At 41.6% G+C, this 144,179-nt stretch overlaps 2 protein-coding genes and 1 pseudogene across 6 annotated transcripts; all 3 read right to left on the bottom strand.

Moving 5' to 3' along the window:
• Positions 1 to 9,572: 9,572 nt before the first annotated feature.
• FAM181B (family with sequence similarity 181 member B) lies at positions 9,573 to 11,362 on the bottom strand. The gene has a single exon (XM_084772166.1). It carries the CDS (start codon positions 11,232 to 11,234, stop codon positions 9,966 to 9,968), a length of 1,269 nt encoding a protein of 422 aa, XP_084628292.1. The 5' UTR covers positions 11,235 to 11,362; the 3' UTR covers positions 9,573 to 9,965.
• Positions 11,363 to 26,257: 14,895 nt separating this feature from the next.
• LOC311589550 (lysosomal Pro-X carboxypeptidase-like) lies at positions 26,258 to 139,732 on the bottom strand. 4 transcript variants are annotated; one of them, XM_084768078.1, is made up of 11 exons: positions 138,114 to 139,732; positions 118,276 to 118,467; positions 111,900 to 112,030; positions 108,887 to 109,027; positions 106,805 to 106,906; positions 105,424 to 105,605; positions 104,650 to 104,807; positions 103,489 to 103,658; positions 93,790 to 93,954; positions 92,726 to 92,913; positions 83,437 to 84,137 (listed from the first exon to the last, which is right to left on the bottom strand). In XM_084768078.1, the coding sequence occupies exons 5-11, from the start codon at positions 106,898 to 106,900 to the stop codon at positions 83,921 to 83,923; spliced, it is 1,176 nt and encodes a 391-aa protein (XP_084624204.1). In that variant the 5' UTR covers positions 106,901 to 106,906; positions 108,887 to 109,027; positions 111,900 to 112,030; positions 118,276 to 118,467; positions 138,114 to 139,732; the 3' UTR covers positions 83,437 to 83,920. The 4 variants fall into 4 exon arrangements, with proteins under 4 accessions (XP_084624202.1, XP_084624204.1, XP_084624201.1 ...); XM_084768076.1 differs by lacking the exons at positions 83,437 to 84,137; positions 111,900 to 112,030; positions 118,276 to 118,467; positions 138,114 to 139,732 and adding exons at positions 26,258 to 26,343; positions 137,506 to 137,660; XM_084768075.1 differs by lacking the exons at positions 111,900 to 112,030; positions 118,276 to 118,467; positions 138,114 to 139,732 and adding an exon at positions 137,506 to 137,660.
• Positions 35,557 to 42,101, bottom strand: LOC311591872 (large ribosomal subunit protein uL16-like; annotated as a pseudogene). Its single transcript has 3 exons — positions 41,553 to 42,101; positions 36,781 to 36,863; positions 35,557 to 35,692 (listed from the first exon to the last, which is right to left on the bottom strand). The product of its transcript is annotated as a large ribosomal subunit protein uL16-like (transcript).
• Positions 139,733 to 144,179: the final 4,447 nt, after the last annotated feature.

The following is a 144,179-nucleotide window of genomic DNA, read 5'->3' as shown; positions in this document are numbered from 1 at the left end:
AGAGAAACTAAGAGACACTAAAAGGACAGTTTGCCAAGCGCTGAGTAAATCAATGGCCTGTGATGAATTTTATCAAACCTGCTAGTGTTCTGTCTCCTATGTCTCTCGCTAAACACATGCAACCAAGATCTTCACTGAGTATCCACAATGTAGGTGGGGAGAACGGATTCAGAGAGGGATAAGTGGCCTTTGCATTTAGGGAACAGTAAGGGCATATAATCTACATTTCTAATCTAAAGCTCCTCTTAAAATTAGCCTTTTAATATGAACATTATGACTGTCATTCATTAAACTTTTCCCCACTTACTGTCAGATACACTGATTATTTAAATTATTTTTAAGTGGTTTTGAAAAGATTCTTTCCTTTTAAATACGATCCTATACTTTGGCCAATCTTAAAATTAACCCCAACTTTAAAAAAAAAAAAGATAGAGGTGGAGGATCCAGTGTGTAAGAAAGTAAGCAGGCACTCCATTGTGCTTCTTGAAGAAACATCCAGGGCAAACCATTGTTAGAGCTGTGCTCTCCAAGTGGTCCAGCTATAGGAAATGGGCTGGGTCAAGGGTTGTTCATCCAGTGGTCTCACATCATATGAATAAAACACAGAGAGGATTAATGGCCATTCTCCTCCTCAAAAAATGATCTAGCTCTACTCTTTCACTTCTGCCAGTGGAAGTCAAAAATGTCACTTGTGTGGAGCTGAAGAGAAGGCTCAACTGTTAGAGCCCCAGCTGCTCTTCCAGAGGCCCTGGATTAGAGTCTCAGCACCACATGTTAGCTCTCAACTACCTGTACTCCAGTTCCGGGGCATCCAACACCACCTTTTGACCTCAGCAGGTCCTTCTGTGGTGAACAGACACTGGAGCAAATCACTCACACACATAAAATAAAATAAACCGAGAGCTGGTTTTTAAAATCACGCAGAAGAAATACACAGGCAATTTGAAAGTCAGTTGTGAGTATTGGCATAGAGTCCGGGTATGGCTAATAGCATGCAAATCTTTGCCTTCAGATGAAGCAGAAATAAATTCACAGTTAAAATGTAGCTTTAGGATTGGACATATAACCTGATGGTAGAGTGCTTGCTTAGCACATATAGGGCTGTAAGTTCAGTTAGCAGCCCTGAAAGCTGGGGGTGGGGGTGGGGGTGTTATTTTGTCCCCTATATGATTTCCAGGTTCTGTATATTTACCAATTCCTTTGCACAGAACATTAATAAACAGTGTTAGTAGGTAGTTGCATTTCAGGTCACCCTTATGACAAGAACACTGATCTTGAGTGTCAATTGGCTGACACAGATCATCCCTGAGTGAGTTACATCTAGATGTTACTTAGGTCTTGGAAAGAATACCAGATCCTGGAAACCTAGCCCGTGCCTGAGTCTTGGCAATGGCTACATACATGATTTTTTTTTTCACCCTTACACTCATTCCAAGATCAGGGAATGGTTTTAGCACCACTTTCCAGGCGGTACTTGACAACGTTAGAAACTCTACAAAGTGGCATCAGTAGGAAAAGAGCAGAAATGGAGCCTGGCCGTGGTCCACTGCCATGTGGCCACACAGGACTCAGTGGCTGCTGCTGCTGCTACACTTCCCACTACTGTCTAACGCAGAGCACTTGGTGTGTGGTAACCTACAGGCGGGTAGGGGAACCCTCTCTGCTCACACTCTCAGAGAGGATAATAATTGAAGCCGTGCTGCCGCACTTCCTGTTTCCTCTCCACCATTGTACAGACAAGAATGGCTTTTTTTTTTTTTACAATGTTCTGGCAGCAACCTCATGACCGGGGCCTGTGCCAATACGATTCAGATTCCATCTGAGTTCTGGGCTAGTGTTCAAATGTGTCCTGAGTCTCTCTGGGCTACTTTATCCCCCCACCCCGCCCCCGGCACTGCTTTCAAATCCTGTCTTTAAAGATGGAATTAAGAGATCGAATTCTGAGCAGCATCGCTCAGCACCCAGAACTTGGAAGCCAGGGGAGTCCAAGCACAAAGCTGACCACCCAGCATTGTGCCCTCGGGGTGGGGGGGGGGGGGTTGGGGGGGAGAGGACTGCTCTGCTTCAGGACCAGACAGAGTCTCCTAGTTTGCTGGGAGGATGTCCCACTCCTGCCCAGCAGCAGCAGCCCTTTGTGTGGAGTTTGTTTTGTCTTCTAGGGCAAAAGCACATTCCACCATCACTCCTTTACAAGCCAGCTCATCTGAAGGGACCAGTTAGTCACGGATTCCAAGTCATTGAGGAGAGACAGCATGTTTTTAGTAGCAGAGTTTCCTCGCCTCCCCTCACCCCCTTGCCCCCGCCCCTGCCTCAAGACCTTTAAATCCTGAGAGGAATACCCGGTGGCCTCTCGGTCTTCCTGTCTGAATGCAGTGGGGAGGGACTGGGAAGTTCAAGGCTCTTTTTCAGCTTTCTAATAGAGCCTCATGGGACACCAGTGGCAGTAATAAGACTCACTATTCAAAGCTGATCGTTATAGAACGCCGGGCATTTGTTCTGTGGATCTAAGGCAGTTACAATCCCTGTGGTGTCACTGTTGCCATTTGACAGAAGAACATGGAGTTCTAGTTTAATGATACCTGCCTAAGGAGGTGTGTCCTCCCGTGGTTACAAATATACCTTTGTATATTTTTTTATATCCTTTATCAACGGAAACCAGGTCCCCACACATGCGACAGTAGAGCGCTCTCAGTAAGAAAACTTGACGCACTCAGCTTGGCAGAAACAGGAAGTAAACTGCCATGACCTAGGACCAAGGAACCCAATAACCAGGGACAGGGTTTAAAACAAAGTTTGAATGACTCAATTAGGCCCCAGAAATAAAGAGGAATAAATAGTACTGGTTCTGAGTCCCAGGGGTGTCAGCTTTCAGAATCTGCCCCGGCCAAGTATATCTCAAGTCCGGCCCCAAAGGAGAGTGTTTTCCCACAATGCATGTGGGGCCTCTGAGACAAGTGAGCCTTGCGGGTCTGCTTTTCTGACTATGACAAGTTTGCCAGGGTGAGTCACTAGCTATCATCAGTTGTGAAGTGACTTTTCACAATGTCTATTTACAGAATCCTTTTTAAAGACTCCCTGTTTCTTGGATGCATAGCTAGTTGTAACTGGGGCAGGGTAGCTAGTTAGGAAACAACATGAGAATGTTTTTAGAGCCCCCCCCCCACCTCATCTCTAGAGCTTTAGTTCCATTCCCTGCTGGCCAGACATCTGCAAGAACTGCTTTCCCCACTCTGAGAAACTTCACAGACAGCATTGCTACAAAGAGCTACTGAACTGTGCACAAGTTCAAACTCCCTGAGACCTGTGGGTTAGCAAGACTCCCTTTAGTGAGCCATTAACGTCTTCTTGCTGCCCGCCTGCAAAGTGTATCAAAAGAGTCTTTTCAAGCACAGGATTCTGCGGCTAGGGAAAGGGAATTTACCAGCACATACATACTTCCCCTCACATCTCAACTTGCTTGCATATTAAGTAGCTTGAAAGCACACAGATCACATATACGGCTACTACTGGGCATGTGGGTGCCCTCCTCCCCTTCTACCTACACTTGACTCAAGAGCATCAGTAAACAACTTCGCTTCACTCTGAGTCATTCTGAAACTCTTTCCTATGGCAGATAATCAAGGACCTGGATGCATCTTCAGGGCAAGGGGTTCCCTGAAGCCCTGACGGGGACTATGCAGCCTATACCTCTGGCAATGCTGCATTGTAGTTCTGTCACAGTAACTAGAGAAATCAGGGCCGACTCTCACCTTCCACTCATCTTATTGACTTCTGTCTTAGCTACAGTTTGATTGCTGTAGAAAGACACCATGGCTTGGCAACTCTTATAGTGAACGTTTCGTTAGTGGTAGCTTACAGTTTCAGAGGCTCAGTCTATTATCATCATGACAGGAAAATGTGGTGGTATGCAGGCAGACATAGTTCTGGAGACGGAGATGAGAGTTCTACATCTCGATCCAGAGGCAGCAGAAGGAAACGGCCACACTGGGCCTAGCTTGAACATAAGAGACCTCAAAGCCTGTCTCCCCAGTGACACACTTCCTCCAACAAGGCCACATCTAACAGTGCCACTTCCTGTGGACCTCTAGAGGCCATTTTTATTCAAGCCACCACAACTATGCATGCACATGATGTATGACTTATGCAGTCCACTGTGTCATGACAAAGAATGATGCCAGCACATGTACCAGACTAGCCACCCAAATTCTGGGCTCTCTTGAATGGAACTCCCTGAATCTCTCCTTTGGCTTATGCATGTTTGAGTGGTATATACGCCTACGGGGATCCGACATGCTACTGAGAGAAGAAAAGACATTAAGGGACAGATGTTAAGGTAGATTTGTTAAAACTTAAATAGTTAATTGAACATAAAAGAAACTTAGCCTTTGATGTCCCGACTTCAGGAATTGTTCTTACAGATATATTATATCTCTGGCTCCAAATGCCTGCTCTCTAGCTTCTGGTTTATATTTTTACATTTCTTTCTTTCTTCTTTCTTCTTCTTCTTCTTCTTCTTCTTCTTCTTCTTCTTCTTCTTCTTCTTTTTTTTTTTTAGACAGAGTCTCTCTGTGTTAGTCATGACTGTCCTGGACTCACTTTGTAGACCAGGCTGGCCTCAAACTCACAGTGCCCCACCTGCCTCTGCCTCTGCCTCCTGAGTGCTGGGATTAAAGCCAGGTGCCACATTTCTTCTATGTAGGTAGGGCCTAGGAATTTTACCTGGCAATGTGAGCTGATTCACATCTCTTTATTCCTGAATATTAGAAAAATTCCTTATGTCTTCAAAGTTGGACTTTTTTGTGATTTGGGATAGCACAAATTAATCTTCCAGCATGGAATAAATTGTTAATACATTAAAAAATTGCAGATGGGAGAGAGGTTTTAACTTGGTAGTGGATGAAGGTAAAGTTATGCAGAGATGGCAAGGAATAAGGAATACTGGCCTGGTTACACAAGCAAGAAGTGATTACTTCTTCACAGTGGCCAGTTTGGACCACCTGCATCAAATCTCCGCAAATGTCTGCTATACCCATCCCCTCTTCTCTGGATGTATGGCTCTTCTTGTACTTTGATGACACATGAGATACATTCCTCTGTCCATCTTTCCTATTATCTCACTGTAAGCACTTAGCACTACTTACTCTCAGCAGGTGTCTTAATAAAAATGAAAGAAAGACTTACGGCTCGTTGGAGGTTTTCATAACACATTTCATCAGACTGATGATGCTACGGTCTCATTTCAAACCCTATTATTTGGTGCTTGAATGATCTATTATAGGCTCATTTGTCCCTCTAAGTTATAAGCTTAACTTATAGTTAGGAGCTTAAGTTAGGAGCTGCATCACTCTCATCTGCTCAGCTTCATGCCTGGAACACAATGGAAGGCACACAGACACTGTCTAAATGTCCTTTGAATGAGCAACTAAATTACATGGATGACTCTCCTCACCTCATCAGAAAGTACACTCTATCTGCAAGTAATCCTTAAACATGCACAAGAAAGTGTGCCCAGATTTTATGTCATAAGCAGCCATTGGCCACAAAGATGTGAAGAAAGTGGTCACTTTCCATAAGATAACCTGACAATTCCTTATTACTATTTTCTTTCCTGAGAATAAGTCACTTTCACATCATGGCAAAAAAGAAATAGAACCATATGTTCTTAACTCCACTGATCTTGAATTTAATCAAAATATATTTATAATAAATGGATGTTCTTGCTTGATAGGACTAATAGAAACAATCCATTTGGATTCCTCCAATGCTTAGAATTTAATCATACCTAGTATGAAGTAAAATAAAAGTTACATAGTTACATAAGTCTGTTGTAAGCACAAGAACTTATGCGGTTCAATAAATAAGATTAATTTTTACTTGTCACTGTCATCATGGGCTGCATTGCTTGGTTTTTCTAAATCTTTTATATTAACACACGTAATACCGGGTGGCTCAAAATCATAGAAATGGATTGTCTTCTGGTTCTGGAGGCTGCAAGTCCGAACTTACAGCTTGGGCAGGATCATGCTTTCTAACTGCTCTGTGATTTCCAGTGTCTGGTGTTAACTAGTCACCCTTGGTGTTTCTTGACTAGGGAATGGATCACTCCGCATGTATGGTTGGTTTTTTTCCTGTGTCTCTTCAAAGTACCTTGTGTGTGTGTGTGTGTGTGTGTGTGTGTGTGTGTGTGTGTCCCCAAATTTCCCTTTCATAGATACACAAGTCAGAGTGATTAGCTTCTCCCCTCATGGCTTCATTTTACCTTATAATCTATGTAAATACTCTACATCCAATTAGTGGGCGGTAACGAATACGTGTCCCACACATGCCATTACCAACTAGCTAGGGTCCCAAGCTTGTCCAGTCAGACAATTACAAGTACACTGTACTACTGTTCTTAAGAAATATCTATCATCGTACTAAAAAGAATTCCTTATGGATAATAATGTGGCTATACAGGAGATAAAATTCAGATTTTAAAATGACTGAAAGGACACACGTTCAGTTTTACCAGGGATACTATGAGTAACTCACAGTGCTACAGTGGGTGACACAGTGAGGTGCAGATAGACTCAGGTTGGAAGGTATAATGGGAAAAAGAGGACTCAGAAGTAGGGAAATGGAGAAGAATTGCTAAGTCATACGCAGCTTGGATAACAAGATGGTTTCATAAAACGCCAAGCCTAGACTATAAAATGCTGCCCCTCCTTCTTGGTGGGCTTTTATAAACACTTTCCGACAAATTCTTACAATAATCCTCTGAGATAGACTGCTCTCCAGATTGCCAACTGAATTGTGGCTGGTAAATAAACAATAATAAAATGTAGCTAAGTTAACTGATTTAGCCCTTCTCATAGCCTTTTTTCATTATTTACCAATAATAATAGGAAGAAATAGCAACGCCTAAATTCAAATCACTATCAAAATTAAATAGGCTGTATGTAAAATAAATAAGATAATATAAATAAGATAAATAAGGTTTGTGAGAAAGTGCTGGTTACCCCACTGGCACTGAGTTTATATTTATCTAACATAATAAATCTCAACTAGGAGTAATTTTACTTCTGAAGGCACATGTGGCAATAAGGATAGATTTTATTATCTCAACCAGTTGACTACCACTGGAAACTAATGGACAAGCCTGGGCAGGCTACAGAAATATGGCCATGCACAGGACAGAGCCATGAACAGGACGGTCGGCAAAGTAAGGAAGTGTGGCACCCAAAATTTCAAGTGTCTGGAACCCATGAAAAACATGGGAAAACCTCACAAATGTCAGGCAGGTCTTAGTGTCCTGATACTCACAGATCTGGACCCACCACTTGCTTTCAGTGAGTTGGAGTTGTTTTGCCTTTCTGAACCTCAGCTTTCAAAGGAGCAACTGGCAACTGCCCCACCCCACCCCACCCCCACCCCACCCCCACCCCCCACCCCCCCACCCCGCCACCAACCCCTGGAAGATCAGTAAACTGATGCTTTGCTCAGCCCCTGGTTGGTATTCTTCTCATGAACAGAAGGCATAACAAACAAGGCACTGGCCAAAGAGATCCTTTTTGTTCCTAAACTGGGTAAAAAAGAAGAAGAAAATCAAGAAATACTACAGTGACAGTAAAGCTTATGAAGTCACAGCGTTCATAATGTCTGACTGCAAAATTCTACCTTAGATTTTTCTCACCATAAAACAACTCTAGATAAATTAAATGCCTGTTGAGTAATGTGCTGTTAGCACAACGAAATTAATCACTTTTCACTACTGTGAAGAAACTCAGCTAGCTGCCAGGTTTCTAGAGTTGCAAAGTTTTTTTTCACGGTTACTGCTCCAGTTCTGCTCAGAAGAAAGTGATTCCATAACAGCATTTGAAGCCATGCCTACCAATGCTTTGTACACTTTTTTAAAAAATATAGATATTTAGAATACCTGTCTTGGCTGCACACACACACGCGCGCACGCACACACACACACACACTCAGTTTCTGAATGTTGGTCTATCATGCATTCTCACCTGTGGGTCTGTATTCAGCAGCCCCCCCCCCTTCAGCTGCTAGCTTCCCACAGGGGCTTTCTTCCTCTGACCCTCAATCATCCCAATGATGCTGTGAATCCTCTTAGCCACATTCATGACTGGTTAAACTGTTTCTCTTACTTTTCCCCTCCAAGTCTCCACCCAATCCTCCTTCAGACAGGTTATAAGGAGAGTGGAAAAATCTCCTTTGGAAACATTGTACCCTCCATCATTGCTTTTCATGGTGAGGTACTTGAAGTGAGGAAGATCAGGGAGGTGTGGACTGGGGAGCAAGGATTTGGGAAACAGAGATGTGGCTACGAAAAAAGATGATAAAATTGTACAGCTATTGTAAGGCCCAAAAACAAAGCAAACAACATGTGAGAACCGCATGTTGTTTCCAGTGCAGAAGCCACACATAAGCTTATAAAGAGACTTAAACACCTGCAGGTGCAAGCAATGCAACAGTCTCAAGACATTTTGTGTATTTCATTTCTGAGATACCCAAATAGCTGCAGAGTGAGAAGCGTTCTCTGTTATAATAAAGAAACTCAGAATCAAAGAGGTTACAGCCTGTCTCCTTTCCCCCATCCCAAAATGGCTGGTAAAGGGGGAAAGGAAGAGAGAAATGGCTCCCTAGAGCCCTCTCTCCTGCTCTCTCTCTCTCTCTCTCTCTCTCTCTCTCTCTCTCTCTCTCTCTCCTTTCTCCCTCTCTCCCTCTCTCCCTCTCTCCCTCTCTCCCTCTCTCCCTCCTTCTCCTAACTCAGAGATTTGGAAAAAAGCAAACCGAAAGAACGAAATGTATTTAATGATATTCAGATAAAATTAAAAACAAGAAGAAGCAATAAAAGATAAGAAAACTTAATAAATATGAAGTATGACTATGCTCGACTAACACTTTAAAAAGTGCAGACATAGTACCTAATTAATTGGGTGAAAGCTGGCTTTGGAGTGAGAATCAGAAATTTATTCCTTTGAAGTAAATATGTGTGTAGGCTGTAAATCCTCATTGCTTGATAAGTTAGTGGAAAAGACTTTGTATGTCAATGAGAAATTGTCTACACTAATTTGGAAGCACTAAAAAGCCATAAAAAGACCAAATAAAGTTCTCCATGTGGCTGAAAAAAAAAAGAAGAAGAAGAAGCAGCTAGAGCAAGTGGGAAAGGTAAGCGATATACAGGTAATAGCAGAAAGGCAGGGGGGCGGGGATAGGGGAGAATCTTAAGAATGAAGGTCACACTCAGAGCTGGATGGAGATAAACCTCAGTGGTAGAGCACTTTTTCTAGTGTGTTTGAAACCTTGGATTTAATATCCAACACTGAAATAAATAGCCATAATGGCACTGTCAGCGCGCGCGCGCACACACACACACACACACACACACACACACACACACACACACACACACACACACGGAAAGGGGGGTGGAGAAGAAGAAAGACCAGCACTGGGATCCCGCCTTGCCAGCACACAACCCCCACCCACCCACAGCATCCACCTACCAAAGCTGAGAAATCTGTGAAAACACTAAGACTAAGAAAACACTCAACTCAATGACCACATACCTCTGCTCCAGTTCTTTCGATATAGGCTTTAATTCAAAATGTACTCAGGGGAGGACGCCAGGGCACTGTTTAAAAGGGGGAATGCTCCTGGCCCTTCCATCATCCCTCCCGATTATTCCCCAGACCCAGTCTCAGCCTGTTGTGTCCCTTCTGGTCCAAGTAAGAATCTATGGGACACTTACAAAGAAAGGAAAGGAAAAGAATAAAATCTGAGGCTGTGGTTAAACCAACTCCCAACTCCTCCATCTCTTTTCCCAAAGTTTCTTCTATTAAATGAATGCGGGATTTTGTTGTTTTATCCCATTTCGTCTTCACGAGTTTTCCCATAGTTCTCTCCCCTCAGGAGAGACCCACAGTAGCACGCAACCACAGCAGTCATAAGGGAAGTGTACCTCGCAGTCAGTCTGGGTGCGCCCCCTCTTCCCCAGAAACCCCTTCCCAGACACCGTCGGGTCTCCAGAGGCTGGGGTAAACTGCGCGACTGTAGCCCGCGCTGTAATCATAGGACACCTGATGGGGCGGCGGCAGAGCACAATCTGGGAAGAAAGGAGTGAAAGATGGCAGGGCTGGTGCGTCCTCCCCACCTGGCGAGTCCAAAGCAGTGGGGTACAGGAGGCGCACAGGCTCGTTCAAGGTCACACCATTGCGAACGCCAGCCAAAGGAGGCTTCTTGGTCTGAGTACAGCTCGGGGCGTTCCAGGGTTCAGGGTATAGTAGGTTTCCCACCATCGCCGGCGGATCAAAGGGACCAGACTCCTGCTCCAAGGGCCCCCGTAGGACAGCAGCTCCGGTGGGGAACGCGTCGAGAGGGTCGGCGGCTAGCAATACGCCCGCATCGTTGCCCGCGCCGAAGTCCGGTGCCAGCAATTCAAAGAACTCAACAGCCTCCGCCCCTTTCTCCAGGTCACCCAGACTCACGCCCTGACCCGAGGGGCCGCAGCCGCCGCCGCCGGCGCTGCCGCCTACCCGGGACGGCTCAGTGAAGAAGGACGGGGGCAGGTTTCGGGCGCGCAGCGGTACTTTTTTGGGGCCGGGAGCCGCTAAGCTCCCCGCGTTGCCCGCCCCGTCACCCGCAGAGCTCACTGGCCCGAGGCCGGGGACCGACACGGCCACCGCACCACCTGTCGTCTCTGCGCCCCCGGGGACATGGCGCAAAGAGTCGAAAAGGGCAGCTAGGCTCCGGCTCTGCAGGCTGGCGGCAGCCGCGGCCTGGGTCGCCTCCCTCCGCGGGGCGGCCTTACATTGCGCCGGGGCCGCAACAGTCGCGGCTCCCGGGGCTCCCGACTGCCGCTTGGCTGGAGTGTCTGCAGCGCTCGGGGACGGCGGTCCCGGAGGCGCGGTGCCCATGAGGCCGCTGCAGCGCTTGATCTGTTTCTGCAAGTACTTGCGGTGGTTGACTTTCCGCTTGGACTTGCCGGGCTTGTCCAGCGCCAGCTTGATGTTGCTGGACGCAGAGTCTATAAAGCTGAGCAGGTCGCGGGTGGCTTCGCGTCCATCCCCGCCCTCAGTTCCCGACAGAAGCGCTCCCGCGGACGCCCCGCTCTCATCATCCTCGAAACAGCAGCCTTTATCCAAATTTCCGAAGGCGCTCACTAGCCCATCCGCTGAGCCACCAAAGCCAAAGGATATGAAGGGGTGTGAGCTGAGCAGTGCAGCCTGCACCGCCATCGCTGCGGCTACTGGGCCGTCCGCTGCGCGGCCCGTGCGCACCCGGCCCGCTTCAGCCCTGGCGCGGCGACGTCTGCTTGCTCCCGCCGGGGCTCGAGGCTTAGCCACCCGGGGGAGCTCATTAGATCTTGTAAACTAGAGGCGGAGGGAGGGAACTAGGAGACCGCCCCGGTAGCGGAGGGGAGGGGCTTACTTAGCCAAGCTTAAGGGGCGGAAGGGGGCGGGGGAGGGAGGGGGAGTTCGGACTTTTTTGAGCTTTCTCAAGCCTTAACCCTTTCCCTTCCCTGTGCCCCAAGGGCCTTTGTTTTGACTAGCCTCCACCGCCAGGGGTGAGGAGAATGCCGGTGTTAAAGCCTCAGCTTGGGTCACCTATAAAAACCACACCCTGGCCCTGGATAGTGACCCTAAGGCAACATAGACCTGAGTCCACAATCTGTTATCAGTCTCAGCTCTGGAATCAATGAGGTCCATCAGCATCCAGCTTCTGGATGCTTGCCTAGCGTGGTGGCACACGCCTTTAATCCCAGCACTCGGGAGGCAGAGGCAGGTGGATTGCTGTGAGTTCGAGGCCAGCCTGGTCTACAAAGTGAGTTCAGGATAGCCAAGGCTACACAGAGAAACCTTGTCTTGAAAAACCAAAAAAACAAACAAACAAACAAACAAACAAAAACCAGCTTCCGGATGCTTGCCCTGAGCCAGTCAGTCATTGGCCATACTTTTTCTCATTTAATCCTGTCCAACAGCCTAGTGATCTGCTGTGTCTTTTTGTCACATTTCAACAGAAGAAACTTGACCTCTAAGAAGTTCAGAGACTTGGCCATGGCCACATCTAGCCCACACTAATCAATCTGTGTTCTTTATTGGCCTTGTCTTTTTGAAGATGAGAGGAAAGTTCTATGTCTTCAAACTCTACTTCTGATCCTAAGATTCTGAGCAGTTCTCCAGGGACCCTCGAATCCAGTGTTATTTCTTCTTACTGCTTGATTGATAGAGCATGCTACTAGCTTAAAGAAAGTTGGACCAAAAGCAAGTAAGAGAGAAGTCAGTCTCCCTAAGCCAATCCTTGATGGAGAGAGAGCCCCAGATGTGCGGACAGCTCTCAGCCCCTTCAGTTTTCCTCTGCCTTACTTTTCAAGCCAGGTAGATTGTCTTTCATACACTTCCATTGTATTTGAATGATTGCTTTGAAGTTCCCTAGGATGCACTTTTAACCAGATGTTCATTCCTCTTGGGATGGAGAACATGAACAGCACAGCACGGTCCAACATGAAAGATAATTAAGAAAAGACTTGGTTCTGGTTTAATGGAAGCCTTGACATTCCAATAACCTTGAGACTGAGGACTAAAAACCTTGTTCTACTCGGTACATGGTTTTGGACAACCCTACCATGCTTTGCTTTGTTTAGCTTACTCATGTAAAACACTGGTGAGACTGACCACCTCACTGAGTACATAGAGCATTCACTATTAAGACTCGATCTGTGGAGATGGCTGCACTCCTTGACATGTCTTCTTGATCACAGGAACTCATGAGGAATAACTGATGCCACAATGGGAAAGCCCTGTGCTCATGATAGGGTTCTCTTACTTATCACGGTATAGGTCTAACAATCATAAATGGACTATGAAGAATCACCTATAAAAATCCTTGTTCATTTATAGACAGCTGGACTTCTACACATCAAGAATAATTACCCTTAGATGAGGCCAGTTCCAATTCTGGCTGTGCCTACTGCTACTAGTGTCCTTGAGCAAGTCAGCTCACTTTCTGTATCATTTCCAGTTCTCGGCTGAGAAAGGAGACTGGCCATAACTATTCTCATGGGTTTTAAAAGGGTTATATGTTGAAAAAAAAAAGTTATACGACATCGTAGGCAAATGTTACTGGCAAGTCTTGTTCTTCTCCCAGTACAGTAAAGACTATCTGGCATAAAATAGTGGCTCAATGAACTCCATTTCTTAACTTATATCCAATTCGCTTTATTCCAATATAACAAACTATAAAATCAGGGTCATTTGTTCATTGCCCCCAACCAAGTGGCTATTTGCAAGTGCAAGAGAGCAGTTGTGACTGTGGGTTATGTGAACTTTGAACAGTGGACTATAGTGAAGGAAGTGCTGAAATTATAGCCAAGGGCTAAAACTGGAGTCCAATTTTGCCTTTATTATCTGATAGTACAAAACTTCTCCTGTGGACTCTGACCTATAAAATAGAAATAACATGAAAACTGTTAGGTTTTAAAAAAACAACAACAACACAGTAATAAAAGTGAAAGTCGCTTGACAACTATATGTATAGAAAAGTAAAATATTTATAATGTTTCATGCTTCATAAAGCTGACCCCTACATGCACATCTATGCCCAGCCAGTGACTCATTCAGTCAGCAGAAAAAATACTGATACTCACCCAATTTCTTCTAATTGGAAAGGCAGACATACACAAAAGTCATTGTAATCTATGACCTTGGTAAATTACAGGCACCAGAGTTGATGCAATAAAAGGACCCTCAAGGCTGCCCAAAGAAGGCAAGGTATTTACAACAACAGGATAGTATTAGAGCAAAGACTTAAATGTTAATATGCGCTCTCTCTCTCTCTCTCTCTCTCTCTCTCTCTCTCTCTCTCTCTCTCTCTCTCTCTCTCTCCCTCTCCTTCTCCCTCTCCCTTTCCCTCTCCATCCCAGACAAAGGCATGAGTAAGTAAAAGCAATGATGTTTATGGGAAAATGTGGAATAACCCACAAATAATTTTTGTAGCTTGAAATTACTTAGCTTTTGCTTGAAATTATTCTATTTCTGAAAACAGAGGAAGTTCTTAGGGCTTCACCTATCCAGCTACATTACTAGCTGCACCTAGTCTGACTCACAGCCTCGGCTGCTTTTCCTCTTCCTCTGCTTTCTTTTTCTGGAAGAGTCCTATCTGGGATGAAATTGGTTTTAGTTGAGCCAGTGGCTCACTCTAGCGAGGCCCTTCAGCCCCTCCTCCTACCCCCTAAGTGAGAGCATTCACTTGAGTGGCTTTGACATCAATACATTTCACTTCCTATAGAGCAAAGGGACTCAGATCCCTCTTGCACCAGGAGCTCTGCAGATCTCCAGACTGGAGAGCTCTTTCCTCCTGGTAGTGCCTCAGGCTGAGCAAGTGGGATTAGTCTCCTTGGGAACCAAGCCCCCCCAGGGGCTCAAGAGCTGAACTCGCCCCAAACCGTTTGGGAGAATTGAGATTTCATATTGTTCTTCCACACAAGGATTTCAGGACATTACTCAAACAAAAGCCCACCTGAGAGCTGCCTCTTTTTTGTGGGTAAATATAGCAGCAGGATCAAAAGCTGACTTACTTATTCTGTTTTCCTTCTTTTTAACTTTAATCATATTCCCTGCAGGACAATCTCAGTCCTCAGAGACGTCAGGAATGCACATTCATAATGAAAGAAATAATTATGCGTCTTTTTTTTCTCTTCCCAAACTACCGTTCGCTGGTTAGTTGGGAAATTTCAAATAAGGCAACTTAATTTCTCACACAATTTATAATGTATCATTATCATCATGATACAATGTTACCTTAGAAATATTACACACACACACACACACACACAATGTGTCTTTCACCTTGTTTCTCAACCACCCACCACACCACGCCTGCAAACCTTCTATCGCCTGCAAACCTTCTATCAACACTACATCTCAATTTCTTGTTTAAAATATGAAACGCTGGTCAAGGGAGATGCCTCAGGGAGTAAAAAGGTTCTGGACACCAAACCTGGCTTGAGTTCTATCTCTAAGATCCACATCGTGAAAGGAAAGCGCCAGCTCTTGCAGGTTTTCCTGTGACCTCTGCACAGATGCCCTGGCTCATGTACATGTGTACGCGCGCGCACACACACACACACACACACACACACACACACACACACACACACACACATACGCACACACCCAAATTGTAAAATACAGGTTGCAGGTGAGTAATTTGACTAGGAGAAACATCTGGTATATGAGACCCTGAAAACAGCTGACACAGAGGATCCAAATTGACATCATTCGTAGGCGCACACACACTGGTGTCTCCAGCATTCTGATCCAAGAGGACCGCAGCTTCTTTGGAGGAAACGTAGGACGTCCCAGGGAAGATGCTCGATGCTCGGAGAGGCTCTTGGGGCACCTGCCAAGTTTCTAGTCCTGGAATCCTCAGGATGGCACTCTCACTATTTTTGATTGGTTAAGCAAATGATGAAGGCCAGCACTAATTTAACCGCCGGTGACCACCCTCCCCCTCCGGTAAGGAACTACCAAAGAATTTGTATATATCTCTTACGTCTTTTTAATCATTAGCAACCATCATCCCCAATTTGTTTGTTTTGTTGAAGAGACTGAGTTGTGACCTTGTCAACTGTCTTACAGTCTACACGTGTCATTGAGAATATCTATCTCTGTGATGTCATTAGCATGTGCTTTTGGTCTCTGTGCTTACACAGAAAGGAAATGTCAAGATCTGATGAGATTTGTGGTCCTTTCTTCTTTCCCCCAGTGTGCCACATCATGTATAATAGTTTTAGAATAGCATTCTTACTTACAACTACTACAACTAGACTTCTCTCTCTTAATTTTTGCCATACTTTTGTTCTCAAAATATTTTCCAAAATTTGTTCTCTATTTTAACTCTTTCCTGTTTGCTATGCCACGAAGTCAAAGCAAACATTCATTTGTTTATTTTGCTTTTTAAAAACAAAATCTTTACTTTTATTGGAAATGTTATATATTCATTTAGTGTGTTTTGGTAAAATCCACCCATTTCCTCTCCCAACCCCTCCCCCTTACACACCTCCAATTTTCCCTTCCAACACCTTGTACTCATGGTTTTTTGTTTTGTTTTGTTTTGTTTTGTTATTAAGACCCACTTAGTGCTGCTGTTGTGTGTGGGGCTGTGGATGACTGTGGGTAGCCTTTGATTAAACCATTAACAATAAACAATAAAGAGAGTATATTAAAAGCTGCGAGAGAGAAAGACCAAGTCACTTTTTAAAATCAATTTGTTTATTTACTCACTTTACATCCCAATCTTAGGCCCTTCTCTCCTCTTCTCCTGGTCCCACCTTCCTCTTTCCCATATCTCCCCTTCCCCTCAGAAGACGGGAGCCTCCCTCACCTGCCCATTCCAACAGGTCAAGTTGTATCAGGCCTGAGTGTATCCTGTACCACAGACCAAGTCCCTTTTAAAAGCAGGCCCAACATCAACACTTGGTTATTTAACAGAAACATTCAAAGCCTGAAGAACCCTGAAAAGCTGTTCCCAGGTTCTGAAAGAGGTTTCTTGTCAAGCCACGCCATCACATCCATAAAAGATCTCTATTAAACTGAAGGAAAAATAAAAATGAATTTTTCAAGTGCAGATGGCTGTTGTTTTCAGTAGTGTGGCCCTCAACCTTGGAGAAGGTAAGGGCATATGAAAAGTAGAAGTAGGGTGCTCTGGCTGACAACCAGCACTGTCTGCCAGGCACGCAAGGGAGACTACACTGTACCATGCACAGCTAGTCAAACCAATAGATAGTGGGAAAAAAAAGAACAGTCCCAAACAAGCCAAACCACAGAATCCTATAAAGTAATGCATCTTTTCTTTAAGTGAGAAAGCTTTTCTTGTTATGCAACAAGTTTCATAGGACTATTTTATCTTAACCCCATAGCATTTTCCATAGAAGACTGGTCCCCTTCCCCACTCTGGTATGTCCATCAAAAGCAAGTGAAGAGGACCTATTTATTCTAGCTGAATACCTTGGAACCAACTGTTCATCAAGATAACATCTGCCCTACCCTCTTGTTATGCTTGTAAAACTGACATATCACGAAACATTGAGTTAGAAATGTTTCTAGAATTGTTGGGTCTATGTTGTGTCTGGTAACTATAGAAAGCCAGATTGACTAGGAGAGGGGTAGGGGATTTAGAGGACCTAATGTGAATATATTCTACACTGCTTCAGCCACTCATTAAAACTACCACAAACTCATGTTGTATTTTTCTGTTACATCTTCATTAATGTGATAGTTTTCGCCTTTATGTGAGTATCATATGGCCAGAAGACTTTCTTAGAAGAATTTGTGATCTTGGTCTGCAAAGGAGACCCTCCACTGAAAATCACCCCTTTAGCCAAACCATAAATTTACTGTTTGCCTGCACACCAACTCAATGTATAATCTCATTTCTTGTTTCATTGGTTTGGTTTTACAAAGCTGAGAGTTAAAACCTGGAGCTTGTCATAAATTAGACAAACACTTACCACTGATGTATATCACAAAGTTCCAGTTTTGTGGATTACAAGCTTGTGATCATAAGCATATACCACCATAGCCAGCTTGTTCTCACTTGTGTGCATTCCTACAAGAAAGAAAGAAAAAAATCACACACTCAGGGAGACAGAGGCAGGCAGATCTCTCTGAGTTCCCAGACAACCTGGTCTACAAAGCAAATCCAGGACAACCAAGGCTATAGAGAGAAACTCTGTCTCAAGACAAAAACTAAAATCAAACTTTAAATTTAAAGATTATAATTATCGTTACATCATTTCTTCATTTGCTTTCCTCCCTCCAAATGTGCTAATATGCCCCTCATTGATCTCTTTTAAATTCATAGTCTTTACATTAATTGCTGTTTATATATAGACATATAATACAGATGTCTATATACATATATTTACAAATATATAAATACACCTGTTCACTCTGTGCAGTGTTACTTGTGTGATGTTTTCAGGGATGACTATTGGGTGTTGGATAAGCAATTGGAGTGTTTTAAAGGACTTTGGGCTAGAAAATTGAGAATTCAATTGTATTAACATTTGAGGTGATAAGTATTTGCCAAACAGCTTGAGCCGCACATGGATTAGGGTTTTGTGACAACCAATAAAACCGGCTCGGAAATGTGAGCAGTGAAGGGACGTTTCTCAATTGCTGAGTCTATGTTTCGAGATCTTGTCTCCATCTCTGATCATGCAGGGAATCTTTCTCTGAGTTTTCAAACTCGTTACTCACTGAGTTCAGCACTGTTCTGACACCAGTCTGGCTTCAAGTGTCCCCTTAGATGCCTTCCCAGTCTCAGATAACAGAGACAAAAGACAAAAGAAGTAACTAGATAGCCAAGCAGGGATCCTTCCTACAGATCTAGAGGCTGAGAAAAGCCTGCCTGGGTTGGAGTAGGGGTGGGCGTGGGGACAAAGACAGTCTGCAGGCATAATTTTAAAATCTATTTTTATTTTGGCTTCTTATATCTCTTTCTCCCTTCTCCACCCCAATCTCTTCCAATACCCCAACACCAGGTAAGAGAGAAAAATTAGTGGCTTAGTTCTCTTCGGCTACCTCCTGCTGTATAAGTTCCTTTGGGGCAACGCCAATCTCCATCATCAGGATATTCAGCCAGCAACAGCAAATGCAGCAGCAGCCTTCTCTTCCTCTTCTGACCGTCACCTCCAAGTGTTCCTCTCACGGCCCTCCTTTCTCTCTCACTCGCTGGGCTCTAGTATTTTTTCCAACTGGCAAAGACCATGCTCCCCACACAAGACAGTTTTCCTGTTGACAAAGATCACGTGCCCTCTTACGAGGCTGTTACCAGCTGTGGACAAACTGGAGCAGCCCCCATATCCTACACCTGCGATTAAGACGAAGACATGTTTGCATAACATAACTGAGTTTTTTAAAGAAACCAAAACTTCCACCACACTGGTCAGAATACACTACACAGAGGAAAGAAACAAGTGTGTCTGAAGGGCAATTAGAGGCTTGTGTGAACATTTGTTTACACAGGTAAGAGTGACAAGAAAGGAGGTCATATCTGGATTGTAGAATTTGAGTGTCATAATACAAATCCATGGCCATACTATGTAAATAATAGGGAGACAATGGGGGAGTTTATAAACAGAGGATGGTTCTTGAGTTATTTTAGACATTGCTTTGTATAGTGGGATGGAATATGATTATTATTTAAAAGTGCAACACACAGAGGCAATAATATAAATTAATCTCAAAAACATTAAATGGGACAAGTACAGTGCATGGAACCAGAATAGGAGCTGCCTACAGGATTGACTGACAGGGATCACAGAAGAACCTTCATGTCAGGAGAAGTGTTTTTGTATTCCCATTGGGTTTGCCTGTGCCTATCAGTCTATTTTTGTTACTAAGCTACTTTATAAAAAGACTTATTTTAGCTCACAATTTTGGAGGTTCAAGGTCTTGGGAACTCTTCTGATCATGATGGTTAAAAAAGTATTTTATTGTGTTGTATGTGTCTGTATGAGATGTGTGTGTGTATGTGTGTATGTGTGCATGCACATGTGTCCATGTGTGTTGTTATTTGTTTTTCTGCATACATGTAGGCAAGAAGAAGGCATCAGATCCCTCAGGGCTAAAGTGCTTGCCAGATGCCCATCTCGATGGTCCTTACCTCACGGCTGCACAGTAAGTGCTCTTAACTGATGAGCCATCTCTCTAGCCCTGATGATAGCCTTCTCGCTGTCAAAGTCCCAAAGTGGTACATGGCTAGAGATAAGAAACATACATACATACATACATACATACATACATACATACTACTCCTATGTTAAAGCTACCAGGATTCAATCATAAGGTTCTACCCTAATGACTGTCTCTAATCCTAATCACTTCCTGTGCCCCCATCCCTGCCTCTAAGCAGTCAGACCATTTCCAGCTTCTCAACATGTGAAGCCATGGAGGGCTCTCAAGCCACAGCCAAAAGTCACATCTTTGACTTAAAATCCATCTTGCTGGTCTTTATAAATGAGACATTGAGAAAACAGAAAATCCCGCCTCTCCTCAGTATAAATTGGATTGACAGAACAAAAGGGAGCTGAAAATCAACCTGCCCGTCATCTATTCATCCTCTTCTGTTCTAAGTCTTTGGGTTTTGCTCTGCAGAGTGAGAGACTCTACTGCTGCAGACTCAGAACAGATGAGGCCAAGGTGGAGCTGAAGGCTTTGATTTCTAAATGATGATCCTGCTTCTTCCTGGAAACGAGGGACGTTATTCAAGTGCTTCGGCGTGGAATCCTCTTTTGCTCAGACTTTATTCAAATTCTTAGGGACATTAGACTCCAGTTGAATTGACGTGGAGTGACATCTGTCAGAACAAAGCTTAAGTCGGCTGTGAGATCACAGAGCGTTTGCAGCAAAATGTAAGAGTGTGAGATAGAAGCACCCAGCGCTGAGGTAAGGCCTGGCCACTGGAGCAGCCCAACAGCTCAATATCCGGCGCACCAGACGGAAATGCTTAAAGACCTAGATCCTATTATGTGAGGTTGAATTCATTCAATTAACCAGCTTAAGCAGCCCCGATCAGCCACTGGAACACATCTCTGCAAAGCACTAAAACAATGGCTTGAGAGACATTTGAGGTTTATTTTGTCTTGTGGGAGGCCAGCTGGAGTAGGCCAGCACATAGCCACACTGGGGAGGGCGGGCACTGCATAATTGCATTAAGCTGGCTCCTTCTTTGAGGGGAATGCTTCCTGACTACCTCAAGGGAGGAAATGAGTTCAAAGAGGGGGGACACCTTAAAGTGCCAGGACACCACACTTATGTTTTAAGCCCTCTCCCCTAAACCTTAAAATCACTTATGAGAAAATCTGAACGTAGATTGCCCTGCCAGTGGCTATTTTTGCTCTTCTGTCATTCGTCTTCCTTCATGAATATTAAACCGTCTTTCACGGAGCCAGCATCGCATCTGAAACAGCAAACGTTCACTGGGTTATAGTTCTGTAAAGCTGAACCTAAGAATCACAGTTCCCTTGCACTTTCTAAGACTCCTTTTAAGGCCCACACTACGCCCTGAACTCTTTCAAAGGCATCCCGTATTCTCCTACTTACTACTCTAAAGCTGTGGCGGCTCGCTCCTTCGTGCTTCCTGGATATCTCGCCTTTATCTCTTCTGTAGCCCCTCTTTATTCTTTCCACAAGCATGGGTCGAGTGCTCCCCTGACATTTGAAGCAGTTTGGAACACTTGCGCATATATTCATTTATCTTTTTAAAGGCACTTTCAGGTAGGTAATTTCTCTACTCACTGGAGAAACCTGGCCTCACAGAAGTTGCCTGCTTACCAAGGGTCAGACAGCTGGAAGCAGTCTTGTCTACCTTCAGCCTCAAATCTTCTATTTCCAGACTTTGGCTACCTTCCATTTTGCTTTCTATGCCACTTAACTATTTCTAGCACTTATTTCTGCTGGGACCTGTGATGTGCCAGGCCCCACCCTAAGCGCCCAGATGTACACATCACTCAGTATCCTCCCTAAGGATCTTATGTATTTATCACTTATCTATTTGTAGTGTCACCTACTCATTCCACTGACATTTACTGCTGACCTACTACATTCTAAATATACCATGAACCGAACAGAGACAAAACACATAGATAGGCATCCCATCATCAGAGCAGTGTTCTATAGATGCTCAAGCAGAGAGAGAATAGTGCACCGTGTCTGGGAGATTTCTAGGAGGACTTTTTAAAAAGAAAGAGTAGGAGGAGGGGCAGAAGGGAGAGGAGGGGGAGGAGGAGGAGAAGGAGGGACTTTTAAATGTATTAATTTGTACCTTTAAAGTTAAAAGGCAATGATAGTATTGATAAAGGGTCTTTCCCTCACAGCATCATCATGAACAATGGCATGAAAGTATAAAATTATAGAGTAGTAACACAATCCTGAAGGCCAAGAACAGAGTTGGAGCGTCATTCTCTAATTTCAACAACTTATTTCAGATACAGTCATCGAGGCATTGGCGATCATGATATTGGTGAATGAATAGACATAAAGATCAAGGTAAGGTAGTAGAGTTCATAAATAGGGGTGTGTGTGTGTGTGTGTGTGTGTGTGTGTGTGTGTGTGTGTGTGTGTTTTGAATATGAGATGATGTTTCTTGTAGTCTCAAGTATTTGAACACTTGGTCTCCAGCTGGAGGTGCTGGAGCCCCTGGGAGGTGGAGCCTTACAGAGGAAGTAGATCACCTTCGGGTTTTATTGTTCTTGTTCACTCTTGACTTCTGGTCACTGAAATGTAGACACTGGTCTCCTGTTCCTGCTGCCATGCCTTCCCCCACTATGTTGAACTCTATGCCCCTGAAACTCTAAGCCAAAATGAATACTTCTCCCATAAGTTGCTTTCACCAGAGAGTTTTATAACAGCACCACCAACAACAGAAGTAACCAAGACTTAACTGTCTTTTAGAAAGAAGCTAAGGCAGCACAATGCATCAAAGATGTTTTGTTTAATAAGAAGTGCTAGGGCCCCTGTGTGTGTGTTAATATCAAGAAAAATGAACTGAGACATAAAACTTACACTCTAAAACATTAACTAATGGATATCAAACGCTTTAATGTAAAATGAAAAGACTTGCAGGAAGTAAGACTTAGCTGAGGTTATAGATTCTGTGGTGGTTTCAGTAGGTATGACTCCCCATAGACTCGTGTGTTTGAACGCTTGGCCATAAAGGTTGGCACTATTAGGAGGTGTGGCCTTGTTAGAATGGGTGTGGCCTGGTTGGAGGAAGTACGTCACTGTGGGGGTGGTCTTTGAATTCTCATATGCTCAAGCTACACACAGTGTGGCTCACCAATTCCTTCTGCTGCCTGCAAATCAAGATATAGAGCTCTCAGCTCCTTCTCCAGCACCAGTCTGCCTGAATGCTGCCATGTTTCCTGCCATGAAAATAGTAGAATAAACTTCTGGCACTGTAAGCCAGCTCCAAATTAAATGATTTCTTTTATAAGAATTGCCTTGGTCATGTCATCGCTTCACAGCAATGGAAACCGTAACTAAGACAGATATGAACAAGATGTTTTAGATACAACACCAGAGTTATGATCTATGAAAGAAATAATTGATAATGTGGACTTGACTAAAACAAAACTTCTCTATGCTAGACAATATCAAAATGAGACAATAAGCCACTGCCTAGGAGAAAATGTAAAAATCATTTGACAAAGAGTTGTTATCTGAAATACACAAAGGGTTCCTAAAACTAAAAAGTAATAATAGGAATGGCTGAATTGTTCAAAAAGGAGCAAAGTGCAAAGCATCTGAACACATTCCTCATCAGAGATGCAGGAGATGCAAATAAGCATATCAAAAGATGCACAATACCTTTCTTGGGATCTATCTCAATTTAAAACAGTAATGAGATGCCATTGTATACCTCGTAAAATGCCCACAATCCTCAAAACACAATGCTAAAGAGGATGTGTAGCAACAGGAACTCATTGTTGGAAGTCTTTGGAAAGCAGTTTTAATGTTTCTTATAAAACTAACCACACTGTTACTACAACCCAGAATTGCTGTTTGTTACTTGCATAAAGTGCCAGGGAATTATTTTATTTCCACATGAAACCTTGTTTATGAATTCTTAAAGCACCTTTACTCACAGTTTTACAGAATTGGGAATCAACTAAAATATCATTCACTAGATGAGTAGATAAGAAAACAATCCATAAAGTATGTGTGCTGCTGAGTCAATGAAACTAATCTGAAAATGCTATATATTGTAATATTCCATCTGTATGGACTCTGACAATGGGAAACCTAGGAAAGCAGGTCAAAAGATCAGTAATTGAGAATGGAAGATTTGTCGAGCTGGAAAAATATACTGTTTCACACTGGCATGAGGAACATGTGTCACTGACATTTTCCCAAACCCATAGGAGGTCAACACAATGAGCAAGCCCCAGCGTAAGTTGCAGTCTTTGAGTGACAGGCTATAGCTTCATCACTTGTAACAAGTCTACCACTCTGGTGAGGGGTTGCTATGATTTGTAAAATGTAAAATGTGTCGCCTGCATGATCATGTGTTAGAAAATTGTCTCCAGCTAGTGGTATGATTCTGGAACATTGTGGAACCACCAAACAGCCTGCAGGGAGTGTCTAGACCCTGTTTGCTATCTCTTTTCTGCTTTCTGATTGACCAAGATGTCAATAAGCCATGCCACAGTTCCTACTGCTATGGACAGAGCTGCCCTGAATCGCCACGCCCTCCCCACAGCAGTAGTTAACAATCTCTGATACTGGGAGTCCAAGTAAGCCTCCCCCCCTTACGTAATTACTGTCAGATATGTGGTTATAGTGATAGAAAAGTATCAACCAGCAATGTTGGTATTGAGAGACATTGTTAGTGTATAAGTGTGTGTGTTGGGGAGGGTTCCTCTGTGCCTTCATCTTAAATAGTTATAAATATAAAACTTCACTGAAACATGAAGCCTTTTTTGAAAGCAACACACACACACACACACACACACACACACACACACACACACACCTAGAAAGGGTACCTTGAATGCTTAGACTTGATCCTACAAAAACAAAGAGCCATTGAAGATTTCTGAGCAAAGATCTTATTTCTGTTCCTATACCACACTGTCTTGCTTTAGTAGTACCTGCCTGGAACGACAGAATTTCTAATCTGCTCCCCAACCTGATGCTATGCTCTGTTTATATAGTAAAAAAAAATCTCTCTCTCTCTCTCTCTCTCTCTCTCTCTCTCTCTCTCTCTCTCTCTCTCTCTCTCTCTCCCTCCCTCTCTCCCTCCCTCCCTCCCACCCCTTCCTCCCACCCCACTCCCCCTTCCTCTCCTCCCTCCCTCTCCTTCCCTCCCCCTCTCTCTCAGCAGTTTTCCTTCCAGCGCCTGTGCAAAAGCATCCCAGGTTTATTAGCAGCCCTTCCCTTTGATGAAGGGAATCTCTTCCTCTGTGCTGTGTTATACTGCAAATCTGGCTAGCTCCTCTTGGGAAAACAGAAAACAAACAAATAAGGTCTGGTTCTGTGGAAGATGCACAAGACCAGAAGCCTTACAAAACAGGGTTCTAATTCCCACTCTGAGTGCCTAGAGTGTAAGTCTTTTTTTCTTTCTTTCTTTTTTTTTTTTTTTTTTTTTTTTTTTTTTTTTTTTTTTGGTTTTTGGTTTTTCAGGACATTTGACTACAGTTCCAACTATAAAATGGATAGACACTCTTTCCCGTCTCTTCTAGCCATAAGTCTGTCTAACTTTAAATGCAGGGTCGGCATGCCTTTTACCAAGTCCGAAGTCCTGCCTTATCATACGGATGTTGGATTGTGTTTTGTTCTTACCCCGGCCCCCCACCGCCCCCTCCCCGCTGCCCCGACTGCCTCATGTTATCCCTTCTCCTGGCCTGTTCTAGGAGGTTGGCCAGGATCGTTTGCCCTTCCAACTTTTGAGAGTTTTTGGATTGCTTAGCTCGAAGCAGAGGCCACTAAAACAAACCCTTTCTGCGTTGGGACTCATGACTGGGCTGAGAACACGAGGCTACTTCTCTTACCTGGCATCCAAAGAAAAGGGAGCGAGTACTTTTCAGAAAACAAAAAGAGCCTAGGAAAGACCTTCTTTCTTAGAACTGCAGCGTAATCAATCTTCTGGAAGAGAACAGCTCAAGAATAAATGTAACATTGGTAAAAACTACCCTTGACAAACAGGCTTGACTATGGATGAGTGCTAGCAAACCATGTGGCACACTAAACCGGAAGGAAGTGTATCCCTCTGTCTTTCCTCTATCCCTGCCAGAGACTCCTTACCCATCTTGATAACTCTGCACTGAGCCCAAACGAGCCTTGAACCCTTCCCAACACACTGTTTCTTGCCTTCATTAGTCCTTCAGAGTTAACGCTTGACTTGAAACCTTTTTTTTTTTTCATCACAGTGAGCTTTGTAGCAAAGCCAAGTGACAGTGTCTATGTGGTGCAGTGTCCCTCTGAGCACTGATAAATTGCTCAGCCCATTAGCTGCGGAGAGTTCCCGGTGTGCTTCTCCCTCAACAAGCATTGACCTCAGTGAAAAACAAAATTTCCTTGTTCAAAGTCAGACCTTCCCCCCAGGAACCAGACCCCATTAAAGGCCACGTTTCCTCTCTCGATTTTAGGTTACATTGGAAAAGCAATCTGAGCCCCAGAGCTCGAGTACCTGAGACTGATGGCAGGTCCGATTCTCACAGCCAGTCATGACTTCCTCACTTCCCTGCAAATACAGCCTCCAAATGCTCTTCATTCGGTCTGTACACACATCTATTCCTGGCTCTGTTTCCAGGGAAAACTAAGGAACCAGAGTATGTCTATCCTACAAGCAGGAAGTAAGCGTGCTGTGTTTAGCTTCCTAAGGTCTACCTTAGGAACATGAGTCAGTTCACACCAATTTCTTAATCCTACATTACACTGAAATAAACATAAATGTCAAAGCAAATATATATATATGTATATATATATATATATGATGTTGTTTATAATCAGCAAAATGCAAGAGCTCTCTCTCTCTCTGGTCCTGTAGATGTGCCAGGTTAAGGAATCAGAGTTGCTACATAGCTCCTGAGTTCCTCAGCAGTAAATGGAGCAAACACTGTAGGTAAGAGAGCAAAGCTGAGCTTTTGCTATGCTTTGTCACTGACTCACTTGGATGTACACAAATCATTTCTTTATTCTATGTGTATACAAACATATGTATAGAACATGGGGATTATCAGAGAAATCATCCCAAACCTAGGAAGACAGAAAAATGTACCCCGACGATCTTTCAATATTTACTGAAAATAAGCCATGGAGAGACTGTTTGCAAAAATATGATTTAGTTTGTCTTAGACTTGCTGTTATTGAAAGTCTCCAACTTAGTGAACATATTTCTTACCTGACAGCTTTGTTCATTACATATGTTAAATAATTTCTTCCCATGGAACAATAACCACAAAAATATATAGCCGATTTATATGTAACCCAATAAGCCTAATAACATTTCATATGTATGTATATGGTATATATATATATATATAGTTAGTATATATGTGTGTGTATGTATGTATGTATGTATGTATGTATGCATAAAAACACACATATACTGGCTCCTTTTCATAGATGGTTTTCAGAAAGTCAAAAATAACAAGATTAAGAGCCTCTCACAAGATGGTATACACATCATATATGTATAACATATCAGTCATATGTATGGATTGTTAAACGCATTTTGAACAAACACTAACAGTATAATGGCTCTGTTACTATTTAGCAACTAGAATAAGATCTCTTGCTTATATTTGCCTATGAGTCATTTTTTTGTTTTCTTGAAAATCATACTTCAACAGTTTATGTTCTCTGTGACACTGGAAGAAAAGCAGTCCACACACTCATCTGAAGAATTCAAGAATGAATTCTCTAGGAAGGGGTGTCTTACGAAGGTCCCGAGGGGTCATTTATGTGGAGATCCTTTGACATTTTGACCTTCATCACAGCCAAACACTGTGAGAACTCCCCGGAGCTTTCCCACAGAAGTTATGTCCTCTAGGATCTGTCTACCCATCCTCCATCACCACTCGTCACTTAGCAAGGTGTCCCTTCTGCCTGCATTTCAACACACATCCAATGTGCCCAGCACACGGTGCCCAATATATACTCCAAGAAATTAAAAGTTTTCATTTTTCCCAGTAACTAAAATTTGCATTAGCAAGCCTCACTTCGGAGCCCTGGAAAAGACAGACGTGTCACAGCCGGATAGACCTATATTCCATCTCATCATTGCTATTTAGTGGCTAATTAGCATTGTAACCTTGAACCAGAGAGGAAAGCACACAAACCTTGCTTTCCTCCTCCATCGTATGCAAGTAACCTTCATAGGCCCATTATAAGGATTAAAGTTTTACAAGTGTGTAAAGGCACTTAGCAGAGAGCCTAGTCCAAAGCCACCCCCACTGGCAATGCCTTTCCCCGACCCCCTCCCCGGGCAGGATCTGGAGAGCTTTGAGCCTTGGCTGCACTGCAGCTTCACCCCACCCCCATGGCAGCCACAGTGATCAAGGGATGGGAAAATAACTCTGTTCAAGCAGGTGTCACTGTTCTAAACCTACAGTCTCATTTCCTGATCGTGTCTTAATCTGCTCGTCCGGTGGTGAGAGTTGATTTCTTGCACATTCTTATATCAGTGGGAATTTCTGCCCTTGGCTGACAGGCATTATGGGCTGGCTTTGACATACAGCCCTACAGGGCCTGAACAGCGCCTATTCTTTCCCGGTCCTGAAAGGGAGCTTTGTGCCAAGGATTCATTAAACTGCACCGCACAGCCCCTTCATAAATGGGGCTCAATAAAGAACAGTCGATTTAACTGGAAAAGCTGCTGGAGCTGTTAAATTAAAGGAAAATAAAGTGCACTTTAGGCTCAGTCTGCCAGAAGAAATGGTGACCTAAAAGGGAAAATCTTCATTTTTATTGAATTGCAGATTTAAAAAAAAAGTCTAAAATGTCCAGGAAGCTTCCTTGTGACAAGCAGCAGGGCACAGAAGACCCGAATGCAGCTTAAGGTGGTGCTTGCTTTTGTTTACTCCAGAGTGCGGCTTAGGCTGTGAGAGCATCCAGGGGAATGATCTAATTTCAAGACTGCGAAGGAACTCTCCAATGTGCCACCAAGAAAAATTTCACACATATACAAAAATTTTTCGCATATAATATATAAAAATTTACACTTACACATACGTGTGTGTGTGTGTGTGTGTGTGTGTGTGTGTGTGTGTGTGTGTGTGTGTGTAAGCATCCTAGCTAACTGTTCTAGGGGTAAGAAACTTCCCGCACAGGAGCTCCAGCTGTTTCCTCTTGCCCTGAAGCTCTGAGCACACTTGATTTCGGTCTTTTGCTCTGAAATCTGACTCTGGCCTTGCTTTAGGGATTAGAGATTTTCAGAAACAAAGAATGTTCTCTTCAACTTTCAGCTTACTCTAGACGGTATAACTATAGCAAGGAGAGGTAGAATCCCTACCAATAGATGGCAAACGCATGGTTTCGAACAACAATCTTCTGGAAAACACAGAACTCACTGGGCTTTAGCAGATAAAATAGCCCTGGGTTTTCCTTCAGTTTTCTTTTATAAGGTGCCACAAGCTGGGAGTTCTGCTTAGCACATACCTGTGCCCTTTGTGTGTTTTCAGTCTTCAGATAGGTTTTCATCACAGAGAATTTAAAGAGAAATCTGAGGGATGGTATGAAAAATAAAGGAGGGAAGAGTGGGAGGATACAAGGGATGGGATAACTATTGAGATGTAAAATGAATGAATTAATAAAACACACACACAAAACAAAAAACAAAAAAGAAAAAGAAAGGAAGTCCATTTCCGATCTCATTGTTCAAGGTCACTGAAATCCAAACCCAAATTTTCAGCTGCAAATCTGTGCAGAAAAGTCCAAAACTTCCTTTTTACAAAGTTTTAGGCTTTCTTTGGAGAAACAACCCCATTTTATTTTTACTTTCAGCCACTGATTTAATTTTTAACATCCAGGACCAGGTAAATCAAATTAACCACAACAATATTGTGAAGTTGAGCAAAATAAATAGGTGCAAATCCTTTTTTATTTTTAAGAGTAACTACGGCGACACTCTAGCTGGCATTTTCTCCATTCTCTCCCACTAAGGACTTACAGCTGGCCAATATACATCATGAGCGCCCCCCCCCCCCCGCCTCATACCACGAAATCCTACATTCATAGTAAGTTCAACTTCTGGGAGACCTTGTCCAGTGTCAGCCTTGACGGTTCTCAAGATCCTCAACTACATCAGAGCAATCCATAGTGTTGTGCTCAGCTCCTACTGAAAACTGCCAGCCCAGAACAGCTTCTGCACACCTGATTGCAGTGTGCATTTAGCTTTCGGAGCGAATATCATCTAGGAAACACGTACATGACTGAACCAAGCTCTGCAATATTTACAGCCACCTCGTGACTTATCCCTTCATAAGTCATTATTAACCTGTTCAGGAGGCCTTTAGCTTAATACAATACAACATAAATCTCAAGCTCTGTACTCAGTGGACCATACTCCAGCTAAAGACCGATGGAAAGGTGATGATGATTAAAGTTAAGCCGCACAGTGCTAGAGAGATGGCTCAGCAGGTAAGAGCACTGGCTGCTCTTCCAGAGGACCCACGTTCAATTCCCAGTGCCCACATGTCAGCTCACAGCTGTCACTTCAATTCTAGAAGAGCCAACAGCCCCATACAGACATACATGCAGGCAATATAGCAATGTACTAAAAATAAATGATTTTTTAAAAAGTTGAATAAAACAAAAATTTAAACCGCAGGAGGAAGGATGCTGCCACTAAGTGGGTGGGTGCCTTTTTCCTACCAGTTTGAAATTTTATTGAGGGGGGGAAAAGTTGTAACTTAATTTCTGGCAAAGTATGACAGACAGTTAATAGATATTTGAAGTAATCATAATGGGAGCAGAAAGGAAAACAAAGAGGGGAAAGGGAGAATATGGGGCCATGACGTAATAACTTTAACCCAGGAAGATTCAGGAATGGCGTGATGGTTTTCTTGCAGTAATGAAAAGCTTGGGGAAAGATTAGAGAGAGAGAGATGGGCATATTTATTTAGAATCCAATACTTTGACTGGAAGCCATGAATAAAAAAAATGTAGATGTAAGAAGAGATATCTTACATCAACATCATGAAGAAGTCGCTCAGAGCCATCTAAAGAGGAGAGAGGCCACCTCAAAGACAGTGATCTTTTCTCAAATTGAAGGTTATCTGACATTAGTTAGAAGACCACATTCCAGATATCTTTGTGGAGATGTCATAAGCATTAGAGAACTAATGAATGCTATCTTTTTGTTGCCTGACGTGTGAGACATATTTTTTTCAGGTACACAGTGTTCTCTCTACTCGCTCCTTTTCCTTTGGACCTCACAGTGATGCATGCCTTGACATTTACAAGGCTAAAGGAAGAATAGCCAAGAAGACACCTACAGCTTATGCGGAAGTTCTGTGTGAAGTTCTACATCACACAAACAAGCGTGCGGGGGTTTCAGTTGTAGGAGAGATGCAGTAAACAAACTCCTTCCTATTTCTCCTACTGAGTACACTACTACCCCGTGGGGGGGGAGCCATCAAGCTGAGAAAGAGCACACAGCAGCAGGTGGGTTAGCGAAGACCAAGCAGAATTACCACCAGGTCAGCAGTTAACTTTATGTCTTTCACATGCTCCAGTCATTCCTAAGTTCTCGCGGGTTAGGGTTATTGCTTTGCTGTCCCATTTCTTCCCTTTCTCCCTTTATTTTCCTTTCTGCTTACTTTATTTTTTACTTCTAAAGAGGAAGCAAGTAGTGACATTGACAGAGAGAGCACCAGGAAAGGGCTTCATGCTGCTGTTTGAGGACCATCTCATGTAGAGGGTAGGGAAAGGCCCACTTCCTTTCTTTCTCTCTTACTTTTTAACATATATACTATTTTTTTTTAATTTGTTCACTTTACATCCTGATTATAGCCCCCTCTCTTGTCGCCTCCCAATCCCACTCTCCCTCCCTCATACCTCCTCCCTTCCTCCCCAACATCTGACCGCAGCCTCTCAAGTCTCATCTGGACTTTAGCATGTATATTATTATCGAAACAAGAGGTAACAAGTGAGATGTAGGGGGAAATCGCCTAGATATTGTTGGTGGGAAGATAAATTAGTGCAGCCATAATAGAAAATGAGTTTCCTTTAGAAAGCAGAACCCCATATGCCTGCATTTTCACTGATGGATACATAGTTTAAAGACACACACTATCATTTGAGACAATATGAATCTACTTGGAAGACATTTATTCTAAGAGAAGGTACACACACACACACCAAAACTCAACAAATAATCACCTACACAGATTTATATGAAATCTATGTTGAGTTATTAAAAACAGAGAATGGAATAGTGATTACCAAGGTTTGTGAAAGTATGAGGAGAGGAGCAAAGACATTGATCCAAGGGTAGAAATCTTTATTTACACCAGATAAAGGGTTCTCAAGAGCTATCATACACCGTAGTGACTATAGTTATTTTCCCTTTTTATTAAACATAGATTCTTTTCTCATACAATATAATTTATATACAGTTTCCCTTTCTTCTTCTTCTCCTCCCAGTTCTTCCTGACCTCATCTCCCATCCAGATCTACTCCCTTTCTCTCACGAGAAAAGAGCAAACTTCTAGGAGTCAACAACAAAACGTAATAAAATAAAAGATAACATAAAACGAAAACTGTCATATTGAAGTTGGACAAGACAAGCCAACAGAAAAATAAAAGAGCCCCAAGAGAATCAGGGACCCACTTGTTTGCACATTCACAAGACCCATAAAAGTGTTAGACTGAAAGCTATAGTATACATGCAGAGAACCTGGTGCCAATTCATGCAGGTCCTATGCACCCTGCTTCAGTCTCTGAGTTCATATGAACTTTACTCAGTTCTTTTAAAGGGTCTTGTTCTCCTGATGTCTTCTACTCCTCTGCTCCCCTATTCTTTCTGCCTTCCCATCTTCAGGGTTCCCTGAGCTCTGGCTCTGGAGATCTCTCTCTCTCTCTCTCTCTCTCTCTCTCTCTCTCTCTCTCTCTCTCTCTGTGTGTGTGTGTGTGTGTGTGTGTGTGTGTGTATAATGTCTTGATGTGGGTCTCTGTATTTGCTCCCATTTGCTGCATAAGGTGGCCTCTCTGATGCTGGCTAAATAAGACATTGATCTATGAGTATAGCAGAATAATATTAGGACTATCTAGAAAGCGGTGTTAGGTATGGTTTCCACCTTATGAAGTGAGCCTTAAGTCAAATCAGACCTTGATTGGTTACTCCCACAATGTTTATGCCACTATTGCCCTAGTATTTTTGTAGGCAGGACAGATTATAGTACATCATAGGTTTTGTGGTTGGGTTGGTGTTTGCTTTTCTTTATTGGTAGCATGCAGAGTATCTTTCTGTGTCATAGATATTAGAACATGGAGGGGTTGAAGAAGCTTCCATTTAGGCACATGGTGACTATAGTTGATGTGTTATGTACATGAACTTTTCTTATACGGTAGAACCCATTCTCACCACAGAAATAGTGCAAAGGCAATGCAGATGCTAATTAGTTTGACTTAACACGTTCATGATGCATACATACACAAAATATCAAGTTAGAGTGTTAATTACAAATATAGACTTTAGATGATAGGTAATGTATGTCAGTGTAGACCAATCAGTTGTAAGATGGCGCCACTCCATTGGAGGATACTGATATTGAGAAAAATTTGTGTCTAGGCAGAGGGTCTGAGGTCTTAAGGCAGCTTCAGCTCAATTGTGCAGTGAACCAAAAATATTGCTCTAAAAGTTAAAGTAGCATATGACTTTGTGCCTGGCTTGCTTCTCCTAGAATAAACATCTTTTCAGGCAAGCACACATTGTCTCAAAAGTAAAGCTATCATTTTTTAAAATCTGGAAAGTATTTTAAAAGATTTTTAAAAGCATACAAAAAATTCAGAGAACCATATACATAAAAAGAGTTAGTTTTACATTATAATATAAAATAGATTCCATGTATAAGATAAATATACATGTATATATGTATATACACTATGTGTATGTAATACATATGTATGTGTACATATAGTTCCTTAAAGCTGTGGGTTGCTTACATATATACAATTAAAACTCAGTTTTCTCACCTGATTAGCTACTTAGATGACTGCACTAGATGATCAGCAAACAAAAGGACAAGCATGAAGTAACCTCTGATTGGCTATGTGGCTAAACATTCTGCCTGACCAAGGAAGTATTGTAAGACTCATGTCAGGAGAGTCTTTTCCTGGAAGACCCCAATGAGAGACAGAGTCCAGGATCGATGCAAACGCAAGAGGGTTTTATTGATCAGTCACGATGGGGTCTACCTGCCTTTGAGAAGGAGACTCTGAGCAACAAAAGCAGTGTTTTTTTGTTTGGTTGGTTGGTTGGTTTGGTTTTTTGGTTTTTCGAGACAAGGTCTCTCTGTGTAGCCTTGGCTGTCCTGGACTCACTTTGTAGACCAGGCTGGCCTCAAACTTTGAAGGCCTGGAGAAGCAGACTTCAGCAACAGTGATTAGTACAAACTTGATTGGCTAACCTTTAAGCTGAGTGGCTGACGACCAGGGCTAAGTGAGGGGACCAGGGACAGACCGCAGGAGAGAGCTCTGATTGGTTGGCCCCAGTGCAAGCTCCTAGGAACAGATTGCTATCTGTATGTTTGTGGCTCTCAAACTTACAGTTTGTTCCTAAGCTAGCCTGTACAGGAGGTCCAGGGAAAATGGCGTTAGCAAGGCTAATTTCTTCAGGATCCATCCATCTCAATTTCCTCTTTATCAGCCAACTGCTCTGTATGCCTCCTCTGTCTGTCAAGAGCCCAAACATGGCCTTCCTTTCTTAACCAGAGATAAGGTAGCCAAAGAAACCAGACAAGAGTTTCTAGTGGGGTTTAAAGTAGCTTCTCCAAAACTCGGTCTTTATTTATGTATTTTTATTGATGCATATAGTTCTGTCAACACCTTCCCACACATCATCTCAAACCATAGACCAAATACTGATACATTATTCATACAACATAAGAGGTACACCCTCAAGCCCAGTGATTACTAACATCTAGATCCTCATTGTACGGCCTTTACGCCCCAGGTTTCTGCCAGCATTCTAGCTTTTTAAGACACCACCAGGGTTGATCATTAAGTTATGAAATAGCATTCTAAGTTTTTTCAGACTTTTCCAATCTCTCTGCATGAGATAACTCCAAAAACTCTATCCACTATCTAGGTATACTCACAGAAATGAGCCACTTCTTAGTACCAATATTTCTGTTAGCATTCCACATTGTGACAAAAAATACTCTAGATCAGCAATGTATAAGGAGAAAGATGTATTTTATCTCACAATTTCAGTAGTTTTATGGCAGACTACTATGCTCTGTTGGACACAGTATATTGCAGAAGGGTAATATATGAGAGAAAAGGATGCTTACCTCAAGGTGACCAGAAAGAAAAGAGACAAAAAAGAACCCAGGGCCTCAGCATCCCTTCAAGGTGATGCCCTCGGGAGATTGATTTCCGTCCATCATTTCCTGAAGGCAGCACAGAGCACTGAGCCTTTAAGAAAGGCTCATCTGTATGTTCAAAGTCCCAAACCATGACAAAAGGTTGTAAGAAGCTACCAAGAAAGGCTATGTGAGACAAGAACAGAATTCATGAATCATCCCTGGGTGTAGCTGCTGAATTTGAAGTGTGGGATGGGAAAGAATAATTGGGAGGAGGAGGGGTGTAAAGAGCTAAATGTGTGAGAAATGGTGAGCCTGGACATGTCTAAGAAACCCATAGGTCCTAAATCTTGGAAGAGAAGGAGCAAGGAGCCCGTTCTTCTCCTTGCATCAGGACCAGGTAGAATGTGCCTCCCCTGCCTGGGAGTGATATTTGTGTTCATTTCTGTCATTCCCTTGTCTCCCATTGCTCATCACAACCACTTCTACTGTGTCTGTAGCATACAGCCCTGAGGTCCCCCTGTCTAAATCACCAAAGAAGCAGTGAAGCTCTCCAGCTTCCCAAGGCAGACCCTGTTTGGACCATCTCTGTCTCCAGATACCTTCAATGGTAACCGCCTAGAATCATTATTTCGCTTCTTAATTCTTTCATCTTTGGCTCTATAACATATAACAGGCGTAAAAGGGTAAAACTCTAGACATAAAGATTACAAAGGCACAGGGTACATTATTTGAGAGCCTGGAGAAAGTATATAACTTAACATCTTTGGTTGCTAATTTCCGAAAACACTGTTTTAGGCAATTTTACTTGGGTCTGTTAGCCCAGGAGTATAGGTATGTAGGGGATGTTATGTACACACACATGAGCACAGGAGTACATGTCATGAAGGTTGGAGACTCCCTCATGTGATGATAACAAAACAACATTTAAACTCTCAAGAAAGTATACAATAAGAATGGCAAAAGTAGATTGTGTGCCCCATTTTTACATCTCTTACCAATGAAAGTGTCCCTAATACTATTCCATCACCATTTCCGTTGTACCACCTTGGCATTTCCTCAGAAGACTTGTCTGTTTCTCCAGTTGTCAACCATCTGAGATCCTGTGTGAACCCTTTCTCCTGACAATAAATACAGTGTTTAACCTGAAGAAACTGTCACGTGTTCCCCAAATCCTTCTACACTTTTCAAGTGGTCCCAGCTCCCTATTCCTAATAAGAACTTAGCTACCGAAGTGATATGCCAAAAGCAAGAATTAGATACAGCTCATCCTTTCTCCCTCCCTCCCTCCCTCCCTCCCTCCCTCCCTCCCTCGCTCTCTTTATCCTTCCCTCCCTTTGTCCCTCCCTCTCACTCCACTCCTTTATTTTCACAGCCCTGGGATTGACGCTTCAAGTCTTTTTCCTAAAAGACCCTGTTTGTTACTGGTGCTGTTTGTTCCTAGTTCAGGCCAACCCCTACCCCATTTCAGATATGGCTAACCTTTTTTGTTCTATATGTATGTTCAAGTAAGAGAATACAGATCCATCATTTATTCATTTTTCAGACATTGTCCCATCAACTTTGGAAGGATGGAATAACTAGCCTTTTATCTTCACACACACACTCAGTCCTTCTTGACTTTGCGTCTCTTCTCTTAGTCTCTTTTCAGGAGTGTTTCAAATCATAGGTCCATATGAACCTGTGATGGCTTTGCTAGGTGACAAAACAGATGCACTCTGCTTCCTCTGCCCGGTCATAGTGCTAACAGCACGTGGAGAAGCTGGCCCTTCCACTGTTCTCCTATGTGGTACACCTGTAAAAGCATGGGGGTGGGCAACTTGAAGAAGTCCTACAAGAATATTCAGGGAGAGTAAAGCTTGTAAAAGATGTTGCCTAAAAAGCTATTGTAGTTCTCAAAGCGCTCAATGCCCAGCTACCCTCTGATAATGGCCTGTATCGCTTTGGATTCCAACATGGCTCCTACAGTAATGATACACTGTCTGAGCTGGAAGAGACAAGTAAGGACCCAGCCTTCTGCCTGATGTAGACTGTTAGGTTAGTTACTTTTCTTCTGCTGAGATAAAACACCATGACAAAAGAAACGTATTTAACTGGGTTTTAGTACATTTTGAAAAGCAATGAAGATTTAGGGGAAGACTAAAGATGAGAAAGTAAGGAGACTGGCTGCCAATGTGCAGTGTTATAGTAGGAGGGAAAAGTAAGAGAACAGTTGTTAACTGATAGCTGAAAACAGGCATTTATATATTCAAATTTTATCCTTTTATTGATAAATCTAAAAAATTTTAATACAGAGGGTTTTGGGTAGTGGTAGCTGAGGCTGGCCTCGAACTCAGTATGATGTTAAGGGTGAAATTAAACCTATGATCCCCCTACCTCTACCTCTTGGGTACTAGGACTATAGGCCTGTCCTCTGGTTTGGGGGGGAGGGCGGTGATGAGGATGAAAGCTCACAGAGACACACCTGCCTCTGACTCCTGAGTGCTTAGAATAAAGGTGTGCATACTACACCTAGCTATATTTTTTGGATTTAAATATATGAACTCATAATCAAGAGGGAAGAAGAGAGAGAAAATTTACAGAGAGCCAAAACTCCTTGCATATTAATCCTCAACTGATATTTTAGACACAGTAAGCATTTGTTCCTCTTGTTTTTCTATCAGTTGACACATGAGGTTGGCTTTCTATGGGGTGAGGCTTTTTATCATTACTCATTCATGAAGCACCTTATCTTCAGTCCCATATTTACCCTTTCACTGTCTGTAACAGTCAGGCCTTCAAAACAGAAATGGCATCTCAAAGCCCCTGCCAAGTATGCCAGTTATGTTCTGAATGGAGAATGCTGTGTGATAGCTATGCCTTTGGTTTTGAATGAGTGTGTTTCTATTAAGCAAATAGCATGTAAAAGGCAGAAGGGCAATTAGCAGATGGTAGGCACACAGAAGCAGCAGACAGTAGAGCATCATCAAATCGGTCACTTAAAACAACCAGCAGCAGTGACTGTGGGTGTCCTCCTGTACCTGTCTTGCTAGGGTTCCTGATAGATGCCTGGGCAGACCCTCTCTGTGACTGAACTGCCACCTTCCATTCCCACTGAAGGTATTTTGCTATTGTGGGATAAACAAAGGTCACCTCTGTTGAAGATGGTTTGTTTTCTAGCTGTTCTGGAGGATAGGATGCAGCGTTTTCACCCTTGGGATGTTTTTCTGTTCTCCTTTCTCCCTGACAAAGAATATGAAACCATCTTGTCCCAGTAGGAACAATTTTGGAGGGTACATGAAATAAATATGCTGGTGTCTGGGACAAGAGAGCCCTCTTCACTCCCAGAGTCCACATTCAAACAATTTAAACATCCCAACGCAATTTTCCTATGTAATGTGTGTTGCAGCCACATAGTTGGAATCATACGTAATGTATAAGTTTTCATCAAGGTCTTCATTCAGCAGACCACATTCAGTAGCCTCCATGTCTGTGCATGATTCATTTCTTTTATTAATAGATAACATTCCATTTTATGGATGTACCTCAGTGTGTTTATCCATTCACCTGCTGAGGGAAGACTTTGTGCCTTTCAGTTGTTTATAATTATGAATAAAGCAGCTGTAAAATTTATGGACAAGATTTGAAGAAAGAAATTGTCATTGAGTCAATATCTAGGCACATAGTTGCTGAACAATTTGGTAAGTCTGTGTTTAGCTTTCTAAAAAAAAAAATAGAATCCCTGGCAGACTTGCTAAATGGCAAATGAGAGTTGTTTCCTGTATTTGGTATTGTCTGTGTTTCAGATTTTAATTATTCTCATGATTGCTTTGGTTGGAAATTGCTTAATATGTTAAGCTGAGCATTTTTCTTTTTAAAAATTCATTTGTTATTTGTATGTGTGCTTGAGCTATGTGAGGAGGGAGGTGCACACTAGCCATGGCATGCCTGTGGAGTCTAGAGAACAACTTTGTGGAGTTGATCTGCTCTTTCTGCCTTTACATGGGATCTAGGATTTTAACTCAGGTCACCAGGCCCACGACGCAGATGATTCTACCCACTAAGCTGCTTCCAGCCTCCAGATGCTGAAGTTTCTATAAAATTACTTGCACTTTGTATATTTTTAGTGATTCTTTTGTTCATCTTCTGACTGGGTTGTTTGTTTTCTTATTGTTGAGAATTAAGAGGTTTTGCTACATATTTTAGATATAACTTCTTTATCAGATATGTGTTTTTCAGATGTTTTCTCAGTATGTGACTTGCCTGTTAATTATTTTCTTCTGGTGTATGGATGTATTTGCAAGTGTATATGTGTGTGAGAGTGTGTACATGTGTACACGTGTGCATGAGGAGACCAGAGGTCAACCTCAATTGTCATTCTTAGGAGCCATCCTCTTTGTTCTTTGAGATGGTTTCTCTTGGCGTATAACTTAATAATTTTTTCCATTTAGTTAAATTTATTTATTCATTCATTTTTCCATCTGGACCGCCTCCCCCTCCTTCTTCTCCTCCCAGTCTCACCCTCTCACCCTCTTCTCTTTTCCCCCTCCCTTCTCCTCAGCAAGACATTACAAACCCCATACAAACCCACCCTGGCACATCAAGTCCCATCAGAACTAAATGCAGCCTTTTCCACTGAAACGGATGCTGAGACCCATAACTTAATAATTAGGCTAGACCAGCTGGCAAGCACACCCCAAGGATGCACCTGTGTGTGCCACATCGGCAGTAGGATTGTACAGCCCACCACTACCCAGAATTTTTACACAAGTCTGTCATAAAATTCAGATCCTCATGTTCACATAACAAGTACTTTGTGAACTGAGATACTTTCCCAGTTCTATTCACAGTGTCTTGTGAAGAACAGAACTTGTTGATTATTTTAAATATTTATTTTACTTTATTGGCTTTTCAAGACAGAGTTTTGTTCTGTAGCCCTGGCTGTCCTGGAACTAACTCTGTAAATTAGGCTGGCCTCGAACTCACAGAGATCTTCCTGCCTCTGCCTCCCGAGGGCTTGGATTAAAGTCATGTGCCTCCACACCCAGCCTTTCCCAAACCTTTTTATGCTCATACTTGTGCAAACCCACACATTCAGAACCTGTAACATGAGTGGCCAGTTGTATATGTTTGTTAATGTCAGAATAAATTTCACTACAGAACACAGTTAAAGGTCTTTTATGTCATGAGATTTTTTTGAAAGGGCAGTTTGAAAAGCAGATGGCTTAGGTGAACATTCAGGACCCTAAGCTCCTTAATGACGGCTCCCTCCCAAGTTGAATTGGGACATTCTGTGGATGGCACGCCAAGTCATAATGGAGGAAGGACTTCAACCTTTTTAACGGGAAAGGAGTATTGTCCACTTTGATTTTCATGCAAACTGTTCTATCAGAATAGAAAGAGGGAGCAGTGAAAATGATGGCCCTGATCTAATGATCTGCAGGCCAATGTCACCAAGACCCTGTATGAAGCCTATAGAATAGCCTGACAGAGATTCTGACACAGTCAGGAAACAACCGCGACCTTAGCAACAAGACAAACCCCTGCTCCGTCCCTGCATAAGTAGCTGCTTTAAAAGCATCCCTTGTAATTTTCTATCAGACTCCACCATCTCCTCTAAAGAACATCTTAGCTCAGTTTTAGTCGAGGACCCACCGCCCTACAAGCTGTAGCTTGAACCCTTGTGTCCCAGCTGATCGATCGTTCATGGACACAGCTCAAGCCCTGGTTGTGTGGTAGACAGAGTGCAAGAACAAGACACCAGTAGTCCTAACCTCAGCATCTGATGCAACACTTTACAAACTCTCCTGAAAATCCTCATGACCACTGAGGCAAATGTAAAGCAAGTAATACCCATACACCAGTCGGCACCAATTGAAACATTAAAGTATAAGCAGCTCTTTAATGATATGGAAAATGAAATGTTAGAGAGATGAAGCAACTGTAGTTTAGAAGAGGAGAAAGGGGGATTAAGATTCCTTAGATTCCAAGTCTAAGATTCTTCAGGCTGTACCGCCCTCAGCTATGACAACCTATCACCGAAAGGAAGCCAGGCGTATGGTGGCACACCTGTAATTCCAGTGCTCTAGAGGTGGACACAGGAGCTGAGCCATTTCAGCTACATAAGTGGGTTCAAGCCCAACCTAGGTAACATGAAATCCTGGCTCAAAAAACAAAAGTGTATCAACAAATTGATGAAATTAGAGGTATTTCTAAATGCAACATTCAGGGGTTCAGAGGGAGTGGGAGATAGGAGAGTGTAATGGGGGTGAATGTGATCAAAATACTTTATGAAATAATGTTATACAAAATTGTAAATGAATTCCAATCTCCTGGTAAGTGAAGACTTTCAGGGGACATCTCTGTTGGGCTAGTGTCCAATTATAAGTGAGTATATACCATGTGACTCTTTCTGAGTCTGGGTTAACTCACTCAATATGCTCATTTCTCATTCCATCCATTTGTCCACAAATTTCAGGATTTTCTTATTTTTAGTAGCTGAGTAGTATTCCATAGTGTAAATGTACCACAGTTTCTTTACCCCTTCAAATTCATCTGCATTACACTTGGTGAAGCCCCACTTCTTTGAGATGTGGATCTTCTGGTGGCCAGGGAACTTGATCTTGGCTCTACGCAGAGCTTCAATCACATGCTCTTTATTCTGCAGCTTAGTGCAGATAGGCATGATGACCTGGCCAATGTGAACTCTGGCCACTGTGTCCTGGGGCTTCCCAAAGGCACCACTAATACCCCTCTGGAGCCTGTCAGCCCCAGCACAGGACAACACCTTGTTGATTCAGATGACATGGAAAGGGTGGAGTCTCACTCGAATATGAAAGCCAGCTTCGGCATAACTCTTCACAGTGTATTTGTTAGCACAAATATGGGCTGCTTCTAGTGCTTTAGAAGAGAGTCGTTCATAGTCATCTGATACCATGGGGCCACAAATTGGGAATTCATCAACTTCTGCCTTCTTCCATCCCAAGTGAAAGATGCAGATTTTAGCATCAGGGACATACCAGCAGAAGCAAGACTTTGGATATGGCTTGTTTTTACTATACTGGTAACACCGGACAAGGTGGCGACCCATGACAATAGGATCATCGGTGGCACACCAGAGGAAAAGACATATATATTTTTGAGGGTTTTGTTTGTTTGGGGTTTTGCTGCTGTTTTGTTTTGTTTGTGTTTCTTTTTTCAAGACAGGGTTTCTCTATGTAACAGCTCTGGCTGTCCTGGAGTTTTAGTTTTGTTTTTTTTAACGCAGGTTCTTGTGTAGCAAGGCTAGCCCCAAACTTGCCAAGAATAACCGACAACTTCTACCCTCACTGCCTTCACTACCCAAGTGCTGGAATTATCGGTGTGCAGGCAGCAGCACGCCTAGATTATGAAGTGCTGGGGATTGTGTCTGAGCTTTGTGCACACTAGGCAAGCACTCTACCAACTGAGCTACATCTCCAGCCCAATTAGGTGATCATTCCAAGACATTGGCTATACCTGAAGTAAATAAACCAAATTACACAAACATATGTTACACACATGATGCCAAGGTCTAGATGTACACAACAGTCAATACAATAGGATCTCTGTCGTTATTAAACTTGCTGCCTACTAGCCACTCCTCTTCTTATGGATTTTGATATGCAACATATTAAGAAAAGTGTGTGGTTTTGTTAAAAATAGATATCCTGATGCCAACATGGGCTGCAGGAACAGCACAGACCATGGAGGTCTTCTGAATAGGCCCAATCTAGACAATGAACTGTTCTCCATCTTGGCATCCTGTTGTTGCCCAGAGCCAGAGTGACTGTGCAGCTGCACAGCCAGCATGCTCGGGGCAGATCATGCTCCTGTGGCACCACAGATTGGACACGGCCCTGAGAAGGCTGGGAAATGGGTGTGATTCGGGCGCATTATGTGAATATTCCAAATAAATCAATACAAACATGGTATTGAAAATACAAATAAAATATGAGAGAGAGAGAGAGAGAGAGAGAGAGAGAGAGAGAGAGAGAGGAGCACCCTACCTCATGTGGTGCTCGTTTTGAGGGAGAAGCTGAGAATAAAAATTTAAAAAAAAAGAAAAGTGTGCAGAAAGTTTTAATAAGTTGATAAATTCTTGGAAAAGATGTGGACAGGAGTGGGGAGGCTCAACTAGTTAAAAGAACACAGAATCATAACTATAGCTAACTGGTGAAATGACAAACCTTCCCCCAGAGACAATTTTTTAAAGGCATATGTCCTAAATAAATCCCAGAGAAATCATCCCTGGCTCCACATGAAAATGAGGGTGTCTCCAGGGATTTGCTGTTGATAAAGGGGTACACAACTTACCAGGTGTCAAGCACCTGTACAAACAGGAAGTTCCAGGATGCTTCATCTCTCTCCTGGCATCAGAGTCAGGGCAAAGTCAGACAACAAGCACCAACGTCACTTACACAATGAGACTAGGAACCATGAATCAACTGGCCTCTTGTAGCTGGGAGTGTGAACATCTGACAGCGTGTTTTCCAGCTCTCCCTCGGAGACAGTGGTGTTCAGCAGGTGACGTCACAGAGCAGGTGGAAGCAGAGCTTCCTCTTGACAGTAGGTAAAGGGATGGGATGGCGGCGGCAGGTGGGTAGGCATGGAGACAGAAGAGAAAGGAAGAGGAGGCTGTGGTTCATGAACGGAAGGTGCAACTCAAAGGAGCTGCCATTTTGATATTCTTTCAGGATTTTATATGAGAAAACAATGGTGTGAAAGAATGGACAGGGATGAATAATGACTGTCTGCCAAGATCCTTGCTAACCATGGTGATTATCTCCCAGACAGATTCAGCAGGCAGCAGACTGATAAGACACATCAGTACTCTTTACAATTCACTCGTAGCTCCCCCTCCCCCCCCCCCCGACCTCATTTATATAGAATCCAATTCATTCAAGGCTTCAAGCTAAGAAGTGGGCACTGCCTCTTCTCCCTCCTCAAAACCAGAGAGAAAACGGTGCCAAACCAGATGGTAAGAAAGCTCTGAGCTCATGTGGAATGTCTCTTCAATAACCATGGAAGCAGGGGTCTGCTAGTGCGTTGGCCTGTACCAAAACATGCTCTGGAAGTCCCCTCTCCCGTCACGTCCCAGCCCTGGGCAGCTGGTTCCCAGATGCACTGGTTGCCAACCTTCTGACTGGAAGCAAGGAAATGAAACCACTGCCATTTATCACCTGTCAAAAATCCAGACTCTGCTTGTCCTGAACAACACAGCCAGACACACAAAGACAACCACCGACCTGAAGATAAGTGAGATGCGAAACAAAACTGAGAGACCTGTACCCCAGTTGCATGGGAGAAGGCAGGAATGTGAAATGTGTGGATATCCTTCTATTTTTACCTAAATAGGAAGCCAGAATCTATGGGCATAGCTCTCTACAGAAAATAAAAAGGGTTGGCTGAGGGTTTCTACGCCACACTGATCTGTGCTTTCTGAAAACCTAGCAGACCGTCTCTAGTGAGTAGAGACAGGATAAAAGGAATCTTTCAGGGTTCCTGGGAAGATGAACTGAGAAATGTGGCAAGCTTCCCAAACGTAACATCATGGATACCTGAGTCCAGTCCTGGGTGTCTTGTCGACTTCTGTGTCCATTCCACTCTTTGTAGCTGTGTTTGCCCAATGTAACTGAAAATCAGAAATGACCGTGCTATCTGAGACAGCAGCCTGGCCATCACAGAAGAGGAATGAGCAAGGGGAAAGGATGGGCCTCAAAACAAATAGCTGGAGTTTGAATACTGCCTGTAGACAGCTAAACAACCTGGCAGATATTTTATGACTGTACCTGTGCATCCTTATCTACATGTGGGGTCATAAATAGCATACATCTTCTAACTTCTGGATAGTAACACGTAACATACCTAGAGTTCACTGTTCCTAGGTACAAAGAAACATCAACTTGCTTTTATAGACACTAAGAAATAACTTCTATTAACTTGTACTGCTGTGTTTGGAGGATACAGACTTAATAAATCAACATTCCATATTGTATCTAATTGTTCCAGTCCTCCTCAAAAGTTGAGCATGAGAACTTTTTCAAATACTAACATCTCTATTTTGAATTAAGATAAGGGTTCAGACTTTTGGCTTTTTAAAAAAAAATCCATCCAAGAAAGGCATTTGAGTTGGTAAGGCAAACAACCTTGTGGTTGTTTATTAGTCTGGTTTACTTAGGGCTCTAAGATGGGAGGGGCACACTTTCCCTTATCCGTCAACAAGCAAAAAAAAAAACAAACAAAAAACAACAACAACAACAAAAAAAACGGTGGCAAACCAGATGGTAAGAAAGCTCTAGGTTCATGGAAGCTCTTTGTTCAAAGACTGTGGGTGTTGGAACTATTCAACGAATGATGAACAGATAGTAGTGGTAGTAGTAGAAGAAGAAGAAGAAGAAGAAGAAGAAGAAGAAGAAGAAGGAGGAGGAGGAGGAGGAGGAGGAGGAGGAGGAGGAGGAGGAGAAGAAGAAGGAGGAGGAGGAGAGGAATGAAATGCCATCATTTTCCAAAACATGAATGTAACTGGGGATCATAATGTTAGATAACATTGTTACAGAAAGACAACTATTTCATAATCCCACTCATACATAGATTTTAAAAAAGAAGCTTAGGTGTTATTGAGGCCAGAGAGAATGAGAGAAAAGAAGAATGCTCAAGGCAACAAGATGAATAATGTATTAAAATTTATCTGAGCTGGGGAGATGGCTCAGCAGCTAAGAGCCCTGGCTGCTTTTCCAGAAGACCGATGTCTACATCCATTCCAGATTCGATTTCTAGGTCCCACATCACTTGTAACTCCAGTTATGGAGAATCTGAAGCCCTCTTTGGGCCTCTGAGGGCACTGCACATATGTGATGCACAGACATACACACAGACAAAACACTCATGCACATAAAACAAAATAAGGAAAAAACTTTATCTAGATAGTCCAAAGGCAGGGCTCCTCAGCATTCCCTGTAGAGGAACATACATGCCGTTAGCATGCTTACTGCAAACAGCACATGACTTAATGAGCTGTTACAACCTGGCATTTGCCAGTTAGAAAGATGGCCTGGCTCTTTTCTTTTCCTACCAACACTGCATCACCTTACCTGGGGGCAAAAGTTCCAACAAGTTTCCTCAAAATGGACTATGGAAGGGAAGCTACGATGTTTGCATTTTGCTAGTCTATCTGATAAAGCTTACTTAATAGAGAGTGAGAGAGATGAAGGGGAAGCACCTCCCCTGACGCAGAACACATAGCAGGTGTCAGCTTTGTTGAAGTATTGTTAAAAATCACTGCTAATACTAATAGTAGGTTACTTAACTTGCATCTCCTGTTCATAAGAAGGCATTAAGTGATAGGTAATTTGACTAACTAATTGGCGACCACTAGATTTTTCCTTGTTGTCCTGAATAAAGCCTGTCAAACAGCCAGCAAAGACTCACCTCAGGACAGTGCCAGCTATTCTGGACACTCAATGGATGGCTTGAGAAAACTACAAAATTATCACAGCTCATTGTCTCAGCTCTTGAAGGTACAGCCTCAACTAGGGCTGTTATGGATAGTTTGCCCCAGACAATGTTGCTATCACAAGCAGCCTCAGAGGACTTTAGATGACTCTGAAATCATTTCCTTCTAGGCCAAAGTGGGAGAGCTTTCTCTGTTGGTCTAGCACAAAGATTTCTGTAGCTGATGCTAATGGAACAATTATGTGGTGGTTCAAAATTAAACCTTCATTTACATGCACAGTATGCTGTAATTAGGGCAAACACCACTTCCTTGGCCATGTAAGCAGACTTTTATCTCCCTCTCTCATTCTAAGGAGAAATATAATTTTGTACTACCTCACCCAGTGTTGCAACATTAGGCCCAATAAAACATTTTTGTTGATGATATTTTCTTGCTCACATTAGCAATGCAACCTAAGCTGGTGGCACAAAGAAAGAAGAAATGGAGCCTACAGTGTGGCACCAACGTCAAAAGCAACATTTGAGCAGTTGCCAGTCCAAGCAATGAAAATGGCAAGTCACTGGGCCGAGCTGCAAAATCAGGAAGGTGGCCAGCTGCATGACAGCTGAAGAGGCAGCTGAACAATTTGAGAAAACGGGCCAGGACAGGGGTGACTGGGACAATGGAAGCGACAGAGAGCTAAGGCTGAAGAAGGACAGAAAGTTGAAGATCCTATTTGCTTTGGTATCAAGACTTGCAGACACCCTAGTCTGGGAACTGAAGCAGGCACCGCAGCTTGAAGAATCTAATACCTACATGTGCCCGGGATGTACCATGCTAGCTGCTTCCATAGGCTAAGGAATCTCAAGGTCCCAGGCCTTGACTAAAAGAACAACACTGGTAGAGCTAAGATTCCCGCTCCTCAAGGTCTGCATGAGAGCTGTAACCTGAGGGCCCTGTGGCTCTGCCTACTGCTGCTCCCTCCTACCTGCTACCATCACTTGCTGCAGTTGTATGCTGAGGGCCACAATAACTGCCAAAGAGGAGCTCAAAGAGCTTCTTCTTATCTACCCCGAATTCCTATCTTGGTAAAGCAACAGCATCCCAGCCACCAAGTGACAGCAGAGGGCCTTAAAACACTCCCTAGCATGAGTCATGTTGACGTATCACTTAACAAATTCAAAAGACCCTCTGGCTGAGGACTAAGTCCGGGACCAGTGCCAATATAGGGTGGGCTTTAGGACTCCTTCCCTCTGACTCTGGGCTTTACCACTCATGTGGTGACATCTTGGTAGCATACTTGAAATAAAAGTGGGCAGAACCAAGCGATTACTCCCATCTGAACATGAATTCTCCTAAGAGTTACTAGGGCTTCCCTTTGTGAAGATTTATAAGGAGGTAAGGACTCTTTAAAAGTACAGAAAAAAAAAGACAGCTCTTGTTGACAAGCAGAGAAAAAAAGTAAATTACATGCCCAATAAACTTTTGGTTTACATATTGTTGTATCTCCTCGCCCTGAATTAGTAGTCCTTTCTTCTTCCAAAAAAAGGGAAAAGATTTCCTAACTGATTTATCTCCTGTGGTCTATTTGTAAACCAATAATTATCTTCAGCTAAATTGAGTTATTTGATAATAGTGATAGGACACTTGCCGAGACTCTGATTTTTAAAGAAACTATAGCAAGTCTGGATTGCCGAGTGTCAATTCAAATGAGTTTTTAAAACATGACAGCAGCCCATTTTGACCAGAAAAAAGAAATCACAGTAGGCTAGAGAATGCCACTGTGTACCCTGTTCTGTATGAGAGATGATTTCCTCTGAGTCTGGTCAATTCCTGAAAAGCCACCTCGCTACCTGCTAAACTCTGCCTACGGCTTCCTCTTGTTTTCTGCGTACTGCAAATTGCTGTTTCATGTCATTGTGAAGCACCGAGTTAGTGGAAGAACAGTCCCCTTTGCCGTGTTTCACTGGTCCTGGTCCTTTGTGCACACCCAAAGCTTCCAGAGTTCACTGATCTTAATAAGCCGTTGCCTATCCTACCCCTCTTCAACCTCCCAGTCTCCACAGCCTCACACCGCTCTGTGCCTTGAGGCCAGCAGGGCCATTATCACATTATCACACAGCATTCCTCCTGAGGTCAGACACAAAAAGGTGTCTGAGGCATCCTCAGCCTCTGAGGCCTTGTCCCTATTATCTTGACATCTACTTTCTGATTCCTCCTATCTCAATGGATATCTGAAAAAAAAAATGTCCCGTAGCATCCCCACTTGTGGATATTAGAACCAGTCTTCAGCAAAGCCAGCACACACCCAGGCTTGTAGTTCCCCTGGGCCTCTGGGTTCTAAGAGGCATCTCACTCTCCCAGGAAGATGCCACACTCTGCTGCAGCGCTCTCAAATGACTGCTGGTCTATCTGTAAAACTGCTTATACCATCCAGGCCAGATGAAGAGCAAAGGCTCTTCCTGACTATTTGGGGGCTTCCCTACTGTTTTCAGCCTTCCTCGCTAAAACTCTCAGACTGGAATCATGTCTGACCTGATGCTGTCATCTCCTCTGCGGACCTCTCCCAGACTCCTTCATTTCTCTTCATAGTGTACTTTACTTTTCTTTCGCTCGGTTATAATAACCTTATTGAGCTAATTGAGTGATTGGTAGATGCCTTGCAGTCTATATTCCTTAACCTCCCCTCCTCCAATAATAGCTTCCCACACACGAGCCCACTGGTCATACTGTAACGTCCTTGGGCCAATAATTTAAATTTTTGCCTAACCTCCATTTCAAGCATTCCTCTTTGGGACACCATCACCTCTTGTCTTTCTAGATCTATTACCCACATTCCAGTTTGACCCTACAGAGATCCCCACTTCTTTTCACCACCCCAACACTGCTTGGATAACTAAGAACTTGCCTTAGTTTTTCCTATAGTGGTGTTGGTATCTGTAAAGTAATGACTTATGTTTTCCTGCTGGTTAAAGAATTTGAACATCTTAAATGCTTACTGACTATTTTTATGTCTTTTATTATAGACATATATATCCAAATCACTCCCCTAATTTTTTTTTTTAGTTTTTATAGCTTCAAAAGGTTTAGATAGATAATAGATAGATGGATGGATAGGTAGATAGATAGATAGATAGATAGATAGATAGATAGATAGATAGAAGATACCCACACCTTAGCAACCCAATAACATAGTAAATTATGTGTTTGTTTTCATTTTAATTACGTATTTTCCTTTAATCCTAGTTTTAAAGCTATACTAAACTTAAAAATAACATGATTCCTGCTTTTTCAGCTGTACTGCAAAATGTGCACCACTTTCATTGCTATTCAGTTTCAACTCAATAACTTTCCTAGTACAGAATTTTGATAATACAGATGTGACTCCAGGTATATTTTTTGCAGGAATGAATAAGAAAACAAGGGAACTAAAAGCAATACATCTCAGACTGATTTCCTCCCTGACCAGCCTTCTGTACTTCATTGAGTGAGGGCAAAGCGCTGGCTCCTTTCATCAAGATGGGACTGGCAGAGAGGACCAGCTTGCCTATTTCCTGGGCTCAATTGGCTGGACTCCTAGCTTCATGGCTGCTCCTAGGCCGAGAAAGAGAAGGGCAGCTATAGATCACTGCTTGTGTGAAGGAAGTAACACTTTCTTCTGCAAAGAAATGTCTTCTTTATTCATCTTCACCTCAAACAAGATCTCCAGACCAGTTGGCTTTATGCCCAGACCCTTTCTCCTGGATCTCAGGAGCAGGACTGACTCTCTCTCTCTCTCTCTCTCTCTCTCTCTCTCTCTCTCTCTCTCTCTCTCTCTCTCTCTCTCCCTCTCCCTCTCCCTCTCCCTCTCCCTCTCCCTCTCTCTCTCTCTCCCCCTCTCTCTCTCTCCCTCTCTCTCTCTCTCTCCCTCTCTCTCTCCCTCTCTCTCTCTCTCTCTCCCTCTCTCTCTCTCCCTCTCTCTCTCTCTCCCTCCCTCCTTTCCTCCCTCCTTCCCCCTCTCTCTCCTTCCTTCTCTCTCCCTCTCTCTCTCTCTTTCTCCCTCCTTTCCTCCCTCCTTCCCTCTCTCCTTCCCTCTCTCTCTGTCTCTCTCTCTCTCTGTCTCTCTGTCTCTCTCTCTCTCTCTCTCTCTCTCTCTCTCTCTCTCTCTCTCTCTCCCCCTCTCTCATTCCCCCTCTCTCTCTCCTGGTGTGTGGTCTCTGTCTCAGTTCTGTCTGGCAGACAGTATGGAAGACCCAGGTCAGTGGGGTCATCAGAATGCTAAGGGGAAATCTGATCGATGAGCAAGCGTCAGGAGGAATGAATGGGAGTCTTGATTAATGACTTCTGCCCTCTTTCAAAGAAAGGTTCTCTTACACCCAGCTCTCTTTTCTTTGGGGCAAAAAGGGAGAAAAAGAAAAATTGGGGTGGGGTGTGGAACTGAGGGGAGAAATCAGGAAAAAACATTTCTATAATCCAAATTTTTCTACATGACACAAAGGAGACTTCAAAGACAGACATTCTGGTTGTTTTTCTTTTTCTTTTTCTTTTCTTTTCTTTTTCTTTCTTTCTTTCTTTCTTTCTTTTTTCTTTTTTCTTTTCTTTTCTTTTTTTAATGTGTGAGACTGTTCAGTGACTCTCTCTCCTCTTTGTTTCCATGGACAGCTAGGCTCCATTCCAAAGCTAAAAAATAAAAGGCTACATTGTTCTGAGACAGCTAGCTTTTACAAGAAGTTTCCTCCTCAGGCCTGGGGCATATTAACTGTCGAGGCCCTGGGTTTTCTGGGGGGCATTTCTTCCAGAGCTAGCTGCATAGCCCTGGCAGCTGAGCCCATCCCTCCCCACACACTCCTCCTGAAGAGCATGCATAAGAATCCAGAGTCTACTGCACAGACGCAAACAGACTGGCCTGAGCAAATCAATGTGATCCAGGTGCATAATACAGTGGAGGCCATGCTGGGCGGCATGGGTGGTGTCTGACACAGAGGTTCGCACTAAGCATTTTAAAATGTTAGCTCATCATTGAACATCTGCTGTCTGACGGGCACTAGAACTGGGTGATCCAAGAGAATATAAAGAGAAAAGATCCAAATTGCCGTTCAACAAGCCATTGAGAATCTGCTCTTTTGTGCTTTTTTTTTTTAAGGTAGGTGTGTGTGTGTGTGTGTGTGTGTGTGTGTGTGTGTGTGTGTGTGTGTGTAAAGAGGAAACTAGACCCCTGGAACTGGATTACTTGTGGTTATGAGCTACCTGGCTTGGATTGGGGGCTAGGAACCAAACACAGGTCCTCTGGAAGAGGAGCAAGTGCCCTTAACTGCTGAGCCATCTCTCCAGCCCTCTGCCTCTGCTAATTGACTCCTCACTGGAGGCCATAATACTGCTTGTAGGCCTTGCTAAGGAGTTGGTGAATTAACGTGGACAACACTCTTCTGCAGTATCTAGCATGTAAAAGGGAATCAGCAAATAACAGACTAGAAAGGGAGTAATGGCAGAGGTGGCAGATTGCTGTGAGTTCGAAGCCAGCCTGGTCTACAAAGTGAGTCCAGGACAGGCAAGGCTACACAGAGAGACTCTGTCCCAAAAAAAAACAAAAAAAGAAAAAAAAGAAAGGGATTTATAGATTAGTACTTGCCCTAGAGGCCCTCCATGCATAGTAAGGAAAATACATATAAAAACATAATTTCGTTGTAAAGTCGCAAAGGCAATAAGAAGTCTGAGCAGAGAACAGGGAACAAAATATATTTTAGAAGACTAGTATACAAAGCACAACACAGATTGAGCATCACCAATCGATGCTCAAATCCAAATGTGATCATAATGCGCCAAGTGAAAATTTCCTCGCTGTAACTCACTGTTTCATGCCTAAATATACATATATATGTTTCATGTTTATAATTGGAATCATCTTCAAGATAATTCATTACATATATAGAAATTTCTCCAAATCTCAAAGTTATGAGATCCTAAATGCTTCTGGTTCCAAATGCTTTGGATAAGGAATAATCAACCTGTAATCCTCAAGGGAAAGCTTCAGTGCAGGAATGACAGAGAAGGAACTGTAGTCAGAATGTTGAAAGTTAATCAAATAAGTCCAGCAGGACAGGAAGACAGTCTGAGAGAGGGACCAGGAAGGTACATCAAGTGGCCACTGTGTAAGCTCAGGATCAATAGAAATTCAGTGACAACTGAAAGGCATTAGGATGACCAAGGTGAATGAACTTGGCAATGGATTGAACTAAAGAGAGAAACAGAAGGAGGAGGAAGGAGAGGAGGAGGAGGAGGAGAAGCAGAGGAGGAGGGGAGGGGGAGGAGAAGGAAGAGACAGGGTGAAATTGGTGGTAGGAAACTGGCAATATTCCAAGTTAATCTCACAGAAAATAAAAGAGTTCTCCGCTCAGGACAAAAGTAAAACATCAGGTGGACTAGATGCAGAAATAAACATCCACTAGTTAATTCAGAAGCCCGTAGTCGAGTGAAACCTGGAGGGCAACTTTTCCCTTGTAATTCTATGAATTTGAACTGCTATTGATCCCCTCCTGCATTTGCCCCTAGCAGTCTACTAAAGCAGATAAGAACATTTGCCTTTAATTCAAAGGTGAGAAATCGTGACAAATGAGTAACCTTTAAGTCAATCGATACAGATCTATTCACTGCATAGCTGTCTTAACAGACTGTGCTCAAATAAAAATCTAGATATTGAGTTTCCTGAATTTCACAAAAGTGCCTGAAACAATAAGTCAAATTATTTTTCTTATTACAAATCTTGTCAAATGAAAGTTAAATTAAGTTTTTTAAAGATTTGTTTTATTCTGTGAGTGTGTGTGTGTGTGTGTGTTTGTGTGTGTGTGTGTGTGTGTGTGTGTGTGTGTGTGTGTGTGTGTACATGCATGTACATAAGTAGCTACAGGGGCCAGAAGACCTGGACTTAGAAACAGTTGTGATCCACTTGTAAGGATCAAACTCTGGTCCTCTGAAACAGCAAAAAGTTCTCTTAACTCTTAAACCACCGCTCCAGTTTTTTTTTTAAAGTTGATTTACTTATTCACTTTACATCCAGATTTCATCCCCTCTCTCTCTTCTTCTCCAGATCCCACCATTCCTCTTCTCCATGTCTCTCTTTGCCTTACAGAAGCTTTTCAGGTCCCATTTATTAATTGTTGATCTTAAAATCTGGACTGTTGGTGTTCTACTCAGAAAGTTGTCTCCTCTGTCAATGAGTTCAAGGCTATTTCCCATTCTCTCTTCTATTAGATTTAGTGTATCTGGTTTTATGTTGAGGTCGTTGGTCCTCTTGAACTTGGGTTTTGTGCTGGGTGGTACATGTGCATCTATTTGCATTCTTCTTCATACTGACATCCAGTTATACTAGCACCATTTGCTGAAGACGCTTTCTCTTTTTTTCCACTGTATGATTTTGGCCTCTTTGTCAAAATCAAGTGTCTGTAGGTGTGTGGGTTTGCTTCTGGGTCTTCAATTCCATTGATCAGTCATTCTATTTCTATGCCAAATACTATGCCGTTTGTGTTACTATTGTTTTATAGTACAGCTTGAAATCAGGGATGGTGATAGCTTCAGAAGTTCCTGTATTGTACATGATTGGTTTAGCTATTCTGGTTTTCTTTTTTCTTTTTCTATATGAAGTTGAGAATTGCTCTTTCAAGGTCTGTAAAGAATTGTGCTGTTATTTTGATGAGAATTGCATTGAATCTGTAGATTGCTTTTCAAAGGTGGCCATTTTTACTATGGTAATCCCTAAGCCTGGGAGGTCTTTCAGTCTTTTGATATCTTCTTCAATTTCCTTCTTCAAAGACTTGAAGTTCTTGTCATACGAGTCTTTCTCTTATTTGGTTAGAATTAGCACAAGATATTTTATATTATTTATGGCTATTGTTAAGGGTGTTGTTTCCTAATTTCTTCCTCAGCCTATTTGTCATTTGTATATAGGAGGGCTACTGACTTTCTTTTAAGTTAATTTTGTATCCTACCACTTTGCTGAAGGTGTTTCTCAGTGGTAGGAGTTCTCTGGTAGAATTTTCAGGTTTACTTATGTATACTTTCCTGTCATCTGTGAACAGTGATATTTTGACTTTTTCCTTTCCAATTTGCATCACCTTGATCTCATTTCATAGCCTTCTTGCTGTAGCAAGAACTTCAAATATTATATTAAAGAGATATGAGAGAGTAGGCAGCATTGTCTTGGCCCTGGATTTAGAGGAAATGCTTTAAATCTCTCTCCATTTAATTTGATGTTGGCTATAGGCATGCTGTATATTGCTGTTGTTATCTTTAGGTATGCACCTTGTACCCCTGATCTCTCCAAGATTTTTAACACTAAGGAGTGGCAGATTTTGTCAAAGGCTTTTTCAGCATCTAATGAGATAATCATTTTTCCCCTTCAGTTTGTTTATATGCTGGACTACATTGATGGATTTTCATATACTGAACCACTCCTGCACCAATGCGATGAAGCCTACTTCATCATGGTGGACGATACTTTTGATGTGTTCTCGGATTTGGTTTGCTAGTATTTTTGCATCAATGTTCAGAAGGGAAATTGGTCTGAAATTCTTTCACTGTTGGGTATTTTTGTAGTTTTGATATCAGGGTGACAGTGGCCTCATAGAATGAGTTTGTCAATATTCCTTCTGTTTCTATTTTGTGGAATAACTTGAGTATTGTTATTAGCTCTTCTTTAAAATTCTGGTAGAATTCTGCACTGAAATTATCTGACCCTGGGAGTTTTTTGGGGGAAGGGATGGGAGGCTTTTAATAACTTCTTCTATTTCTTTAGGGGTTATAGGACTACTTAAATTACTTACATGATCTTGATTTAATTTTGGTAAGTGGAATCTATCAAGAAAATCATCCAATTCATTTAGATTTTCCAATTTTGTGAAGTACAGGCTTTTGAAGCAAGACTGAATGGTTCTTTGGATTTCTTCAGTGCCTGTCATAGTGTTCCCCTTTTCATTTCTAATTTTGTTAATTTGAATATTCTTTATCTGACTTTCAGTTAGTTTGGCTAAGGATTTGTCTATCTTGTTGATTTTCTACAAGAGTCAGCTCTTGATTTTGTTTATTCTTTGTATTGTTCTCTTAGTTTCTAATTTATTGATTTCAGCCCTGTGTTTAGTTATTTCCTGCCATCTACTCCTCTTGAGTGTGTTTGCTTCTTTTTGTTCTAGAATGTGCTGCTTTGTTGCTAGTATGCAATCTTTCCAAGTTCTTTATGAAGTCACTTAGTGCTATGAAATTCCTCTTAGCACTGCTTTCATTGTGTCCCATAAGTTTGGTTATGTTGTTCCTTCATTTTCACAGAATTATATGAAGTTTTTAAATTATTTTTTATTTCTTCCCTGGCCAAGTGGTCATTGCATAGAGAGTTGTTCAGTTTCTATGAGTGTGTAGGCTTTCTGTTGTTTCTGTTGTTGTTAAAGTTCAGCTTTAGTCCATGGTAATCTGATAAAAATACAAGAGGTTATATCAGTTTTCTTGTATTGGTTGAGGTTTGCTTTGTGACTGACTACACGCTCAATTTTGGAGAAGGTTACAGGAGGTTCTGAGGAAAAGATATATTCTCTTCTGTTTGGGTGAAAAGTTCTGTAGATACCTGTTAGGTCCATTTGATTTGTGACATCAGTTGGTTTCAATATTTCTCTGTTTAGTTTCTGTCTCAGTGATCTGTCCATTGGTGAAATTAGGGTGTTGAAGTCTCCCATTATTAATGTGTGGGAATTAATGTGATTGATTTAAGCTTCAGTAATGTTTCTACTACAAATGTGGGTGCCCTTGCATTTTTGGCATAGATGTTCAGAATTAAGATGTCATCTTGGTGAGTTTTTTCTTTGATAAGTATGAAGTGTCCTTCCTCATTTCTTTTGATTAGTTTTAGTTGAAAGTATATTTTATTAGATACTAGAATAGCCACTCTAGCTTGTTTCTTGGGTCCATTTTCTTGGAAAACCTTTTTCCTAGCCCCTTACTCTGAGGTGATGTCTCTCTTTGTTACTGAGGTGTGTTTCTTGTTTGCAGCAGAATATTGGGTCCTGTTTACACATCCATTGTGTTAGCCTATGACCTTTTACTGGGAAATTGAGCCCACTGATGTTGAGAGATATTAATGACCAATGATTACTAGTTCGTGTTATTTTTATGTTGGTGGTTGTAGTGTGTGCGTGCTTCTCTTCTTTTGATTCTCATGCAGTGAGTTATTTATTTCCTGTGTTTTCTTGTGTGCAGTTAACCTCCTTGGGTTGAAGTTTTCCTTCTAGTATTTTCTGGATGGCTGTATTTGTGCATGTATACTGTTTGAATTTGGTTTTGTCATGAAAAACCTTGTTTTCTCCATCTATGGTGATTGAAAGTTTTGCTAGGCATGGTAGTCTTGGATGACATCTGTGGTCTCTTAGGGTCTGCAAGATGTCTTCCCAGGCCCTTCTGGCTTTTAGAGTCTGAGAAGAGAAATCAGGTGTAATTTTGATAGGTCTGCCTTTATATGTTACTTGGCCTTTTTTCCTCGAAGATTTTACTATTCTTTCTTTGTTCTGTACATTTACTGTTTTGATTATTATGTGGGAGTTTTCTTTTCTGGTCTAATCAGTTTGGTGTTATAGAGCCTCTTATATGTTTATAGGCATCTCTTTCTTTAGATTGAGGAAAAATTTTGTATGATTTCATTGAAAATATTTTCTGGTCCTTGGACTCAAAAATCTTCTCTTTCTTTTATTCTTATTATTCTTAGGTTTCATCTTTTCATAGTGTCCTTTTTATTTTTATTATTAAATATAGTTCTTACATATACATTTATATTACTATACATATATACAATAAAGTACCTACAGCAAGAAGAACCACAAAACAATCAGGAATTATATGAATGTTATATTCATAGTATTTGGGCTATTTGTATTTAGCAGCCTTGAAGAAAACATCTCTCCTATCTTGGTGCATCTAAAATTCTGAATGTAAATCAATATCTATCATATCTTGTCATTATGAACTTAAAACATCTAGACCTAAAAACATCTTAACCCCTAAACAATTAAACTTAATTGTAAAACTAAACTATCTGGTTTTCAACCCTATCAGAGACTTGAGAAGGATTAAAATTAATTACCTGAATATACAGGGAGTGCAGGTTAGCAGCTTCCCAAATGAAAAGATGACAGAGACAGTTTCCTGCCTGAAAAGTGACCCAAAATTCTCTATAATGTTGGAGCATCATCTTCAGCTTTCTGGCCCAATATATATGAAAAACCTATTTGTGAGATAGGAGCTATTGAGGACTTGCTTATCCTGTCTTGGCAGAGTTTGGCCATTGACTCTGCCTGCATCCAAGCTTGCCAAGTTTTAGGCAGAATTCTGTCTGTGGTAGAAATAAGGACATTTTGCCCAGTGGCTTGTTTGCCATATTTGAGGCCATCTCCATAAGGAGATTCTTTGATGCCCGTCACCTTCTTTGAGATAGGCTAGGTGTTACCAGGAGTTAACCTGTCTCATTGTCAATGAATCTTAAAATAATTTTTAAAAAATCTTTAAATGCCATATTCTGTATATATTTGAGGTTTTTTGAAGACCTTATCTAACCATTTTACCTCATTTTTCTATAGAACAATATCTATGTTATACCTAGGATATATATTCTTGTGATAAAAATATACTAGTAATTGTTATGAGCGTGTTTTGATCAACTAACAATAAACTTGTATAACTTACTTATCCTAAACAGCCTGCAATAGCACTTTCAAAGTATTGGAAGGAAATCGTTTATTATAATTGATTTGTATGGGTACAATACCTCATATTAGAGTAGAAATATATATATATATATATGAAGAATAACCTTAAATTTGAATTCTATACAAATGTATCTAAAATTAAACTTATTTTGCATATATATTATACTTATATACAATTCTATACCAGTAAATTAAAAATAATATTGTAAGTAACAATTAAGGCATTAAGTTGAGGAGTAGATTTACTAATCTACTTTTTGTCCTATCCTCCCTATATATTTCTATATTCCCCCTTCTTTCTTTTCAACCCCTAACTCCAAACCTAAGAATGGAAGATAAAGGAAAAGAGAGATGTCCCTGAGTCCAACCTTGTTTACTTTCTAAATAAGACCAATAATAACATAACCAAATCCCATTGAAACTAAACATCAATTACCCAAGAAAGCAACCAACAATCTACCCAACTCCCCTTAAGGGAAATAGGGCATTGTTCTCTTAAGGTTTCTTCCAGCTGATTTGGGACAATTAATACCTTGCAGGGAGGGAAATTGGGGGAAATGGTTAAATAAGCTAGGAATAGTATTTGTGGTCCAGTTTCTACATGTTGAGAAATTCCAGGCTTAACTAGAGTCCTATGTAAGACAGTCTGAAATGCTGGACCAATTGGGATTGGAAGCTTTCTTTGAAGCTGTCGTGGGAACTGTCCTGTTCTGGTGAGGAACAGCAACTGAAGCACTTGGTGCTGGAACATGAAGCATGCAGGATGTCAGGGTCCAGCATGCTGAGAGGAATGAATCCTGTCAGGTCCGATCCAGCATCAGTGTCCAATTATTTTGTTCTGAAAACATACAATTTCTCACAAGCATTATACAATCCTAAAATTATAAATGTATAAGGAGTGCCTGATACACATAACAATTAAGGCTCGTTCTCTGCTCTTTATATGAGCAGAAAAAAAAAGACATCTGTAAACCTTCATTCATGCCATACGAAGAATGGCATCTAATAATAATTCACAGGGATTCTGTAGCCAACAAGAAGCATTGTCTAGGGCTGGAAAGATGGTTCAGAGGTTAAGAGCATTGTCTCCTCTTCCGAATATCCTGAGTTCAATTCCCCAACTACATGGTGGCTCACAACCATCTAGAATAAGATCTGGTGCCTTCTTCAGGCCTGCTGGTTCACACACAGGCAAAATACTATATAAATAATAAATCTTTTTTTTTAAGAAGCATTGTCTATGCCTAGACATTAATTTCTCAGCCAGTCTCAGCTAATCCCATGTAGTGGAATTAGCAATATAAGTTACCTGCTTGTTCTGCAGTTTGAATTCTTCACATTTAGATTGTAGCCCCCTCCGTCATCTCCTCTCCCTCTCTCCCCTTGTCCTCAGAAAGGGGAGCCCTCTTCATAGTGTCCTCAATTTCTTGAATGTCCCACCAGTTTTCTAAACTAAGCAGCATAGGACATTTTTACCAGATGTATTTTTCTCTAGAAAATGCATACACATAGTAAACCATTTTAGAGACAGGAAAGATAAGAATGGGAAAGAAATCTGTCTATTTTACCTTTGTCTTATCTAAAGGTTAACTCCAGCTTCCTGAGCATTTCTTTTTAATTTTTAAAACTTTTATTATTTTTTTATTTTAATTTATTATAATTTATTCAGATTGCATCCTGATTGTTATCCCCTCACTTTTTCTGTCAGGGAACGGGAAGATAAAACTCTTATTATTAAGGGGTATGGCTCTGTGTGTACTCATGCACACACACACATGACTGAAACCCGAAGTCAACTCTCAGTAGTCAGGATTTTTTATTCTGCCTTGCTAAGATGGTCTGTCTTATTCTTTCTGCTCTGGTACTCATGCTAGCTGGCCTGGAAGCTCCTAGATGATTCTCATCTCTCTACCTGTTTCCCCCCTCCCCCATTTCTCTGTGGAGGTACTAGGATTACAGACAAACACCCAGCTGTTTTACATGGAGTCCAGGGATCAAACTCAGGTCATCAAACTTGCATAGCAAGAAGTTTCATCCAATGAGACATCTCTCTGATGAGTATATATATATTATACTTACAAAATTATAGCAATTTAGAGCTATTTAACTTTCATCACTTTCTTTTTTAGCGTTTTTCATTAGAAAAAAAACTACTTTAGTGGATAGTCTGGTATAGTGATAGCTTCTGGGGTAAAATTCAAGAACCATAATTGCAAAGAAAAAAGATATATGCACTTTATTTTATTTTACAATTGTTGCCAAATTGCTCTCTGGTTAACAATGCCAACAGCAATTTAGAAATGTCTAATTTCCTTTGTTCTCAGCAACCCTCTGTGCTGTCAAATGCTTTCTTCTCCTCTCTGATAAGTAAAAGTGATTTTGTATTACAAATGAGACTTATCATTTTCTATGAGTGATAGAAGCATGCATGTTTTAGGTTCTTTCAAGTCATTTATGAGAGAGAGAGAGAGAGAGAGTTTAGACTATGGCTTGTATATGGAGGTCAGATGACATTTTGCTAGAATAATTTCTCTCCTTCCACAACATGGATTCTGGACATCAATGACAGGTCATCATATTTGGAAACAAGTACCTTCATCCTTTATCCACTGAGAGCCATCTTGTCATCCTAAAATGTAGACTTTTAATAATTTGCTTTTATTTCCTGTGGAGAGAGGAAGATACCAACTCACCCACAAAACCTTTGACCCAAAATTTACCCTGCCTATAGGAAGGTCAGGGATCAAGATGGAGCAGAGAATGAGGGAATGGTCAACCAATGACTGCTCCAGCCTGAAACTCACCCCATAGGAGAAAGCCAATCCCTGGCACTATTGATGATGCTCTGCTTTATTTGCAGATAAGAACTTAGCATGACTATCCTCTAAGAGGGTCCACCCAGCAGTGGACTGAAACAGATGCTGAGACCCATAGCCAAACATTAGGCAGAACTCTGTGAGTCTTGTGGAAGAGTAGGGGAAAAGATGGAAAGTCCCAGAAAGCACAAGAGCTCCTTAAGTAGACCAATAGTGTCAATTAACCTAGGCCCATAGGGGCTTACAGAGACTGAAGCACCAACCAAAGAGCATGCAAGGACTGGACCTAGGCACATATGTAGCTTATGGACAGCTTAGTCTTCACCTAGGCCCCCCAACAAGAAGTATCTGGAATGAACTTGGTTGCATTTTTTTTATCACTTTCCCCCAGATGGGCTACTTTGTCTGGCCTCAGTGAAGGAGAATTGTTTAGTCCTGATGCAACTTGATGTGCCAGGATAAGCTTGTAGTGGGGGGGGGCTCCCCTTTTCTGAAGAGAAGGGGGAGAAAGGGGGAAGAGGGTGAGAGGGTGGGACCAGAAGGAGAAGATGGAGGGGGATGTGATCAGGACGTAAAGTGAATAAATGAATGAACTTAATTTTAAAAATGAAAAAATGTGCATATATTCTAGACACTGTACCAAGTTATATTACATAAATTATTTTTGTTCCCATAATATTTTGAACATGGTGTGGATTTAGAAACCAATGGTTGTCTAACCACTATGCTATATAACTTTTTAGCATTATATTTTCTGTTCATTGTTGCATTTTCTCCATGTATTTTGAGGTACTAGAAGAAGGAAAGCATAAATTAATATTTGATGCAGTGGAGAGACCAATAAAGATATAATGGGGCTACTAAATATGAGAAAGATGTTTCTTTTTGCTATTTTTCTTGCTGAGAAAAAAATATCAGATAAGAACAACTTAAAAGAGGAAGTATTCTTCTTAGTTTGTAGTTTCAGTGATGTAAGATCATAGACCTCAGCTCTATCTGAGCCAGTGGTGAGGTAGAACAGATAACAATAGGAACATGTTGCAGAGTAAGCTATTCACTGTACAGTGGACAGGAAGCAAGGTGAAGAGTGAGAGATCAGGAACAAAACAGAGCAGACACACACACACACACACACACACACACACACACACACACACACTTGTATACCTACAGTTAACTACTTCTGCATGATAGGCTCCTTCTCCTAAACTTTTCAGAATTTCCAAAAACAATGCCACAAGCTGGGAAGCACATGCTAAGTTTATGTGCCTACAGGGAACATTTCATACTCAAAGCATAACATTCTGCTCCTGGACCACAAAGGCTCTTGGGCATCCCAAAATACAAGATGCATTTAGTACATCTTCAAAAGTTCTCAAGGCCATAATGGTTCTAACATTGTCAAACTAAGTTCAAGGTCTACTGAGACTTAAAACCATCTCTTAGCTGTGAGTCTCCTTAAAATGAAAGGCAAAGTTATATTGATAATATTACATAGATTAAATATCCCCATTATGAAACACTGGAATGAGAAAAGAGAAGGGGAAATCTAGAACCCAGCAGGGGAAACATTAAACCTGATGGTTCCATGTTGGATATCTAAGGTGTGTGGTAGCTAGACGTGAACACCAATGGGCTTGGACAACCCTGACCCTGCAGTCTTGGGCTAGTTCGTCTTATTGCCTGTAGTTTTCGTTGTCAGATATTCTACATTCGTAGCATCTTGAGCACCCTGGAACCTCCACTGTATCTCTGACTTCATCATAACACCTTCTACATTGTCTTCTCAAGAACAACCTGCAAAGAACTCTATACCTGCTTTGTATTCATTGCCTAGCCTCCCCAACGCTCATTTGAAATCTGGGTGAAAGGCTGAAAGATCTTACAACTCCTACATTGTACATGCCTATAGTACCAGCATCACATGCATGAAGCCAAGATCTGCCATCATCTTAAAAAGTAACAGGATCAACTTGGAGCAGGCCTTTGCATCCTATAAGGGCAAGGAGGGCTGAACAAGATTAATATAATCTTGGAAAGTGCTCTCTAGGTAGTTTTTTCTCATGGTAAAATCTTTCATGTCTTTACTCTTTTATGTACTTGAGCCTACAATGGGTAAAGTCTGACGAAAATTTTAAATATACTGAAAGCATCTTTTCTATTACCCCATGGGAAAATAGCTGATTTGTTTTTTTAATAATACTAATCTCTTTAACAATTCTGCCCTTAAACTGGGCTCTTAGAAGGCACGTGCAGGAGCATCTCTGTGAGTTCAAAGCCAGCCTGGTTTACGTAATGAGTTCCATGACAGCTGGAAGTACACAAAAATGTCTTGTCTTAAAAATAAATAAGTAAAGACAAAAAGTTGACTGTAGGGCTCGAGAGATGACTCAGCAATTAAGAACACTGGATGCTCTTCCAGAGGAGCTGGGTTTATCTCCCAGTATCCACATCATGTCTCACAATCATCTGTGACTCCAGGGCCAGGGGACTCCAAAACCTTCTTCTGACATGTGCAGGCTCCTGCATGAAGATAACATACACACTCAGGTGCACACATAAAATAAGTTTAAGATTGTGTGTGTGTGTGTGTGTGTGTGTGTGTGTGTGTGTGTGCTCTGTCAACAACCTTGATGCATTCTTTTTCTGGTCAAACTACTCATAATCCAAGTTTTTCCACTCTGCTTTTCACACCTAATTTTCACCATAACCCTAACTAAATGCAGCAAGCAACAGCCATGCCACAGGGTGAATGCTGTACTCTACTGAAGTTTCCTCCACCAAATTATTTACTTTTAAATTCAGTCTCACTCAGAGTCTCAGGAGATGGGCAAAGTGTAGCAAATTATTTATAAGAACAGCCTCTAGTCCAAGTACCAAGATGAAATCATTGTCCATTATTTTATTTATTCACTTTACCTCCTGATCATAGGCCCCTCCTTCCTCTCCTTCTGATCACACCTTCCCTCTTTCTTTCCACACCCACCTCATTTCTCAGAAAAGGGGAGCCCCCACTCACCCACCAACCCCAGCTCATCAAGTTGCATCAGGATTGAGCATGTGTCATGTGTCCTCTTCCCCTGTGGCCTAGTGAGGCAGCCATGCTAGGGTGTGGGGGTGATCAAAAAGAAGGTAACCAAGACCATGTCAGGACAGTCCACAGTCCCCTTACTAGGGGACCCACATGAAGCCTGAGCTGCCCGCTATGTCTGTGTAGGGGTCATAGATCCAGTCTATTCATGGTCCTTGTTTGGTACATCAGTCTCTGCAAGCCCATCTGTGCCTTGGTTAGTTGGATCTGTTGGTCTTCTTGGGGATCTCCTGTCATATCCAGGTCCTTCTATCCATCCCCCCCCCCCCCCACTTTTCCACAAGCCTCCATACACTTTGCCTAATGTTTGGCTGTGAGTCATCACATTTGTTTGGATCTGCTGCTGGGTTTAGACTCTCAGAGGACAGCTATACTAAGCTCCTGTCTGAGACCATACCAGAGTGCTATTAATAGTGTCATGGGTTGGCTCGCTCCCATGGAGTGGGTCTCAGGTTGGGCCAGGCATTGGTTAGCCATTCCCTCAATCTCTATCTTTATCCCTGCACATCTTGTAGGAAGGGTAAATTTTGGGTCAAAGTTCTTGTAGATGGGTGAGTTCACGCTTCCCTCCCTCCACTAGGAGTCCTATCTGGTTAGAAGGCGTCCTCTTCAGTCTCCATGACCTCCTGGTACTAGGAGTCTTAGCTAGTGTCACCACCATGTCCTCCCAGAAGCCTACCATGTCCTAGGTCTCCAGCTTTTCACAGAGATGCCTCTAACTATGGTTTCTCTTCTCTTTGCAGGCCCTCTGTCCTACCCACCTACCCACCACATCCCACCCCATTCTCTCTAGGTCTGATCTCCACCCTCATTTCTCTCTAAGTTACTGCTTCTGCCTTGTTCCTTCTCTCTTCAACCACTTCCACTGTCTATTCTAATTCCCCTGGGTAAGTAGATCAGATCTGGGTGACTTGTAACTTATCTTCTTTGGGTCTGTGGATTGTAGTATGTTTATTTTATATCAACATGGCTGAAATTCGCTTATAAGTGAGTACATACCAGGTGTGTCTTTCTGGGTCTCATAACCCATATTCTTATAATCATTCTGGTCTTTGGAATTCCCACCAAAATCATCACTAACTTATAATTACCTAGGATGCTTTTTCAAATTTTCCCAAAGTCTTCACATAAAACAGTTACAAACACTTCTGAAACTGTGACATCAGGGAGGGTCACAGTAACAACCTTACTTCTCTGATACCAACTTTTCTTACTAGTTGTTTTCCATAAGTATAACCATAATACCTAACAAAACAACAAAGAGGAGGAAAGATTTCATTTGTTTCGTGGTTTCAGAGGGAGCAATTCATGACCACTTGGCCCTTTTCTCCTTGGTATAACATTATGATATTAGAGAGGTGTGATGAAGTTCATTCTTTATCTTTACTTCACGGAAGTGAAAGAACACTGAGAGGAGAGAGTGGGAGAAATAGTCAGCACTGGGGGTATATGAAAGAGCCATATGGAAACCTTGTAGGCTTTGAATTTTTCAGACCTACTTCATTTGGGGTTCCTTAATGCCTATACCTCCCTTCCAACCCACCTACCCTAGATAGGAGAGAAAAGAGGTTAAGGAGAACAGGAGAAGTATACCTTTTGATACTCAGTCCCTTGGAGCAACTCCACTCTTTTGTTATGAGGATTCCACAGACCAGTTTAACAGCAATCCAACAATTCAGCAAAAGTGACTGCAACTGCAGCAGCTGAAACCTGGAGCAGCATCTGGAACCCAGAACCTTGAAGCATTCTCTGGAGCATTTCTCTCTAGGAGCGTCTTGAAGCAGAACGGTGAGCAGCCAAATGATGGAAAACAATGCCAAACGTATCTCCTGTCAGAGTCCACACTAGGATGTTTATCAGTTGGCAAACATTGTACCGCCTACAAGAGGCAGTTCCTCTTCTAGTAGACAAATACCACACATGTCCTCTCACAAGTCTGTTTCCAGCAGACAAATACCATAGACCCTCACACAAGTCTGTTTCACATGCCACACTTAGAATCAAAACAAAAATATATTTACATCCACTGCAAAACCTATCTTACAAGCCTATTTCTAAGTGTAATTTTATGTGTATTTTTAAAGTACTGAAAGTGGTACCCTAAACAAAGGGATGATGCTTCTGTTAGAAGCCGTACAGTACTAAACAAAAATCTCAGTGCCAGGTGTAGGATACTTCCCTATAGACCATCCATGGGGGAAGCCACAGAGGCTCTCAAAGGAACACTCTATTGCCATGGCTCTTTGTTATCTTCCAGAACTGTACAGTTAGGCCCTTGTCTCAGTAGGAGTCTCTATTGCTGTGATAAAACATCATGACCAAAACCAAATTAGGGATAAAAGAATTTAATTTTGCATACAGTGCCACATCAAAGTCCATCACTGAAGTAAATAGGAGCAGGCACCTAGAGGCAGGAATTAAAGCAGAAGCCATGAAGGAGTGAATGCTAGTTACAGGCTTGCTTCTCATGGCTTACTTAGCCTACTTTCTTTAAACATTGAAGACCACCTTCCCAGGGATGGCACCTCCAACAGTGGGCCAGGAAATTCCACATTAATCATTAAAGTGAGCTCAGGATACAGAGAAACACTGTTTCAAAAAAAGAAAAAACCCAAAAGAGAAAAGAAAGAAAGAAAGAAAGAAAGAAAGAAAGAAAGAAAGAAAGAAAGAAAGAGAAAAAGAAAGAAAAGGCCCCCACAGGCTTGTTCAAAATCCAATCCGCTGGGGGCATTTTCTAAATGGAGGTTCCCTCTTCCCAGATGACTCTAGCTTGGGTCAAGTTGACAAAAGCTAACCAAGATAACCCTGCTATTAAAGAAGCCATACACTTTGGCCACAGGGTGTAGAAAAAGCAGGTTGGGCCTGAGCCAGACCCTATGCAGACTTCTTCAGGGGAGGAAGTTCATTAGCTATCTGTCACCAAATAGTCAGCTGGGAAGACAGCAATCTACAGTAATGAGGGGCCTGGCAAGATTTGCCCATTGCAGCAATAGTGGCATGGGTATAATGAGAATAGTAAAGCTTTCTGATTGGTTTTAAGGACTGCTCCCTAAGAGGGAACACACACCTGAGATGATGAACCTGTTCAAAAGAGGGTGGCTGGAGAGGTACCAGGTACTAATGGGGAACCCATTTGTTAAACAGTCAGGTGGTCAAACTGCGTTTAAAATACCCATATTTATTTTTACAGATTATTGCTACCCTTCGCCTTTGCCAGGGAAGATTCTTTTTTTTTTTAACACATTTTTATTGAAAATTAAAAATAATTCCTATTACATCTCATTTTCTATCCCATCCCATGCATCCTCCCATTCCTCCCTCCCTCCCACTTTCACCCCAATCCCCCTTCCCTATGACTGTGGCTGTGGGGGACCTCCTCCCCCTGAATATGGTGCTAGGGTATCAAGTCTTTTCTTGGTAGTCCTCTATCCTTCTTCCGAGTGCCATTGGGCCTCCCCCACAAAGGGACATGGCCAAATATGGGGCACCAGAGATCCTGTGAAAGTCAGTCCCCAGTCTCCACTTAGCTGTGGAGAATGTTCTGTCCCTTGGCTAGATCTGGGTAGGGGTTTGATGATGACTGCCCGTTTTGTCCATGGTTGGTGCCTTAGATCAAGCAGAATCCGCCAGGGAAGATTCTTATTGCAGTGAACAGTGGTCAACACAGAAACTCATAACAGGTCAAAGAGATGAGCACAATGGATAGTGGGATGCTCACCTCCAAGTGGGTCATCAATATCATCACTACAAAAAAAAAAAAATGGAGAGAACAGAAGAGCAAGAAGATGGGTAAGTATTTCTACACCAGAACTCACGGGCACAATATCTGCACGAGACTGGACCTGTCCTGTTGGTGTTTCATCATGGAACGGGAAGGACTTATGAACTCTACTCTCCCTGCAGAACTACTGGCCGTGAATGGTGGCTAGGGAAAGGATGTTCACTTTCTTCAATCACATGCCCTCTGGTAAGATGCCCATGCCCCAGTAAAGGACTTCCCTCCCGTATTCATGCAAACAACCCTAGTCAAACTCAGTGTGTTACATACACACATAGAAAAGACGTGAAAGGAAGGCTTGTTGCAAAGAAAGGTTTTGGGGGCAGGAAGACAGCAATCGACGTAGCGACAATTCTGGAACTTTGGTTTCTTTTAAAAACACAGAAATATTATAAGAACGTGTTTTTGTTTTAAGCCCAGACGTGGGGATGTCAGAGGATCTATAAATGCTAGAGCTCCGATAAGCAGAGATGGTGGCTGGTGGCTGGTGGTTGGTCATGAGGGGTTGGTTGCATAAGTAGTCATGCTCAGAGACGAAACAAGAAGAAAGGTGATTGGTGGTTGTTCATGAGGGGTGGGTTGCATAAGTAGTCATGCTCAGAGACGAAACAAGAAGGAAGAAATTAGATCCATGGATCTCCATCTTCATCTCTCTCTCTCTCCTCTATCCTTCTTTCTCTTCCATCTAGTGATGTGGGGGGGGGGTGAAATGGGGGGTGTGGATAAAGGGTGGGAAAAAGAAGAACCCACAAAGTAGTAAAAGGTCAATTACAGATGGGGAATGAAAATATCAAAGATTCATTATATACATGTATGAAACTGTCAAAGAATAAAAATTTATTTTAAAGCTGGGCGTGGTGGCGCACGCCTTTAATCCCAGCACTTGGGAGGCACGGGCAGGCAGATCACTGTGAGTTCGACACCAGCCTGGTCTACAAAGCAAGCCCCAGGACAGCCAAGGCTACACAGAGAGATCCTGTCTCTAAAAAAACAAAAAAAAACAAAACAAAACAAAATTATTTTAAAGGAGGGAGAAGTGATTGTGGATATTATCAAAAAACATTGTATATGTGTATGAAACTTTGAAAGAACACATAAGATTAAAATTACATTGTTAAAAAGATGAAGTGAGACAGGTAAAAAAAAAACAGGGGTATGAAATAATGAGCCCCATGCCAATCACAGTGACCTGCTGAAACACGCTCAAGTTTCCTAAGGTCATGCTTTTAAATGATTTAAGCTCTGAAGGACTCACACCCGCTATTCCTGGCCCCGAGAAGACGGGTTCCCACGCCATGTCAAAGGCAAGTATTTGACACTGTCCCATGGATATTAATTTGGCTTATTCTGAGGAAGCCTCAAAATACCTTTCCAGTTAGCCCCAAGGGAGAACAGAGCGAAGGTTTTTGACAGCAACTAGTAAAAATCCAGGACTCGGAGATCTATCCCACTTGCCCAATCTATCTGCCCATCCTTGAGAGACTCTCCCTCAGGATCGTGTAACGGCTGCGCCAAGAGCTGAAAACTGAGGCTGGTCTGGGTTTCTGGTCTAGCCCAGAGGGCCCGGGGAAAAGCCTTTACATTGTCTCATCGGCCCGGCGATCTGTTCTGCTCCCACCAGCACATGCTGCTTGCTACCAGGATTAATAACACGAGCAGCAGGAGGCTTCACACCAGAATGGCGACTGCCTGGATAATTATCCAGTGGTCTAGGATCAGTCCTTAAATTACTCTGTGACTAGGGAATTCAGCGGGTTACCAGCATCACCCTGGCCCTCTCGTTTTATTACTGTCCCCTCCTGCTGCACTGGTATCCATTTGTCTGGTTGGCATTCAGGTTGTTGCGCTGGTGAGTTTGGAATTTTTGTTGTTTTGTTTTGTTTTATTTTGTTTTGGTCTTAATGTCTAAGAGATGAACATTAGCCCCTTTGGGGAGTCTGCTAGTCAGGCCAATGAGATGGCTGTAGGAAAATAGGGAGAAGAAACATTTATTTTATAAAAATCATTCAGTGACCCTGGGCATGTTATCATTTGCTTTCTGTTGCATTTATAACCACATTTCAATATTTTCTTCTCACAGATGTGATTCTTTGCCAACATGCCTGTTCGTGTAACATGAAATACTTTGGAAGGGAAAGGCAGAAAAAATTCTCAGTTCAGTTCCAACTTGCCCACCCCACTCCGGTTATTTCAAAATGAGAGGACATGCAAGTTAGTTTTCTCACTTGCTGTGGTTGCTCTGAGGCATTTGTACAAATTATGCCCTCTGTTTAATTCATTCTTTGCCCTCCCTTTTCCACACTCCTTCTTTTATTACAGACCTTCCCTTGGATAAAGCACTCCCCAGGAACCTTCTATGAGCCCACACAGAGCACAGTCTCCTCCCTCCTGGCCAAGCACAGAATCTATTCCACATCACCCAGCTATACCTACTCTGTCGCAATTGTTTTTCCTCTTGCCTGTTGTCAGCCTGATAAACACAAGAACCTGCCACATCCTTTTCAGGCCTTTCCACACAAAGCAGCCAATGGAAACTAGGGAATAGATGAGGAATGCTATCTCTAACTTCTACCTCCTGGGCAAGCTTGATTTCTAGTTTGGCCCCAGTTGATACACACAATAACCAGTACCATTGAAGAAATCTGCCATGACAATTCCCAGAGCTTAAACAAAGGACTCTATTCCCATGTCCTGGAATTGCCACTTGCATCTCTCCCTCTTTTTGACTCACCAACTTTCTTACATGCATCTCAAGATGATTCTGTAATTCTCATTTAATGTTGACGCTAGCTCTATCGTTCATCCTGTGCGAGGTAGGAGTTCACCAAAGGTTTCAGATTCTACAATGTGGGGCATACCCTGTTTACTTTGCTGTAAACACCCTTTGACAAATGGGCTATCAATAAAATAATTGGCGCAAATAATTCCACACAAAGACCCACTGATGGAGGTCGTACTCTGGCCCTTGATTGCTCTCTACCTGTTGCTCACCTGTTGCTGAATGCAGTGTGCTCTGCCTTCCTTCCTCTACAAATGCTATTGGAGGTGCGCCTTTACCTATGCTGTTACCTCAGCTTGGAATAGCCTTTCTCCTTCAAGAACATGGTACACTTCTCCATATGTTCTGGATCCCGTCTTTGGTCACCATCTCTAAGGAATCTTTAATAACTTAGAATACGCCATGAGGAAGAAGTCTATTTGGTCTACCATGTACTGGCTCTGACACTGTGGGAAAGCTACTTACTTATCTAACTGGCCTTCCATCTCATCAGCTGTGAAACGGAATGACAAGAGTTTCTACCTGCTGTAACTGTGGAGGTAGAGATGGGGAACTTACTATTGAAATAATAAGCACTATTCTAAGGTTTTTTTATCCTATTATTAATGATCCAAAACGTAATTAATCACTTATAATATCCATTTTTTAAGATGCACTTTATAGTTCTGCCTCCCTACAAGACCGTGACCATCTTAGAGCTGGAAGTTTTCTCTCATCTGCAATCCCAAACTACACCAGATCAGGAATAGTCAACAAATGCTTTCTTTAATACATGTAAAAAAAAAAAAAAGGAGCACATTTTTTAAAGAACAACGATTTGAAATTTTAAAGAAAATAACGTTCAGCATGTTATGGGTGAGAGCTACAGATCCACTCAGGCACTTTCCCATCCGTAGTTCCAGGTTCACCTTTGATCCTTGAAATTAACTCACGTAGCAGGTGGCACTGTCTCTTGTCTACACACGAGAGAATATTAACCTCAACACTGAGGTACAGGATTTTCCAGATTCAACTTCCAATTACTTTCCTCTCTCCTCGAGCTTCACTTACCTACCGAATCACTCTAACAGGGAAGAGCTCAGCCTGCTTACAACTCAGGTGTCGGTCAGTACTAGGAAGAGCCATCTTCAAGATGCCATTCCCTGAAATGCCTACTGCCCTTGCTTCTAAGGACGCCAACGCAAAAGCACACAGTGTTCCATGCACTCTGCAGAAGAAATGTGCATTTCTGACGATACTCTTGGGCACCTCCAGGCTTCTCCTGTGGCTTTGTGCAGCTGAGAAGGTGAAGCATAAGGCTATCAAAAGCTGCAAACCGTCCCTACCTCTGGAGAGGGGCATTTACAGAAGAAAGAGGGACCAATAGCCTCCCAGAGCATTGTTCAGCCACATTAGAGAGGATTAAGCAGATACATTCAGCTATTCTAACAGGTTTTCTTTAAGCCTTCAATACTCCTCTCACACTCACTCAGATAATCACATTAGTTTTGTCATTAAAAGATTTCTTTTATAGAAAGCATCTAAACCGCTTAAACCACCCAGAGAGGGCGCATACATTATCAAGCTCTTAGACAAACAAAAGGGATTTTTGGTCCCAAGTCTGTTTTCCTTATTCTTCATATTTTTGGGGGAAATGAAGGTGGAAATTATTCTTTGCAAATAGCCAATGGATAGAAAGCAAGTCTTACTTCCTCGCTCTGACATTCCCCCTGCAAGAAGAAGAGGAATGGCCAAATGCCTTCAGGGTAGAGGCCAGAAAAAAAAAATCAGAAGAGTAAGACTGCAGGACAGGAAGTGCATAGAGATCGATGTGTTTACCTCTCTGCCACAGGAAATTCCATTTAGAAATAAGGAAGCATAGCAAAATACCTGGCTGAGAATCAGACCACTGCCACTGACTACATCTGTGGCCATGCTTTAGGTGAGAAGGGATTCACTTTACCGCTCCTGGCCCCAGTATCTGTCTTCCCTCCTGCCGGGGTTGCTGAGGATCTCCATGGACAAAATTATAGAAAAGACAGGAAGAACAGTTGCAAGAACTGTAAAGTGTGACCCATGTGGTCAAGGGAAGCTTTCTGTGGTTCTTTTCTGATTGGCCCCATAATAATAGCAGTAAGGGTTATATCTGGTTTTGGCTTTCATAAGAATGTAATTGGTGCCTATCTACAAGTACAGAACATGTGTTTAGTCATTTTTCTTACTACATGTGCTTTAACTGACTTCTCACTACCCTGAGTCAGCAACCTTCCTGCAAACTTCCATCCCTCAAGTCCAAGTTCAAATATTATTCTCAGACCCTCAGGATACATTCATCACCATCATGTTCTTGCTTTCCAGCTATCTGATGCAAGAAATTTTTGATCTCAGTGTTTTTAATTACTTGACATTACAGTTATCTCTTCCCATTACCATTGACAGCCCTGAGAACAGTGGGCTTTATTCTTAATTCTTCATCTTATTGGTGTTCAGCACAGATTTGCTGTTAGATGTGTGTTCTGTTGGCTAATCATAAGGGAAGAAATAACCTAAAAGCTTAGTGTTGGTTGGTTGTTCTGAGGAAGAAGTTACTTAAGTCCCAATGCAAAGAGCATTGAGCCTTAGAATAGGTATCACACTAACCACTAAAACGCTAATGTGCTGTTCAGTGTACAGTGTGAAGCTGTTGAATGATTTGAATAGCGTGTCAGATTCTCACCTCCTTACCAAGTAAAAGAAGGAGGGTCCTTAAATTATGATGGAGATGACTTAGGTTAGTCCCTTAACATCAGCACTGTTGCCATATAGAGCCAGATAATTCTTTGTTATGTCAAGTATGGCAATCAAAAAATTACTCAAGCATTGTTAAAAGAATACTCTAGGTTAAGAGTGATGGAATGCCACCAATTTGGGGTTCAGTGATTTAGATCTAAAGGGCAGACTCGGGCTAGAGGAATGACTCAATGAGTAAGAGCCCTTGCTGTTCTGACAGAAAACCTGGTTCCAGAGATCCTGACACCCTCTTCTGGCCTCCTAAGGCTCTGCAAGCATGTGATGCATATACACACATGTAGGCAAAAGACTCATGCACATCAAATAAAAACAAATAAAACCATTTTTAAACATCAGACCCTGTCCCCTGTGCTCTCCATTTCCTAGGCCAGAGCTCTTCCTGCATTCCCAGAGGCCTGTAGCACCAGGAACAACCAGATACCTAAAGGACAGCTGAAGAAAACAATGAAGAAGAGCCATGGCAATATGATACCAATAGAACCCAGCTATCCTACTACAGCAAGCCCTGGATACTCTAACATAGCTGAAGCACAAGAAAATGGCCTTAAGTTCAATCTTACGAAGATATAGAGGCCTTCCTTTAAAAATGAAATGAAAAAAAAATCACTTTTAAAAATACAGGAAAACAAAACCAAACAGATGAAGAAACTAAGTAAAACTGTTCAACACCTAAAAATGAAAATCTAAGCAATAAAGAAAACACAAACTGAGGAAATCTTGATGAAGGAAAATGTAGGCAATAGACCAGAAACTACAGATGCAAGTATCACCAACAGAACAGAAGACATGGAAGAAAGGATCTCAGGTATAGAAGACATGATAGAAAAAATTGATATGCCAATCAAAGAAAATATTAAATCTGAAAAGATTTTTGACACAAAACATCCAGGAAATGTGGGACACTATGAAAAGAACAAACCTAAAACTAATAGAAATAGAAGAAGGAAAATATTCCCACTCAAAGAACCAGAAAATATTTTCAACAAAATCAGAAGAAAAAAGTTCCTAATGTAAAGAAAAAGATGCTGATAAACATAGAAGAAGCTTACAGAACACCAGGTATATTAGAACAAAAAAGAAAATCTTCCCACAACATAATAGTAAAAACACTTAGTATACAGAACAAACAAAGAATATTAAAAGCCAGAAGGGGAAAGGCTGAGTAATATATAAAGACAGACCTATTAGAATTACATCTGACTTTGCAACAGAGACTTTAAAGGCCAGAGGGCTTGGACAAATGTCTGGCAGTCTCTAAGAGACCACAGATGCCAGCCCAGACTACTATACTCAGCAAAATATTCCATCACCATAAATGGAGAAAACAAGATATTCCATGACAAAACCAAATTTAAACAATATCTATCTATAAACCCAGCCCTACAGAAGGTACTAGAAGAACAACTACAATCAAGAAGAGTAACTATACCCAAGAAAACATAGGAAATAATTTCACACCAGCAAAACCTAAAGAAAGGAAGTATATGCACACATGCATGCACACACACACACACACACACACACACACACACACACACACAGACACCATCAACATCAAAATAACAGGAATTAACAAACATTGGTCATTAATATTTCTCAACATTAATGGACTCAATTCCCAAATAAAAAGACACAGGCTAACAGAATGAATGTGAAAACAGGATCTCTCATTCTGCTGCATACAAGAAACATCTCAGCAACAAACATAGTCATCATTTCAGAGTAAACGGCTAGGAAAAAGTTTTCTAAGAAAACAGACCAAAGAAGTAAGCTGGAATAGCCATTCTAATATCTAATAAAATAAACTTTCAACCAAAATTAATCAAAAGAGATGGGGAACTACACTTCGTATCTGTCAAAGGAAAAATACACCAAGATGGCATCTCAGATCTGAACATATATGTCCCAAATGCAAGGGTAACCACTTTCATAAAAGAAACATTACTAAACTTTAAATCACACATTAAACCCCACACACGAATAGTGGGAGACTCCAACACCCTACTATCACCAATGGACAGGTCATCTAAACAGAAACTAAACAGAAAAATAATGAAACTAACAGATGTTAAAAATCAAATGGACATAAAATATAACTACAGACACTTCACCCAAACAAAAAATAATATACATTCTTCTTAGCACCTCACAGAACCTTCTACAAAATAACTCAGTCACAAATCAAGTCTCAATGAATACAAAAGAAAGAAAGGAATCAAGAAAGAAAGAAGCCCTGATCTTATCAGACCACCATGGATTAAATCTGGATTCCAACAACAACAGAAAGCCTACCAACTCATAGAAACTGAACAACTCTCTACTCAATGATCCATGGGTCAAGGAAGAAATAAAAAAAGAAATTTAAAACTTTCTATAATTTAATAAAAATGAAAGCACAACATATTCAAGCTTTTGGAACACAATGAAAGCAGTACTAAGAGAAATAAATGTTTATAACACTAAGTGCCTTCATAAAGAACTCAGAAATATCACATGCTAGCAACATAAGAAAATACCTGAAAGCTCTAGAACAAAAAGAAGCAAATACACCCAAGAAGAATAGATGGCAGAAAATAATCAAACTCAGGGCTGAAATCAATAAATTAGGAGCAAAGAAAACAATACAAAGAATCAATGAAACCAAGAGTTGGTTCTTTGAGAAAAACAAAAAGACAAAAAAAAAAAAAAAAAAAAAAAAAAAAAAAAAAAAAAACCTTAACCAAACAAACTAAAAGACAGAGAGAGAATATCCAAATTAACAAAATCCCATATGAAAAGGGGGACATAACAACAGACACTGAGAAAATCTAAAAAATCGTTAGGTCATATTTCAAATTCCTGCATTCCGCAAAATTGGAAAATCTAAATGAAATGGACGATTTTCTTGATAGATTTCACTTGCCAAAGTTAAATCAAGATCAAGTAACGCATTTAACTAGACCTATAACAGGTAAGGAAATAGAAGCAGTCATTAAAAGTCTCCCTGCCCACCCCCCAAAAATTCCCAGGTTTTTGGGCAGAATTCTACCAGACTTTCAAAGAAGAGCTAATACCAATACCAATAATACTCAAACTGTTCCAGAAAATAGAAACAGAAAGAACATTGCCAAACTCATTCTATGAGGCCACAGTCACCTTGATACATAAACACACACACACACACACACACACACACACACACAAGGAAAGGGAATTTCAGACTCAATTTCAGAACATTGATACAAAAATACTCAATAAAATACTCACAAACCAAATCCATGATTGGTCAAAAACATCATCTACCATGATCAAGTAAGCTTCATCTCAGTGATGCACAGGTGGTTCAACATAAGAAAAAAATCATCACTGTAATCCACTATATAAACAAACTAAAAGAAAAAAAACCACATCATTATCTCATTAGATGCTGAAAAACCCCTTGACAAAATCCAACACCTCTTAATGTTAAAAGTCTTGGAGAGATCAGAGATACAAAGAACTTACTTAAAAACAGTATACAGCAAGCCAATAGCCAACATCAAATTAAATGGAGAGAAACTAAAATCAATTCCACTAAAATCAGGACAAGACAAGGCGGTCTGCTTTCTCTTTATTTATTCAATAAAGTACTTGAAGGTTTAGCTAAAGCAATAAGGCAACTAAAGAAGATGAAGGAGATACAAATTGCAAAGAAATAAGTCAAAGCATTGCTAGTTGCAGATGAAATGATAGTATACATAAATTACCTCAAAAAAGTCTACCAGAACTCCTATAAGGTGGATGGATACAAAATTAACTCAAAAAAATTTAGTAGCTTTCCTTTATACAAACAATTAATGGGCTAATAAAAAAGTTAGGGAAACAACACCCTTCACAATAGCCACAAATAATTTAAAATATCTTAGCATAACTCTAACCAAGCAAATGAAAGACCAGTATGACAAAAATGTTGAGTCTTTGAGGGAAGAAATTTAAGAAGATCAAAAGATGGGAAGATCTCCCATGTTCATGGATCTGTAGGATTAACATAGTAAAACTGCCATCTTACCAAAAGTAATCCACAGATTCAATGCAATTCCCATCAAATTTCCAACACAATTCTCAAGAGCAAATCTCAACTTCATATGGAAAAAGAAAAAACCCAGGATAGCTAAAATAATCCTGGACAATAAAAGAACTTCTGGAGGTATCACCATCCATAATTTCAAGATGTCCTACAGAGCAATAGTAATAAAAATCACATGGTATTGGCATAAAAACAGACAGATCTACAGACACTTGATTTTTTTTTTTTTACAAAGAAGCCAAAACCATATATTGGAAAAAACTACAGCATCTTCAACAAATGGTGCTGGTGTAACTGGATGTCAGCATGTAGAAGAATGCAACTAGATCCATATCTGTCAGCCTATACAAAACTCAAGTCCAATGGATCAAAGACCTCAACATAAAACCAGATACACTAAATCTAATAGAAGAATAAGTGGGGAATATCCTTGAACGCATTGGTGCAGGTGACAACTTCCTGAACAGAACACCAATAATTTAGGCACTAAGATCAACAACTTATAAATTAAATGGGACCTTCTGAAATAGAAAACCTTCTGAAAGTCAACAGATACCATCAAAAGCACAAAAAGACAGCCTATATAATGGGAAAAGATCTTCACTAACCCTATATCTGACAGAGGGCTAATAGCCAAAATATATAAAGAATTCAAGAAATTAAACTTCAAAAAACCAAATTATCCATTTAAAAATTGGGTATAGAACTAAACAGAATTCTCAACAGAGGAATTTCTAATGACCAAGAAGCACTTAGTGAAATGTTTGTCCTTTGTAATCAGGGAAATGTAAATCAAATGATTCTGAGACTCCATCCTATACCTTTTAAAATGGCTAAGATCAAAAACTCTTAAAAAAGTGACAGCTAATGCTGGCATGGATGTGGAACAAGGGGAACACTCCTCGTTTGCTGGAGGGAATGCAAACTTGCACAATCATTTTGGAAATTAGTTTGGTGGTTTCTCAGAAAATTGGAAATAGTTCTACCTCAGGACCCAGCTATAACACTTCAGGGCATATATCCACATGTCCCCTGGAGGGGGAGACCTGGTGGCACTCAGAGGAAGGACAGCAGGTTACCAAGAAGAGACTTGATACCCTATGAACATATACAGGGGGAGGTAATCCCCCTCAGGAACAGTCATAGGGGAGGGGAATAAGGGGAAAATGGGAGGGAGGGAAGAATGGGAGGATACAAGGGATGGGATAACCATTGAGATGTAACAAGAATAAATTAATTTAAAAAAGGGGGAAAAAAAAGATGCTCCACCATACCACAAGCTTACTTGCTCAACTATGTTCATAGCAACTTTATTTGCAATAGACAGAAATGATGGCATCTCTTAAATGAACTAGATACCTAGGACAATGGAAACTCTCAGAACCTATAAGGGTGACCCTAGCTAAGACTCCTAGCAATAGGGGATATGGAACCTGAAATGGCCATAACTTGTAACCAGGCAAGACTTCCAAAGGAGGTATGGGTATACCAACCCAGCTACAAAACCTTCAACCCACATTTTTTTCTACTATAAGATGTTCAGTGGTAAAGAGGGAGCAGAAATTGAGGGGATGGTCAGCCAACAACTGGCCCAACTTGAGAGAGAACCAACCCCCAGCACTATTAATGATATTCTGCTATACTTACATATAGTATCCTAGCATAACTGTCTTGAGAGGCTTCATCCAGCAGCTGATGTAAATAGATGCAGAAACCCACAGCCAAACAATAAGTGAAGCTCAGGGAAGTTTATGGCAGAGGGGCAGGAAGAATTAAAGGATCCAGAGAGGTCAAAGACACCACAAGAAAACCTACAGAATCAACTAACTTTGGTCCATAGAGCCTCAGAGAGACTTAACCACCAACCAGAGAACATGCATGGGACACACATAGGCCCCCTACACATATGTAACATATGTACAGCTTGGTCTTCATGTGGGACCGCTAACATCAGGACCAGGGGCTGCTTCTGACTCTGTTGCCTGCCTTTGGATCCCTTTCTTCTGAGCTGCCTTGTCTAGCCTCAATAGAAGAAGATGAACCCAGTCCTACTACAACTTGATATGTCAAGGCAGCTTGATATTCATGGAAGTATCCCCTTCTCTGAGGAGAAAGGGAGGGAAGATGAGAGTAGATTGAGATGAGATTGGACAATATCCTGAATTTCTTGGGCCTGCAAAATGATGTCCCAAAATTAACAGGAAGCAGTTTAAGAAAACTATGTCCCATTCCCCAGAGGTGGGGTGGATGGGTTGGGTAAAGGCTATGGATACTTGTTGTCATTTTAAGGGGGTTGATTATAGGAATAATAAGTAAAAATGTTGGTCTGATGTATTTTGATGCTAATTAATAAAAGGCCATCACACCTGGGCAGGGCAAATTGGATAGACATGGCTAAGGTTCTTGGGCAGGGAGAGACAGAGAGAATCTTTGGAAGAGGAGAGACTGGGGAGACCAGAGAAGAAGGAAGGCCATCATGGGTTAGGTGGAGGAGAAGCACATGGCTGGCATGGATGGAGGATTTGGCCCAGATGAAGAACATTAGCAAGTATATGGAATTATGGATGGGAGGTAGCTTGGTAGAAATTATTAGAAGCAGATGGCATGGGATATTTTATTAAGGCCTTTTATGACAATGAGACAGGTCTGCTCCTGGCAGCAACCCCATTACACTTCAAAAAGCATCAGGGAACCTCCATATGGAGTTTGCTTCCTATGTGACAAGCTAGCCACAGAACAAGAAAATGTTCTTGCTTCAACTGCAGACAGAATACTGGAAAGATTGGACAAAACGGACTCAGGAAAGTTGACCGCTGAGCTTTACAAGGATGAGGTAGATAAGCCCTTCATAATTTTTGCTTAACAGAAAATTCTGCCAGATACTCTGAGTCAGAAGACTGAATATGATGCTCCAACACTATAGAGAAATTTGGGGGGACTGCCAAGGCAGCCAACTATCTCTTCATTTTCTATAGGTTTGGAAGCTACTTGCCTGCATTTCTTATATATTCAGTTAATATTCATTCCTTCTTAAGTCTCTCATGAGGTTGAAGACTGGGTAGTTACAGCCTCACAATTAAACTTAAATTTTTTAGTATGATAGAGACTGATTTAGGTACAGAACTTTAAACTCACCAATATAGGATAGGTAGAATACTTTATCCAAGGGTGTCAAATACATAAATGTAAACCTTACCGAATAATTTTCATAATTGTTACTATTACATAGTTTATTGTTGTAAGAGAAAGAGACTTTTATTGGACTAAAAGGGGGAGATGTAGGCATAAAGTTATAGTGCACTGTGTAAAGATTTAAATGCTGATTTCTGTGTCCCCCATATCTGGTTACAATCTTTGTTCTAAGAATCTCCTGTCTCAATGTTGCATAAACACTGCTCCACAATTATTCCCTGATACGTCACTAGAGAAGCTTGACAGCCAATATCTGAGCAGGAGAAAGAATTGGGATAGACTTCCAGCTAGCAAGGGGAGGAGGAGGAGAGAGAGAGAGAGAGAGAGAGGAAGTAGCAGATTCAGCCATGGACAGAGTTCCAGGTGACGTCAGGAGAGAGAAGCTAGAGAGGAAGGCATGAGTGAAAGTATCTGAGGAGACTTGCCAAAAAGGAGACAGATTAGCTTAGATGATTAAAAATAGAGTACCACCCCTTCCAAGGCTCTTGGAACATCAGTGAAGAGGGAAGAAAAGCAAAATGTAGGGGCCAGAAGGGGTAAAGTGATGTGTAATGCCGTGTTCCATGCATTACATGACAGTTACACTCAAGCTCTCACTCAGCAGCTGTGACTACCTGGCTCATTCAAACACCAGACTGAGCCCATCAATACTCTGCCATGGAAGAGGAAGAGGCTCATAAGGCCCCACCCCCTCTCAGAAGATCCACAGATAGTTTAATGGTGTCTGGGAGGAGAGACATTTTCATCTGTGATGTAGTCAATGATAAGTTGCCTAGGCTCTTATTTTTAAAAATCCTCTCACTCATGCTTCTGTAGGCAACCCTAGTGAATCACATTGGTTCACAATTTCTTTTTAAGTCATGAAAGCAGAAGAGAAAGGATAGCAGGAATGGGGGAAAGAAGAGCCTGGGGGAACCATCACAGTGTCATAACCCAGTATGACTAGGATATACTTTGAAAAAATTTTAAAATAAAAAGATTAAGGAAACATATTAAACATTACAAAAAGTAAAGGTAAAGGTCTCAGGGGATTGGCTAGTGTTCTGTGTTTTAGATTTAGTGTTTGTTTGTTTGTTTGTTTGTTTGTTTGTTTTGAGTCATCTTGGTTTTTTGGCTAGCCTGAAAGTCATACATAGGCAAGGCTGCCCTTAAAGTTACAGGCGTCCTCTTGTCTCTGTGTCCTAAATGGTGAGATTGTATGTATATGCCCAGCCATTCTAAATAAGATTTAATATTCTGATTGATTTTCAACTTAATAAAAATTTAGTACAGAACACTTAAGTTACCTTTATACAGTATAATATAAATTATCCTGTCCAAAAAAGAAAAAGATCTTTCTTTTTAAAATTTGTTTTCTCAGCCAGATATGGTAGTGCACACCATTAATCCCAGCACTCAGGGAGGCAGAAGCAGGCAGATCACTGTAAGTTTGAAGCAGTTTGGTCTACAAAGCAAATCCAAGACAGCAAAGACTACACAGAGAAACCCTGTCTCAAAAAAACAAAAACAAAAACAAAAACAAAAAACAAAAACAAAAAAACAAAAAATTTGTCTTTTCAGAAAGATATGTTTCCTAATAATCAATATTAAATGAAATCTTGAAGCTTTTTAAGTATTCTAAATAAGTAAAAATGGGCTAAAGTCCTAAGAAAAAGAAGAATGCTTTCTATTAAAGCCCAAGCCTGCATCATATAACTTCTTAGTAGACAAAGAATAAAAACTAGTATTATCTTGACTTTAACATCTATCCCAATAGACTGTTCCCCAAGGCTGAGACAAAGTACCACCCAAATTGCTTCAATGGACAATTCATTAGAATGAGAACTGAAGACTTCCAAAGCAAGACCAAGAATTTGCTGCGTGCCAGGGAAGGAAGGGAAACAGCAATCTCCCAGTGGAAATTCTCATTTTGAAATGATCAAGCCCAAGCATACTTTTTAAAAGAGCATTAAGGGCTGGAGAGATGGCTTGGCAGTTAGAAGAGCATTAGATGTTCCCAAAGACAGGTTAAAAAAAAAACAAACAAAACAAACAAACAAATATATATATATATATATATATATATATATATATATATATATATAATTAGTGAGAAAATAAAAAAGAAACTGGGGGGAGGGGAGAACTCATTCGTCAGAGAAGAAACTGTTAGTCTCTCTGTTTCTCTTAAATGCTTGGATCCAATCTTATTTCCTATCCTAGAAAAGCCCCGTGGCAGAAAGGTCTCAGGGTAAGAGCTACTTGAAAGTTCCAACACTTTGGAAACGGGAAGGCTCCTCCATTAATTAATGTCAAATACGCTGCCTGCACGAATTCCTCTGCCTGTCTTCTGGAAGCCACACAGCAAAGTCCCCACGCACCTGCTGCTTGCCTTTCTGACGCTTAAGGCTTTAAAGACACCAGTAACAATTATATCAGAGGACAAAATACCAGAACTACATTCTGATCTTTGAATAGCTTACTCATCAAGTGTAAAGGTCTTTTTACTTTTGAAGCATCATCAGCTACCGCGACGTAGAGCCTGTTCCCATTTAAAGTGAAAGGCCAAAGAACGAGATTTTCCTAAATTGGCATAATTTAACTAAAGTACCACAAAACTGACCTCAGAAACAAAGAGAAACGGAGCAGGAGAGGGCCAGATTTCTTCTTGGCAGCTCCACAGTGGCAAATATCCCAGAACTAAGGAGAGCTGCCAAGCGGGAAAGAGAACAAGAAAGGACTTTCTGAAAGCAGCCAGCCCAGGCACACTGCCTCCCCCACAGCTGGAGGGAGACTGAGCAACACACAGGTAGGTCTGCTGTGGTCTTTATTACAGCACACTCAGAGTCAAGCATGGAGCGCAAAGGAAGCGGCCCCGTTTCCTGCATTGGCATCACCCGTCCTACCAGCTGCAGCTGCAGCATTTTAAATCCAGCTTCTGCTTTTGCTTTCATCGCAGGAACGGGGACTTGCGACGAGCCAGCGAGACTTCAGCCTCAAAACCAAGGAGGCATCCCCACTTGTGAGAGACCTGCCTCTGCCCCTCTGGTGAGTGGCAGTCAGGAACCATGCCAGTGCTGATGGCATGCGAGCTGTGGCGATGACAACACAAAGGCGGTGAGTGAGGACTGAGCAGTCACCAGGGTGGGATGGCTGCACCCACTCTCTTCTGTCTCAACCTTGGCCCAACAAATATAATGACAAATGAGAGAAATTTAAAAAAAATTACAAAAAAAAAAATCTAAGTGTGCAGGTAGAGGAACATAAGAGGAAAAGTGATTTTTTAAAAATTGTTCAGGGCTGCTTTCTGTAATTGCCAAAAAAATCTGAGATCCATTGTTTCATGTGTCTGACTTCCACCGAGCGGGCTAACTGCAAGGATGGTGGATCCGAGGCCGTGCTGAAGCGCAGATCTAAATGGTGGGCTCCCTGGGGGATGTTGACGGCCACCAGGGTATCGGAGAGGTCTTCAGTAACTCCACCCCCTGACCATGGGTCTAGGTCACCATTGCTGCGAGTGAGGGAGACAAGAAGAAGAAAGGTTGTCAGTTCTTCATGACCATGTTCAAATAAAATATGAGAATCCTTCTCTATGCGTAAACCTGAACATATAAACAACTTGGGAGTCTGAGGGTCTACTTTGTCACGTAAGAAGCCTCTTAATGCTTTAGTTTCATACTGTTTCCCCAAAACACTGGAGCAAAGAAGACTGAATCTGGTGACAGAAAAAAACAAACAAACAAACAAACAAACAAAAAACCAGCAATATGAGCAAGGGCTGATTGTGAAGCATGGGCAACGGGACCCCTGAAAGTCTGGTGAACTCATGTGGTCTGATGTTTCTTAGGCAAGTGTCAGTAACGCAGCTCCACACCCTATGAAAGTTGACAGGAAACACATCTAGGTGGACTAAAAACTGAATCATAAGTACAACAGAATGTTTTTCCAGAAGGCTTGAAATCTGTTTTCAAATGTTTGCGTCAAATCAACACAGAAGGCCACACATCTTTTGCAGTTCCTGAGACTGTTTTTTGCCAGTGTTGAAATGAGTAGAAGTGCTCCTCCTAATTTGAGTTCGTGATAATTTCAATTCCCATTTAGTGATTTGTGCATAAGTAAAGTCACCATCAAAACATGGTTCTGAAGCTTTGTCATTAAATAAGATACCACATGGGCTGGGTGCAATAGCCCATAATCTCTGTAATCCCTGTAATCCAAGCGTTAGGGAATGCAGGGGCAGGCAGATCTCTGAGTTTGAGGCCAGCCTCATCTACAAAGCAAGTCCAGGACAACCAAGGCTACACTGAGAAACCCTGTCTCAAAATAAATAAATAAATAAATAAATAAATAAATAAATAAATAAGTAAAAATGCTGCCACATAAATAGCTTTTACCATAGTATCCAATTTAGTTGTGATTTTCTTAACGTGTGCTCAGCCTTCCTGTATCAACTCACACATACCTACAGGCCAATCTGATTAAAGCAATTCTTCTGTTGAGGTCCCCTCTTCTCTTGTGTGTAAGTTTGTGTCAACTTAACAAAAATTTCACACACATATGCACACACCTCATGATGTTTTAGGTAAATTTACAATTTTGTGTTAAACCATAAAAACTCAGAAGTCTAAATCAAAAACTAACACTGAAATACCTAGGTGTAAGGATCAGGTCATATTCCTGCTTACAAGTTTTTTTTATTATTATTATATTTAGTTATTTACACATGAGCGTGGGGATGCATGCATTCCGTGGTGTACCTGTGTAAATGTGGAGGTCAGAAGACAATTTGCAGGATTCAGTTTCTCCTTTCACCACATGGCTACTCGGAATTGAACCCAGGTCCTCAGTCATCAGGTCTGTCAGCAAGTGCTTTGACTTGCTGAGCCACTTGACTGGTCCCAATGTCCCCCTTTATTGTCACTTCTTAGAAGATCTTTACCTACTACTTGAAATCTAGGAAGTGTGTGTGTGTGTGTGTGTGTGTGTGTGTGTGTGTGTGTGTGGGTGTGGGTGTGTGTGTTCTAACTTTTGTTTAGTGCATACTCCATGTTTCTGGTATTCTAAACAAAATATGAAATGCAAAAATTTCAAAAGTTACATCATCAGATAACTAGAAGTATCTCTATAATGCAGACAATCATTACTATAGGAAAAGCTTCACTAAATTCAAATTTTACACAGATTGCTACTATTATTGTCTGTATCATAAGTGTTCCGCAAAGGTCCACGTGCTGATGGCTTGGGTGTGCCTTTGAAGAGAATGATAGGACCCAGCCTCCGCTGTGTGGATGAGCATCTCCCCCACAAGGTAAATAGTTTAGCCCCACCACTTACATCCTTGCCAGGAGTTCCCAAAGAGTAAGGCTAACCAACCATGGATTAAAATGTCTAAAACTGAGCCTTTTCTCCTTTTAAGTTGTTTATTTCAGGCATTTTTCTAATACCATGTCTCCCAGCTTTCCCAAATATTTTATTATCAAAATGCAGCTACTCACATCACAGTTCCTACATGGAAGTCTACTTAGACATCTCAAGCATATCACGTCCCAAGTCTTCGTCTTCTTAGTCCCCATTAATGGCAACTCCCATAGTTGCTTGGGTCAAAGATTTGCTTCCATTCTCTAGCCTTTGTTTAACCCTAATCTGTCAACAGATCAGCTGTATCCTAAAATACATTCAGAATCTGACCCCCTTCTCACACCACTGCCACACCACAGCCAAGGTTTCCATTCTTTCTCTCTACAACCCGATCCCAAGAAAGCAGTCATTTCCTTCTCTAAATCTGAATTAGTCTGTTACTCCACTGCTCAAAATATTCAAGTTTTTCATCTCATTCAGTGTAAAATCTCAAGTACTTCCTAGAACCAGCAGGCTTTTACATTCCCTAAGCCTCTGTGGCCTCTGTGAACCCATCTGAGTGAGTGTCTCCCTCACTAACCACTAAGAACATTCCAGACCGAAGATTTCCTTCCTCTGCTGGAGTACCCTTCCTTCCCACCAGCCTCACGGCTGGCTTCTGCACTTAGCCAAGTGATTTTGCAAAAGCTACCATTTGGCAAGGTATTCCTGGTATGTATGTATTTGTATATATGTGTGTGTGGCTATGTGTTTGTATGTATATATGTCTCTGTATGTGCATGTATGCATGAGTGCATATGTGCATGTGCGTGTATATACAAATGTTTATGTATGTATATGTGTACTTATGTGTGTGCATTATGTAAATGTATTATATACATGTGTGTATTGTATACATATGCGTGTGTATGTGCATAAATGTATTGTGTGCTTCTGTATGTGTGTATACATGTGTGTGTGTGTGTGTGTGTGTGTGTGTTCCTTGTATCTCTGATACTTTCCTTCCTTCCCACACTTCATTAGCCTCCTCCCTGGCTTATTTTTCTTTTTCCTTAGTATATTTGTTGATACTGCCTTGTTTTATTACCTGTCAAACAAGGCCCTACAAAGTTGAAGATTTGGGGTTCTTCTATTATGTGTCTAGTGTCTAGGACCAGCTGTGGCTCACAGTAGGAGCCAAACAAATACTTAAAGAAATTAAGTATCACTTTATCTGTTGTTTACAGAAATTAAGTATCAGATTATCTGTTGTCTCACACTAGAGGTCCCCCAGAGGACATGTGAGGAAATGTTTGCAGGTTCATGAACACATAATCTCTTCAATATTTTCTGACATGCAAGAGCAGAGTCCATTTAAATAACTAACACAAATGCACACCCAGCCTTTCTGCTGTGTCAGTAGAAGGAAGAACATCAGTATAAGTTTTTTTTTCACCTTTATTAATTTATTCTTGTTACATCTCAATGGTTATCCCATCCCTTGTATCCTCCCATTCTTCCCTCCCTCCCCTTTTCCCCTTATTCCCCTCCCCTATGACTGTTCCTGAGGGGGATTACCTCCCCCTGTATATGTTCATAGGGTATCAAGCCTCTTCTTGGTAACCTGCTGTCCTTCCTCTGAGTGCCACCAGGTCTCCCCCTCCAGGGGACATGGTCAAAGGTGAGGCACCAGAGTATGTAAGAAGGACATTCTAGTGGGACTCTAGATGAGAGAATCATGGGAGAATGGCAAAGTAGAAGGATCCAGAGGGTCCTAGAAGCCTACAAGTAGAACATTATGACAGGCAGATTTGGGCCCAGGGGTCCCTCTCAAACTAAGGCACCAGGCAAGGACAATACAGGCGGTAAACCTTAAACCCCTACCCAGATCTAGACAATGGACAGAACACTCTCCACAGTAGAGTGGAGAGTGGGATATTACTTTCTCACATACTCTGGTGCCTCACCTTTGACCAGTATAAGTTTTAAATCATTACTAAGCTACTTGACTTCTGGAAACCTCAATTCCTATACATACTATAAAAAAGAAATTATTTAAAAAGTCTTTCTCATACAGATGTTAAGAGGCCAAAGTTGAATAATACAGATGGGAATAAGGCACAAACCGTAACATACCACACAAATGTCCAGTTCTTAAAATTATCATCCTACACTGTAAGCATGGGTAGCGGTAATGTCTCCGGGTGGTAAACAAATCATGAAATGATTCAAAACTTATTCATAAAAATTTAATCAGAACACAAATTCTATCAGCCTTTTCTAGATAAGTGCACTGCACAAACTGAATTGGAAAATAAACATCCAATCATGCTAAGTGTAAATGTGTTTGAAATATAACTGTAAATTCCCTTTTCCATCATATACTCCTCTTAAAGGAAAAAATGTTTAGCTGTAACTTACTAATATCATTTTGTGGGGCTGTGGGGAATTACCCACACTTTACTGGTTTTGTTAAAAATAAAGGTTGGTTTCTCTTGAGAGAATAGCCTTTTTCACTGCTCCGGTTTGACAGGCTCAACCCAGACAGGAAATGCTCCATTATTTGCAAAACAAAAAAGTCCCCGAAGCCACGTGGTGAACAAGCTGCCTCTGATTTAAAAGGTCATCTGAAGCACCTGGTGACTTAGCAACAGTGTCTGGCACCTCTGAGAGACCTATCGTGCATGTGGACCTGGATTTCTCAGTTCTGACCTGTGTAAGCTATGCCAGCCATTGGGAAATCTAAAAAATAAAATAAAATACCGCTTTCCTGGGAGACTGCAGGTAGCTGGGTAAAATCCCCAACAACCAGCCTCGCTTAATCACTGACCATAGTTGATTTGTCTGTGGAATGATATTAGTTCTTCATGGAGTCTCTTCTGAATCACCATTCGTGAAACAGTCTATGGGTTTTAGAAAACACAAATCCTCCCAAGAAAACCACTGTACAATGAAAAGAACTGCCGAAGAGGGGCTGTAACAGCTACTATTTATTGAGGCCTCAGCTCCCCAGCAAGTGTTTGCTGAGCACCTACCTTGTGTCGGGAGCTCATTGGCCTAATAGGATCAAGAGACAACAGTACAGATAAAACTCTGTCCCCATTGCAGTTACTTCCATAACAATCTATTTACTCCTCAAGTAAGTGTGTTAGATAACTGTTATTATTTCTCAATTCCATAATTTAGCAATTTGTCCAAGGTCATGTATTTAATTATGGGATGAACAAAAGGACACCCAAGCTGCATCTGACTCTTTAACTGCAAACCTGAACTGGAAAACTTCCAATCCAGCAATTTCATATTGAACTTTCCAACCAAAGAAGCCACCATACTTGCATGTTTCTGTGTGTCAAGCTATAGGGAGAAGCATGAACACAAGATATTGTCCATGTGTGCTGGGGGTTGGCCTATCGTATTTTGATGCTAATTAATAAAAAACCATCACACCTGGGCAAGGCAAATGGGATAGGTGTGGCTAAGGTTCCCGGCCTTGGAGAGACAGAAAGAATCTTGGGACGAAGAGAGACCAGAGGAGAATACAGGAGAAGAAGAGAAGCACATGGCCAGTATGGATGGAGGATTTGGCCCAGATGAAGAACATTAGCTAGCAAGTATATGGGATTATAGATGGGAGGTACCTTAATAGAAATTATTAGAAGTAGATGGCATGGGATTGGGGCAGGGATCCCATACCTGCCTCACTATGGGAAGTAGTTTAGGGGACTGATATCTGCCCTGCCCCAGGTTAACTAAGGCTATTTTAAAATATAACAGGTGTCTGTGTCTTGATTGATTGCTAGCAGGTTAGAAAGTATTGTTGTAATAATAATAAGTATATGCCAAATAATAAACATTGTTAGGCCGTACTGGTAATTTGACAACAACACTTGTGAACTTGTACACATGTCCTCACTCAACACACACAGAATATACACCAGATACACCAGAGGTTATTCTTTTATTTATGATTGAAGCAGTTTCAGAAATGCAGAAGTGTGTGTGTGTGTGTGTGTGTGTGTGTGTGTGTGTGTGTGTGGTGTGTGTGTGGTGTTTCTGTTTCTGTGTCTGTGTCTATGTATGTGTCTGTGTCTGTCTGTGTGTGTGTATCCATGTGTGTCTATGTGTGTGTGTGTGTGTGTATTTCTGTATGTGTCTGTGTGTCTGTCTGTGTTTCTGTGTGCATATCTGTTTCTGTGTCTATGTATGTGTCTGTGTGTCTTTGTGTCTGTGTGTTCATGTGCACATCTGTTTCTGTGTCTGTGTGTGTGTTTCTTTGTGTCTCTGTGTGTGTGTGTGCATGTGAACAACTGTTTCTGTGTCTGTGTATATGTGTGTGTGTGTCTGTCTGTGCATCTGTGTGTGGGCCTGTGTGTATGTTCTGGACAGGATAGGAACAACATACAGATGTAAAGTGCATGGGAGTATGAAGACTTTGTTTTACTTTTTACATACATGTAGTTTCTAGGCTTGAATCTGAGTACTTAGTATTTTGCAGGGCTAACTTTTATTTAGTTTGAGATTTTTCTGAAATAGGGTCTCACTAAGTTGCTAAGTAGACAAACCTGCTGCCTAAACTTGCTGAGTGGTGGGGACTAACAGGCTGCACCCCCCAGGTCTAACCTGGCTTAACTCATTTAAATATGACAGCAGCTCTGTGAAGTGGTAGTGCTTCTCTTATTTTTCACAGGACAAGCCTGAGCGTCAGACATCACAGGTCATTTCATTTGAGACAGGCTCCCTTTACTTTTGTGCAGCTCTCTTAGACAGCCATTCCTTATACTGAACTATGATGACCCACTGGCCCCTGAAATGTCTCTCGTAAAATCTGGCCCCACTTCCAGTGAGAGTGAAGATAGTGCTCATGACAATTTTGAATACTATCAGCAGGCAAACAGATAACTAAAAGAAGTGTCTGTAGTGGATGGATGCAATCAGAAAGGAGAGTGTATTTGACCAGAGCTCATATATTAAACATGCAAGCAAAGGATAAAGATTCTACTTAAATACATTTGATCTTCCGTTTTATTATAAAGTCTTTTCTTCACGAGTTTAAAGTTGTGGGTGGCAGGAGAGCTATATGAACAGTCCCTAAAAATAATCTCCAGGTGGGAAACCAAACTGACAACATTCTTTCTCTTCTGGTAGAACAGAGATGAGCTTAGAGTCCCAGTGTTCAGCATTGGTATGTGAGAACTTAATCTCCACTAGTAATAAGATTCGTAATAAAAGATAGGTCCTTTGGAGACATGATTGACTTACCTTGGGATTATCATCAAAAGGCTGAAATAAACCAAACATGGTGCAACACTTCTTTAATCCCAGCACTTGGGAGGCACACGCAGGTAGATCTCTGTGAGTTAGAGGCCAGCCCAGTCTATGTTGTGAGTTCCAGGCCAGCCAGGGCTACATAGTGAAATGTTGTTACAAACAAGCAAACAGGGCTAGGAGAAACTAGCTTAGGTTCCTTTTCCACTCTTTTCTTCCATACATGACCACAGCCTTCAAGGTGCCATCTTAGAAACAGAGATTACACCTTCACTAAACACAGAACCTGTCAGAATCTTCCTTTTAGATTTCCTGGCTGACACAACTGTGATCAATAAGTTTACACCGCTTATAAATTGCCCAGTCTCAGATGTTTTGTAACAGCAGAACTAACGATGAAGTCAGACTCTGAGGCTTATACAGCTAATAGACAGTAAATGGATTTATTTGTTCAATTACTACTTTCCCAGCCGAACTGAATAATATAGTTTTGAAGAGTCCAACTAAGAATGAGAAGTACAATGTAAAGAAATTAAACCCAAAGAAGCTGTCTGTTTTGTCAGAATGCCTCGCCTTTTTTTTTTTTTTTTTTTTTTTTTTGAAACAGGTATCTGTTGGGTTAGAAAATAGCAGGCGTCTGACAGTCACAGGCTTAAATATAGCACGGCTGGAAGCAACCTTCAGCACTTCTCACTGTTAGTGCGCAGAGGGCCCAGTCCGACTCTTGTTTAAGAAAGTATAAAAAGAATGATGCTCAGAAATTCCACCACAGCTCTAATAAAGATGTATGCGTTGGCATCCACAGACTTTCAGAGCTATCCTCCCCAGGGCTAGGCATAATACACAGCTTCCTGCATAATAGACAGGTACTCTTACTGCTGAGCTATGTTTCCAGCCATGGAGAACCTTTCAATTATCTGGTTGCCAGCTGAATAGCTGACAACCGAGCCAGACATGAAAAAACGTGATGTCACCGTCGCGTATACATAGAGCTGACGCAGACGCAGTTAACTCTGATGTGAACCAGCATCAAACGTGTGACTTCTTGAAACCACTGAGGAAGAAGAGCAAGTGGGTGCGTAGGCCTGAGGAAGGCAGCTTCTGTAAATGTCTCAACTCTGTGACTCCCAGCATCTCCCTGAGTGGAAGGAGGGCTCTCGCGACTACTTCCCGAAGTAGCTGTGAGGATTCTGGGTAATTTGTTTAAAGCGCCTCACGTCTTACAAAACTTGAAAGGAATTAGAGTGGTCATTTCAAAAGTAACTGCTGAACCACTGTGGGATATTATTGTTACAGTTACTAGCCATAATGACGCCAACTGGGAACAAACGCTGAAGTTTTGCTTCATGCTGGAGAGGTTTTAGTAGGAAAGCCCCATAAGCTCTCTACTGTAGTCTAGGTTTCTTTACTGCCCTGCACTTTCCTAACCCTATTCTCTCGGCCATTCTGCAAGGGTCCCAACAACCAAAGTTCCCCCTTGAGACCAGCAGAACTCACCTGAAAATGATGTTTGAATGTGAGAGAATGTTTTTGCCTCCGTATAAGGTAGTGATCCAGGAAGGTCGTGGCCTCACACCCCACTGTTTATAACAGTCATCAGAATACTTTTGCAAATCCCACGCATGGGGTTCAAACATGTCATTGATGCCATTAGTGCAGAAAGGCAGGACTATTTCCGTGCAGGTCTAAAAGCAAACCGGGAAAGGAAATAAGATGAATTATCCAAGATCGCTCAGCTGGTGAGTAGCTAAGCTAGGGCCTCGACTTGCAATTACGCTTCAGTCCCCCCACCCACCCACCCCAACCTCGTACATCCCTGTCACGCAACTCCTCAGTTCCCATAGAAAGGCATGGCTGAAAGGTCACAGAACTGAAGGAGTGCTCTCCTTTTCTTTGCAAGGAGCATTCTTTCACGTCTATGATCATATTTAACTCCCAAGTCAACCTTAGGAGAAAAGCATCTTCACCACCACCACCATTTATTCTGTGAAAAGCATCTTCATCACCACCACCACCACCATTTATTCTGTGAAAAGCATCTTCATCATCACCACCACCACCACCATTTATTCTGTGAAAAGCATCTTCATCATCACCACCACCACCACCATTTATTCTGTGAAAAGCATCTTCACCACCACCACCACCATTTATTCTGTGCAGATACAAGCACGCTGGCACAGAGAGAATCAAGGTGGGCATCACTTTTCTTCATGGAGCCACACAATGCCTCTGTTCTAGGACTTGTCAAGGTCTACTACAGTGTTATTGTCTCTAACTTTCTCACTCTTTTCTGATGAGATCCTGTTATCTATGACTTTATCTTTGAATCATAAGAGAGCCTGATCCGTGATAACCACGCACTGAGCGTCTGCTGAGTGGGTGAGTAAGTGAAAGAAATGAATGGATGGACTAACGAACTTACCAGCAACCGCACAGTATAACACAACAGCGCCTAAACTCGAATGAAGGTTAGGTGATTAAACTCTCGTCTGGTCTCTCTTGTACCACAACTGTATCAGCAAAGAACAAAGCCTGCCCCAAGAGTCATACATGCTCACCTGGTACCCCCAAACCCGGGATCCCAAATTGGCAATTGCTGTTTCTGAAATATTATTGCATTTGGACTGTCCTGAGTAATTATAATACACATTCAGGGCTTGGTAAATGTTCTGAACCAGCAGGGAGTCGGACATGTAGGGATTTTTCAGGTACTGGCACACTACCTGTCATTTTGGAGAGATAAACAGAGGAAGAGGCAGATATAAATATAAAATTATAGTTTAATAACACAAAGAAGAAATGTGATTATAATTTGATCATAAAGCATTCTTAAACATCTAGCTGAAGCCAGGATTGGCAACAGTGATTTCCAGAACAACCAAAAACAAATCTAACCACGCTCCTTAAGTTTTTCTGTCTCTTGAGTATAATTCTCCTAAACAAACTCCAGAAACTAGCAAACATTTTGAATTCTCCACGCACTGCAGAAATAATGCAGACATTTTCATGCTGTGCAAAGCCTTACCTAGTTGCCACCCCAGCTTAATCTGTATAGCCTTTCCAGGGCAGGAAAACCATTTCCCACCTCATTCTTTCACGCCCCTGCTCATCCTCAAACCCTTTTTCTCACTTTTCAATTAGGTGAATGCTGGCCAGGTCGTCCTTTTCAATGTCCGGCTCAAATATTCCCTCCTTCCTAAGGTCGTTCTCATCTGTGTTTTCAAGTCTGAAGGAGCCAAACTGCTCTCTCCTTGGTGCTCCACTATACTCTGTTTCTGTTTTTATCGCAACCCCTATAATGCTGTCTACACTCATTTGATTCTACACTATTTCCCATGGTGCTTATCAAGGTCTCAGATAACTAAATGTTTGCGGAGTGAAGGACTGGGCTTTTTATTTATTTATTTATTCATATTACATCTAAGTTGTTATCCCATCCCTTGTATCCTCCCATTCCTCCCTCCCTCCCATTTTCCCCTTAATCCCCTCCCCTATGACTGTGACTGAGGGGGACCTCCTCCCCCTGTATATGCTCATAGGGTACCAAGTCTCTTCTTGGTAGCCTGCTATCCTTCCTCTGAGTGCCACCAGGCTTCCCCATCCAGAGGACGTGGTCAAATATGGGACACCAGAGTTCATGTGTAAGTCAGTCCCCACTCTCCACTCAACTATAAAGAATGTCCTGTCCATTGAACTGGGCTTTTTTAATTAGCGTAAAAGTATTGGGTTTGGGTTTGGCATTTCAAAGGAAAGCTGTCCCCTCTCCAGTCCCCCATTCCCGTGTTATTCTTTCGTGCCCACGTTCTCCCATCAGCCTCCTTTGCATTTTCACTGAAGGGTTATATTTTTATGAAAATTTACAAGCTTTGTTATGGGAAAACAAATGGTTCCTAGTTCCAACATCTGCGGTGCTAGAGCCAAGCCATGTCATACAACCACCCAGCTCACACACACTCCCTCACCAGCCTATAATAAATGTCTAAATCCCAGCTCTGAAAACATCACAGACAATACTCTAGGTCAGGAGTCAAAATGGAAACAGCTCAGAGGATGGATAGGAAACTTTCCAAGGTACAGAAATAGTTCATATCTTCATAGGAGACTGACTTACATAACCAACACACACACACATACACACACACACACCTGTGTATTCTGCTATATGTAGATTTCTATTCCCTTCAGAAAAGAAGAATCATTATATATAACTGGAAGGAGGAACTTTGGGAGCAGAATGGTATAAGCAGGGATGAAACACAGAGAGACATTAAGAGAGGGAGAGAGAAAAACCAATATTAAGCATGCATGAAAATTTCATTACAAAGTCAGTTACTCTATATGTTAAATTAAATTGTTTAAAAATTATCATACAGTAGGCCTGTGTGTAGTGGCGCACACCTTTATTCCCAGAACTTGGGAGGCAGAGGCAGGCAGATCTCTATATGTTCGGGACCAGCCTTGTTCTACATAATAAGTTCCAGGATAGCCAAGCCTATACACTGAGACTCTATATCAATAATAATAATAATAATAATAATAATAATAATAATAATAATAATGCATCATAAACTAATGTTGAACTCTAGTTGATAATACAAAATGTTAATTATTTAGGAGGAGTTGTGTAGTGGATGTAAATATGTTTTTGTTTTGATCCCAAGAGACTTGTGAGAGAACAGGTAATGTTTGTCCACTAGAAGAGGAACTGCCTCTTTCAGGGTCATGGTCTTTGCCAACTGATAAACATCCTAGTATGGACTCTGGGAGGATATGTGTGTGTGTGTGTGTGTGTGTGTGTGTGTGTGTGTGTGTGTGTATGTGTGTGTGTGTGTGTGTGTGTACATGGAGAGAGAGAGAGAGAGAGAGAGAGAGAGAGAGAGACAGAGAGAGAGACAGAGAGAGAGACAGAGAGGAGAGAGAGAGAGAGAGAGGTCCCGAAAGAAGAGGCTTGGCTTTTGGTTTGGGATTTTGGCATTGCTTCTTATTGTTTGGCTGCTCATTGCTCTGCTTCAAGACACTCCTAGAGAGAACTCCTCCACAGAATGCTTCGAGGTCTGACTGCTGCTCTGGGTTCCAGATGCTGCAGTTGCAGTCACCTTTGATGAATTGCTGGTTTGTTGTTTAACAGGTCTGCTGAAATCCTAAGTACAAAGAATGGAATCACTCCAAGGAACTGAGTCTAAAAAAGTCTACTGTGTGCCTCACACATGCAGACATACACACACACACACATACACACACACACACACACACACACACACACACACACACACACAACATGAAAGAAGAGGCAGCTCTCCATATTTGCTAAAACATGACTTCTTAAATTTGTTTGCTTAAGAACACGAAGTCCCAGTTAATAGTCCATGGAGGAATTGTCATGAATGGGCCGAGGCAGTGGCTCACTTGGTAAAGTGAATTGTTTTATAAGTATGAAGACCTACGTTTGACCCCCAGAAGCCATGTAACCTCTTTTCACTCCTATCTAGGGTAAATGGGTTGGAAAGGAGATATATGCATTAAAGAACCCCAAATAAAGTAGCTTTGAAAAAGTTCAAAGCCTACAGAGTTGTCTACAATTTACTTTGAAGTGTACTAAAATTAGAACAGATAAAAAGATTGCTGGATGAGTGTGATAAGTCAAATATACTGAAATATTATTTATAAAACTTAGGAAGTAAGGGCTAGAGATGTAGTTCAGTTTTGGAGCACTTTCTTAGCATGTTCAGCGTAAGTTTATGGGTGTTCACTGTCCAATATCTTTCAGCTTTTCTGTATATTTGAAATATTTCATAATAAAACATATAGGGAAAAATCACAAACAATGGAATCATAACTGAACCATAGCAAAGCCTACTGATTATTAAGCCTTGAGTTTATAACCAATACATCATACCATTCTCAAAATCGCCTACCTACCTGATAGATTATTGTTCATACTTTGCCTAGAAGAAACTGACTATAAGGTTAAATCACTTTATTCCAGTTCACCAGCTAGCAAAGAGTAAAACTGAGATTTATTCCTGTGGATCTCTCCTTCTGAAATCGATATACTATCCACTGCACAACACTCATAGGAAAGTGCCTCCTCAGGAAAACACAAATAGCTTCTACGGCAAAGCAGCTCAGCCTGCATCGTACCCGGTCAACAATTTAACATGACTTCAGTGAGTGTTCACTTCCCATTTCATATGGGAAAAAATACGTAAAGTATACAAATCTGATTAAAAGACGAGATTTGTCTAGAAAAGGAGGCAGGAAGGAAGAAGCCCTGTTCTGCCTCAAAAAGAGGTCCTGGATGGAGGATAAAGCCTGGGCTAGGGACACACCCCTGGTCAAGAGAGAAGGCAATGAAAAGGAAGTGTCCAGTCCTCCTCACCATGCTGCCTAGCACTGGTGTACAGCATTACTTTCCTGAAAAGCAGAGAAGAAATAAATTATAGGAAAAATTCTGTGCCTTTCCTTGGTAATATTTCTTTCTTTCTTTCTTTCTGTGTGTGTGTGTGTGTGTGTGTGTGTGTGTGTGTGTGTGTGTGTGTGTGTACACGCACACATTCTCACATGTACCAAAGGTTCACTTTAGGTTTCATACTGAAGAACCCAGTTCATTTTTTTTTGAGACAGGGTCCTATTGGTCTGGAGCTTATCAGTTGTTAGGCAAGACTATCCCAGGGATCCTCCTGCCTCAGCGTCCCCAAGCCACGATGTCCAGCATTCTTACATGGCTTTGGGGGTCAAACATAAGTCTTCATACTTATAAAACAATTCACTTTACCAAGTGAGCCACTGCCTCGGCCCATTCATGACAATTCCTCCATGGACTATTAACTGGGACTTTGTGTTCTTAAGCAAACAAATTTAAGAAGTCATGTTTTAGCAAATATGAAGAGCTGCCTCTTCTTTCATGGTGTGTGTGTGTGTGTGTGTGTGTGTGTGTGTGTGTGTGTGTCTGCATGTGTGAGGCACACAGCTATGTGGGAGATTGTGTGCACATGTGTGTAGGTACATAGGCTGAAGGCTGACATCAAAAGTCTTCCTAAATCCCTCTTTGTCTAAGTCATTGAGGCCTGGTCTCACTAAAATGGCCTGTCTACACAATCAGCTTGACCTAAGGGTCCACTGTCTGCTGAGTGCTGAGATGACATGTAGTTTTAGAAATTCTGAATGTGAGAAAAATCACAAAACACATTATCTTAAAAGAAATTAAATACACCTTTTAAAAAAACCAGCTTTAATACCAGCACACAGGAAGCACAGGCAGATGGATCTCTGTCTTTGTCAGTTTGAGAGCAGCAAGTTCCAGGACAGCCAGAGCAACACAGTGAGAGCCTGACTTAAAACAAAACAAACAACCGCAACAAAACTATGAGGCCAAATACAATAAATCAGTGGGGAAAGCTACTTACTGTAAAGCCTGAGGACCTGAGCTTGAGCTGAAAACCCACATGGTAGAAAGAGAGAACCAACTCCCACAAGTTGGCTTTCAGATGCATACTATAGCATACACACCCACAGACACAACACACACACACACACACATGCACGTGCAAGCGTACATGCAAACACAAATAAATGTAAATTTTTAAAGGAAAAAGTAACTGTAAGGTCATAACTATATACTGTGCCCATGTTCAAGGCGTACACAAATAGATCTGTACTAAACTGGAAGTACAAACCTACTGCGCCTAAAGCCGTAGGAAATGCCATCTAATGAAAAGTTACAAGACAAAGCAAGTGGTGATTTATTATTCTTTCAACTCTTTAATTATTCATGGAAACTCCCTAACATTTAAATTAAATGTTAGTTCCCTAACATTTAAAATTGCAGTTTTCTCAGAAAGCATTCCTAAGATGCACAGCAGTCACAAATAGCCAAATGGTTCTGAAGCTAAGAGCTAAGGGCTGTACAGAACCATCCACCACCACCAACTGACCCCCCCCCCCCCGACTCCTTTCTAAATTGGGATGTCCTCAGCAGACTCAGCTCTTTTCAGGGCCTGCACGGAACTAGAGCAGACTCAGAGGAAAGCTTTCTGTTCAAGCAGTGTGGTGGATGAGGCCAGCAGATGATGCAAGCTAGGCAAGAGAAAAGAGGGGCTGATGTGCAAATACCTAAAACTCCTGAAAGGCACAGTTGCAAGTGGGTATGACTCATGTACTGGCATTAGACTCCCCCACCCCCTTTTACAGCAGGAACACTGGGCCTCTGTTGAGGGAAGAAAAGGAGTCCTCATGAATAGCCATCTCTACAAAGAGCAGTTATTGTCTCTTAAAAGACACAAGCGTGGCTGGAGGCTGGCACCAGATAACAATACCTGGGTTTCTGCAGCCCCACAACATAGAGGCCAGAGCCCTGGCCTTTACTGACAGAAATTCCATTGACCCGATTAGAGCCAGTTTTGGGCCCACTGGCCTTCTGAGAGGACTGGGTTCAGTTCTAACCATCAACTCTTCAGAAAGACACTCACCAATGTAAAACAATATGGGGAGGAGCAGTGAGGCTGAGGAGCCCAGGACCAGAGGCCTTAATAGTGATTACTTGAAACATTGTAACTTTTTATTATTACAAATAAGCCTGTATATCTCTATGGCTAAATCTTTACCCTTAATGACTCCAAGATACATTCTTATAGGAATCATTGCTTCATAAGAGACAAATATTGTAAGGCTTTCACTAGATCCTGTCTAGCTACCTTTATATAAAGGAAGTCCAAATTTATAGTTTCCTTGTATACTATTTAGAATGCCCAAAGCTTCAAAACACACTGCTGTACTAAGGATGCAGCCTCCATACTATTTCCTGACTACTCATCAAGGGTACAGTGGTTCCAAGGGAGATAGTCATATATTCTTTGATCAGATGTATAATGTGAAAAAATGCATAAAGAGAGGGAGAGAGAGAGAGAGAGAGAGAGAGAGAGAGAGAGAGAGAGAGAGAGAGAATCGTTCACCAAATTGCCCAAGCTGTCTCCAAACTTGGAGTCTTCTTGCTCCAGCCTCCCAAGTAGCTAGCCTGTTGCACCAGGCCCAGCTTTCACATTTATCATCAAAAAGTATGCTTTTAACTGTTTGGTTGCCTTTATATATTTTAGTTGACTTTTTAATTTTAAAAAACTAAAGAGTCATTTTACTGCAGTATAAGTTTAAATACATTTCCAATAGGTTTTTTTTTTAATTAAAACGGTACATTAACAGGACACTAGATGCTAGCCACTTGAATCAAATACAATTAATTTACTTTATTTTTCCTAGTGTAAGTAAACACTCAAGAAACATTTTTTTTAAAAAATATAAGAGACTGGAAAGGTGGCTTAGTGGTTAAGAGCATCCGTTGCTCTTGCAGAGGACCTGGGCTTGTTTCCTAGCCCCTCAGCTCACAGCCATCCGTAACTCCAGTGACCACACACCTGGTGCTCTCTTCTGTAACCCTTGGGCATCAGATATGCACACGGTGCACCTACATACATGCAGCCAAAACTATCATACACATAAAAATAGATCTAAGAAGTTTTAAAGAACATTATAAGCCCATTTTAATAACTCTAGTTTTTAAAAGTACAGAAAGAGGGGCTGGAGTGATGGCTCAGTGGTAAAGAGCACTGGATGCTCTTCCAAAGGACCCGGGTTCAATTCCCAACAAACACATGGCAGCTCACAAGTGACTGTAACTCCAGTGCCAGTGGATCTGACTCCCTCACACAAACCTACATGCAGGACAAACACCAAGGCACATTAAATACATTTTTTTAAGTACAGAAATAGTGTAGAAGCCAGGGGTGTCGGCACAAGCCTACAGCCGCAGCTCTAGGAGTGCTGAAACCAGAGGAGCACATGTTCCAGGCTAGCCCAGGCTACAACACTGTACTTCCTCACAAAAAACTCAAGAGATCTAGAAAGTAGAATGCCCATGCAATGTGAAACTGATCAGCTCTGCATCCCAATGTAAGCTGCCTTTTCTGCCAAAACATAGGTACCTGTGCCTAGGAGGATAAGTTTTTGAATGAAAGAAAATGGAGCTAGGCCAGAGATACCATTCTTAAAAAAGGAAAAAGTTAGTCTTCAAAAACAAAAAGGTCAATCTTCTCTCCAGAGTATGGCACCTCCAGCCCTCCATTAGAAGAAGGATTAAACTGATACATTCAACTCTTCGGCCAGACTTTCTTTCTCTAAAGCTCCAACATCCTTCTCACACTGCCTCAGATAATCACATTAGCTTTGTCAGTAAAAGCTCTCTTTTCATAGAATGCATCTAAACCGCTTAAACCACCCAGAGAGAGTGCATACATTATCAAACGCCAAGACAAACGGAAGAGATTTTCCCTTTTGTGGCTTACTATTTCACCGTGTGTCTGCATGCTCAGAAGACTAAGTTAAAAATGGGAAGATATTTGACTGGTTACCAGATAAAAGAAAGACTAGAAAAATTAAGGAACTACACAGCCTTCTTTAAAAGTGTTTTCTAAGCTAAGAAGAGGCATGGTGGTTTTGAATGTGGCCTGAACTGTCAAATGGCATGATTTTCTATTTCTTTTTTCCCTTCCTCCCTGTGTTCTGCGGGCCAAGTCCGTGATTATTTCTGCATGACTGTTGCAGCTTCTGTTAGCAGTAAACAAAAGCAAATAGGGACAATGTGCAAAGACAAATTAGAGAGAATGATAGCTGAATTGACGTGGAAAACAGCATTTAGTCACTGCCCAAGGATACTCTGGAGATGCACATGGGACAGAGGGAATTAAAACACCCTCCCTTCCCTCACAAGCTGACTGTTATCTCATCAGGCTGAGCCTGAGTTACAGACTCAGAAAGGGTCTGCTGATTGTCAGCCCTTTAAAGAGGAGGAAGTGCATCAGAGAGAGGAGGAGTTCTGACTAAATGGAACCATCCAAGTGAAAGAGCAGTCCCCAGCTGGGTAGTGTTCCAGGGATTAGTGGGTTGAGAGGACAGATAGGGTCAAGAAAGGAGAAACAGAATGAGCAGAGAACACGGAGGAAGCTGAAGCCAGTTTAGAAGCGAGGAGCAGCGAGAAACAATCTGCAAAAGGCAAATGTGTAGCTAACTGTGGGAAGAGAAGGAACAGGCCGTGGGAGGCTCTCAAACCAAAGGCAAGAGAAGTGGTTTTTGTTTCGGGTGGACAGTTCTAGACCACCCTAAGCTACAAAGTGAGCTTTGTGTGTCTCAAAATAATTATAATAACCTTGTATTATCAACATCCAGAGCTTAACTCAGTGTATGTCAGCTTCCAGCCTGTTGTGTACAAGATGTTCACTTTATACAAAAAGAAATGTAACTCTGAGAGTAAGAGAATTTATTTTGTTTTAATTACAAATTGTTAAGTAAGGTGTAGTTTTAGTAGTTCGGTGGCACAGTTGGAAGAGCTTTTGAAACTTGGGTCTCACATAACCAATTAAATTTTCATTTCCAGCATCCATTCTAGCTGGAGTCAAAAATAGCCTCAAAACATAACTGTCTTTTGCTTTTTAAAACTCTTATTCTTAACAAGAGAATAACTTAAAACATATGCAGTAAACGCTGTGGACAGCAAAAGAATCTTTAAAATTATAAAAAGAACGGGTAAGTTTATAAAGTGCTCATGCATTTGTAGAACCAAAAATCAATGTGTTTACACTTCTTAGGTCCATATTAGTAATATAGGTATTTGTAACCATTGATATCTGTTCTTCTAAGGCACAGAGATAAAAACAGGACAATTCAAGAAAGAAGAGTCGTTATCCAGGATGCTGGGGGCTAAGCAGCAGCCTGGGGCCACGCCCTCCCACTAGCACCTAAACGGTACCCTCCCCCATTCGGCTGCTCAGCATAGTGATCACCCTTCATGGTGTGTGGCATTTAGAACGTTTATCAGCTCACCAAATAATCATAACACTTCAATAAATCAGCCACTTATCATGTTTCTTCCATGTGTTACATACATTTAGGCACAATAGATATATCACAAAATTAGATAAGCTACATATATAAAGTACAGCCCAGGATTTGGCACACAGTAATTATTCTATTAACAGCAACCATTGGTCTTAATGGAATAATTGATGCATTTTTTTATCCTCAGACCTCAGAAGAGGAAGATAAGGCTAAGAAAGGCTATCTCAAATGTCCAAGATAAGATAATCAGAAAACTGCTGAACTCATCCAGCCCAGAACTGCTGGCTCCACAGAGCCCTGCCTCATTAATGTGTATTCTTCTGATGAAAGCCAGAAAGGCATTTATAAGTGAAGACAGGCTATTATCCTGTTACCTTGATAGGCCAAGAAGGCAAAGGCTTTAAAAAGTTGGCTGGGTATGGGTAGTTCACCATGGCCAGGTTCACCCAGGTCTCAGAGAGCCAGTCTTTCAGGCGTGGGATGTCCTCAGAGTTTAGGGAGGTACACAGGTGGAAGACTCTGGAAAGCCATAGCAGGCCACTGCCTGGAGACAAAACGACATTGCTGGAACCTGAAAAATGCTAGTCAACAGAGGTCTTCACAGAGCTCACTCTTTGAATTACAGAAAATGCAACTTTCTATGCCACTTCACCAAGAATGTTTGCACCATTCAGTAAAATGCTTTAACACAATCTGATAATTCCAGGGCAGACAAATGGAACTTCATTGTGGGACTTGCCAAAATTAGTATTATTACTTCTCATTATAACTTAAAATATTTAAAATTTATTCAATCTGAAATAAATAAATAAATAAATAGGATACAATAGAACAATATGAATGAATAAGTAACCACATAAGACAAATAGATACAGCTAACATAGAACATAGAGCAAAAGATACAAGGCAAAACAAAATCCCATAAATGTGTGTATGTGTGTGTATAATGTGTGTATGTATGTATGTATATGTATATGTATATGTATACATACATATAAGGGTAAAATTCCAATTAAAAATTTCAAGAACAAGTGAAGTCACTCTACGATGAAGAAATGAGGATAATGATGGATTCTGCAAGCGTGCTGATGTAGCTCACAGCGCCATCAGACTGCTGAGAGCCCGATATGCTCCCTATTGATCTGGATGATAATTACATCAAACAATTTATCAGCCCATGCATTTTGATTTCTTTTCTTTTCAATACTTATTAAAATATGTGCTTTAAACAGTAGGTGGAGGGGTGTTGAAAAGATAACACAACAGTTAAGAGCACTAACTGCTCTTCCAGAAGATCCAGATTCAGTTCCCAGCACCAACATGGTACCCCACCACAATCTGTAACTCCAGTTCCAGGGACTCAGATGCCCTCTTATGACCTCTGAGGACATCAGACACACACATGGTACAGAAATATACATTCAGGCAGAACACCCATATACATAAAAAATTTTTTAATTAAGTGGAAGTGTTGAGCAAATGACGTTCCATATTAAAAAAAGCAATGTAAATCCATTCTTTTGGGTAAAGCTTACCTGTATTTGAGAGTCGGTTAATGGCACCCCAAGACCTAAGGATGCTCTCTGAACATGTTACACTATCTTTCCTGAAATCTTCAGTTACGATCTTCATAAACACACCACAGGGAGTCAGCTCTTCAAACTGCCAGATAGGAGCGGAAGCTGCTAGAGCTCTAAATGACCAAGAAGATGAGAGGAGAAAGGAAAAAAGTGTGACTCAGCTAAGTTTTAAAACAACAACCTCAAGCCAGATGAAGTTCTAGCACGGAGAGGGGGGGTGGCGTGAGGTCCCATCACCAACTGGCGATGGATAGTTGCTAGGAGAGGGAGAGTCGGTTATCTTAGCAGTGTGGCCAGTGGTAGGAGACACACTCCAGTAGAAGGCACATAAACAGCACAAATTGGACTTGGTGGGTGTAGGGGAGGAGGAGGAAGAGGAGGAGAAAGAAAAGAGGAAACATAAAGTTGTATAAGTAGGAAAGGAGGGATGATTAGTCTAGGAGGAGCTGGAAGAGAAGGGTAAAATACACTGTACAAAAAATTCAATAACAAACTAATAAGAACCAATTTTTTTAAACTGCAAAGAAATCAAATAAAAATAAACATTAAAAATAATTTTAAAAAAATAAAACGGGAACTGAGCCTTCACAAGATGATTAGAAAAATAGCATGGCTGACAAAGAAAATCCAGAAACATCTATGTACAACTTGAAACAGGCTTTACCCTGGGCCAATTCTTGAGTTTCTCTTGCTTAGGCTCATGCTCATGGGCAGCGTAAATGCACCTACCCGACTACTAAATGAGGATATTTCATCCTGAACCAGGCTGCAAGCATGCCACCGTAAGAGCCCCCGATGGCGATGACAGGTTGATCACTCGCCCCTGGGATTGTTCTTTTCAAGTGTCTGATTAACTCTGCAAAATCAGCCAGAGCCTGTTCTGATGTCAGGAAATTCAAGTGCTTGGACTCCTGTGTCGGGTGGGGGGAGAGGATGAACACAGGTGTAAATGTGCACGCAGTCACAGCTCAGGCACAGCTGAGGTCCAGAACAGGACTTGAATTGTGTTAGTTGTTTTCCACATACAGTTCCTAGGAGGTTGAGTCAAAATGCCAGTCGGCACACAGGGTGTGGTGTTTTCAACAACTCGCCAAAGATGAGTGAAATTTGTACAACATAATACATTTTTCATGGAATGTAACTTAATCTCTATCTTATTGTCTAGCCTTCAGTTTACTGAAGAATGCCTCCAAGGTCTGTTGACAGCAATGGAGGAAGAGGCCTGAAAGGCTTTTGAGGTCTGGTCTAACCATCAGACAAAGGCAGCAGAGTGGAGGTGGGAGCTGGCAGCATAACTGGGAGAAGTTCAGGCCCGAGGTTCTGTGCTAAGGAAGACACAGGGATCCATAGGCTGAAGAATACTGGGGACACTGGGAGGCATGTGTCCCTCCCTCCTCCATCTCCTGTACCCCGGAATTTCAGGACCTGAAGGCCCTGGTCACCAGGCCTTCAGTGTCCCAGGCCAATGGCACTAGACTCTAGGATAGGAGCTGCTACCCCACCTGCTGCCAAAAGCCAAGGGTCCCAGTACCTAAGGTCTGCATAGGGACTGCAACTCATGGAACCAAGGGTCGCAAACCCCAAAGCCAGCCACGTTCTGTCATTTAGAGGCTGCGACTTGTTACTGCTTCTGCCAGGCTGTTGCCGCAACTCACTGCTCTTGGACACTGAAGCAAAATCATGTCTGCCAGAAACCAGCATTCTTATCCTACCCACAGTCACTATCCAGATGAACAAAAGGACCCCTGGTGACCAGTGACAGTCAGTTGCGCATACCTGTCATCCCAGTACTCAGGGGGCTGACAAAGAAGAAAAGTGAGTTTAATGCTAGAATGAGCTATGCAATTCCACTCTCTCAAAAACAACAAAGAGGAGGAGGGGAAGGAAAAGGAAGGTATGAACAGTGCTGGAGACGTAGTTCTACTGGAAGAGTGCTTGCCTACAAAGGATGAAGCCCTGAGTTCAATCCCAGAACCACATGAAGCCAGGCAGTCTGTCTGCTGCACACCAGGAATCTTTGCACTTGAAGGTGAAGGTAGGACACCCTGGGATACTGGAGACCTTGAGCCTGGGGGTCGGGGGACAACCTTAAAGAGAAATGTGTACTTACCTTGAATGAGTCCTTACCAAAGGGAAGGGACTCCCCGTAGTACCGGTGCTCAGCAAACACCAGCATAGCCTTCAGCTTCTCAGCCACATCCCACATGAACCCCTAGGAAGAATTCATGAATCTGTAAGTAAAATTAGGCTGCGAAAATGAATCACAATGAACTTTTGCAGACCATACAGAATGGATATTAAGCCAGACAGGGAAGAGGACTCTGAAAACTGTGCAATTATGTGTCTTCCACAGACGTGTGATCCTTACTCCACTTTTGAACATCACACCACACTATCTTAGAGTGCGAAAAATGAGAATGGGTTCTGTAGCCAGGAATAGTGGCAGCACCTGTACTCTCGGCAACAGAGAGACAGAGACGGAAGGGTCCCCCCCGGCCCCTAGTGCAAAGCTGAGTGACCTGGACATAGTAACTTCCAGATCCACCTGAGATCACGATGATGAGCCTGCCTCAGAAAAGAAACAAACAAAAGCAAACCCTAGCCTTTGGTTGTCCATGCACTACAATTGCCACCTCATCTTCTGATACACACACTAAACACCCTTGGGACTTTAATCTTATATATTAAGAGGAACTAACAGCACCTGTTACTAGCTCCTGCTTACAATGTGTCAGTTGCTGTTCTAGCCACTACATGTAATAATTCACTTCATTATCACAATAAACAAGATCAAGCACTGTGGTTTTACAGACAAGGACACTGAGACGCAAGGCTCCATGTCCACACAGGTGCAGAGCCCAGACTGAAATGCGAGCTGTAATGCAGAGCAGTCACCAAGGGCCACTAGACTTCCTTGACCCACACAGATGGCTCCTCACCAGCCATTTGCTGCCTCTTTCCCTTTGACTGGCTGGTGCCCTTGGAATCCTCCCTAAGAAAGCATCCAAGGCAGACAGCATTCATTGACCAGAAGGTTGAACGTGGATTAAATAAAGTCTAATGGACGCTGTCGGTGTTTAATGTTACTATTTCCTAATGAGGCGTAGGAACCTCAAAATGGCTTAGGCTGTTTTGACCAATCGATAAAGATTTAAAGGAGCTACATGCAGGGATAATGGACATGTTAGCCTGACACCTGTGGTTTTCAAGACCCCACTTCTCTTCCAAGGAGCCGCTCTCTCCTGCCACCTTTCTTTCCTTGTACAATTGTGTTTGTTTCAGGAAGAAATACACTGTCATGCATCTTCCTGAAAGCAGTGTCACTGTTTCTAAGAATAACAGAACACACTCAACGAACACATGTGTAAGCTTCTCTCACTAAATCTAAGCTTCCTGTTCTCAGAAAAGTGTGAGAAATATTCATTTCAGTAGTCATGTCTGAAAGCACAGTACTTGTCCAAATGGATTTTTTTCAGGAAGAAACGCACTGCAACGCATCTTTCTGAAAGCAATGTCAGCATTTCTAAGGAAAACTGAATACACTACACTTCAGTCTTCTCATCTCTTAAATGGATATGATTAAAAAAATACCTACTTCCTAGGGTTTTGAAAACTAAAAAATTAAGGAACTTGTAGGAGTTTTTTAATAGATATTAACATTTTACTTAGTCCTCTTTTGAAAGATAAAATTACTCTTGAAATAGATGCAAGCAAATAATCACTAACCGCATCATGCATCTGCTCAGTTCAGCTGCTTCCTGTGAAAGCCTGAGGGCAACTCCACAGGGCTCTGTTCCTACACTTAAGCCGCTTGCAGTCTGGTGGGGCAAGACACACACAGGAGTTCCTGCTGCGGCAGGTAAAGGAGTTCTTTGCAGCATCCAGTGTTGAGAGGAGAGGCACAGCTCTGCAGAGGAGCGCGTACTAGAGCTGCGTGTGGCTTAATTATGCTGTTCAAAGCCAGCCTGGTAGCTTAGTCAGACCATGCCTCAAAATTAAAAATGGAGAGGCCTTGGGATGTATCTCAGTGTTATAGCATTTCCCCCTGTGTGTGCAATGCCCTGTATTCGATTCCCAATGCCAAAATAAAATAAAACCAACTTTCCTGATCTATATCAGAAGACATCTTTTTTTTAGCTCATCATAGTAAAAGTCCATTTGTTTAAGCAGACCTTCCCAAATGGGCACATACCGTACGATTCGAAAACCAGGTAATGTCCCCTTCATTGCCAGTGTAGAAAAGTATTACACCATCATATGTCTTCCAGTACTTATCAGCTATTAGGTACCGCTGCTTAAAAGTTTTTGTATTATAAAATCCAAAGTGATCAACCTACATTAAAAACCAAACAGACAAGGCATATTTCAAAGAAAGTAATTAGGTTCAGCATAAAAAATAATTGACTAAAATCAACCTGGATCATAAAATAATAAAAAAAAAACTATAAACATCAATCATTTGGCTTTATTCTAGTAAATATTTCTGTACACTTACAATGTGTAACGTCTTTTGAAATGTGTGTGCATTGTGGAAAAGCAAACTGATCTAATTGCATAAGCATTATCTTACAGTTAGCACTTTTCTGGTGAGAGCTTAGAATCTATTCTCTTAGCTGTTTTGGATAAATCGAAGTAGTTTTCAGAAATGAGGATAGTCCCTACTATATGAATTTCCTTTTTTATATAAGTTTATTTTTTTTTCATTACCTAAATTTTCACTATCAAAATCAAGAACTAATAAACCATTGAAAGATCAAGTGAATGTTAAGGAACACACTGAACACATGCAATGTGTGACCTGGGATTGGACCCTCATTGAACAGATGAGATATGAGTGACCGACTAGAGATGACTGAGATAATGTTACTATGGGTATTAGATGTCCCTAAACACATATTATCTTGGATGCATAAGAAAGTGTTCTATAGTCCCTCATAGTGGCACCTCTGAAAGTCAAGCACTTCAGGAAGCTGGCATTGCTACTTGAACCACCCAGGATCTACACTAGACTGAACGGTACTTCTCTCTGTCACTCCAAACAGATGGGACCCCTGTACCCAGTTTTCTATGCCTCACACACATACACACAAGATGTGGGCATCTCTAGTTCTCCTCTGTGTACTTCCTGAGTTCTACATGATCTCTATGGAATCTGAAAATTACTACCTACTTCGCAGAAGAGTACGAGTTTACAGAGACAAACTGTATAATAGCGATAACGATGCCCATATAGACGCCCCTCCTATCACATGTGTCATTCAGCAAGCATGTGTTCAACCGTCTGGGCCATAATAGCTGGGCTATCTTATTAAAAAGCTAATTCAATGTTTTTAAACAATGGTACCATAAATAAAAATTAAATAAAGAAATAAAAGAGAAGAGGAGAAACAGAGGAGATACGCAGGTGACCCCAACCAACTTGCACTCAGTGCAGCGGTTCTCCTTTTGAGGCCTGGCCAGCACCATCTGCTCTAACCAGGAACTCCATAGAAATGTGTTGCCTCGAGCTGAATCCCAGACCTACTGAATCTGAAACTTTGGGACACAGCCAGCTATCTGTGTTCTTTGGGTAATTCTGACACAGTTGAAGTTTTAAAGGCCGCTGAGCTAGAATAATCTCCAAAATGAGAGTTGAATGTGCTATTTCCTCTCTTGAGCTAGATCTCAGATGTAAGTATCTCATCATGCTAAATAAACCTCTGGTGTTAAATGATTTTAATTACCACCCAAAGAGCTCCCAAAAGCAAGCCAACTGCATCACCTGAAGGTCACCAACAACCGTAATCTCTTTCAAACTAGGGTGGCTAGACAGGCAGGCTGTGTCTGGGTTAAAGAACGCAAGCGCGTGGCCCTCTGAGACTTCTATAGCATTCTCAGAGATCATTTCGCCAAAGTGGTTTTCACCTCTCCCACTGACTTGCAGACCTAGCCTTCCCAGGAGATATTCCTTCTAACCTCTAAAAACAGCTCACAAAGAATCCCATTTCAACACTCAGGCTAAAGGCTTCCAATTTGAAAGCACTGGTGTTTATACGCCATGATAAATACAGGTCAGGAAAGGTTCTTGCCAGAGGGAAGCTGGAAAAGGGAAGGAAATGCACCTTTGGTAGGAGAGCAAGTTCACATTAACAGATGTGAACTTGGATTTCTGCTGGCTGTAAGAACAGGCATGTCCCTTAGCCCCTAAGGCCAGGGTCTTCCTACATAAAATTAGAATGACAGTACATCATGCAAAGAATCACTAGAGGGAAGGGAGAGAAGGGGAACTGAAAACACCCAGTTCCTGATTATATAAGTGCCCAATAAATGTTCCTTCTCTCCACCCCATGGCTCACCAACACTAGGGACAGGAACTCAAGGTGGGCAAGAGATACGAAGCTCTTCAGAGAATTACAGGAGTTCTTCTTATAGCATCAAAAGCTCCTACATTCTAAAGCACCTGGGTATTGAAAAGCTGGAGGTACCCTCTGTAATGTCCTCTGCGCAACCTGAATTTCCTGCATCCTCCTGGTTCCTTCCCATCATCAGGAACATCACCTGCAGCTACAGAACTGAGTTTTTAGTACCCAGTGATATCACACACACACACACACACACACACACACACACACACACACACACACACACACACACACACACACACGACAGCATGCCCTCTGCTGTCCAAACTGAGACACACACCTTCCAGGGCCTCTGAACTTTAGAAACCACAGCATGAAAGAACTGCAGATGCCATTTGACCTCCTCTACTCTAAGCAAGAAGAGCACAAAGGACTCAAATGCCTTTGCCAACCAGGGGTAACAGAGATGGAACTTCTAAGGATTTCTATAACTTGACTTAGTGACAGAATCAAAGTAGGTAGCAGTGGCGTCAGAGCCTCTCAGGCATGACCTGGAAAGGGAAGCACACTTCTGGTCTTACACAGCAGTTCTTCCAGTAAAAAAAGAAAAATTCAAAAGATGCTTCCTGCTTCACCATGTAGAAATGTGCAAAAGGGTCCTTGAGCAAGGAGGGCAGGAAGGAAAAGAGACATCCTCTAAATAAAATCTACTGTGGCAAAGATACATGTTTGCATTTTGTAACTGCTCAAGAATAAAGCATATATCCAGAAATGATATTAAATCTATTAAGCACAGTCGGTGACAGTTTGGTGCAGCGAGGACGGGAAAAGAACACAGAGTACCTGCTTCATGCTATCAATCACCTGGCCATCTCCAGTCAGAGTCGGTGCTTTGGTGGCCCCAAAGCTAGAACAGGACCAGAGAGCATGGCTTCTCACTTATTTCCGATGTAAAGCCTTTTAATAACTTGCTTCAACGCTTTACTTTTGTTCGCCTGCACAAAATGGATGAGGGAGCTTTAGGGATCAAATAATATCAGAGGAAATAATTCCGATGATAATGTGGTGAAGACAGGGAAATAATAAGTCTGCCCAAAAGGAAAATACTCATAGAAGCAGGAACCTCCCTCCCCTTCACCAGCAACCCCAGAGACCTACTTTACACTGCTTGCTTGCGTGAGCACTTGCGTGCTTGCGTGCTTGCGTGCTTGCTTCCTTGCTTCCTTGCTTGCTTGCTTGTTATTGTTGTTCTGGGGTTTTTGTTTTGTTTTAGTTTAGTTTAGTTTAGTTTAGTTTAGTTTAGTTTAGTTTAGTTTAGTTTAGAGGACCCCAGGGCCTCAAGCACGATAAGCATAAGCCCTCCACACCCCACACTGTCTCCGCTTTGACAGGGAAGGTGAGCGTTCCTCAGTTACTCTCCAACTGAAATCATCTGGCTATATAATGATGCCTTATTTTTCACACAGCCTTTTGTCCTGAACTAATCAGGATGCAGAATAGTACTCTCTTCTGTCCTAATCTTGAGGAGACCCATAGAAATGCTCATGAAAGTGAAACTGACAAATTGAGGAAGGAACACACCAGAATATAATATAGGAGACTCAACTGTTGGAGAAAAAAAAAAAAAGCATGGTGTAGCTGGGTGTGGTGGCACATGCCTTTAATTCCAGCACTCAGGGAGGCAGAGGTAGTCAGATCACTGTGAGTTCGAGGCCAGGACAGCCAGAGTTACACAGAGATATCCTGTCTCAAACAAAACAAAACAAAACAAAAACATGTGGTGATTCATCCTCCTATATAAGAGGTAGTTTGAGAGGCGAGATGAAAAGAGCTACCACAGTGCCCATATAAGACAGATATTGTGTTAATAAACATAGAATGAATAGAGTTCAAAATGGCTGGTTCCCTCACACTTCTGAAGATGTGATCCTCATTAATATTAAACTTCTGATATGTTCATAAATACGCTATAACTTAGTAACCAGTAATTGAGAAAAATAGATGTGGTTGTGAATTATATAGTAGTGCCTTTTTAGAAGACATTGTCTGCTGCATAGGAAGTGAAATTGAAAGCTCTTTTATAACTCTCAAGTTCTTGAAATGCACAGAACTTTCTTATGACCAGAGACTGGGACTCCAGAGGAAGAGTCTCATTCTTAGTTGACAAAAATCTGTGAAGGCAAATTGTTCTCTGCTAATAAAATAGAGTTACCCACCCAAAGGTATTGTTTTTGGATCACACAACAGTTAACAGTTTCATCATTTAGCATCTCAGTTTGCTAAATAACTCAGATAACCAATGAATTCCCATGACTTGAAGGCATTTAAACCACTGCAGCTCTCGAGAATGAATACTTTAACGGCAACCACCTTTCTAGCACCAGAGGGCACTGTTGTATAAGCTACCTGTAAAGTGAGCCTGCCCACTAACCTTGGTTTGCTTCTTATTTTTATGAATCACAAAAATTTCCACTATTCTGTGGTTTAAATTTTTATTAGCATGTATAAATTATATAAAATTATGGTATGTGAGAAGAGAGAGAGAGAGAGAGAGAGAGAGAGAGAGAGAGAGAGAGAGTAACAGAGAGGGAGGGGAGTAAACCAAAGAAACGCTTTCCACCTCAAGTTTCCTTTGGTCATGGTCTCTATTCCCAGTAATGGAAACTAAACCAAGATAGATATATTTCACATGATATTTTGACTTCCTACCACCTCCTTCTGTTTTCTTGTTACTCCCTCTCTTTTTCCTAAATAATCCCACTCTCCTTGTGTGCAATATACATATATATATATATTACACATATATGGAACATATACATTATATATGTCTCCATATATTATGGGGGAAATGTACTCTCTCTGTCTCTCTCTCCTCTCTCTCTCTGTCTCTCTCTTTCTCGTGTGTGTGTGTGTGTGTGTGTGTGTGTGTGTGTGTGGCAATTTTTAAAATTTATTATAATTTATTCATATTACATCCCGATTGTTACCCTCACTTATATCTTTCTTCCCTTTCCCACCCTCCCTCCCTCTTCCACCCTATTCCCCTAGACCTCTGACAGAAGGGCACTCTTCCCCCACAATATGACCACAGCCTATCAGGTCATTATTTGTCTTTCTGAATCTGCCTTATTTCATTTAACATGGTGATTTCCAGTTCTATCCACTTCCCAGCAAATGGCATTAGTTTTGTACTTCTTTATGTCTGAATCAAAGTTCCATTCTCAATGTAAAACACACTTTCTTCATCCATTTTTCTGTTGATAGCCAAGTAGACTGCATAACTAGCATGGCAGCTTGTATTTCTATGGGTATGTTCCCAAGAGTAGTAATGGCTAGATTGTTGGGGGATGGTCTGATGTATTCTGATGCTAAATTACTGCTTACTGTCTCTGTGACTTAAATTTTACTTAATAAAAAGCCATCCCACCTGGGCAGGGCAGGAGATAGGTGGGGCTAGGAGAGAGAGGAATCCTGGGAAGAAGAAGAGAGACCACCATGAGGAGAGAAGAGAGAGACCTGAAGGGAAGAGAGGAAGGCTGCCGTGGGTTAGCTGGAGGAGAAGCACGTGGCCAGCGTGGAAGGAGAATCCGGTCCAGATGAAGAACATGAGCAAGCATATGGAATTCTAGATAGAAGGCAGCTTGATAGAAGTTATTAGAAGCAGATGGCATGGGACTGAGGCAGGGATCCCATGCCTGCCCCACTATGGGAAGTAGTTTAGAGGATTGCTGTCTGCCCTGCCCCAGGTTAAGTAAGGCTATTTTAAAATGTAACAAGCGGCTGTGTCTTGATTGATCGCTAGCCGGGCCTACAGGTAAGGCAGATAACTTTAAAAACGATAGCTGGATCACGCAGAGGATCCTCACTTAGGTACTGGGGGCTTTATGCTTTCCACAGTGACCTTACTAATTCTCACCCCTCCCATGCAAGTCCTTCTGAACAGCTGCTGTTCTCCATTCCCTTTCTTAATGGTAGCACACCTGTTGAGATGAGACGGAATCTCAAAGGCAGTTCTCGTTTGCACTTTCCTGGTATGAATGCAATGTTTTCTCTCAATCATGACTCGCATCCCAATAGCGCTTTCCTATGTTTGACTTAGTCTATTGGTGATGCATTCCATTGTGGTTTTTTATTTGTAATCCTTTGCTTGTTCCTTCCTTCCTTCCTTCCTGCATTCACTCATTCTAGGACCCCAATTCCTTGCAGAATTATCATCTGTGCTTCCTAATTTCGCACTTTCCCATTTTTCTCATTTTCTTAATTTCTGTCTTTCTAACTTTAGTCAGTAGTTTCCTTATTGTATTAAACAGCATAAATCTTTTGTAAAGTTGTGGACCATTTTTAAAGTGTGGTTTTGAATTTTTTGTCTGGTATTTCAACTATTTTTTCTTGAATATTTGGAAATTATGAGCTTTTGGGGTGATTTATTGGCTTCCTTTGTGGTTTTGTGTTTCTATCTTGCTCTTTTTAGAAATGTTAAATGTCTTTCAGGGTTTTTCTTATTTCCTCATCCCTGTCTTATGTAGGTCTTATCAGAAAACAGTCTCCTTCTCTTGGACTTAGCTTTGATCCTCACCAACATTAAGAGGTTAGAAACAAACAGCAGTGACAAAAAATGATTTGACAACAAGTCAGTGGTGGAGCCGGCATAGCTATTGTTGCCTGATAAAGTGGATTTCAAACAAAAACTAGAAGAGATGAAGAAGGGCCACGGCACATTAATAAAAGGAATAACTCAAAAAACAAATAAATAAAAGGAATAACTCAATAAGAATGTATTTAACAGTTATAAATGCATATACACAAAAATGAAGTTGTCAACTTCATAAAACAAACACCAATGAGCAGATAATATATAGTTCCTGATACAGAATTGTAAGTGACTTGAATAACTCACTTTATCTCTATTTAAAAAAAATAAGTAAATAAAATAATAAAGTAAAACTCGAGATTTCAGAGTTAAATAACACCATAGACCAATTGGACATAACAGATATCTTCAGAATATTTTACCCAACATATGCAGGATGTACATTCTCAGCAGTCCATGCAACCTTCTCTAAAACAGCCCACAATAAAGGCTACAGAACAAATACAAAAAGAATTAAAATAGACTCATCTATCCTATCAGATAATCAAAGTGGAACAAAACCGGGAACTAACAATGAAAGAAAACACACAAATACTTGGAGATTGAACAAAACACTTTTCGTTCTTTCCTTCTTTTCTTTCTTTCTTTTCTTCTTCCTTCCTTTCTTTTTCTTTTTCTTTCTTTCTTTTTTTTTTTTTTTTTTTAAAGACAGCATCTCAAGAGGCTGGCGTCAAGGTTGCTATGTAGCTGAGAATGACATTAAATTGCTGACCCTCCTCTCTCTATCTCTCCAGTGCAGTAACTGTATAGGCATGTGTCGTCTGACCTGGAAACAACACTCTCAAAGTGGGGCCAATAAAGAACTCAGAAGCAAATTAAAAATTCCTGTAGTCAACGGAAAATCGAATGCACAACTTCTCAGAACATCTGAGGTACACCTAATGCTGTTCTATGAGGAGATTCTATAGCCCTTAAAGATGGGCGATATCTCAAGGTCTTAGGGAAACAGAAACACATCAAGCGCAAAAACGGCATGCAGCAAGAAATAATAAAGATCAGGTCTGGAATTAATTCAACAGATAAAAAAATGTATAGAATGAAACAGACAGTTGACTACTTGAGGAAAAACTGGCAAACCCTAACCAAGCTAACCAAGATGAAGAGCAGGAAACATTTGCTTTAGAAAAGTCAGGAATTTGACAAGGGTCTCAGTTCCCTCCACCCGTGCTCGTTGTAGTGCTAAGTTTTAACCAAAACAATGAGACATGAAAAAGAAATAATATAGATAAAACAGGAAAAGAAAAATTCAAATTATCTCTATTTATAGATGGCCTAATCCTATACTTAAAAAAAAAAAAGAGCCCTAAAGACTGAACCAGAAAAGTCTTCTATACAACAAATGCTCTCAGCAAAGTAGGAGACTATGAAATCAGCATGCAAAAATCATGCTGTAGAAAATGCTTTTCTCTACAATAGTAACAAATTTGCCAAGAACTAAGTAAACTAAGGGGGGAGAGGAATCCTATTTGTGATGACTTCAAAAAATATTTTTAAAAATACCTAGGAATAGACCTAACCAAAGAGGGGGGAACCTCTAGAATATAAACCTTAAAATGCTGGAGAAAGAAATTGAAGATGAAGGCCATTGAGCTGGATTAGAGGTACATACCACCAAGCCCAATTATCTGACTTAAGTTTCCCAGACCCACATACTGCATGGTTCCTCAGAAATCGTCCTCTGACCTCCATGCATGTGTGTGTGTGTATGTGTGTGTGTGTGCATAAGTGCACGTGTATACACACACCATAAAATAAAATAATTAAATTAAATTAAATTTAAAAGAGAAGTAGATATTAAAGAATACACCAAAGAGTCAGTTCATGAGCTGACAGAATATTATAAAATAGCTGTTTCTTATATCACAAAATGATATACTCATTCAGTGAAATTCCCATCAAAATTCCAATTACATTCTTCACAGAACTTGAAAAAAATAGATACTAAATGTACGTGGAAGCACAAAACACCCTGGCTAGCCCAAAACAATCTCAAACACAAAGAGCAATGCTTGATGTATCACAACACTTGATCTCAAAAAAATTTTTCGTGTTCACATTGGATTTTTTTTTTATTTACAATAGAAAAAAAAAAGTCATCAAGTTCTGGTATGTTAAATTATTATCGTGGGGAAAGTACAGAATAACACAGGGCCATAGGCTGTTGGACCTACAGAATAACTTTATGATTTCCACGTGCATTTGTCAGAGCTACAAGTGTTTGTTGTATTTTAAACATTTATACTCAATTTTCTTTTATTGTTTTAAATTTTTATTGTTAATTTGTTCACTTTACATCCCGATTGTAACCCCATTCCTCATTGCCTCCAAATCCCATCCTCCTTCCCTCCCTTAGTCCTCAGAAAGAGGAGCCCTCCTCCCCTAACAGCTGACCTCAGCCTATCAAGTCTCATCTGAACTGCCTGCATCCTCTTCCTCTGTGGCCTGGCAAGGCTGCCCCACCAGGGGGAAGTTATCAATGTGGGGCCCAGAATCCATGTCAGAAGCAGTCCATACTCCCCATATTACGGGATCCTCAGAAAGACTGTGCTACCAATCTGCTACATCTGAGCAGAGGGTCTAGGTCCTCACCATGCATGGTCCTTGGTTGGCGTATCAGTCTCTGCAGCACCCCCTCCTCTGCCCAGATTTGTTGGCTCCCTTGGTCTCCTTGTGGAGCTCCTGTTTGCTCCAGGTCCTTCTATCTTCCAACTCTTCCATAAGACTCCCTGTGCTCCATGCTGAAGTTTGGCTGTGCATCTCAGCATCCGCTTGGATCTCCTGCTGGGTGGAAATCTCAAATTATACTGCAGCTATACTAACAAAACCTGCATGGCATGGACACCTAAATGAATGAAGTAGAAAAGAAACCCCCAGAAATTAACCCACACAGCTACAAACAGCTGATGTCTCGCAAAGGCTCCAAAACCATACAATAGGGAGAAGATAACCTACTTAGCAATGGCTGCTGAAAAAACTAGACACCCATACGTTAAAGGATAGAATTAGATAAAATGGCTCATTGTGTACAAAAATCAACCAATAAATGGAAGATCTTAGTGGAAGACCTGACACTTTGAAATGACCAGAGAAAGCACTTTAGCAGGTAAGAGTAGGCAAGAACTTCAGAAAGGGACCCCAATAGCACCAGAAATAGCCTCCCAAAATTGGCAAATCTGATTGCATTAAAATAAAAATCTTCTGTGCAGAAAAAAAAATCACCAATAAAAAAATAGTCTATGTAATAAAGAAAAATATTTGTCAACTGTATATCAATGAACTGGTTGATACATACAATATATAGATAACTGAAGAAAGTAAACACACACACAAAATTCCTGCATCCAATCAGCAAATGGGCTAATGACCGAATAGCTAGTTCTCAAGAGAATAAACATACACCATTTAATCCCAGCACTCAGCAGGCAGAGGCAGATGGATCATTGTGAGTTCAAGGCCATTCTGGTCTACCAAGTGAGTCCAGGACAGCCAAGGCTACACAGAGAAACCCTGTTTTTTGTTTGTTTTTTTTTTAAAGTGAGAGAGACACAGAGACAGAGACAGAGACAGAGACAGAGAGGGGGAGACACAAAAGGCAAGTTTTTTAGTAAGTCTTCAATATCATTAGTCATTGGGAACATGAATTTGAGCTCTCATCTCATCCCAGTGAGAATGGCTACCATCAAAAAAGCAAATGCTGGCAAAATGTGGGAAGAAAGAACCCAACACAGTTGTGGGGAGCATTCACTGGTGCAACCACTATGGAAATCTTAGAGAAACAAGTAAGCAGAAGAAGTAACAGGAATATAAATATGGAAATCAGTGTAGATACTCCTCAAAAACTCAAATTAGAACTACCATATGACCCATCTGTACCACCCCTAGATATATACCTAAAAGGCTCTAAATCAATATATGACAGAGATACCTGCACATTCATAGTTATTGTCACACTAGTCATCATAGCTGGGAAATAGAATCATCATAGATACCCATGAACAAATGAATGGATACAGAATGTGTTCTATCAAATTTCTAGAAAAGTTTATTTTATTTTTATATATGTGTGCCTGCACCCTTAGCTAGGATTTCCATTGCTGTGATAAGGCACTGTGACCATGGCAAGTCTTATAAAGGACCACATTTCACTGGGGCTGGCTTACAGTTTCAGAGGTTTAGTCCATTAGCATCATGGCAGGAAACATAGCAGAATGCTGTCAGACATGATCCTGGAGAGACAGATGAGAGTTCTTCATCCTGATCTGCAGGCCGCAGAAGGAGACTGTGTACCACACTGGGCATAGCTTGAGTATAGGAAACTTCAAAGCCGGCCTCCATAGTAGAATACTTCCTCCCGCAAGGCCACACCTACTCCAATAAGTCTACACCTCCTAATAGTGTCATTCTCTGTGGCCAAACATTCAAACACATAGGTCTCTGGAGGGCAAACCTATTGAAGCCACAACATACCACAGAGAGAGAGAGAGAGAGAGAGAGAGAGAGAGAGAGAGAGAGAGAGAGTGTGTGTGTGTGTGTGTGTGTGTGTGCTCCCCTAGGTTCTGGACATCCTGGAGCTGGAGTCATAGACAGTTCTGAGCCACCTGACACAACTGCTGGGAATGAAACCTGATCTTCTGCAAGAATAGCAAGTGCTCTTGACCATGGAGCCGTCTCTCTAGCCCCTGAGTACAGGGTTTCTCTGTGTGTATCCCTGTCCATGCTGGACTGGCTCTGTAGACCAGGCTGGCTGCAAACTCAGAGATCCACCTGCTTCTGCCTCCCAAGTGCTGGGATTGAAGGCATGCGCCACCACCACTGGCCTAGATGTTTTTAAGAAGAAAATCATGACAATTGCATGAAAATAGATGGAACTGGAAATTATCAATGTTAAGTGAACTAAATCAGAGCCAGACAATATCAAATAGTACATTTATTTATTATAAATGTGTATTTATATTTATATATGTATGCACATTTATATGTGTATATTGTGTATGTGTGTGCATGTGATATCAAAGTACAAAAGAGATCATAAGGGGAGACAAAGGACATCTTAAGGTTGGGGAGAATTAAAAGAGAGGATATGGAATATGGAAATATTGTGAAATGAAGGCAGAAAGACTCTGTGGGAGAGAACGCAGAACAGAAAGAGAGCACAGTGGAACAGGGAAGGATGGTGGGGCAGCTGACGAATAACAAAAGTAAGATGAAATATGAATGATAATGCCAAAAGACAATTCATTCTATGCATGCCACTTTAAAACTATTTTTAGGGAGTAGCAAATACAAGCCAATACTACACTGTAATGTTAAAATTCAAATCTTCCTCACACAAAGACAGTCTTCTATAAGTCACACATGTGAGGACCACTGACATAGAAAACCTACAGTGGTCTCAGAGGCTGCTTTAAAAGACATGGATTAGGCACTAAAGAGATGGCTGCGTAGTCAGGAGCACTTGTCCTTGCAGAGAGCCCTGGATCTGTTCTCAGCATCCACACGGTAACTGTAACCCCGTGTGTAACTCACAGCCACCTGTAACTCCAGTTCCAAGAGACCCAACACCTCTTTCCGGCCTCCATGGGCTCCTGCATGTACATGCAGTCCTCTGACCTCCAGGATTGTGCTCCTTCTCACACAAGCACACACACAAATACATATACATTTTTTAATGCAAAACTACATGCTGGGTTTTTTTTATTAAAGAAGAATTTTGTTTTTCTTCTCTTTTTTAATTTTTTTAGTTTTAATTTATTCACTTTACATCCCAATTGTAGTCCCCTCTCTCCTCACCTTCCAATCCCACCCACCCTCCCGCCATTAGTCCTCAGAAAGGGGAGCCCTCCTCCCGTAACATCTGACCTCAGCCTATCAAGTCTCATCTGTGCTATCTGTATCCTTTTTCTCTGTGGCCTGGCAAGGCTGCCCTGCCAGCAGAAAGGGATCAACATTGGGGGGACTAGAATCCATGTCAGAAGTAGTCCCTACTCCTCATATTGTAGGGCCCACAAGGAAACTGTGCTGTCAATCTACTACGTCTGGAAGAAGAATTTTGAAACACCCTGCTTATAATAAGTAAGCTTTGCAAAGTTCTCACTTGCGTAGAATCCAAAAAGGAACGCAATGAAGAAAGTAAGATCTCAGTTGTCTCTCTTAGCAACTCCAACATCTAATTTTCCATACTGAGTTCACTGTAAAATGACCCCCAAGGATTTCTTATTATGATCTTAACATTTGCAGACCACTCATTGTTTAAGCACTGTGCCTCAGCACTTTAGTAGGGGAAAGGACAGCCTCAGCTGAAACCAAAAAGCTCAGAACAATAACAAGTTCAAAACTTAAGCCGAGTGGTTTCCTTGGATTGTTTTTAGCTGCTTTTGGAACCACATCAACATCTTGGAAACCGACTGCCTGGAGCTAATAGGATGCACAACCAGAAGCGACAGTCAGTGGTCACAAGGACTCACTGGACACGTGTCGCATGAGTAACCACCATGGTAAAGGTGCACAGTGAGCAAGTCTCATAGATATGGTCATTGCCTTAGCAGGACTGAGGATATAGCAACAGAACACAGGAGACAGACAACAAACAAACAAACTCACCAAATTACCACTGTCTGAGCTTCATTCTGGTGGAGTTACAGGGGCAGAACTAATTTTGACAGAATGGTTACACAAAGGATTGTTCTTAGAGTAAGCAACAGAAAATTAAACTTTAATACCTAAGGCTGTCCAATGACATAACTATTCAATGTCACTTTCTTTCTTTTTATTCTTCTTTTATGCAGTATATCCTGATCACAATTTCCCCTGCTTCCAGTCGATGTCTCTAAGTGGAGCATTTCTGTGTTCTTTGGGCTACTTTGTGAAGCTCTGCTCCATTTCAGAGCTGTTTGTATGTAACTTGAACTGTGGTTGTCTACATATGTCTTGTATCAGCATCTAAACTGTGAACTGCTACCAAACCTGAGACAGAAGGAACCCTACATAAGTTTAAAAATCTGTGGTCTTTTATTCCTTTTTATGAATTTAAAGTTTTGCAACTTCCAGGAGGAATGTGTTGGAATTTGAATGGAGAGTGCATTGAATCTGTAGATTGCTTTTGGTAGATGGTCATTTTGACAATATTAATTCCATCAATCTATGTGCATGAGAGGTCTCTACAGTATTTAGTGTCTCCTTCAATTTCTTTCTTCAGTATTTTAAAGTTTTCATTATATAGGCTTTTTGCTTCCCTAATTAGGTCCATTCAAATTCAAATCAACACTATTACTTTTTTAGGCTATTATAAATAGGATTGTTTCTCTGATTTCCTTCCCCTGCCCCCAGTCTGATTGCCTTTGGTTTATAGGAAGCTACAGATTTTTGTATGTTAATTTTCCATCTTGCCACTTTGTTGAAAGTTTTTACCAGCTCTAGGAGTTGCCTGGTGGAGCTTTTGGGTTTCTTGTGTATAGTTAATGAGAGTGCAAACTGGTACACCTAATATGGCAGTTCCTAAAAATAACTGGAAACATATCTACCATATGATTCATATACCCACCTATACCACTCCTGGACATATACCCAAAGGACTCTACTTCCTACAAAAGAGACATGTTCAACCTTGTTCATATCTACTCTGTTCACAATATCTAGGACTTGGAATGTCCATGAATGGATGAAGAAAATGGGGTGCATACATAACGGAATTGTATTCAGCTATAAAGAAAGATGAAATTTGCAGATAAATAGAGCTGAAAAACATATCCAGTGAGGTAACACGAACCCTCAGATCAACATTGTGTGTTCTTATATGTAGATCTCAATGTTGAATCCTTAGGTTTGTGTGTTCAACTTTTAGTACCTCTAGAAACAGGATCTAGAAAATGGCCATTCATGTCGAGGAGGAGGTCTTTAGGGAGCCGGGATAGTAGAACACAGGTGATATAAAGGAGAAAGAGGATAATGGTGAATGAAGTATAGGTGGGGAAAGGTGTGGGAACATAAAGCAAAGAAAGGAGTGGAGTGGATAACTAACACTAAAGATAATGGGGAAAATCATATTTTATAAGTTTTGTGTGTATGTTTAAGAAAGGGGAGTGTTTAGTTGGAATTTCTCTACAAAAATGATAATGTTAATCCAAGAAGCTATAGATAAATAGACAAAAAACCAAAAAGTTTAATACCTCCCTCTTTGAGTTGTTGGTCATGGATATCCTAGGGACTCTGTATTAGCTGCCTTTTGTCAATTTGACAAACTTAGACATATCTGGGATGAGAGAATCTTAGCTGAGAAAATGCCTTCATAAGATAGGCAATTTTATGTAGGGCATTTTCTTGATTAATTATTAAAGTGGAAGAGCCATGCCCACTATGGGTGTCACCACACATAGGTAGTCCTGGGTTCTACAAGGAAACAGGCTGAGCAAGCCACAAGGATCAAGCCAATAAGCAGAACTTCTCCTTGGCCTCTTCATAAATTCCTGCCTCTGTGTCCCTGCCTTGCTTAAGTTTCTGTCTTGACTTTTCTCAGTGATGGAAGTGAAAGCTAAAATAAATTCTTTTCTCCCTCCCCAAGTTGTTTTATCACAGTAATAGAAAATCCTAACACACACACACACACACACACACACACACACACAAGGCAATTGTAATCTCCTGGTTATTCACCAGAACTTGGTAGTAAGACCTTATTTCTGAAGACACCAAACAATTTAGCCACAAGACATGAGAGAAATCTAGTTGGTGTTGACCAGAAAGCCTCCTCCTTGCTGGCTAGCATTCGTAGTGCTGGAAGGCGCCATGTATGCTTACTGGAAAAGAAAAATCAACAGTTTTACCCAGCTGTGACTATATGAACTACAATAATGGCCAACATGTCATTATATGCTCTAGGGTACAACAGTGGCATGAACGTTATAAAGGCAACCAATAGCTTTCTGGTTGGATGTAAGGCCTGTTTCACAGAAGAAAACACATATCTTGTGCTATAAACCTGAACAAGAACCCATGGTTCGGGAGCTCACAGCCCCCATGAATGAATCTACTACTGTTATTGTGCTGAATTAACATAATATCAAACATTCCTCTAAATTTGAATCTGTATACCCATACAGCTCCATACCTCATCAAAGAAGTTTCTTTATACAATGGATAGTGATTAACACAGAAACACCTAGTCAAAGTACAGAGAGTAAATAAGTGTCAATGGAATGCTCAACCACAAATGGAACACATAAATCATGCCACTTCCATGCTCATGGACTTTTCTGGAAGGAATCCATAAAGAGGAGTAAGAGCCAGAGGTTAGGGAGGACCAGATCAAACAGTGGGAAGCATAACATGATGATACCAGAAGACAAAGTAAAACTGGCAGTAATTAGGCTACACAGATCACTTCTGGCCTTGGCAGCCCCGGTGACCAAAAGCAACTTGGAGAGGGAAGGATATATTTGTCTTACATGTAGTGCATCACAGTCCATTGAGGGAAGACAATGTAGGAACATGCTTGATGGATGTGGGTAGGAATAGCAAAGAGGAATGCTTTCCTCTCTCTGTCATTGCAGAAACCTCCTATCTTGTCCTCCAGACACTCCCTCAAATGCTCTTTCCTCCACAAAGCTTTCTGAGACAAGCCAGGCCACAGGAGTGCTGACCCTGTCACAATTGTCAGCATAGCATTCACAACACTGCCCTGCCCCTGTTTTGAAGGTTGGTTCCATGCAGTGAAGACAAGCAGAAAAGCCCCCAGTTGAAATGCTAATTGTGCCACATTCGTGCTATTAACAAATAACTTCCAGCAAGCTTTGTCACATCTCTGAGTCTAAGCTGCCCCATCCATTAAGGAGCACTAATGCCTTTGCTAAAGGACTGCAAAAACTAAAGCTGGAGTTCCAAGATGGTGGCGCCAAAGATGCGTGGTGTCTGATCTGCAGGGAGGAGCCCAGAGATGCTACTGGGAGTCACAGACCATGGAAGCTGCAGAAAACTGGGTGAGAGATGCACAGTGTGGATGAACAGGCAGGTCTGGCCTCCAGTCATCCAGTGACCCACGGAGAATGAGAGCCCAATCCTCAGAGCTTAGACCACAGGCAGCCTGCAAGCTGCAAGCTGTGGCCTTGATCTGCATCATGAACTCAGTATATGGGAATGAACTCTGGGCAGGGAAGCATCAGAGCTCCTGGCCTATGAAAATCTCAGGGAAACAAGTGGATCTGTCCTCAGTCCCACCCATCCACTCGCACTGTGCTAGTCCACAGAAAGCCCAGGTGCCACATGAAAGCCCAGATGGCTGTGGACATGTTACCCAGCCACAGCCTAGCTGCCAGCCCCAGAGGATTGTCCTAGTACAATTGGTCACAATTGACCCAGCCTAGCTGGGCTCCACAGCTCCCATGCTCTCAGGAGAAGCTGAGTAGGCCTGAAGGGATAGGGCAGAAAACTAACCAGTTATCTGGGTCTCCCAAGCTCTAGCCAACCAACAACAATCAGAAGGCAGTACCTGCTCTCTCCCAGGTAGGCAGAACCTAGGCCTCACTACCTGGTTGGACCAAGCAGAAACCTAAACAACTACTAGAAGCCAACAGGGGTTCAGGCGTTATAGGTTGACCTAACCCTAGGACCCAAAGCCCCAGGGCCCGAAGGCAGGATATTCAAAGCCCAGCCAAAGACAGGATAACCAGCTCAACATACACTACCTCAAACTGATCCTGGAGCTGCAGAGCACTAACACCTACCTCTGCTGACCCAGTAGGGAGCCTAGGGTGCAGAGGAAAGTTGCCAGGAGCCAAAACCAGGTCACCTGCTTGTCCCATGGAAGAGTTCCCTGATCCCCACAGGCAAAGGCCTTCGACCTATAATCACTCACCAACAAACCACCCTCAACAACCAGTGAAGGACACCAGAAGCTACCTCCCAACATCAGAGACAGCAAGATAACTAAAAGCTAGCATAAAAACATAAACAACAAAACCCAAAACAATATGGCATCTCCAGATCCCAGCTATCCTAAAGAAAGCAACCCGGAGAACTCAAACACAATTGAAATATAAGAAAATTACCTCAAATCTTCAGTATGAAGATGATAATGGAAAAAATGAATAAAATCCATAAACAAATGCAGGAAGACATAAAAGAGGTCTATAGAGAGGCATGGGAAGAAATTCAGGAAATTACTAACAGTCAGATGAAGGAAATCAATAAAACAGTTCAAGATCTGAAGATGAAAGTGGATACAATGATAAAGACACAGACAGAAGAAAAACAGGAATGAGAGAGCCCAGAGAGGAAGGCAAGCAATACAGAGGGAAGCTTCTCTAACAGAATTCAAGAGATGGAGGAACGAATCTTCCTGCCACATAATAATCAAAATACAACATGTACAGATCAAAGAAAAAGTATTAAAGGAAGCAAGGGAAAAGGACCAAGTAACTTATAATGGCAAACCTATCAGAGACCATAAAAACCAGAAGGGCCTGGACAGAGGTCCTGCAAACCCTAAGAGGCCAGAGATGTCAGGCCAGACTACTATACTCAGCAGAAACACCCAAGAGGAGTAGACATCTGGAAATAATCAAACTCAGGACTGAAATCAATAAATTAGAAACAAAGAGAACAATTCACATAATCAACAAAACCAGGAGCGGCTTCTTTGAGAAAATCAACAAGATAGACAAACCGTTAGCCAAACTAATTAAAAGGCAGAGAGACACTATCCAAATAAACAAAATCAGAAATGAAAAGGGAGACATAACAACAGACACTGAAGAAATACAAAGAATCATAAGATCCTAACTCAAATGCATATATGCCACAAAATTTGAAAATCTAGGGAAATGGACAATGTTCTTGATCTGAGTCCACTTGCCAAAATTTAATCAAGATCAGATAAACAAACTAAATAGTCCTATTTCCCCTACAGACATAGAAGCAGTCATTAATAGTCTCCTGACCAAAAAAAGCCCAGTGCCAGATGGTTTCAGTGCAAAATTCTACCAGACCTTCAAAGAAGAGCTAACACTGATACTCTTCAAAATACTCCAAAAAATAGAAATGGATGGAACATTACCAAATTCATTCTATGAGGCCACAGTCACCTTGATACGCAAACCTCACAAAGAGCCAACAAAGAAAGAGAATTTCAGACCAATTTCTCTTATGAACATTGATGTAAAGATATTCACTAAAATCTCGCAAAGCAAATACAAAAGATCTTCCGGAGGAATCTCCACACCTGATCCCAAGCGTACTATAGAGCAACAGTAATTAAAACAGCATGGTACTGGCATAGCAATAGGCTGGTTGGTCAATGGAATCGAATTGAAGACTCAGAAATGCATCCACACACATATGGTCACTTGATTTTTGACAAAGAGACAAAATCTATTCAATGGGCAAAGGATAGCATCTTCAACAAATGGTGCTGGTCTAACTGGATGTCTACATGTAGAAAAATGCAATTAGATCCATATTTATCACCATGCACAAAACTCAAGTCCAGATGGATTAAAAACCTCAACATTAAAGTAGGTTAGAAGAAAAAGTGAGGAAGAGCCTGGAACACATTGGCACAGGAGACAACTTCCTGAACAGAGCACCAACAGCCCAGGCCTTAAGGTCAACAATCAATAAATGGGACCTCATGAGGCTGAGGAGCTTCTAAAAGGCAGAAGACACTGTCAACAGAACAAAGCAATAGCTTACAGACTGGGAAAAGATCTTTACCAACCCTACATCTGACAAAGGTCTAATATCCAAAATATATAAAGAACTCAAAAAATTAAACACCACCAAATCCAATAACCCAACTGAGAAATGGGGCGCAGAACTAAACAGAGAATTCTTAACAGAGGAATAGTGAATGGCTGAGAAAGAAATTCTCAACATCTTTAGTCATCAGAGAAATGCAAATCAAAATGACTCTGAGATTCCATCTTACACCCATCAGGATGGCTAAGATTAAAACCTCAAGTGACAGCACATGCTGGTGAGGATGTGGAGAAAGGGGAACACTCCTTCATTGCTGGTGGGAGTGCAAACTTGTATAACCATTTTGGAAATCAATTTGGTGCTTTCTTAGAAAACTGAAAATAGGGCTACCTCAAGACCCAGCTATTCCACTCCTTGGAATATACCCAGAAGATGCTCCACCACACAAAAAGGACATATGCTCAACCATGTTCATAGCAGCCTTATTTGTAATAGCTAGAACGTGGAAACAACCTAAATGTTTCTCAGTCGAAGATTGGATAAAGAAACTGTTGTATATTTACACTATGGAATACTACTCAGTTATTAAAAACAAGGAAATCTTGAAATTTGAGTGGAAATGGATGGAACTAGAAATGATCATATTGAGTGAGTTAACCCAGACTCAGAAAGAATCATATGGTATATACTTACTTATAATCAAACACCAACCCAAAATGGATGTCCCATGAAAGTCTTCACTTACCAAGAGATTGAGATAGATGTGAGGACTTCCTATTGGGACTCTAGGTGAGAGAAGTATGGGAGAATGGAGAAACAGAAAGATCCAGAGGGTCATAGAAACCCACAAGAAGAACATCATGATGGGTGGATCTGGACCCAATGGGGAGTCTGCTCAAACTACTGCACCAACCAAGAATTATGCATGCAGCAAACATTGAACCCCTATTCAGATCTAGTCAATGGACAGGACATTATCCACAGTTATGTGGAGAGTGGGGACTGACTCTGACATGAACTCTGGTACCCCATATTTGACCACTTCCCCTTGGTGGGGAGGCCTGGTAGCACTCAGAGAAAGAATAGGCAGGCTACCAAGATAAAACTTGATAGGCTATGTCCATATGATGGGGGAGAAGGTCCCCTTCTGTTATAGACCTAGGGGAGGGAAATAAGGTTAAAAGGAGAGGGAGGGAGGAACAGGAGAAGACAAGTAAGGAGATAACAATTGAGATGTAATCTAAATAAACTAATAAAAAGAAAGAAAAAACTAAAACCATTGTATTTACAAGCCCCTGCCAACAGCAAAGACTCAAAGGTTATCAAATTACAGCACATAATTGCAATCATATTATCCATCAGAAAGTCCATACTGTGATATTAATAAACACACAAAAGTATGTCACAACTATATGTCTTTGTTTACTGTTGGCATGCGACCCTGGGGAACCTGAAAGCAATTTGGTGACAGCTTTTCCACAGGTACAATTCTTTTCTCAGTACAGCAACAAAGGAAGCATTGAAGCCTTTAAATAAGGGAAGTCCTACAAGGGAAAAGAACTGCCCGAAATAGTACAAATGAGAAGACTTTACCATAAAGGCTACTCCATTTACATAATAAATCAGTGGAAAACGAAGTGGCACATTTGAAGAGAATGGACTAGGGGACTATAATTAGCCTGTCATTTCTACTTATTACAGAACATCTCCTCCCCTGAAAACTACAGTCCTAGCCACCCACAATGAGAAGATAATTACTACCCTTTGCAAGTGGTGACGTTTTCCTCCTATGGCCTTAGACCTCAGAGTTCACCATTTTGCAATGTTTGCTTTTAGTCACCCACAACATGCACAAAATGCATGAAAAGTAAACCTGAGTTGCCTCCCTTGTTGAAGCCTGTGACACTTTTTGTGTGGAGTTAGGGGCATAGGGTGTAACAAGGCATATGCATACCAGTGTATGCAGACACACGTGCTTATATACACACAGAGGCCAGAGAGGGATTTTGATTGACTTGCTCAATCTCTCTTATTCCCCGTGGGGTCTCCTACAGAGGCCAGTAAGACCCAGAGATCTGCCTGTTCCTCCCACTCCCCTTACAAGCACTATGGTTACACTATGCCTGGTCCAGCTTTTTAAGTGAGTGGTAGAAACAGCTCAGGTCCTAGGCTTGCAGGCAGGCAAGACCTCCACTGAGCCTTCTTCCTAGGGAGTGCTTAGAAACACCATACTAATCAGAAAATCTCAAGGCCCTGCATATGCAAGCATATGACTGAAAATCAAGATGGGGAATAAATAAAAGCCCACGGAACGCTAGAGGGGAAGTAAATATGTGTCTTTCCCACTTGCCCTGGTGAAAAACAGTCCTCTGCAAGGAGTGCCTTAATTATCAAGGGGAAATCTGCAAACCATTAAAAGATATCCAAGACCCTTCTGTCCTCAGCAGGGAGTTCTTTTCACCATGGAATTTTCTCTCCTCCTAACTCTCACCTGTGCACCGCCTTTCAGATACCTGTTTTAAGGAACATTAAGCAGTATCTGGGAAGATAAGCAGTATCCTACCTTTAAAGTGCTAACCACCTAGGGAAACCAAAACTATTCATCATCAAGGTCTTAAAATATTGAAAGGCTTCAATATTCTACCAGTTGGCAAATAACTATCTGAGCACCTTGAGCTTTGTACATACACACTAGACACATACACGCGTTCACAGATGCACACACATTTACACAGTCACAGAGAGGTGCTCAGTGAACATCCATTCATGCCTTTTAAAACAGCAGCCTTGTTTTAAACATTAGACCACATAAAAAGGCAAACAAAAACCTGCCTTAGCCTCTGTTGCCCATCTGCGCAGCTTGGTATTATTGGTTAAGGCCAACTGCTCAAGGGAAAGGAAACCCATCAGCACCAAGGACAAGAAAGCTGCCCCAGGGGCTGCCGCCTCAGAGGAAGAGGCCATCAGCCACAGGAAGCAGCAGAGGCTTCCGAGTGTTTAGAAGGACAGTGTCTGCAGCATGACCCTGCTTCAAACTGCATAGAAATAAAAACTGACAAAGAATAACAAGTACTTCCGTACTTTCCTATCTGATGAGTCAGAGCTGTTGTCTGGCTTGTCGCTCCTGTCTTAAATTGGGTTATTAAAAACAATGCAGTTGGCCAAACTTACAGGGTGCTTTTTTTATCATGTGTGGACTCCTAATAGAAAACTTCCCTAAAGGGGCATTTTAACAAGGCTCAAACACATGTATATGCATATGCACAAACACACAGACAGAGAGACAGACAGACAGACATATAGGCAGGCAGACAGATGAGATTATACTGTAAGAATAGAGTAATTGTTCTAAAAATTATAAAGATAAGACCATTCATTGTCCAGTCTATTAAAGAACAAAATTCCTGGGTATAGTTAGTTGGGCCTGATCTTTATTCAAGGGGTGGGTAGACATTTGAATCCAGAGCATAAGTAAGGAACATGCAAAGTTCTCTCCAGAAAGAAAGAAAGATGAATGCTCAGCAGTGACTCATGCATGCAGCATAGATTACAAACATTTTTTCTCTAAAGTAATAAAATTAATAATTCTCACTCTTAAATGAAACTATCTGTTATAAACGTGAAGTAATAAAGTTATCAGTATTTGAAATACAGCTGTGTACACACCAAGGACATCTCAGTTATAAAGTAAATATTGTCTTATAATTGTTACAGAACTAAGGATGAAGGCTGGAAGATGCTTATTTGATAAAGGTGCTAGCAACACAAACCTGAAAACCTGAGTTCACTCCCCACATAAAGGTGGCACTAGAGAGCAAGCCCCACATAGCTGCCCTCTGACCTCCATGTATATGCTGTGTCATGCACATACACATATCATGAATGCACACAGTAATAATAAATAAACTTGACTTCATAGTCACCCCAAAGCATGTCATGGCTCAGAGAGATCTGTAGAATATACGTCATGTATTTATCTTTTGTTTACTTGCTAACATACCTGTATTGCATAAAATGTCAGGTTTCAAAATTTTTCAGACATCTATTTCATGCCCATACTTTGCCCATATTCAGCCCTCCATCACTTTTGCTTGTTCCCTATTTCCCATTCTGCTGGTCCCCTGCCTATCCCTAAATAATCCTTTTCTTTCATGTCCTTTGTATTCCTGAATCTGTCTTGTTTGACCTAATAGTGTGATCTATAGTCACACTGATTTTTATGCAAATGATATGATTTGTTCTTCATGGCTAAACAAAACTCCATTGGGTGTGTGTCATATTTCCTTTATCCATCTATCTATTGATGAACATTTAAATTAATTCAATAACTGCTGTTGTGAATCATGCACAATTAAGTGTGGATGGTGCGGGTATCTGGGTTTTGTTAACTTTGGTTTCCCTCTGGTATTGAATAAGTCTTTTGAGGAACCTTCATAATGCTGCTTTGGCCATTTTAAAGACTTTTCCTTTTCACCTCTGTGGCTAACCACGGCACTCATCACCTGTTTCTCAGCCTTCCTCCCAAACTGGAAACAAAAAAAACAAAACAAAACAAAACAAAAAAAACCTTACATTTTTAATAGGCTTTTCTAGGTACTGGAGTGGTCGGAGCCATGTTACATCTCCTAAGAAAACTTCTTGTGTCTTCTGTGAGTGATCTTCCTTGCGGCAAGGCTCTTGGAGCTTTCCTGCCACTTGGCAAGATCCTGTGGGACTAATATCCAGAATGACTTCTGAGAAAAATACATGGGTCTCCTGTGGGTAGTCTCCTTGGAGATTTCTTCCACTTGGCGAGACCCAGTGGGAACGATACCCAGAATGACTTATGTCAACCTTTGAGAGATGGAGCCATGTTTCCTGCTTATGATCCCTGTTTGTTTATTAAAGGTCAAGTAAAGACATGATTGGCCAAGACCTTTATAATAAAGATTCCTTAGTAGATGGTCTTTAATATTGATAAAATAGTTGAGGAAGAAGAGGGGCTTAGAAAGGTCAACTGCTTCTTCTGAGGACCTAAGTATGCTAATGAATTAGGGTGAGAGAAAGGTCAAAACTAAGAGAAGCTAGGGCCTGAAGAGACAGGACCTACTGAGATGAGGCCCTGAAGGTCAATTGTGAGAGTTCATTCTTAGGTCAAGTTAACTTCAGGACAAGCTAGTAAGTAAAAATTTGTTATGATCCTCAATGAAATTGGATAGATTCATGCCCACCTTGGACAAGGAGGAAACTAGTTTTGGATAATGACAAATGATAATTATTTCTGCTTAATGAGAAAGTTGTAATAAAGTAGGGCCATATTGTATAATTATATAAAATTGGCTTATAAATTTAATACATATCATGAATATATTGGTTCAGATTACAATTAGATGTAAAAGTTATTTTTACTGTTAGAGGCTTATTCTTGGATTTTAATTGTTTTTACTTTGAAACTGCATGTTTGCTTCCAGCCTGCACACAAATCAAATAGGATGTGCCTGGCTAGATATAATCATTTGACTTGCAATACTTAAGTGTATTTAGTTATGACATAATCATTTGGATTGTAATACTACACTGCTTAGAAAAGAACAAAGGTCAACCACTAACTAGGAGGGAACAAGAGAAAATACTGAGATTTTTGGATAATAATTAAAAGTTAATCTGATATTGTATATGTGTAATGCTTCCAAATTCTGTATAAATAAAGATGGCTCGAGCTATTCGGGGCCACTTGCTTGAACTGCAAAAAGCGATCAGTTTTCCTTTTTGCTGACTCCACATCTCCGTCCTGGATTACTGAACTCACCGATACAGACTCTGAATGCTACCAAGCTGGGATGATACATACAAAATGTTAAAAATACAAAAAGGAAAGAGACCAGTCAAACTGCCCTAAAGTCAAAATTTCACAAAAGAACAGGTAGCATTTCATAGAAGCTTACATTCCATGATGCTAAACCACCAATGTGTAGGAACAGGAGGCTACAGCAGGGCATTAAGTTGGAGTTGCAAGGTGAGGAACAACATAATTTATGCCAAAGTGTTTAGCCTTTATCCTGCAAGCAATCGGAGTTATAAAGAGGGATATAAAGATTGCTTGTCAGTTAGGAGCACAGGCTGCTCCTCCAGAGGTCTTGAGTTCAATACTTAGCACATACATAACATTTCACAAATACCTGTGATTTCAGTTCCAGGAGATATGACGCCCTCTTCTGGCTTTCGTAGGCACAAACACGTCAGTGGGGCACAGACATACACCCAGACAAAACACCATACACACACACACAAAAAATGTTTGAAGTTATGAAGGGCTTCTGAGCAGGAGAGGGACACAGCAATTAATTATATCTTTTTACGGGGCCTATTCCATAAGATGCCCTTTCTGTGCCTATAAAGACCTACAGAACCAGCTTGGTTACCTGGATGGATATAATGACACACAAAGAAACCATTTTCAATTTTGATAAAAAGCAAAACCTCAAATAGAAACCAAGCTTTAACTATGATGATAATTTTATTATTAAAAGGCATAAAAATTTGAGAAAGGCAGGTGAAATTTCAGTACCCAAGAGGTTGAGACAGGAGTGGGAGGCAAAAAGATCTTAAGTTTGAGGACACAACTTTCAGAGTTCCTGAGTTCAATTCCCAGCAACTGCATGGTGGCTCACACCCATCTGTAACATGATCTGATGCCCTCTTCTGGCCTGAAGGTGTAAATGCAGGTAGAGCACTCATATACATAAAATAAGTAATTCTTTAATTGAAAGAAAGAAAGAAAGAAAGAAAGAAAGAAAGAAAAGCAATTTAGGGGAGAAAGGACATTAATATAGTTCATAGCTCCAAGTTATAGTCCATCACTGTGGGCAAGTCGAGACAGGGACTTCAAGCAGTCAGCCACACCACAGTCACAGTCAAGAGAAGAAATGAATACACACATGTTCACTTGCTTGTGCTCAGCTCAATTTCTCAAATCACATATAGTTCAGGCCCCTCTGCCTAGGGAATGTGGTCACCCACAATGGGCTGGGTCATCTCATATCAGTAAATTAACTCACACACCACAGACATTCCCATCAACCAAGCTAATGTAGACAAGCCCTTACTGAGACTCTCTTTCCAGGTGATTTTAAATTGTGATGACTGGACAATTAAGGCTAGTTATCACACTGTCCTAGCCTGCCTAAGACCCAGTCTTGCCTGAAAAGGAGGTGAAATTAAGAGATTTCATAAATATATTTTATGGGCTTTATTAAAAATATTAATTTTAACCCCATAGCATTACTACCTAAAAATATAGAGACCAGAAGTAGACAACTACTATGCATATGCAATATATATATATGATTATATATATATGATAGCAAATAGACATATGGAACCTATGACCTAAAATAAAAACTAAATTCAAACCAGTGGGTAAAGATTGCTGAGTTGAGCCAAACAGATTTTGCAAACCACCAAAAGTGGGAACTGATACAGTATTAAATTACATTCCTAACGAGTAAAGTGGCAAAGAAATTACAATGAAGGAATGTAAGAAGAGATGGATTGTATATTTTCCTTCTCTTCTTGTCGCTTCCTTCCATCATCCTCAGAGGGATTTTAGAGATTGTCTGTTCCTACAGTTCTCTCCATTTGACTTACAGTAATAGGGTGCTGAGCAGACAACCCCACCCCATAACATGAGTAAATGTAGTTTATAAATAAAAGAAGCTAGGGAGAGAAGGTGTTCTGGGACTCCTAATATTCCTGCAGCTGTCTTCCTTTGGGGCAAAATCCCCACAAAGAGTCCTTCACCTCCTCAGGAATGTATAAAGTGTAAAACACACGCTGGCAGAATGCAGAGGCAGAAACTGTGCTTGCCAAAAGGGTTGAAGCAGTTGCCCCAGAAAAGAACTTCTTGGTACTTCTAGTGAAATTTAAATATTTCCTTTTCTTCATCTGCCCAAAGGTTTTGGACTAAAATTGTTTCCCATACTTCATTCTGGAAAGCCATGCCATGCCTCTGTCCCGTGTTCCCGCTCAAACCGAACAGGTGTGCAACCATTGATTGCTAAGTGCCTATTCAAGACAGCTAAGCTTCTCTGCTTAGCAACCTGTCAACTCATATTTAATCACCACCTCAACATGGAGGGAAACAAGAAACGAGGTTCAGGAACTAATTGTGAGCTGTCCGAGATTATAGAGTTGGGGGGGGCAGGGGGCGCGGGGGGGGGGGGCGGAGGGCGGGGATCTTGGGCCGACACCTCAGGATCAGAGCCTGGCACTCTTTCTAATCTGTGTATCTTACACACACACACACACACACACACACACACACACACACACACACACACACACACCTATCTTTATTTAGAGTCTTAGAAGTGCAGGATTATTAGGACCCTTGGTCACCTGAGATCCTCTACCATTCAGACTTCTGGGATAAATGCTCCATGCCTGAAGCCAAGCACAGACCATTGGGAGAGCTTTTCAATGGAACTCTGAACTCAGGTTACAGGCCAGAGACCTGATGTCATATCCACGTCAGACCGGGGCACAGACCTTCAACCCCGCTTCAAGCCCAGGCTACATGTGTTCAGTGTGACAGGGTAACAGACACTGTCGCAAATGTATTAAATGGCCAGAAAGTCAACTTTGCCCTACTACAGAGATGACAGGCTAGCGCTTGAGATTTGATTGATATTCTGAATTATTTCAAAGGTAGAGACATTAGAGAATCCATGCTTAAGGCCTGCCACCGGGCAAAGAATGATTGCCATCCCAAACTAGGGGCCAGGGCTGGCGCCCTAGAGATTTTTAACTTGGAGGAAGTAAAAAGGGGTTTCAGATTGAGGCACTTGGCTGGGAGCAGGGTTCGTGATGGCCGGCCAGCTACAGACAAGTAAAAATCAAATATATTGGGCGGCTGATCTCCAGAACTGTGAGAGAATACATTTCCGTTGGTGGGGGAGGGGCGATATTAAGAGGTCATGGGAGGAGAAATTTGAATGCCTAGCTTCCATAACATAGGAGCAAAAGACTGCCCAGGTCCTAGGCATTAAGAAGTCTGGGTTTGGGTGGGCTCTGGTGTCTGGTCTCTGAGACTAGACACTCTGAACCACGTTAGTGGTTAGGATCTGGGACCTTTAGCTTCCCCACCCCTGTTACCTTCTGTTCGAAGTAATAGACTGAGTAGTTACCGCCTTCACCAGGCTGGAATGTGGGGAAGATTGGCAAGTTTAGGTTGGCTGTGGTGGCCACAGGTGCCAGGAAGCGCAGCAGCAGGAAAGCCAGGCCACCCATGGCTCAAGGCTGGCCAGCAGGGTGGGTGGCAGGGCGAGAGGGCCACCGGCAGAAGCGCGTGCCTGCCCGGCAGCTCTGGGCTGCGGACTCCTTTGTGAAACCAAAAGCCAGGCAACCCGGTTCCCTCTCACGCTATCTATCCTCCTTCGAGCCCACCTTTCCTTTGGCCATACTCCAAGTCAGTTTATGCCGCCACGGTTCCGCCCCATCATTACCTATGTCTTCCGGAAGCCTACTGCTCAGTCAGGTTAGACTTGAAGATTACCTTATTGTCACTGCCAAGCTGTGAGCGCCGCCTCAGCCTCACTGCAACATCTCCATCTCTGCTCTCTGAGGATGCTACAATAATGGGACTAATAAAGATTCAGCAATTTACTGTTAAGCATCATCAGATATGACAGCATAATGTGACGTCCCTCACTCAACCAGCACAGCAACCCAGGGCACCATATATGATTGTCATTTCTACTCACAGAAGAGGAAGCTAGCTGGTCTAGAGAAGTGCAGGGGACTTGGCGCTGTGGATCTCAGGTTGCAGGAACTGAAGCAAGGCTACATGGCTCTGCCCTCCTGCAGGTTGTTTCAGCTCTTCCCCTTCATTATGCTGGCCTAAGCAAGCCATGGTACTCTGTTCTCCCGACACCTTTGCATTGCCGGCACAAGCCACATCCCTTCTGAGTCAGCTGGGTCTTCCGTGCAGATCCTGCCAGGCTTCTATCTTCCTTCCTCCGCCAAAGATGACACATCCATCCTCCAACAGTGCCCCCTCCTTCCTTGCTGATGTCACCTGCTTCTAGGCCTTTTTCCTCCTCTCACCAATGTTCAATCCCTCAGCATCTCCTGTCCTGTCCAAGAGGGATCTCGACCCTTCTGGCCTCTTCCCTGAGTCCTCTGCCCCAGCTCTTAACAGGTGGAACATCATTTAGATCCCGTGTCTATGTCAAGTTGACAGAAAAAAATGGTCAAGGCACCCTTCTCCTCGACATTAGTGAAACTGCTTTGAGTGGGCATTTATAATATTGGATATAGATTCACTGTATTCAGCTTTTATTATCTTGAGGTATATGAATAAAGCTGGCTGAGTCACAGCAAATGACTGTTTACCCCAGTACTGGAATTCAGTTTGCAAGTATGCAAGCATTTTATTGAGCATCTTTGCATCTGTGATCATCACAGAGATTGGACTACAATTTTGTTTTATGCTTATGGAGTTTTAGTAAAAGGAATAGGTGCTTGTAATAGAACTTGGGCATTCCTAACCCCTGGGAAATCTTTAGCACCAGATTGTAACATTTTTAGATACATACTACTGCTCATCCTTTTTCCAGTATTTTTATTATATTGGGGTTTTTAAAACTGTATTTGTTTGGGGCTTTGTTTTGTTTTGTTTTATGAAACAGGGTTTCTCTGTGTAATGGAGCCCTGGCTGTCCTGGATTCCCTTTGTAGACCAGGCTGGCCTTGAACACACAGAGATCTGCCTACCTCTGCCACTAAATGCTGGGATCAAAGGCCCTGTTTTCTGTTTTCTGACTTAATAAAGTAAATGTGGAAACTTGCAAGCTGGCTCAATAGGTAAAATACTTGGGCAAGCATGAAGACTTGAGTTTGGATCCCTAGTACTCACACAAAAAGCGGAGTATGACAGCACATACCTGTAACTCTAGCTCTGGGGATCAGAAGCAGACAGACTGGTATTATTGGTTCACAGGCCAGGAATTCTAACCAAAAATAAAATAAAATAAAGCTCCAGGTTCAATAAAAGATAATCTCTAGAAGGAAAGAAGGAACTTGAAATCAACCTCTGACCTCTATATGTACATACACTAGTGCATACATACACACATATTAAATGTTTAGGAAATACTTTAAATTTATGAAAAAAATTAAAAGTGTTTTACTATAAGAGGGGTGAGAGGGAGAGGGATAAGTGAGGGGGTGCATGCCATGGCATGTATGTGATCGTTAAACAACTTTGTAGAGTTCATTTTTTTTTTCTCCCTCCACACTTACATGGTTTCCAGAGATCACCAGGTCCCTGGAGCTGGGTCACTAGGCTTGTACAAGAAGTGTCTTTACCTGGTAAAGCCACCTCAGCAGCCTCAACATTACTTTTAAATTTATTTATTTATTTTTACTATTTTAAGTGTGTGTGTATGTATATATAAGTGTGAGTGTGTGTGTGAATATGTGTGTGTGAAGTCAGTAAGAAAGTCAGAATTCTGCCTACATGATATAACTACCCCACCTACAGTGGATAACATACCATTCCTCCTCCAGAATAATATATAGTCCCCTAACATTTACTCTTTTCATATCCTATAACTGAAATATGATAGATTCTAAAACTTAGCTACTGATATTATCCTAATGAATGTTACATAACACAGTAAAGAATCAGGGGAAAGAAACTGTAAACATCTGCTTAATATGTATGTATATATTCATAAACATTTTTAACCACCTGAGCCATCTGTCCAGACCTTACAAGCACATCATAAGCTAGGGCAGAACTACTTACAGCAATTATACTTTTCCTTCTATTACTAGTCACATGACCTTATCTGATACTCAACTATCTTTTTCTACTACTTCTTCTTCCACCCTCACCAAGTACCATTTGGTGAGCATATGGGGGCCATTTTCTTTCAAACCACCACAGACCATGATGGTAGTTAATCTCAGCCTTCTAAAGGTGTACTCAGGCCTTCACTTATCATGTTGCCTAGATTGGGATATTGTGGTTTCCTATTGACCTTAATCACCGGACGTGGTAATAACAAGAGATGCATAAAAGATTTTCTGTACTACAGACATACTCTTCCTTGCCTCTATTGGTGGGGAAGCAGCTCAATTTCCTCCTTACCATCTGAATCAACCACTCTCATTAACTCCTTTATTAGTGTGTTGACTCAAGAGCACCAGGAGTCCAAAGTATCCATGGGGTGGTCTCAGTTTTCATTTCAATGGAATCTCTGTTGTGCCTCCTGGGAAAAGCACTGTCCCCTCTGAAAACAATATTTCTAGACCAAGAAAACAAAAGGTCAGAGGAGCAAGAAACAAAAAATTAACTAGTTGGTAATTATTTTCACCTCTTCATTCCTATTTTCACCTCTTGATTTCTAGACCCACAAATTCTGGCTATTGGGGAAACAATATACTGGGTTTCAAATAAAAGAATACACTACCTTCTGGAGAGTCTTCCCTAGCCCTCCAGATTACTGGCATTCAACTGGCACTATATCTGTGTTTATAAGACCACACCACCATGCTATGGAGGCAATTGCTTCAGAACTGTGAGGAATATGGGAAGTGGATTTCATGAGCATGGATGGGACTACTCCCACACTCCTTTGCCTATGAAATCAGTTCCTTAATTAAAAATAAATGTTGCATAGAACACCATATCTTAGTTTGGGTTTCATTGCTGTTAAAAGATACCATGGCCACAGCAATTCTTATAAAGGAAAGCATTTCATTGGTGCTGGCTTAGAGTTTCAGAGGTTTAGTCCATCACTGTCATGGCAGAAAGTATGGTGGTGTGCAAGCAGAGAACTAGCTTGAGCTTCGGAGACCTCAAAGCCCATCCCTTAGTGACACACTTCCTCCAACAAAGCCACACCTACTCCAAGAAGGCCACACCTCCGAATAGTGCCACTTTATGAGCATATGGGGACCATTTTCTTTCAAGCCACCACAGACCATGATGGTAGTTAAGGCAGTCCATACACCCATGGGTGGTAATAGTGACAGAAGCATTATGCATAGGCAAGACACATATATAACCAGCATAAGTATCTGTTCACAATAAAGCACTGCCTTTTCCATGAGGGAAGTGGTCCTATGTCACCAGGCCATTAGCTGGTCACTTTGAGGAATGGTGCTTTGTTGGAGGCTCAGCATTGCTTCCTGGCACTTAGCAGCAGCCAGGTCATCCTGGATGAATGAATGGCCATGCTGTTGAGCCAGTCATAAACTCTAACTCTATCACCATGATCACTTTCTTTATGGTCCCATTGGACAATGACAGGGAAATCTGGGCAATGAATTTGACTACTATCTATGAATAGACTAAAATGGGCTATCCTATGTACTTGAAAACTGGAGTCTTCCCATGCTAATATCAAATTTCAGTGAACATTCAACATGGGACATCCACTGTTCACTGTGGAGTATCTAGTTATGTATTCCCTCCCCAGATGTCTTTCTCACCAGTTTTTCAGTCATATTGTTTCCAAGTCCCCAACCAGCCAAACAATTTGCTATAGCCAACAAATCAGTATTTAATCATATATATGGCCATAGCTTCTTTTAAATAAAATGTATGACGATGAGCACTACCTGGAGACTGTAATAACCAAGGAAAGCTATGGAAGATGAGAATAAATGTGTGAAAGAAGGCAAAGAGTACACTGGATAGATAGAAATATTTATTCAAGTGTGCTGGAGAAATCACAATTGGGAAAACGGTGTGTGTTGCTCTCATTGAAGTAGCTGTAGAGTATGATAGCTGTGAAAGAAAAGTTCAAATGTGTTGGTGAGCACCACGGTAGGTAGATGCTAGCCTTGCCTTGGTGCACTGGATGATTGGGTAGTACTCAGATCGCCCAGATTTCAAGACCCCCGAAAAGACCACCAGGACTCAATACCAATGCAACACACACAGGGTCCTGTATTATGGCCTCAAGCTCAGACCACAATCCTTCCGGATGCAACAGGATAGGAAAATGGCGCAAAGCTTCCAGGGTAATGGGTTTATAAAAGGAAAAAAAAACATAATGGGGGTTGTGGGTCACAGGAATGTGGACCGTTAGGCAGGTTGGGTGGAGGCTGGATCTTAAGGGGAAGTGTGAGTCACAGGAATGTTGAGCTTTAGGCTGGTTGGGTGGAGGCTAGATTTCAAGGGGAAGTTTTTTAATCTCAGAACATTGGATGCTGATTGTATCTAATCGCTCCTGTGGAGTTTCTGGAGACTGCTGGCAGGTGCAGTTTACAGCAGTACGTGGTCATTCCCAGAATGCATGGAGAAGAAAGAGTCACCTAGAGGACAAGTTCACAGAACATACAGACCATAGCATTAGTTACAGAACATACAGAACATGTATTAGTTTGGTCCTTGCAATTGCAATGAAATAAAAATTAAAAAAGATCTCCTTCCCAGGTCCCCAGAGGCACCTCATTGACCTGTCAAGCAGCCTCCTCAGAAGGGCTATTGCTCAGCTCTTAGACTTTAAAAGAAGAGAAGGAAGAAGGAGAGGAAGAGGATAAGAAGGAGAAAGACTAAGTCATCTTGAGAGCAATGATCTGGATGCAAAGCAGACAAATGAATATCAGTGTAGCAGGAGGAGACTGCAATAAAGTGAGCAGGCCTGAGTGACACTGGTAACCTGCTGAATTCCCAGGCCATGGAGTAATTGACTGGTTAGTCCTAAACCACTACATAATTATCTACACAGCCCCCATGCTGATGTGAAGCCTCCTTGTGTGATTAATAATGGCAGCAACCAGCAGGGAATGGTGGGAGCAGGGGGAGCAATCCAAGTTCTCAGGCTCCTGAGAGAATGTGAAGGCTCCTGCCAGGGCCCTTGAGAAAAGCCACATCTGGAAAATACACAGCTTTAGCTTCCAGCTCTTGGCTATGCCATCATACAAGTCCCATGGACAGTCTCCAATGGATGGTGAGTAGCAAGGGTGAAAAAAAAGAAAAACAGAATCTAAGCCCTGTAGTTTGACCAGTCTGTGTCAAAAAACCTCTGCCCTGACTTCCTTAGGAACAGGTGAAATATTTTGAGACATCTCCAGAATAAGTCAGTGGAGCAATGTAAAACACTTGTCTTTGGTATAATGTGGCAACTGGATTTCACTGTCCAGAAGTGTGGCCAGGCAAAAAGTTCAGGAACATTCTTATCTCCCCTGGTCAAGCACAGAATCCATCCCACATCACCCAGCTAATCTCACTGTTCCAATTGCCTCCCCTCTTGCCTGTCCTGCCCTTCACTTTGTCAGCCTAATGAAAATAAGAACCAGCCATGTCCTTTCCAGGCCTCCATTTAAAGGAGTTCATGGAAACAAGAAATAGACAAGCAAAGATAGCTCCAACTTCTACCCCAGAGGCAAGCCTGATTTCCAGCTTGGCCTTAGCTGAGACACACACCCAGCACCGTTGGCTATAGAAACCTGCAGTGACCATTCCCAAGAACTTGAACAAAGGATGCGATTCCTACTTCCTGGTCCTGCTGGTTGCATCTCTCCCTCTTTTCAACTCAGTAGTTTCTATAATTTCATCTCAAGATGATTCTGTAATGCTCATTTGATGTTCACATCTACTCTATCAGTTGTCTAAAAACCACAAATATTCCTGTATTGGCTGGTTACACTGCTCTATGATCTTGATGAGACAAGCACTCAGCCTGAATCCCTCTCTAAAAGATGTGTCCATTAGGATGTCCTCGAGACTTTAGGTGTGAGAAGCCTGGGAGAAAGAGGAAATGGAAGGATCCAGTGGGTCCTGGAAAACTACAGGAGAGTCTGGGCCCTGGG

This window comes from Acomys minous, assembly GCF_964271855.1.
Source record: "Acomys minous genome assembly, chromosome: 2".
NCBI classification, from domain to species: domain Eukaryota; kingdom Metazoa; phylum Chordata; class Mammalia; order Rodentia; family Muridae; genus Acomys; species Acomys minous.
This window is presented reverse-complemented; position numbering and strand designations above follow the sequence as displayed.

Bases quoted from the DNA above. Each gene is read 5' to 3' on its own strand.
- LOC311589550 (XM_084768075.1), bottom strand. From the start codon at position 137,640: ATGGGTGGCCTGGCTTTCCTGCTGCTGCGCTTCCTGGCACCTGTGGCC. The intron at 106,907-108,886 runs GTATGTGCCCAT...AATTCTTCCTAG, and splicing joins CCTGGTTTTCGAATCGTACG to GGGTTCATGTGGGATGTGGC. The intron at 93,955-103,488 runs GTAACAGGATAA...CCAAAATGACAG, and splicing joins TGCCTTCTTGGCCTATCAAG to GTAGTGTGCCAGTACCTGAA.
- FAM181B (XM_084772166.1), bottom strand. From the start codon at position 11,234: ATGGCGGTGCAGGCTGCACTGCTCAGCTCACACCCCTTCATATCCTTT.